This window comes from Ictalurus furcatus, chromosome 19 (assembly GCF_023375685.1).
Source record: "Ictalurus furcatus strain D&B chromosome 19, Billie_1.0, whole genome shotgun sequence".
NCBI classification, from domain to species: Eukaryota; Metazoa; Chordata; class Actinopteri; order Siluriformes; family Ictaluridae; genus Ictalurus; species Ictalurus furcatus.
This window is the reverse complement of record NC_071273.1, coordinates 12,917,503-13,061,681: the sequence shown is the minus strand read 5'-3', so window position 1 is coordinate 13,061,681 and position 144,179 is coordinate 12,917,503. Positions and strand designations below refer to the sequence as shown.

Sequence of the window (144,179 nt, the reverse complement as noted above, 5' to 3'; positions counted from 1 at the left end):
ACTGTGGTGAGCAGAAAAGCATCTCAGTACACACAACATGTCAAACCTTGAGCGGGGTGGGCTACAACAGCAGAAGACCATGTTGGTTTCCACTCCTGTTAGCCAAGAACAGGAATCTGAGGCTACGGTAGGCACAAGCTCAACAAAACTGGACAGATGAAGATTGGATACAAAAACAACAACTATTGCCTGGTCTTTTTCTAATTTTTAGCTGTCCAATTTAGATTGGATAATTGCGTGAATGAGCAGTTGTACTGTTGTACTAATAAAGTGGGTGGTCAGTGTTTGTGAATGTATTGCAGTATTGCTGTAGAATGGCCAGTCACCCAGTACTCCACAAGAAGTGACTATATGACCATTTCTGCAAACAAAACATGAGACAGACTGTTAGTCACTGACGTCAATGTCAACATGAAGGCAGAAGGCAAGAATGTTCCCTTCACAAACTGCTCAGACTTGGCGTGTGTGGAGCTCACTGATGACAGCCTGTTTGTTAATGTCTAATATCTTTGTCTTATCACTGAACTGCCTAAATTCAGTTATGATGGCTTAGAAGATAGGAGTCCTCAAATCATGGCAGGTCTATTTTGGAAGGTTTGTTTGACAACAGGATTGACACTTATCCTTGGGTTACACCATCTTGACAAATAGATGCAGAAGCACAGGCTCATGGACAGACACACACACAGACACACACACACACATACACACACACACACACACACACACACACACACTCCTGCTGTCACACTCACACACTTGCTCTTTCTATTTTGTGCTCTTTCAAACACACACTCCCACATGTAGTCTCTCTTCTGCTCTCTCCCCTTTGCTCTCTGCACTCCCACACATTTATTTACACCCACATACACACTCTACATGTAGGTTCGGCCACATACACTTTCTCCTCTTTGTGCATCTGTGGTGATGTGGTAATATTGATCTTTATGGGTGGACAGTGTGAGACAGGGTAGTTAGGAGGCAGAGAGGAAGGGAGAGAGAAAGATTGTGAGAAAGAAACAAAGAGAGAAGCTGGGCTTTATGGGCCACATATTGATCATGAGTCTTCATCTCTATAACGTCACTGACAATTTTGTCACTGGTTTTGTAGCTAATTCAAAAAACAAATCACTCTGTTGGTGCTCTACAGTGAATAAACTTGGACACAGTTCAGGAAACAGGAGTTAGACAAAATTTCACTTCATAGTAACATCTATTTCAGGTGATCCAATCACAATCACAAGATTCATTGCAAAATTGTGAAATGTATTTTTGAAATTACATGATAATTATTGGTCTAGAAAAACCTTTACAAGTCCAAGTAACTGCTTTTTTAGGAGTTCAAGCAATCACAAATCTTGTATTTTGTAGTTATTCTGTGATTATTATCTAACACATCTTCAACAGTAGTGGGCAATATTATATTCATCCATCCATCCATTTTCTCTAACACTCTAACACAGGGTCGTGGGGAAACCTGGAGCCAATCCCAGGGAACTTGGGGCACAAGGCAGGGTGCCCACGCAACAATTTAGAAATGCCAATCAAACTACAACGCATGTCTTTGGACTTGGAGAGGAAACCGGAGTACCCGGAAACCCCCGAAACAAAGGGAGCAAACTCCACACACAAAGGGTGGATCGAACCCCCAACCCTGGAGGTGTGAGGCAGGTGTGCTAACTGAAAAGGAGTGGGGAAATTATACATTCTAATAAGTAAAGGATTTGACAAGATTCAATATGATATTCAATACAAAACTAACATCAACTCATCTGCTTCTAATCAGGGTTTTTTTTTTTGTTGTTAATGTTTTTTAAAAAAATTCCACAATATTGAAATTGTAATATTATATTGAACAGCTCTAATCTTCAATGTTTTCAGGTAGAAGATTAATAGAATGCCAGAAGGAGATGGGGGAAAAATCAATTAAAACCTGAATCATTAAGGTCAGGTAAACACCCAAGAGATTAAGTGGGATTTTGGCAGATATTTAGGTTACTATAGAACACAGTAATCCCCTTTTGCCAACTAGGTGTTGCATATGTATTGGAAATCAATATAAGATGGTGAAGAAGAGCATAGATAATTCCAGGTAATTGCATTGGAATGAAATGACGTTTCTTCAGGACCATGGTGAAACACAGAACAGTGCGCAAGACTACATAAAGTGTAAATACACAACAGTGTGCGATGAGTACAAAACAATGAATACACAAGACAGTAAATACACAGGACAATAAATACACAGAACATGGCCTGTAAACTGTAAACTGTTGTGTAATGTAACAGCACAAGTATAGTATAGTTAGAGAGACTCTGATGATCTTTTCAGCTGTAGGGTCTTGCAATCAGAGGCTGTACGGTTCCTGTACCTCACGGTGAGACAGCTGGTCAGGACGCTCTCTATCGTCCCTCTGTAGAAAGTTGTGAGTATGGGAGTGGGAACTTTGGCTCTCTTCACCTTCCGCAGGAAGTGAAGGCACTGCTGGGCCTTTTTGAATAGGCAGGTGGTGTCGACAGTCCAGTAGAGGTCCTCCATCATGTGCACACCAAGAAACTTGGAGCTTTTGACTCTCTTCACAGTTGTTCTATTGATGTGCAGTAGTGAGTGATCTGCTTGGGTTCTCCTGAAGTCGACAATCATCTCTTTAGTATTATCAACATTAAGAGATAGATTGTTGTCTCTACACCATTCGTCACCTCCTCCCTGTACGCTGACTCATCACTGTTGCTGATGAGGCCCACAACTGTAGTGTCATCAGCAAACTTGATGATGTGATTAGAACTGGACTTTGCAGCACAGTCATGAGTTAGCAGGGTAAACAGCAGTGGACTGAACACACAGCCCTGGGGGGTGCCGGTGTTCAGTGTGGTGGTGCTGGAGGTGGAGTTGTCAGTCCTGGAGGAAAAGTCATAAAGTCCAAGATCCAGTTGCAGAGGGAGGTGTTTAAACCCAGCAGGCTCAGCTTTGTTGTCAGTTGTTGTGGGATGATCATGTTGAATGCTGAACTGAAGTCTATGAACAGCATCCTTATGTAAATGGCCTTTTTGTCTAGATGGACCAGAGACAGATGGATGGTAAACATAAATCTGAGACATCCCAGAAGACATGCAACTGTAATTGCACTCAAAGGTGGTTCCACCAGGAAATGACCAAGGGCATGAAAAATATTTTGCATTTTCAAATTTTAGACATATTCAAACGCAAATCACATGGTTTAAAATGTCCATTTCAATTCCACGTTGTGATAATACAAAATTGTGGAAAGGGGGTTCACAGGGGGTGACTATTTATGCAAGGAACTGTATGTCTCACTTAGTGATGCCACAAAAAAAGAAAAAAAAATGAACAGCCAGTGTTATGATGGAGCCAGGACTGGTTCTCTGGTTTTAGGTCACCCACTTAGACAGATACTCTAGTAGCTTTCTGATGCTGTGCATTTACGTCTGAAGTTTCGTGTTCACTCTAATCTCCTGTTGATGGAAATGTTCTGCAAAGGATTTAAGCTCAGCACTGTATTAGTGCCCAGTAGTCCAAGGCCGTGGCAAACTGTTCTTCAATTATGCTGTACAAGGGAAATAATTGACCATATTGTCATTAATTTGATAATTTATTAGTACTAATCTAAAGGTCAAGGGCGAAGAAAAGTCTGGTGTCTTCTCTTCTATGTCTTCTCTCCTCTTCTATGGAGCACTGTTTTCATTAAGCATCATTTTATCTTAAGGTGTCTTGCCCATATGTACTGTAGCTAAGATGTCATTTCTCACCAGCACACAATCATGCTGCTGCAGATGTAGTTTGACTGACATCTAGTCAAGGCTAGAAAAGTAGAGAGTGGTAGGAAAGAACAAGGGGCTTTGGCTTGATTTACAGCTTTACTAGTTATAGACTTTATGACTATAGTATTATTTGGATGGGATAAGATTTCAGGACAAATGTATTTTATGTAATTTTGCTGGAGGGCATCTGTAATAATTATGATCAATTCACAAAGGATATATGATGTCTCTGAAGGTGTTTTCAAAATGTATGCATAGCTATCACACCAAAAATTCCATGTGTACTACATAGAATCATGTGAAAAATAAGTGCACCCCATGGAAATTGTTTTTTTGTTTGTTTATTTTACATATTTGGACAAACAAACATTTGATCCTCTTTGAAACAGTGCCTATAGGTGATACACACTATCAAATGACACATAAAATTAGCATTTTGTAGTAATTTTCACAGTTTAAATTAACAAAAAAACAGATCAGTTACATGGAAAAAGTAAGTACACCACTACATTAATTACACCTTCAAATCCATAAAATTAGAATCAAGTGTTGAAGATTGGGTGCCAGTGATTAGAACCTGCTTAGGGAGTGCAGGTGCAACCTGTCTTATTTATACTCCTCTCATATCTAGTGTCTGGTGTTCACTTTGCTATTGAAGTGTGTGGTGCCATCATGGCAAGATCTAAAGAGTACTGTAAGGCCTTCAGAAAAAAAGGTTGTGGATGCCTATGAGTCTGGAAAAGGATTTAAAAAGATCTCCAAATTACATATTGCGCAGATTTCAAACGACTGCCCATTTGTTCAGGTCTGGCTGTCCCATCAAATTCAGCCCAAGAGCAGATTTAAAAATGAAGTCTACAAGAACCCCAAAATTTTATCACAGGATCTGCTAGTAAGTCTTGCAACTGTTGGTGTCAAAATGCATGCTTCTACAATCAGAAAGAGATTTGCCAATGAGCATATAGGCAAAGACCAGGCCTTTTGGAATAATGTGCTCTGGACAGATGAATCAAAGATAGAGTTGTTTGGCCACAGTACAGCAGACATGTTTGGTGCAGACGAAAGACAGTTTTTCAGGAGAAGCACCTCATACCAACAGTGACTCACGGTGGTGGAAATGTTATGGTTTGGGGTTGCTTCGCTGCTGAATGGACAGCTTACATTCATTGATTCAACTATGAATTCTCCATAATATCAAAGATTCCTTGAAGATAATGTGAGGCCATCTGTCCGAAAGTTGAAGTTGAACCAAAAGTGGAACTTTCAACAGGACAATTATTCTAACCACACTAGCAAATCCACCAAGGAATGGCTCAAAAAGAAGAAATGGAGGGTTAGTGAATGGCCTAGTCAAAGCCCGGATTTGAATTTGAAATGTTGTGGGGGATTTGAAACTGCCAGTACATAAAAGAAAACCCTCAAACATCTTGCAACTGAAAGAATATTGCATGGAAGAATGGTAAAAACCCTAGCAAGCCTGGTGGACAATTATGTCTACATGAAGTTATTTCTGCTAAAGGGGGCAATACTAGCTTCTGAGGTCAAGGGTGTACTTACTTTTTCCACAGAAGAATATCACATCTATTGATATTTATGTTGAATAAATTATTGAAAAAAACTAATTTGCCTTGTAGTCTTCTTCATTAATAGCACTGTTACAAAGAGGATCAAATGTTTGCTTGTCCATATATGTCAAAAAGCCAACAATTTCCATGGGGTGTACTTATTTTTTCATATGACTGTACACCTCATTTTAATGCAAACTGATTATTTTGACCTTTTATTTATTGTCCTGCATTTTAAACTGGCATAATACTTGGTTTCATGTTTCTCACAGGATATAAACACATCTTTATTAACATGTCAGTTCAGATGGAATATATATTACTTGAGGTTATTTCTACTGTTCATTTTATAGAAGGTAACAGATAGCATAAGCCTTATACACACACGGTGATTAACATGACAGATTTGCATTGGACTAAAATCCCAGAGGTCCACTGGTAATAATTACATTAAACCACTTGCCAAATCACTGCCAAACATATATGTATGTTGAAACAGTGAATCCGTATGAATTCCAAATTTCTTTTTCACTGCAAGACAGAGAGGCGAGAAAAGAAAAATTTTGATTATCTGTTTACCCAGTAAAAGAAAGAGACTTGCTCAAGTCATTATCTGAGTGAACACATTGTGAAATGGTTGGCTGTATGCTCTCCCCATTACTTATAGCGTAGACAGCTTTTGTGCTTTTTTGAGGCCATTTCTGCTTCTCTTGTAGCCAGAGGCTCCTTGGAAGACATGTATTCTGTTTAGCTGAGCCAACTGCTGCTGCTATTATTCCATGGTGTTAGAACAGACATATTTAAAAATCCCTGTACCTTAAAATGACTTAGTTATTTATTTCAGTCTGGACAGATGACTATTATTTGACACTATTATGATATGGTATTTAAGTGTGATGAAAAAGTGTAATGTGAAAGTTTAACACCATTTGTTTTACAGAAATAATTTGCTGAGTCTTAGGAAAGTGCAGCCAGAATAAATTATTTACACATCCTCAGGTATTTCTAAATCTCTGCTTGTTAGTAGACCAGGGGAACAAAAATATCTAGTTCTATCTGCTGACATGTAGAAACTGGACAGAAAAATGTATAGAAATGAAGAACCTAAAGAAGGAATACAAATAATGTAAAGGAAAGAAGAAAGCAAGCAAGCAAGAAAGAAAGAACACAAGGAAGGAAGAAAACAGTATAACAATGTAAACATAAGGAACATAAAGATGTAACAGGGTTTTTTTAATAAAAAAAAGAAAGGAAGGGAGAAAGAAAGAAAGAAAGAAAGAACGTAAACATACAGTATAACAATGTAAACAATGAACATGAAGATGTAACAGAATTTTTTTAAAGGCAAGAAGAGAGAGGAAGGAAGGGAGAAAGAAAGGAAGTAAAAAAAAGAAAGAATGTAAACATACATTATAAAAATTTAAACATAAAATAAACATAAAGATATAACAGATTTAAAAAAAAAAAAAAAGAAAAGAAAGAAAGAAAGAAAGTGACAGTGAGGACAGTCAGCCATAATGTCACATAAATTCGCAATAATTTTATGTTAATCAAAGGTCATATCACATCACTGACAGACCGTGGTGTCCAATGTTAGACATTAAAGAGAGCCACATGATATGGATAATAAAATCCCTCCTTTATCAGGGAATAATAACACCATATGGCACAATTCCACAATTAATTTTTTATTTGATATAGTTACATGTAAAAAAGAAAAAAAAAGAAAAGAAAGTTAGCTTTTTTTAAGTGTAGCATGATTTTTTACATGCTTCCAGCTTCACATATGTTGTGCTGTCCTACAGAATGAACAATAACACTCACTGGGATAAAAGCATACAGTGTGATTAAAGTACCCCCCCCCTCCCCCAACATACACACACACACACACACACACACACACACACACACACACACACTGTTTCCCTGTGAGAACACTGCTGAGAGTCCACCCACGTATCCTCCTCAAATCACTATCTACAACAATCAGACTTTTACCGAAGAGGCCAACCAGGGAAGACATGTCATTTAACATGCACACACACACGCGCACACACACACGCACACACACACACACACACACACACACACACACACACACACATACTAGTGTGTGTGTGGGTGTGTGTGTGTGTGTGTGCTGTTCACCTCCCACACAGGTCTGAATAGCACACACATCCCACACAATGCATATCGAAACACATCTACAGTTGCAATCAAAATTATTCAACCCCCCAGGTTTATTGTCAAAACTGACAGACTTTCAGCTGTTTGCAATGACCAAATCAAACAAAAGCAACTGAAATAGTTCAACACAACAAGTGCTTCAAGTGGTTTCCCCAAATTCAACTGAAAATGCAACTTATAATGACTTTGCCATTCTCAAAATTATTCAACCCCCTGAATAGAATCCCTCACAACAGCACAAATATGCAAAACAGGTGTTGTCTCAAGCACACCTGATGCAACTAATAAAGGGCTTCATTAGTTGCATCAGCTGTTGTTGAGCTGGCTAGGGGCAGAAAATGCATCAAATACCTGTTCAGGGCAGAAAAAGGAAGCTATCAACGGCTGCAATCAGATTTTTGAGAAGGCAGGTTGTGAAAAACCCTCGAGTGACTGCAAAAGACCTGCAGCAAGACTTTTTGGCAACAGGCACTGAGGTTTCAGTGAGCACAGTAAGGCGTGTACTAAACACAGAAGGATTCCATGCCAAAACTCCAAGACGTACACCACTACTGACCCAAAAGCACAAGAAAAGTCGGCTCAAAATCATATAAATAAGCCACAGAAGTTCTGATATTCTGTTCTGTGGAGCAATGAATCAGCTGAATGTCTGGAGAAAGATGATTGAAGAAAGAACACTCTGTCCAAAGTCAAGTCAAGAAGTCTTATATCCCTTTCATGCATTGAGCTCCCACATCCTGGCACATTTCCAACCATGTGCTGCATTATCAGATATGAAAGTACTGATTTAATTATTTAACATGCAGCCACTCAGTGAAACATAGTATAGTGTGTATATTCCACACTCCATACGCCAGGATGGTGCAGATTTTATATGTAACAGCAGAAGGCACCAGCTGTCAGGTCCTCATGCCCACACTTTGATAGACAGGGCATTTCTTTTATTGGTTTAGTTAAGTTCTTTCTGCATATAATTACACCGTTTAGATACTGGTTTTTGTACTCACAATAGCAATATTCAATGTCTGAGCAGTGACAGTTGTGAAAGTTGATGTTCCCTGAGGAAACTGTTTAGTTGTTGTATGAGCTGTTTTGTAAATAGGGAAATAATCAATCGAAACTGGCAGGAAATTGAATATATTCAATTCAAACTCAGTCCTATCCATCCAAGGACTGATCTATCCATCGGATTCTAAGGACGGATTCTATCCCTCCAAACGCAGTCGTATCTAGCCTGCAAAGAGTTAACTATGTCAAAAAACACAAGTTCAAATTAAGCAGGTACAGGAAAATCCAGCATAGTGTTGTAAATAGGTCAATAAAGTCAAAACGCAATTTTAAAAAATCGGCATATTATCTTCTCACAGATCACGTCCAAACCAGGAAAAGACAGTCTGATCATATCACTCCAAATTTAATTAGTTTACTACCTATTAAGTTTTCTGGTAAATGGTAAATGGCGCACTTATATAGCACTTTTATCCAAAGCGCTTTACACTGTGTCTCATTCACCCATTCACACACACACTCACACACCAGTGGTAGCAGAGCTGCCATGCTAGGCGCTAACTTGCCATCGGGAACAACTTGGGGTTCAGTGTCTTGCCCAAGGACACTTCGGTATGTGGAGTCATGTGGGCCGGGAATCGAACCGCCTACGATTAGCGGACAACCCGCTCTACCACCTGAGCCACAGCCGCCCATATCAACTACAACTTTTATATCAACTACAGAATTTTGCTAATTATATACACTGAATAGGCATAACTTTAAAACCACCTACATAATATTGTGTAGTTCCCCTTCGTACCGCCAAAACAGCTCTGACCCATCGAGACATCGACTCCACAAGACCTCTGAAGGTGTGCTGTGGTGTCTGGCACAAAGATGTTAGCAGCAAATCCTTTAAGTCCTGTAAGTTGTGAGGTGGGGCCTCCATGGATCGGACTTGTTTGTCTAGCACATCCCACAGATACTCGATCGGATTGAGATCTGGGGAATTTGGAGGCCAAGTCATCACCTTGAACTCTTTGTCATGTTCTTCAAACCATTCCTGAACTATTTTTGCAGTGTGGCAAGGTGCATTATCCTGCTGAAAGAGGCCACTGCTATTAGGGAATACTGTTGCCATGAAAAGGTGTACTTGGTCTGCAGCAATGTTTCGGTAGGCGTACGTCTGACAGAATTAGGGTTAGGGTTAAGTCTGGGGTTGGTATACCTAATTTAGTTCAAGTTCAAGTGGTTTTATTGTCATTTCAACCGTATACAGCTGGTACAGTACACAGTGAAACGAAACAACGTTCCTCCAGGACCATGGTGCGACATAAAACAGCACACTAATCCCATGAGACGACACAGAACTAAATAAGATCTACACATTCTAAACAAAGTGCACATGCTAAAAACACAGGACAGTACAGTACTACTAAAACAGGACAATAGGCACAGTAAGTGACAGTAAGTGACAGTGTAGTGCCAGTTTTAGTGTGGAAGTGTCTGATATAGCAGGTAGTGCAGAAGATAGGTGCCAAGGAGTAACTATATAATTTAAAAATGGTATAAATGTGAACACAACATGCTATGATGGAGTATTCAGCAAATTAGCTTATACCAAATAGGAAATGCAACTGCAGTGTCTTCACTATTTTGAATCCATCCAGCTTTTTCATGATGTTAAAGCTCCAGCACCAAAATGGGCGATGTAGTAATCCAATCGCATGTATTGTGGTTGTCCTAGATTGATTTCTGCAGCTGGAGACTAAAGCTTGAGCCTGACTGTGCTCTGTATGACAGAGACATTACCATGGATTAGTATAGCAGGCACCTCCTGCATCATCTCACAAAAATCCAGCCTGCAGTTCTTACTCTATTAAAAGCTGATGTAAAGGCAGCAGGTTGCCACTTTACAGCTCCAGGGTTCCTGGTTTGATCTTGACTGTCTGTGTGGAGAGGCATGCTTTCCCTGTGGGTTCCTCCAAGTTCCTGGTTTCCTCCACACTCCCAAAATCATTCCTTTAGGTGGATTGGTTTTGTGTGTGTGGAACTGTCATCCCAACCATTGTGTATTCACACCTCACACTCAGTGATCACTCCAGCTTTGAATCCAGTGTGACCCTGAGGATAAAGGAGTTATGAATGAATAATGACCTCTTGTCATGTACCAGACTGAGAAGCATTTCTGTAGATTCACACTGCACTATATAACATTTGTTCATTGTTATTCGAGTATTAACAGGAGTGATATCACAGAAGGCTGCAATATGCAAATAAGCCCTATGACTAATCATTAAATGTGAGCTGTGAGCATCCTGACTAGTCTCATTTCAAATGAGAGTTCCTGTAGGGGTTTGGATGAATCACGACATTGGCATCATCCAACAAATGGAAATTATTTTCTTCAAATTAATTCAGGCCAGGCTTTAACCACAAATATCAACGGGTTTACAAATGTGATTTTAATAGGCTGCAATTATTCATTTCTTAATATTGCATAAATATAGTTATATGGAGAATGAAAAGCTGTGGCAGTAAGTATGCAACATCTGTAAATATTTAAAAGAGTACAGCAAAAGGTTTCACTCAAAATGTCTTACTACCACTGAATCCACTGAGTTTCTCATTATTGCATTCATAGAGGAATAGTTATCAGAAATAGGTGGGGAAATTTGTGTAGCTATTGTAGTATAGTGCTATTATGTGGGCCTCAAACTACCTTTTTAACGGTTACACAGACGTACCTATTGCACAATAATTTTAGTACAATGACAACTACAGTCTGTTAAATAAAGTCAAATCTTGCACTGTTGCAGTTCAAGATGTTAGTATATCTGTAAGACTGCACTTATTATTATTACTTAAATCTCGTTAGATTCTATACTTAGATGTTAATATAATTTGGTGGTCAAATATTATATAATATAATATTATTTGTTGGAAAATATTAACCAAAAGTTATCACTTCTCATATTTTGGATGTGAACCTGGATGGCCTCTTGACTTCTCAAGCCTCTTTAAAGTCACTTTTCTAAAAATGGCATATGACTGGTTAGGGGAAAAAAATCAAAAATGCCAGAAGATGTAAAAGTGATGAGTCTCTATGGATTAAAAGTTATCAGCCAAGCTAAGCACTATGATCCCTGAGAGGTTCCTCACTGAGAAATGTGATAAACCTATCCCATAATTCCTTGTTGCTAGCCATAAAACCTTCCCAGAGGCAGTCTCACACGGTTCCCCAAAATGTGTGTTTTTCTGAAGGCTTTTAGCAACTGACAGTTAACACATCTATTTTGAAGAGTGTGGTTCTGCTTTGCCCTTCTCTTGAGCACAGCACAACATTTGCTTTAGTCTACTTTCTCTAATAATAAGGTAATGATGCTACAATATAACTGACAAGAAGTAGTTTTAAGATGGTATGATTAGACAATTTCAGTAAATAGTATGAACATAGGCAAAGTACATCCAGGATTAGTTTTTGTTTTTTCTTTTTATCTTAATGGAATTAAGGAAATTATTCTTCCATATAATTTCTACACATTTGCTGTACAAACCTAGTTATAAATAGCATAGTTGAGAAGCATGTAACATTATGTACCTCATTATATATCAGTTATCAGTATATATCAATTCTGCAATAACTTGAACAGGTCAAATAATGTTTCTGTTAATCTGCTTTGCAATAATGATGCAAATTCTTCTTTATATACTTTAGGGAGTAAGTAGATAGACTTGGGCAGCTGAATGTAGCTATTTCAACCTTAACCTACATCTAGATGACACAGCTCATCAGTTTATCTGCTGTCCATGAGAAGGAAGTGACAGTGCATGATGTGCCTGGTGCATCAATCCAGAGCCTTGAGACACTGCAACTAGAGGTGCAAGGCCATCTAGTGGAGGTAATTGCCACAAACATAACAGGCTAATCAGTGGCTTTAATTAACCAAGTCTAGGCAGTCAATAGGAAGTACAGAGGGTCACTTTGTGCATGTATTTGTGTCAGTCAATAATATTTAATTAAATGTTAAATTAATAATCAGTGGCAGATATGTGTGATCTCTCATATATATGGGTGGCTGTGGCTCAGGTGGTAGAGCGGGTTGTCCACTAATCGTAGGGTTTGCAGTTCAATTCCCGGCCCACAAGACTCCACATTCCGAAGTATCCTTGGGCAAGACACTGAACCTCAAGTTGCTCCTGGTGGCAAGTTAGCACCTTGCATGGCAGCTCTGCTACCATTGGTGTGTGTGAATGGGTGAATGAGAACCAGTGTAAAGCACTTTGGATAAAAGTGCTATATAAGTGCAGACCATAGATTATTGCTGTCTGTCCTGTTTTCAAACTAGTGAACAGTGCAGAAAGAAATCTTTATACATCCACTGTCAAGAAATATAGGGATGTCTCGATCGCTAATTACTGTTTTTGTCCTATAAAATACAGATATCAGGTGATCAGGTGGCACTCGATACTGATCCACTTCTTGACAACAGACTCTGCAAGTTTCTGTTGCCAAGTTATGTGAAACATCAGAACCATGACAGCTGTGTCATGTGTCCATTGCAAGAACTGGCTCCACATTGTGTAAAATACGTCAGTGGCCCCAATACCAATCCAGCATTGGATTAGATTGGTGCATCTTTAAGGGATTTTTCCCCTCTTCCGACTGCTCCCAGTTTCGGGATCACCAGAGCAGATTACTAAGCTGCATATTGATTCTAGCACAAATCCATATACCAGATGCCCTTCCTGATGCAACCCTCCCCATTTTCCAGACTTGGGACTGGTACTAATGGGAATCTAACCTGGGCCATGGTAATGAAAGCACCACATGCTAGCCTCTGGGCCACCAGGGAACCATTGGCATGGCTTTAAGTAGTGAGTATAATTTAAGTGTAGAGGGTAGTGATGCCACCTCACAGAGTCCCCAGATCTATCCTGAGCTTAGGTTACTGTCTGTGTGGATTTTTCACATGTTCTCCCAGTGTCTTTGTGGATTTCCTCCAACCTCCTAAAAATATGCCAATTTTTGGATTGACTATGTTAATTGCCCCTACGTGCGCATGAGTGTGTGAATGTGTGTGCATATGGAGCAAGGGCAAGTGGAGCAAAATACAGGGACAAGAGAGTGAGCATAAAAGGGAAAAATGTGCAACTAGTGGTAGAAAATGCTTACTTTGAGCCATGACGATAATAGCATTAGAACTCATATTTTAAATGGATCAGAAATGCAGACATTCTCTTTAAGAACAGATTTCTACATTATCTTCCCAAAAAGACATTCATTTATTCATTCATTCATTCATTCATCTGATAACCAATTTATCCTGATCAGGCTTGTGGAGAATCTGGAGCCTATATTGGGAATTGTTGGCCCGAGGCAAGAATGCACCCTGGCTTGGACACTAGTCTATTGCACACATGCATTTATGTAGCCAGTTCACCTACTGGCATGCTTTTGGGAGGTTGGTAGAAACTGAAGAACCTGGAGAAAACCCACATGGACATGGGGAGAACATGCCAAACTCATGCTAAATGTAACCGGAGCTCAGGATAGAATGGGGACCCTGGATCTGTGAGAAAGCAACATTACTCACTGCACCACCAAGCCACCCACATGGAGATTTTTTAATATATTGCAAATAAGATATTATATAATTTGACATAAAAATGTCAGCAAAGCTTGTGCGATACAACTGGCCCTTACTGCAGGGCCTTGCAAACATTTTGCAGCCAGAATGTAAATAAAAAGCCCTCTGATTGCAGAAGCAGCACAGATTTGCTTCATTATCCAACTTTACTTCACGGACCAACTATTAGACACATTAGACAAATAATTATGGTCATATTTATTAATTTATTAGAACTGTTTGAGCTTTTTATTTCTGATCTTTTCACCCATAAAACACAAACCAGTTACTCTGGGTTAAAATGTTTGTCTGAATTTTGTAACATATTAACAGTATTTTTTTTCAAAAGTTTAATTAAGATTGCTTTTACTGTAAATACAAGTTGATATTATTATGCTTAATTAATGAGTTAATGAGGTAATGCCTATTAATATTTTAAAATTTTAGGCAAATAAATAAATAACCTGTGTATCCTGTTAGAGACTTTAATACCAGACATCATAATGTAGTCATTATAGTTTGGTAGAAAAAATGGCATACATTTGGTAAAAAGATTTTATGCATGGGTCTAATAAAGAGCTGTTCATTTCCCTTCTCTTTCGCTCTCTCATCTTAAATTTCCCTCTGTCTCACACTGATTTAAAGTGGACCTGGGTTTGTGAGCAGCAGCAGCAGTACTCGGGGCTTACATCCACCTTCCCCCAGGCAGCGGGGGGCACTTAACATTCGCACTGACTAGTCACAGCCCAGAGGGAAAGCATCGTCCTCTTTGTGCGCAGGACTGGGAGATTAAAGAGAGGATGACAGGATGTGTTATGCAACAGCATGAGAGATAGTAGTGTTTTCTTCAGGTTCAGTGACCTGAAGAGAAATGGAATAAAGAAGAGAGAGAGAGATTCTCTGCACTAATGGAATACTGAGGGCTGCAGGCTGATAAGAGGACTGATGTACATTTGTTCAGGCCTGCTGATGTGTTAGCCTTCACAATTAGTAGCAGAATGAGATGCATGACATCTTGTTAAATTAAAGAGCCCTGCAATATAACCACAGATGCTATTGTTTTATACCTGCAAGCAGTGATCTGTGGGGTCAAAGCACCCTCTGCAAATAGCGTGCCCAGTGGTCAATACTTTCCAAGTTACAAAGAACGATAAAGAGACCATAGGTGAAAATACTTATCAGGTTTTGTGACAAAAACTCAATGTTAACCATGTGAAATGCCTGATGAAAGCTGAATGGCTGATGGTGGCCAAGCAGACATGGGGCAAAGAGACAGAGGACAATACTACACACTGTTCCCTCATTAAAATATTTTTACATCTCATTCAATATTTTACTAGAAAATGTTTTTCCTATCAATGAAGAAGCCACCTCTAAACTAAAAAAAAAAAACAGGAGTTTTTTAGTGTATTTTGCATGGTAAAATACATACGGTGGGAAAAGATAAACACAAGCACCAGTAGACTGCTAACGGGTTGTCCTGCTCAGATTTGGCCTCACGAGCTGTTTGCATATGCTGGGCAGGATTACACTGATCCAACTTAATGCCTAAGACCACGCAATCATTCATAAATATAGAGTCTACAGCAGTGTGCAGGCTTGGGCCGAGCCCAGTGCCCTGGGTTTCCATGTAACCATCTGTCACCGATTAAAATTGAGGGAGATGCCAGTGGTGGCTGTGTGGTGGAGGTTACAGCTTGGTGATTCTGACACACTAGAAACTGCATTTTAATTGTACTGCATGCTCTGTGTACAGTAAAAGATGACAGCTGAATTCGCTCATACAAGATTCCCATCAGCTTATTTTGGTTCAGTAGTGAATGTTCAATCAAATGTAGGCCAGGAAAGATAAGTAGAATGCGCTTTCAGATTGCCTGTTTTTATTGGACTGAAAGAGCTGTGGGTCACACTGAGAGGAATACTGACATACTATTTATAGCACCACATCAAGACTTTGGTGTCAAAATGAATTCTTTTTACGATGTTCAGTGAAGCTTTTCCATACAAGAGCTCCAGTCCAGTTTTGCTGCCTAAACCACTGTAGGCTTTCAAAAGCACTTTTGTAACCAGACACAACAGAAATGTTACTATTTCATTAAATGTTTGAGCCAATCATTAAGGTTGGTTTTACGTTATTATTTGCATTATACAGTCCATTCCAAAAGTACCGGAACTGGAAGACCAATTAAATTTTTTTGCTATACATTGAAGACCTTTGGGTTTGAGATCAAAAGATGAATAAGAGACAACAGATCAGAATTTCCACTGTCATTTCATGATATGTAGATCTAGACATGTTAAACAACTTAGAACATGGCACCTTTTGCGTGAACCCACCTATTTTTCAAGTGTATAAATATTGGAACATGTGACTGACATGTGATATGTGATTGGAACTGTGGAGTTTCTTGTTGTCCAGGTGTGCTTTGTTGTATTGCTTATTTAAACAATAAATATCTCTGAACGTCTACTCTTGGTTTGAGCCTTGGGTGTTGCTTGTGAAGACTGCATTTGTTGTTAAAAAAATAATAAATCAACATGACGACCAAAGAGCTGTCTATCAAAGAAAAGCAAGTCAATTTGAAGCTGAGAAAAGAGTGAAAATCGAACAGAGCTATTCCACAAACATTGGGCAAAGCCAATAGAACAATTTGGAATATCTTGAAAAAGAAAAAAACCACTGGTTTACTAACAACCAAACATGGAACAGGTCGGTCAAGAAAATTACAACATTTGATGACAGAAACAGTGTGTGAGCTGTGAAGAAAAACCCCCCAAAACAATGTCAGCGATGTCACCAACAACCTTCACAGGCAGGGGCAAAGGTATCACAATCCAACATTTGAAAAAGACTTTTAGAGCAGAAGTATAAAGGTCATAGCACAAATAGTACACATAGATGCAAACCACTAAACACCAGAAAGAAAATGAAATATAGAGATATGCCACAAAAGTTCTGGAACAAAGATTAACCTTTATCAACGTGACAGAAAGGCCAAATTGTGGAGAAAGAATGGATCTGCTCATTATCCAAAACATATGAGCTCTTCGGTCAAGCATGGTGGAGGTAGGGTCATGGCTTGGGCTTGCATGGCTGCTTCTGGAACCGCTCACTAATCTTTATTGATGATGTAACTCATGATGGTAGCAGTAGAATGAACTCGGAAGTGTACAGAAACAATCTGTCTTCTAATTTACAGAGAAATGCATCCAATATAATTGGGAGGAACTTTATCATGCAGCAAGATAATGACCCAAAACACACTGACAATACAACAAAGGACTTCATCAGGGGGAAAAAGTGAAAAGTTTTACAGTGGCCAAGTCAATCACCAGACCTTAACCCAACTGAGCAGCATTACACCTCCTGAAGAGGAGACTGAAGGGAGAAGGGAGACTGTGAAGGGCGACCGCGCGCGCGCGCGTGTGTGTGTGTGTGTATATATAATTTATTTTAATTTTTTTGGCTATAGTAACCATATTGTCTTTGCAGCAACGTTGTTCTTTCTGGGGTGACTGACGTGTGATTTCTGTCTAATGTCCTTCTCTAATTTCCTTCTTTCCTTTTTAAACAGATCTCAGGAGAATGGAGGCAGTGAGGAAAGTTTAGCCATCCTAACTCTTCCCACCTAGTTAACAGTCATTTAGACAGCTGTGCCTTCAATCAAGCCCTCCGTTCTTTTGACACTCCCTTGGTGTACAGAAAACACCCAGCCCACAATATACTGACAGATCCTGCTGATGACTCCAGTTCGGGTTGGTCTCTGCAAACTGAACGAGGAACATCAAAGGAGGAGTTTCTCCAGGTCGGAGGCTTACCTTTGGTGTGGAACTCAAATCAGTGCGTATTAGAGGTGATCTCTCTCTGTGCAATATCCGTCGATATTAGTGTTGTCACGTGGAAGTAGATTATGGACTGACTGTGCTCAGTCAATTTATTTTTGTAATGCTGTTTACCTAATTTCTATTTTTCTAAAGTGAAATTTCCCTCCAAGTGATGGACCAAGAAACTCCAAGCACACTTTAATAATAGTCACTCAGTATAAAGGCTTCAGAGAAGAAAATGCCCAGTTTCTTCATCAGGGCAAAAGATATAGCATTGTTTCTACTAAGTGGGACTTATTTTAATCTAGATTTATTTTAGACTTCAGTGTATAACAGGAGGTTTATGGGGTTTTTTATAGCTTCATGAAGCTAAACTGACTTAATGAAGTAGGTATCAATTCACTGTTGATGTGTGGCCAATAGCTTTTTTTTTTACTAATCTTACTTTTTTAATCAATCTCCTGCCTTTCGAGCCATTTTTCTTCAATGTTTTTAAAATGGATAATTGAAAACCAAAATAGAGACCTGAAATTAAGGGGACATGGCTGGAATCATCACTAAGGAAGTATATAATCTTTGCCTAGATTGACATAAGATCATTTTAGACACTTTGATATGATAAACTGAACTTCTTCAGTGTGCTACCTTCATTATATCAAAAATCAAGTGTTGCTTTGTTATGCCCCAGTGCCACACAGTTTTGTGTACTATTTGTCTTTACATCACATGCACATTATACCTGTTTTACCAAACCATCTGCATGCTGTTAATGTCAGTAGACTAGAGACTAGTCACTGGGGTTTTCATATTTATCTGAACCTAATGATGCTCGTGCTATTAAGAGTACTTTTACTGACCTCTGTTCTCAAACACCCTGAAAAACATGCAGCCAAATTGGTTTAAAGCCTTCATTTCATTTAAACTTCATCCCTTTAAATGTTGCAGTGCTTTTCTAAAGTGTCAATAATTTCAGAAAATCAGAAGACATGAATAAAGAAAATCAATGTTGGTGTATCTTAATCTTGATAAAATAATGGAAAATAATGAGACATTAACATTGACTATGTGGAGTAAGCATTAATTAAGTGATATGTGCAAATCAATTGCTACTTTTGTTATACTTGGAATAATTTAGAATTTCTATTTACATAAAATGTTCCCATTTTTGTAAGATTAAGCAGCTGAGTTTTGTCCATCACAGAATGATGAGGAAGTGTCCAAAACAACCAGATACAGCTGTTGGTCCTATTTCTTCTAGGAAATACTGACGTAAAACAGAAGGTCTATTAAGTCAGTGCATATGAAGTATAAATATGACACCATCACTGAAATAATACATATAATCTTCAGATTGTGATTGCATTTACTAAATGTAATAAATACCAGGTATTTGTTTAAGTTTAAGTGTAGTCTTATCAGCATAAAGGCTCTACTTCCTTACATGCTGGACTGTCAGGGCGGTTTTCATCTGGAACTAGTGGCGTTTCCTGTGTGCTCATTTCCTAGCCGAGTTCTAATATCAAGGGTGTCTTGTGACCATGACCTTTGATATGTAGCCTGTACAGTATAAAGGGCTCTTGCTAAATCACTCTCATCCACTTTCCCATGCTCTTTTTCTGAAGAGCTGAAGAAATTGATTGAATAAAATAAGAAGTGCTCAAAAATACTTTGAACAAAAGATTGCATAAAAGTGTTATGTAAAATCTACACAATCAAGAAGAGTGCATTGACATGCACCTTGGGTGATAGCAATTCAGTACTGATTTAATTGATATTCACCACTGAATCAGAAAGCAGACATGCGGTCTGTTGTTTGTGTTGGCGTGCAGCATTGTAGTGCTGCAAATGCAGATTAATAATGCCAATTCTGGGGTGCTTTGCAGGCTATGGAAAAACGGTTGAGCAACCTCCCCCATGCTGCAGGAGTACAGTGCAGCATGAAGTGGGCAACCAATGTGAATGAAAGGCCCACTCCTCTGTGGTGCGAACAAAGGAAGAACAGCAGCCTACAAAGTGTTCGGCTGCTCAGTCCCATGGAAAGGAAAGAATGAGGGCCCTTACTGGCATGATGGCTGTGGGCATGAGCACAAGCTTTTAGTGGCAATGAAAAGCAGTACAGCAGGCTTGTATGTAGAGACAGATACTGATGTACATTCAATGGCCACATCTCATTCTCTAAGCTTGAGGACCACCTTGGAGAGTGTTTGTTAGCCCATCAGTGGAACATTCTGAAGGTCAGAGTGTGGTACAGCAGTAGTTATGTACTGAAAGGCTACCAGGGCAAAACAAAGCTTGATTCTTAACCTGATACATTGGATCAAATGCCTGACCAATTTTTTGGTATATAAGCCCAAGTAAGTGGCTAGACTATTCCACAGTGCACCTGTTTCATGAAGGAGCTTTTATATGCATTTCAGAATGCAAGGAATCTTTGATAAGTGCACACATAATGGCTGCTATAGTTGAGGCAAACAGAGCTGAAATCAGTGCTGTCAGTAGAGAGACCAGTGCCCTTACTAATGTTATAAGAAGACAGCACAGTGTCCACACTGTTCACAAAATCACAAATCACAAAAATCAATGTAGAATTTGGCAAGCAAGCAATGGAAATGGGTGGATGTACATCTTCTGTCTCAGAGCACTGCCTAGTTTTATTCAGGCCATTATAATCAAAGAGTGTATCTGGTGTATAGAGATTGAACTCTATGTAAATTTCTCAGCTAATTTGTAACATGTATAGTTTTGGGCCAGGATGTGTTTGTACACAACTGGCCAAATCTTGACTAGTATAGACATTCCTTCAAAAGGTGTGTAAGGTCTCCATGCAAAGCAATGGTCCCACAGTGGGGCCTGGATTTGGTGCTAGGCACTGTGTGCAACCAACAAAATATATAAAGCATTTTTATTGGGCATCAGTATGGTCAGGTGAGTCAGAAAAAGGGCTATAAATATGGGCTATCAGTTAGCATGCATTGGGACTAGAAAGCAAACATGTCATGCGGGCCACCTGGTAAAGGAACTAAAGTAAGTAAAAGTACCGTCTCGAATGCGATTGCGCTATGAGCACTTTCTTGGCAGCACTAAGGGTTGGACATCTTGGAAGCACTGACAGGGAACGTACCATCCACCTTTACCTGATTCTCTAGACAAAATATTGTCATCACAATCCATGTGTTCATTGGTGAGTTTGAGGGACTCTCACCTTTAATCAGGAACAGTATCTGACCCTCAATAACTCTCCTCCTCAATAGAGTACAGTAGTGATAGATTGAGTTTACTATTAGTAAAAAGGTACAGTACTTGAGTAACTTTTATCCTCAAAAGCAGCACTCAAATAATTCTTATTCACAAATCAGACTTGAGTGACTGGTATCCTCAAGAAGGAGTAATGTTGATGCTTTGAGTGTTCATCATTTTCCATAGAAAAATAAATCAGCACTTATTGTAAGCACTGTTTTAAGTGCTTACAATTATTGTAAGCACTCTCCAGAGATGCATCATATGGTCTCAACTAGTTCTAGAAGGAAATTGTCCTGGAAGTCCGGATCATGGAGAAACAGAATAGTAGAATGTATAGGTAAACATGGTTCTACTATACAATTAAGGCCCTCCAGGTCACTTGTGTTGATGAGAAAGGCCAGAGGATTAGTGTGATGTACCATGGACTTTATAAAGGAAACACATATGGGGTCATGGTCATTAGGATATTAGTAGCCAGTTAGGAAACGAGCACGCAGGAAAATTCCTCATGTTCCCAGAAACTGTTGTAGAACCATGGTTATGTTAAAATGTGTGATTTGATCATACAAATGAAGGCTGACACCAACTCCCATGGCTACACTTGTAAAAAGAATAAGACACAGTAGGTGAAGCAGCATTAAGGTTTTGGCCAGCCTTTGGGCACAATGAGCTAAATGGGCTGGTCATTAACAACAAACACAGCAATCTTAGCCACGGAAATGCTGATGATGCTGTATCGAATCAGTCTGATTTCCATAGTGAGCAGAAAGTCCCAGGGTTCTTGCAGTGGTATATGCACAGACACCACTGCACCAGTGGCTGTTTTCTGGATGCTGAAAAATCTTTCTGCATCACCATCCATGATAAAGATCTGGATATCGTCCCCAGGTACAGAGCTGGACGGCCCCATACGGAAAACGCCAGCAGGTATGGGGATGTTGATGGGAAATATGAGATTGTAGAAGGAGATTCTTAGGGGCAGGGACTGGCACTCGCTATTCTGCTCACAAGGCAAGCGTTCACAACGACTGGAAAGGTAGCACAAGAAGTAGCATGAAAATAGCGCAGTAAAATTACTCCTCACTATATTTGTAACTTTGCATCCATTTTTTGCTAGATTAACTAGATATCAGATTGAAAACATTCTTTTTCCTTTGTCAAAGTCACATGCCTGTCAGCCAATCAGAAAAGTATTTTCCATGACCATGCTATAAACAGGGTCCCTAATTCTTTTTCTTTTTCTTTTTTTTTAAAGCAGGTGAAATCTACACATAAATGTATTATTTTAGTAATATACCAGTGCAGTGACTGATTATCAATACCATATTTTCAGCTACTAATTTATGCACAATATTTTTTCATTATTATTTTTATCTTATTTATTTGTTGTTGTTTTACTTTCTCACTGATCTGAATTTCAACAGAAGTGTAAGATACTCACTTCTCTGCTGCACCCCGGTATTTGGGTGGACACTCAAATGACAGGCAGCGAAATCCACCCAAGATATTGAAGCAGGTCTGCGCGGCAGAACAGTTGTGCGTTCCTGTTGCACACTCATCAATGTCTGCACACAAGTTATTGCCATCTCAAGATTACACCATTTCCAATTACACACCTTCATAATTTTAAACTTGTTAGTTGGTATAGATCTGTTTTCAGTCTGCTCTCTTGCAGAATGATATATTATATATCCATAGGAAAACATATCCATCAACTGCAAAATACAATAATGAGAGGCGTGTGAGACCGTGTGGTTTAAAAAAAATCTTTACCCAGGCAGGTGCTCCCCCAGTGGGGGAGAGTGTATTGCCTGTTGGAGGGCAGGTGCATTCATAGCGACCAGGTGTGTTCACACAATGATGCAAGCAAACTTTCCCTCTAGAAGTCAAAGCACATTCATCAATATCTAGAAAAGAATAATTGAAAGAAATTGGCAGCAGAGGGCTCTAAAATTACTAATTGCTACTTTATTTGCAGCTAATGAACAGTTTTTTGAGTTTTATATGGATTTCCAGGTAACATTCCTAAAACGTATATACCTTCACAGTTATTCCCATCCATGTTGTTGAGCTGGTAACCACGGTGACAATAACACTGTTAGGAGCCATAGACATTCACACACTCCTGGCTGCATGGGATTTTCTCGCATTCATTCACATCTAAAGGAGGGATCAAATTCAGTGCACACCAACACTGTAAATTCTACCAACATCAACAACGCTGGTTAATTACAGACCCACCTTCACAGTTCTTGCCATCATTAGCCAGCTTGAACCCCGGATGACAGCTGCACTGGTACGATCCAGGAGTGTTGTCACATTTATGAGCACAAAGGTGCCTAGGATAGCTCTTGCATTCATTATTGTCTAAGAGGAGTAAGTAAAAATTATTTAGTCCATGTAGATATTTACACCATATATAAGGCAGAGTGCCAGGGAGGAAAAGCTGGCCTTACACTCACAGGTTTTGCTGTTGCTATTAAACATAAATCCAGAACGACAGTCGCAGCAGAAGGAGCCCAGAAGGTTCACACAGTCATGGCCCTGACAGGCACTGTGTGGTCTGGTGCACTCGTCTACATCTGGTAGAAATGTGAGAAAGACATTTCATTTGACATTCATTTTCTTAGCAATAGATGTCCCATAAAACAAAACCATCTGTGTGAATATTATGTCAATGATGGTCCCAAGAAAACACTCCCTGATACGACATGAGGAAGCAAATTCAGTATGAACATATTGTCTATAAGAGTCCTGGGCTGAGCACAGGACACTCATGATAATTACAGCAGCAGTTCTTAAAATGTCTACAGTATCCAGGTAAAAATTATCAACTGAAGCATGAGTGAATAGTTTCTGCATTTCTGGGTTCTGTTCATAATTTTATGGCCTGGAAATTAGCTTGTCCCTCAGCTGGAATAGAGTTGAACCCATGAGGCAAAGAAGGAAAAGGAAAGTGTGTAATTGATTTCACTGCACTTGCAGTTCACCTTGCAGGCAGCAGAGGGCATTATATGATATTCTATATTATATTATATTATATTATATTTTAAATTATATTATACACACACAGATACATACACACTCACCATCCATTTTAATAGAAACACCTGTACATAGAGAACACATTTATTTCCTCTTCATGTGCATAAAAAGGTAATATATGGTAGAGGGAATATGGCAGGGACTAAATCAATCTCTCAAGATCATTAGAGACATCTGAAGAAATCGGTCATGTGTCAGATTGTAAAAAAAAAAAAATTTAGTATTGTTAAATGTATTTAAATCTTGAGAGAAAAAGTTACCTTTAATTCTGACCAACGAAACCAGTACACTTTATTAATTTGTACACAGCTTTAAAATATAGGTTTAAAAAGAAACAAGTGAAACCATATTAAAAATTCTTTAAGATGTTATTTTTTGTTTCAATTATGTTTACATTTTTCTAATAAGCATGCAAATGTATTTAATATTATTCATGGCATTTTGAAAGTAAAAAGGTGAAATATAGGAATACAGTATATATGGGTGAAATATAGGAATTACTAACACATATTTCCTTACCCATGCAGTGTGTGCCCTCTTTGTTCAGGTGATATCCACGTCCACAGGTCACTGAGAACCTCTGGCACATATAGGAGCCCACAGTGTTAACACATATGTGACCAGGTTGGCATGGGCTCTTCTCATGTATGCACTCATTTATATCTGAGAAAGAGAGCAAGCACTGAATGACTGTTGACTATAAATAGTACTGAATAATATAGTATACTTAATTACATATATTGTGGCGCCAGGCCGGTAGCCGGCGCACAGGAAACAAAGATCGCTCCTCACTCGACTGCCTCAGTGGCGCAGGAGAGACAGCTCCGCTTCAGCGCCACCAAATGTTTTGGACATCAAGAGAGCACGTGGCGGCGGGGCGGGGCCGCCGACACACCCACGGCTCGTGAATGGTGCACCTTACGGAAGAATTCCACCATCCAGCAAGCGAGGGGAGAGTATAAAAGGGCGATATTCCACTCGCAGAAGGAGAGAAGTATCCCCGAGAATGTGCGCGAATTTCTGGCGTGGTTTATGCAGTTTTGCCGACGCGTGCCTGTTTGTCAATCGCTGTTGTGTGTTTTTTCGGGTTCCAGGTGACTCCGACGCGAGTGATGGCTCCCCCACGCCCCCATGGTTGTAACCGCCGACGGCTGAGACCCTCACCGCCCGATCGCCCTTCAACCATCGCCATACACCCACACCCACACGCGCACCCCCGTTCACCGATTATCTTAAATAAATCCCCCATAACATTGAAACAGCCTCCTGTGTGTCTGTGCTCCGCCCACCGCTGGCTAAAATCCCTACAAATATATATATATATATATATATATATATATATGTGTGTGTGTGTGTGTGTGTGTGTGTGTGTGTATTTCATGGACAAGTATCTAACCAAGGCAGTTTCCGACAGCATCCTGGATGAACCCAAGCTCACACTGATGTCGTGGATGGCAGCGAAATGACCCAACAGTGTTCTGACACGTGAATTCACGTCCACAGTTATGTGTTCCTACCAGACACTCATCAATATCTAATGGAAATGAAACATAACTGAAAACCGAGTGCACCATGTCACTTTAGCATTAAGAATAATAAGGACATATAGGACAACATAGGACAGGGGTTAACCTTGGCAAGTGTTGACATTAGTCAGCTCATATCCTGTGCCACAGCTGGTTTCTCTCTGACAGCGGTACGAGCCCTCAGTGTTGATGCAGCTTTCACCTGGCTTGCAGTTATGAGCTCCTGACAGACACTCATTGTAATCTGACAGCAAAAGGGAAAGACAGGTGATATTTTTTTTTTACATACAAATTTTCTTTCTAAAACTGCAAAATTGCATGTCCTTAGGCAAAATATGTAGTAACCTTATAAAAAATAATCCAAAAATCATGCAAGAGACAAGTTGCTTGAACTCAATACTCGGTTTTTATTTCACCTTTTTACTTTCAAAATTGCATGAACAATACTGAAAATAATGTTTAACATTTTCCACCTGTAGTGGAAATACAAAATGTGAATTAAATCCAAGGTACTAAACTTACCCTCACAGCTGTAGCCACTGGATTTAAGACGGAAACCACTCAGGCAGACGCAAGAACCGTTACCCACACAAAACTGAGAACATCTTGTTCCCCCTTTTATGTCAAACATAAATGTCAGAGGATACATACTTCATCACTTATGAAAAGTGAATACAATTCTCTCAAATTATATTTCTCAAACAATATATCTTAATACCACCAACAAGTGGAGCAAGTGGCATGTGAACAATTAACTGCTAGAGTGAAGTGCAGAACATGAGAGCATGCATGTAAATTCAAGTGGTCAGCACAACAGACACAGTGGTCTGATAACAGGTAAGTAAAAACAGCAAGAATTAAATCCCAGTGACTTGGAACCAAGACAGGACAAGGAACTATACAGCTTAGAACCATGTAATATTGCATTAACATGCAGGAAATAACTGAAGGGTGTTAATAAACTAAGTAAAGTGCATAACAAGCCATAGTTAAGACTGTGCTAACATCAGAGGGGAAACAATTGCTGATTAATTCAGTCAGTTCTCTTTTGCTGGCTTTATATATATATATATATATATATATATATATATATATATATATATATATATATATATATATATATATATATATATTTCTTCCCTGGCCATGCTCTGCTATAGTATTCTTTCTTAGTTCTTAGTTTACGCTGATTAAATATTTTACTAGACCGCATTTGGACCTTGGCCCACCTGCTGACGGCCCCTGCCTTATAGTATGTTATTCTCTAATGTATAATAACAAAATCCAAAGGGTTTAGGCAAGCATTATAGATTAATGCTTACCTGCACATAAGTCAGTGCCCTGGATATTACCTATATTACTGGTATCAGTGTTATGCAGCAGCGGTGACACTGTGTGAAAGAGAGAAAATAATAATAATAATAATAATAATTTAAAAAAAAACAAAAAAACAGCCACATTAGTTCATTCAAAGTTGACTTGGAATGAGCACAACACATTATATGAATGAGGTTGTTTACAATCTTATATGTATAGATATATAAAATGTTAAAATGAATATCGAAGGCATGCTTGTCATCTTTTATCTCAGTAGTGCATTTTTTTTTATTAATGTCACTAAAGCATAAGTACTGATTATTCCTAGACATACATGTGTATTAGTGGTGAAAGCTTTCAGGTCATCAGTCAGATACTGTACACTGCAGGCATAAAGTATTGAAGCATTGACCTAAACTGACTCTGGTAGGTGTTAAACAGTTTAATGTGTATTTCAGTGGAGTCATTGGAGGGGGAAAAAAATTCAATATCAGTGGCTTAAGATGTCAAACCTAACATATGTTTCCTGAGCATTTTATCAATTTTTCCACTTTTCTATGACTGGACAAGTATTCTATATGTTTCCAAGTTGTATGAGAATCTTGGTCATATTTCTGCCTGTTATACCTAGAAATTTTTTTTGTTTTCTTTCTTTTTTTCTCTCTTTTTTTGCTGCCAAAACTTTTAATAAATATCTAGTAGTAGAAAATCAAGGTAACTGGATGTGATTGTGAGTTGTGTAATCTTTAAAACGTTCATCAGGACATGTAGAATCCGTCGAGGAAATTATCTTTGTCTTAGTATCTCCCATGCATAGGTCATGATGAGAAAGTGTGGGCATTCCCTCATGTACTCTGTTACCTTGGTGGATTAAGCCATGCTCTTTCTCCACAGAGCAAGCCTGTGCCATGTTCCCGAGGTGAACAGTGACAGGAATCTGCAGTTCACAGTTACGATTCTCTCTTTGAGCCAGCAGCCCAAGCACACAGCACTCACAACACATCTGGAGCAAGAGGAAATAAAACATGGCACAGAGGAAAGACACTTTATGCAGTTTATAGACAGTATGTTTGAGAAGCCTTAAATATAACTAGTATGCTACACCTTGTAAAAAAAATATGCACACACCTTGGCAGTGTTGACTTTATAGGGCTCTCTCTAAAAAAAGTAGAAATCACACACTCCATTCCTTTTGGCACTGGTCATGCCATTGGCACAGAGATTTTCTTTCAGAGCAGCTTGACAGCACTGTTTCTGAGCCATCCTAGCACAGAACACAGAAGCACAAATTTCTGTGGTAGCTTCTGAGTCTGCAGAGTGCAGAGAGGGATGGCAATGGTGTAACAGCACAGATCACAGTTCAATTAATCATGGAGCCTTTAGGATCAGTGTTTTTTTTTTTAAATCCACACTTGTCTTTCTGCAAAAAAAGATCATCTCAGCCTATAGACAATCATTATATTCTCTTATATTCTATTAGAATATTCTATCTGACAATTCTGTTATATTAGGAATATTGAGCCATTCAGATGTCAAATCAAAAAGACCTCAAAAAGCTCAAAGCAGATATAAAGCAGTGACTGAGTGAGTATGTGAGCAACGGAATGAGTGGGAGAGTAGGAGAGTGAGTGAGTGAGTGAGTGGGAGAGTGAGTGAATAAGTGGGAGAGTGAGTGAGTGGGGGGTGAGTGAGTGAATGAGTGAGTTAGTAAATAAGTGGGAGAGAGTGAGAGAGAGTAAGAGAGAGACTGACAGAATGAGTTGGAGAGTGAGTGAGTGAATGAATGAGTGGGAGAGTGAGGCTCAGCCAGCTGTTTAAAACTATGCAGAAATGATTGCTTTCCTGAAAAACCTCAACATTTGTGGTGTTATTAGTTGTAATGGAGGCCCAAACCAGGTGTTTTACTACCTGCAGATGTAGGAGCGAGATATATGTGGAAGACCCAGGACTAGGTGGAGAGATTATATCTCCACACTGGCCTGGGAACGCCTCGGGATCCCCCAGTCAGAGCTGGTTAATGTGGCTCGGGAAAGGGAAGTTTGGGGTCCCCTGCTGGAGCTGCTGCCCCCGCGACCCGATTAACGGATAAGCGGTTGAGGATGGATGGGTGGACATTTCTAAATAATGTCTGTCTTATTTTACAGACAGGTGACATAAAGTGGTTGGAGTTTACATTTCTTATACACTTTGAGAAGATATATTTTTAACATTTAAAGCCATTTATTATTGTGTCTTGATGTTATCATGAGCTGACATACACATTAAATTATTAAGTGTAAAAAAAAATAGACATGTTAATCTAATTCTATGGACCTAAATGTAATTTTTTTTTTTTTTTTTTTTTTTACAAAGGTACAAAGATGGACCCTTCACATCGGAACCTAAAATGTTGTACCTTTATAACTCGTTATTGGTACATAATTGTACCCCAAGGTTGTGGACCTTTAAAGGTACATTTATATGTCTTGTTCCCCTAGGAACAAAATTGCACCTGCACAGTACTTTTTTCTGACAGTGTATTGGTGGGTCCGGAGCAGATCCCGGGTTCACCGAGTGTGAGGGAATAGATCCTGGATGGAACACCAGTCCATCCATCATGCACACACATTCACACATAGTGGCATATTTTTCCTGGAGTGGGACAAAACCATAGGACCCCAGAGGAAACCCACACAGACACGGGGAGTCCATGAACAGAAACTAGAACTCAGGATTGAACCAGAGACCCTGAAGCTGTGGGCTAGCAATGCTATCTGCTGCGCCAACAGTGTAGGAAAACACTTTTTTTTTTTTTTTTTTACCTGTGAAACCTTGAAATTAAACAATTTATTTAGTCCAGATGTTAACTTTTGTTTAAAAATGTATGGGGATTTGTAGCCAAAACTACAACACATTTTCAAGATAATCCTATTACAAATCACTTGTCTAATACTCCTCTTGAAACCCTGAATGTTCACAGGAAAGCAAGGCAGAGTTTTCAAATCACGCATAGTGTTTGATTTGAAACTCCGCTGAAGGCCTATTCAATCTTTTGTTTGTTTTTGTCATGATTGGCATAGCCTACTGCAGTGGTTTTCAAAGTGGGGGCCACCAGGGGGCCTCAACAATTTGGTGTGCTCATCCTTCCCACTAGTATGATTTCTCTTTCTCACTCTCAGACAACCACACACACAATCAAATCCTAATGTAATGTAATGTAAAGATGTAATTATTAATAATAAAAAGGGGGGGGGGGTATATTCAGAAGTCTGTATTTTTACTGTGTTTTAAAGACATCTTGCAAAAGGGGGGCCTCGGTCTAATGTTAATGCCATTTGGGGGGCCTTGCCCTGGAAAAGTTTGGGAACCCCTGGCCTACTGTATCTTTCGGGGTTTTGTCCATCTCACCCTGTAATTCCTTCGCGCGCCACTAGGGGGTGGCTGCGTCCCAGTTTGATTTACCGCTTGTATGGAGTGAAGATCAAGGGTTAATATTTTCATATGTAAATGAAAAGAATAGACCACCTTTGTGATTAAAAATAATAATAATAAAAAAGCAACACAGAGCTCAAGAGTTCATCGAATTTATTTCTAAGCATGCTCATCTCTGGAGCACCAAATTAAACCTGGGAACAAGACAAATAAATATATAAAGCAAATCAATCATTCATGTTTTAGAAGCACAAATAACATATGCAATTTTGCATGTGTCAAAGTAATCCTGTATTTCAATAAACAAAATCATTTACTTATTTTTACATCTGCATTTATTGTGCCTATTTTACATACCCTAATGAGCTGTATTGCTCTTTTTAACCATTTTGTATGCAATATTCTTATTATTGCAGAATTAATACACCGTGAGGTGGTAAGCACTCCAAGTGTCCATGGAGAGGGAGGGAAAGAAAGAAAGAAAGAAAGAAAGAAAGAGAGAGAAAGAAAGAAAAAAAAAGCGAAAAAAAAAGAGAGAGAGAGAGAGAAAGAAAGGGGGTGGGGGTGGCGCTGATCACCCGTTCTGATCTTTATTATTGTCTTCCTTGGGTGTATTTTCAGGAGTACAGCTTTCCTGTGGTTTCTCTGTTCCCTCAGTGTTTTCCACGGTTTCATCCAACTGAGGTTCCTCCTTTGGAGGGCTTTTATTAGGAGCTTCCACATCCTCTTTTGCTGCAGGGGCTTCTGATGAGTGTGTTTTTGGTGACTGAGTTGCTGCTTCTGCTGTATCTTTCGGTGATGGAGCGGCTGGTGCAGGTGCAGGTTCAGGTTCTGGTTCTGGAGCAGGTTCCTCCGCCTTTACATCTGGAAAGGTCCGATCTGGATACAAGAGTTTCAGCTGCTCTTCAAAATAACTCTCCAGATTAGCTCCGACACTGGACATCTCTGTGTCCTCCTAAAACAATGCACACACAAACATACACGCATCAATAATAATTCAATTTTATCATCATATCAGTCACCTTCTGTGATTTATTCTGAAAGTAATTACAATTCAATGACCGTGTTAAAGACACTGGACAGCAGGAGTCTGTAGTGGGGGTTTTCCCCCCAGTAAAAAGAAGCCTATACAAGTTCAGTTGTGACATACAGTGTCTTCGACTAATATTGGCAGTTGTAGTGAGCAAATGAGCAAAAAAGGCTGTGAAAATTTGCCTTTATTGTTTAATCTTTTGATCTTTTGTTTAAAAAAAAAAAATCACCAAAATACTCTGCTCTCATGAATATCAAAAAATTATAAACACAACACAGGTTTATTAAAAAAAAATTTTTAAAAAGTTATCCATGTTAAATGTGTGTGTGCAACAATTATTGGCATCCTTTTAGTCTAGGTCTTGTATGGGTGCCAAGTCAGGGGACTGTGAAGGCCATGGCAGGACCTTAATTTTGTGCTCAGTAAACCATTTTTGTATTTATTTTGTTGCTGATCCAACCACGGCTCATTTTAAGCTATCTGGCAGAGGCAGTCAGGTTTTCATTTAATGTGTGTTGATATTAGATAGAGTCCATGGTGCCATGAATCCTAATAAAATGTCCAGGTCCTCTGGCAGAAAAACAACCCCAAAACATTAAAGAGCCACCCCCATATTTAACCGCGGGCATGAGGTACTTTTCCATATGGCTACCTCTCTGTGTGCACCAAAACCACCTCTGGTATTTATTGCCAAAAAGCTCTATTTTGGTTTCATCTGACTATAGAACCCGATCCCATTTGAAATTCCAGTAGGGTCTGAAAAATTGAAGACGCTTGAGTTTGTTTTTGGATGAGAGTAGAGGCTTTTTTTTCTTGAAACCCTTCCACACAACTTGTGGTGATGAAGGTGACTTAGGATTGTAGTTTTGGAGACTTTCTGACCCCAAGACAGAACTAATTTCTGCAATTCTCCAGCTGTGATCCTTGGAGATTTTTTGGCCACTCGAACCATCCTCTTCACAGTGAGATGAGACAATATAGACACACATCCAATTCCAGGTTGATTCATAACATCTCCAGTTGACTGGAACTTCTTAATTATTGCCCTGTAGAAATGGGCATTTTCAATGCTTATGCTATTTTCTTATAGCCACTTCCCATTTTCTGAAGCTCAACAAGCTTTTGTTGCACATCACAGCTATATTCCTTGGTCTTACCCATTGTTATGAATGGCTAAGGGAATTTGGCCTATGTGTTACCTCATATTTATACCCATGTGAAACAGGAAGTCATGGTTGAACAATGCCCTGTTCCTAGTCATCCAGGTGTACTAAAAAAAAATTAAATATCAATGGGAATATACTTCAAATATATTTCTCTCATATGAATTTGTAGGGGTGCCAATAATTGTTGCACACACATATTTAACAAAGCTATTGTTTTGGATAAACCTGTGTTTTGTTTGCAATTATTTGATAACCATGAGAGCAGAGTATTTTTGTGAATTATTTGAACAAAAGATTAAACAATAAAGACAATTTTTCACAGCGTTCTTTGCTCATATTTCCCAAGGGTGCCAATATGAGTGTAGGGTACTGTATTCTGAGATATTTCAAGAAGCTCTCAGAACCAATCATTTTTCCCCATACCTGCTGAAAAGTGCACATTACATATCACCTCAAATATCATGTCAAATAAGAAGCATTATCATACCTTGTGGAAAGTAGCACAGTTTTTGAAAATTAGCCTCATGTCTGCCACAAAGTCTTCTGTGCTCCTGTAACTGGGACTCTCCTTGCCCTCCATTTTGCTCCTCACTTTAGACAAGTCCATTGGGGTTTTTATAATCTCGTTGTATTCTGGCATGGACTGCATATCGGACACATGCAAGTTTGTTACCAAACACTTCAGTTGGTCAACTGTATGGCTAATTTGGAGTTTCTGTAAGCCTATAAGAGTGCCTCGTCTATGTGTACATGCACACGTCATGGCTTTAAGAGTATGGGTAAACTTACCGATGGTGTTACAGGCTCCTGGAAATCAGTACTGAGTTCATTGCAGTAGATGCGAAGTAACAGTCTCTCACATTTCTGTTTGATAAGAATAAATGCAATTGCAATGAAGAAGAGAGCACCGAATAATTCAGCTCTGTCTGAAATCAAAACTCAGACTACATTAGTTTATAAATTAATATAAAATAGTTGACCATACTCGTCTATCCACAGGTGTGAAGGTAACTGAATCAGGATCCGGCTTCACGTTTTTTGACTCCCCGCCACCATCAATGTCATACTCCATTTCAGGGGAGTTCAGGTCACGGCAGAATGTGCAGTACCATTCACCACTGCAGACAAAACATCACAGGCAGGCAATCAACCATATTTTCTAAATATAGTCTTACAGCAGTCAAAACAAGGATTCTCCAAGAGTAGTTTCTAGTTATGGTTTATCCACGGCTGAAAAGCAAAAGCTCTACAATGTAAAAAATTGTGTGAGTTGTTACATAATGTATGGATTTCATGTCACATATAATTATAATTGTGAAATGTTATACACATGATAATTTTCATTAGAGACATTCAGAAAATATGCAAAATGAAAAATTACTTTGATTATACTTTATACTGTTTGACCTCTATAGACCTCTATCCTGACACGTCTAGGGTTAGTTAAACGTTCCCAAAGAAATGCGTCCGTGTTCAGTGGTCACTGGTATAGTATTGAGGTATATATAAATCATTTCATTTGAATGTGAATGTTAATATATTTTAATTTAGTGATCAGTGATGTATGAGAAATGCCCACCACAGACACATCTGGAGAAAAAAAAAAAAAATCAGTGATGCACTGGGAATTCAGTATAACTGACTGCATTTCAGAGTGGCTTACACAGAGTTCTGACTAGGGCTGGATATGATAATTTATCATGATATCGATATTATATTCTGTCAACATGCTTTTCTGAGATATCATGGATAGCATAAAATGTTTTTTTTTTTACAAATTTACAAACTAACTAGAAGCAGCTGTTGTGAATTGTAAAACTGTGTTGTTATTCTCATTTTCAGGGTTAATATTCTCTTCTTTTTTTTTATAAACAAACATTTTTTTTTTAAATAAAGAAAATTACTGTTTGCTGCATATTCCATTTGAAACGTATTGCACATTGTACTGCACATTTTACTTTAATGAATGCATCTCAGTGTGACATGAAGTCTTGGGACAGAGTAGGGATGTTAAACAAATTTTATTAATTTACTGTTAAGTGGGCTAGATGGGGAATCAATATAGTTTGCACATTATTTTCCCAGTTAAAATTTGGAACAAGCTGTCTTTAGCACAAGTGTTCACCCCTGTAACCTGAAAATATGGAAACGCACCAAATTTTTAGTTTGCTGAATTTCTGGCCCCGAGTTTATTGCTCCATTTTGTCCCTTAATGGAGTAATTGTAAACGTAATTATGCAGATTTCAATCTAAAACACAGATTCTAAATTCATTTGGTGGGCCGGATTAGAACATTTCTCAGGCCGGTCCTGACCCGTGACATGTTTGTTTGTCAGCCCTGATGGAGATATTCATGTATGCATACTGGCAAAGCAAAATCAAACTTGCTTACCTTGGTGATGCATTGAGAGTGGGAATATGACAGCCGAGATGGAAGACTTTGGGACATTTGTCACAGCAGAGCAGCTCTCCTCCATTCTGGCACACAGCACACCAGTCCTCATTGGGGTCCTCCTCAGGTTCAGGGCTTTTCTCTGTCTGCTGCTCTTCTGTGGGAGGTGACTCCTGCTGTTGAGTCTGAGACTGCACACCTGTGCTGTCTGGAAGACTAGCTTTGGTAGAGGTCTGGACCTGACACACAACACACAAAAGGTATGGAAGAGTCATCGAACATGCTTGATTCATTAGACCCAACTATACACTGCATAACCTCAAGCAGATACAACATAGATACTTACAAACCGAACTTCGTCATCATCCTCAGGCTCATCCTTGATTACAATGACAGGCCCTGGAGAGGACTTTCTCCTTCTCTTAGTCGTGAGGCTTGATGGCCCACTCGCTGGAGGCTCTGAACGCTTCCATGGACCGGCCCTAAAATGGAATAAAAGGAATGCAAGGACATACGGTACTGAGCAAGCACAGAAAAAAACTAAGTTCTTGAGAAAGGCAGATAATATGTATAATGCAACAGTACCCTGTCCTTGCTTCTGATGAGGTAGGAGCAGACATAGGAGAAATCTGTCTTACTGGAGCTAAAGAGCAAATGTACATGTTATTAATTGCAAGAATGTTCATTCATCTTCATTCATCTTCACTCACTCAAAAAATTCACAATTCATACTAGTGTGCAAATATTTAAAGTGGTCAAAGCTGACTGTTAGCAACGAGAAGACTCTGTATGAGAAGACTTTTTTTTATCTCATGGCCACCCAATCCAGTCATAGAGAATCAGTCAGTCATCAGTCAGTCAGAGTTGTTGCACATCAAACATTTCATTGTAGAGTTAATAACTCAAATGTGATTTAATCCAATCAATAGGAAAGGAAAACGCAAACACAATTAATACAGGAGGTAAACAAAGTAAAAGTAGTGGCAGACATGCACACTTGTTGCGTTCAGTTTCGTTCTTCAACATGTTACAAGTAGAGTAATGAGACGCAGAGTTTTTTTTGTGTGAAAATCTGTGTTGTGTATTCCAAAAAGTGTTCTATGTCCAAGCTTAAAATAACAATTTCAGTCTATATATCAAGACTCCCATTTCCAAGCTTTTATTATCATACACACCACTTTTGTCTGGCACAGTGGGGGGCAGAGTGTGAACAAAACTAGCCCTAGGGCCAGACAGCGACAAGGAAATTGTAGGGTCACTTCTCCTGCTGAGGTATGTGGCTTCCATCATGGTTCTCTGTAAAACATTGCAACGTGAAAATTAGCAACTTACTTTCACCCAAGCGACACATACCCATGACTTGCAGACTGAAACCCTAACAACCCCATCTACCTGCATGTAAGAGGCCTGAGATGTGAGTGGACCAGTGTTTTGGAGAGGTGCATTCTGGGAGTAACGAGAGGGTCCTTGCAGCACTTCCATAGGTTTAGGAGGGAAGTTAGGACTGTTGATGAGACCCCTCAAGGTCTGAAAAAAGATATGTATGGTTTAGCTTAACACTACATCACACGTGGATATTTTATATACTGCAATTAGTGTACTTTACTTAATTTACACCATACAACTGGAAAAGCAAACACAATGCAGCTCTGGGACATACAAATAAAAAGGTCCTGTGTGCCATCTTATTACTGGATGAAAAATATCAGAGCCTCATCATTAAGTTAAAAGAAGTATTGGAGTATTGGAGCTTCCTCACACCTTTACCTGTTGTGGGATGCTGGAGTTCTGGATCAGAGTCGGGGGACTTCTAGTATTAATGTGCGGGTTGCCATACCTCCAAGCCTGCTGGGGCATGCTGGTTAAATTCTGGGAAGGTGATCCTCCCTGCATTGGTCTAGAGGATGGTGCCTGCCCAGGAGGGCGCATCCCCCAAGACCAGTGACTGGGAGATACGTGTCGGCTTGGCTGCTGAGAGAGTTTCTCGACCTGCATTTGCAGCTGGGCCAGTGTGCTCTGCCTGTGCTGCTGAGCCTGAGATCCTGTGAGGGCCAAAGGGGGTCCCTCACCTCTGGGGCCAGGGTTCATCTGCTGGAAGGGAAATGGCTGGGGGCCACTTGGCTGCCGAGCTGAGCTTTTCTCTACCACCAGGGAACCTGAAGCAAAAATATTCACTGAAAGCTTGCAATTCCTGTCCTTATTTTTAGGATTACACTGGTGACCATAAGCAACTACAAAGTTAACATACTAATTGATGCCACTTGCAATGTCACTACTATTACTGTAAAATTAGTCTCTTTTAGAGTTTGAGTAGAAAATGTTTTGCATGTGATGTTCGGTTCCTGATTATGTCCTGATATAATTCCAAAGAATTATGTTGGGGTTTTTTTACCCTCATCTGCTGGGTGAGTCTTTTCTTTCAAACAATAGGTACCAAACTGTTAGGGTGCTTGCTAACATGTTTTCTATTAGACATGAATACAGCAAACACATCTTTTGGAAATGCTCATGCAACATAATTTGGCAGAACACGAGCACTAAACGGCAACATTGCTAACACAAAATGCAACTAAGTATGAGAGAAAATTCTGAATTTTACCACAACAACTTTATGCTGGTGGACAGGACAGCTCCACACAAATGCTGTTAAACTGACATTTAACTGCAACTGAAATTTATCGAGACAGCAAAATTTGCACAACTATGTGGATCAACGGCCTTATTTTTTAAAGATGTTTTTATATACTCAATATCCAAGTATCAACACAGTTTAAAAAATAAGTCTTTACACTTCTATTACTGACCTCAATGGAAAATATCTTAAATGGTGACAAACACCACATAATTTGTTTGTTGATACAATAATGCAAAATATTTTTTTATTTTATTTTAGCACATTCCATCTTTTTGCATAGGCTATACAGCCCATAGTAAGGAGTTGCACACATCAGTATGCTATTTTTTCTTTTTCTAGATGTGTACCAAGTAACAGCCCAAAAAAACAACAAAAAAAACAACAACAACAATAGTCGTGACTGCTACTTAATAATAAACAGCTCCCCCGCTTTTTTTTTTTAACAGACCAGAGATCAAAGTCCTGCTTTCTGTTGGCTCACAAGAATGAAGTCCAAAAATTATGTCAGTAGGGTTACCATGACAAATTATTTCAGTCTTACCGAGGTCAACATTTGAAGCCCAAAAAGCAGCCCGGCACTGGAAGCGAACTGAACTCTGAGGAACGTAGGAGGTATTACACTTTGCTCGGAGAAGGTACTGGATTTGATACAAGATCTGAAAATAGAAGAAATCTCTCCATCAGTAACCTCACTATGAGAAAATCAACACAGAGTATTCATGCCTGACTAAGTTGGAAGTCTCTTACCAGCCGTTTACAGTACAGGAGTGCAGTGCCACTGTTACTGGCCGTTGCCCACTTTGTGAAGCTAATCACATGATCAAGATGCTTGGTGAGGGAGGAGATGTCTTCCTGCTGTTTCTTCAGCACCATTTCATGATCTTTTGTCAGCGCCTAAGTGGACACAATTATAAACCAACATTGCACTAACTCTTCTAAAATTAATACTCTAACTGTTTTAAACCTAATCTGTGTCTACCTCATATGTAGCATACATGTGATTACCAATAGCAAGAACAGAAAAAGGACAGAAAACAAATTACTTTGAAAGTAAGGTCCAGTCAGTTGTGAGGCAAGCAAATATTTATGCAATTTTTTAAAATCCTTTTCATAATTCTTCAGTCAGTAGTAAATCTGTATAATACATGCCATCAGAGCTGGGACTACTGGAATCATTTGTGGTTATGGATTACCAAAGTATTGAGTTTGTGCCTGACCACACAGATACCCCGGACTTTCTGGAAAGCTGAACTGGATAGGAAATAACTTTTTACTTTATTTTTCTACTGAAGGAAAATTAGATAAAACTACACAAGAACAGCTTTAGTAAGACTTTGCCTCATACATGCTCTAATCCCAAGAGAGCGTGAAGGTTGTATTTGTGCACTTGTTACACAGTCACATTTTAAATCTGTGGCTGGTTTCAAAAAGTGCCAAGTGAGTTTTGAGTATACAGGGGTCTTTTACTTCTTCTCAGTACAGGTGAAAATTCTTGTTCATGGTAATCATATATACATTACAGACACAGTGTATACAGATTAAGTATTACATAAATTACTTCAATAAATATTTAGCTAGTACCTCAAGCTGGTTGATTAAGAGCTTCCCTTTTCTGTTTATTTCCATAATTAGATTGCAGATGGCCTTTTTAATCTCATTGGTGACAGTCTTGCGATTTTCATCCACTTGCTGAAGACTGTAGAAAAAGAAGATAAACAATAATCATGACTGTTTCACATGACTGAGCTTACAAAAGAAACATTGTGTGTCATTTCACGGCACATACATGTATTTTGGAAAATGTACTTAACCCATTGTTTATCGTGTCAGACACCTCCCCAATGGCCTTCCTTTTTTCCTGAAGTTGGCCTGTCATCTTCTCTAGGTGTTCCCTGTGGTTTCTATACGCATCCTCCAGAAACTGGTAGCTGCAAGGTGACGCAAGTCAACAGTCAGATTTAAAAAGCACAACTTTGTAAAATATGTAACTGAAATAACAAGGAATACTGGAATAATTACTTATGGTCCTTGTGCTTGAGTAACTGACAGTCTCTGCAGGTGAGACGGTCACATGTTTCACAAAACAGTTTCAGAGGCTCTTGCTTGTGGATATCACAGAAAACCGGTTTCTGTGTGGAAGCACCCATTGCTTCTGTTAACAAAAAATAATAATGTTTAGAACCACAAGGGGAACAAACAGTAATCAAATGCATATATGTGTGTGTGTGTGTGTGTGTGTGTGTGTGGGGGGGGGGCAGTTTGGGAAAACCTGTTGGTTTGTTGGCTGTGGTGAATTCAGGCAAACAAACAAACAAACAAACAAACAAAAAAAAACAACCCCCTTTAGGCCAAGATTTAATTTTTCGGCCTATAACACACTTTGACAGCTCGACTTTAAGAAAGCAACAATAGATTTCACCAAAACTGCACGAATTTTTTTAATTAACTTTTTAATCTTGCCTAGGCTGTCTGCCAGAACTTTACTTGCTGGATTTTGATCAAGTTGTTGAATAGTTAGGTGCTGTAGTGAAACACACGAGCAGTCAAAATGTCCACAATTGGATTTTTAAACATGTAAAACTAATTTTTTTCCACTTTTGGGGGTAAACAGGTTTAAACCTACTAAAAGTTTATTCGTGGTTGAGATGCATGCAAAAGAGAAACATATTTTAGTTCAATAAAATCTGTAAAAATAAATTAATGTCAAACTTTGAACATGCGATGTGATAAGCTGCATTTTTGACCTTTTAACTTCAAGAAGGATTTAAAATGGGGGATGGTGATGTTTATAGCTGATATAATGTAACTGATAGCAGGAACTAACTTAACTAACATTAAACATTATGTTATAAATGGGTTTGGGGTGGTAATAGCACTTCAATTCACATCACAAAACACCAGCAGTTATTATTTTCCTATCACTGCACACCACATCATGCTTTATTCCTGAAATAAAGTACAACTCAGCTTCTTCATTTGCATCATTTTATTATCTTCATGCACTCATTCCATTCTCCATTTATGAAGGCAGTTCAGTTACCTGAAGACATCTCCTCCATTTGTCTGATTGTATGATCTCTGGTGAACTTTACACGCTGATGAGCCTCAATGCAGGTGACACACAGGAATTCCACACACTCCACACAGAAACCAGTTGCCTCTGTGTTGTCGTCACAGCTCATACACAGCTGCAAGCAAAAAGAAGACAAACGCAACATCAGCAGGTAATGCAATAAAACGAGTTAGAACAGAGCTGTTTCTGAGATGCGACAAGTGGAACAGTATTGCATTTGTCCTGTAGAATAAAAGCCTGCGCTGATGTACGAGGTTTTTTCATGTGACGCTGTATACTGTGTCACATACCCATATCATTTCTCAGTCATACTGCAGGACTGCCTACTTTTTACAAATGCCTTTGATTCAGCTACACATGCAAAACATATTAGCCAAAGTAGGCTACGATATCCTACGACAGCCACAACTGTGCACGGTGCTGGCAATTATTTTGACTGTACTCCTCGTTTAACTATGCATTTGACAAAACACAATGTAATGTATATTTAAAATGATAAACCTGATCTGTTAGTAAACTGAATGTTTGTAAGAAATCATTGTGATTTCAATAATGAACAACATAAATAAGAGTAAGTATATAGCCACTCTCGTGCAGCACCACTTTGCAAGCTATCTTTCTTAGAAAGTTGTACTTGTATTGGTAAAGCCAAGATCTTGTCCATTGCCAGATTGTGGAGTTTGTGATCTACAGAAGTGTTTCTTGACCTGTGATCAAACAAACTGAAAGTATACCCTAGACAGACTGTTATATGCAATATTTCCTTAAAATTGGTCTCACTAGTTCCTTTATTTCAGAACTTTGCTTACATTTTTTTTCCTGGCACTGAAAACCAGAGGAAAGTTCTAAATTTCATGAAGGTTCACCGTCACAGAGATTGGGGGTGAAAAACCTAAACAGATTAACAAATTTTACATGATCACAGTGGTGACGTGTCTTTATAATAATCTGTACGTACAGATTGTTGCACATTACATTTACTAAACCAGTGAAGGAATAAAATTAAATGTGTTATGTATCCATTGTGATGTGTCGCATGCAGCGTGCAAACCTGAGCTAACTGATTGGTGTCCAGTGAAGTTTTAAACTTTTAAAGTCATCATACTGAACATTACTGGAAAAGTAATATTAGTACATAGTTAATTAATATATTAGTACTAATATTAATACTAATAGTATATTGTGTGTGTGTGTGTGTGGGGGGGGGGGGGTGTTTAATAGAGAGTTTTGGTAAACTGCGATGTTCCCTTGAAAAGGCAGAAATCTGGATCTGAATTACAGAAAATGTTCATTAAATGTGAATTAAGTGAAGTGAAAAGAAAATGGTTTGACATGAAAACAGAGGGGGGAAAAATGGCTACTGTACACACATAATCATAGACACTGAGGACATCACGCAGGGAAACTGCTATGTTTTTATTCAAAGCAAAGTATGTGAGACTGCTGGCCAGAAATGAAAAGATTGCACTTACTGAAGACAGTTTATGCCCAGTTTAAGTCTCATCCATTCTTCAGTTAATAACTGCACTTAGATACTCTAGATTCTGAGGTGAATTCTTTGTATTATTTTTCATGTTACTGATGCTTGTTATAAGCATTATTGATATTCTGCATGCCATGATGTTTTCTTTACGATGCAGTGTATACATTTTATATGTAGTTTATCCATCATTTATGAGTGACACAATTACATATATTCATTAGGAAATGCATGCAGTGGCAGCTCACTGGTTTAGATGTTGGATTACTGATTGGAAGGTCATGAGGGCAAAACCCAGCATTGCGACGCTTCCACTGCTGGGCTCTTGAGCAAGGCCCTTTATCCTCAACTGCACAGTTGTAGGAATCAGATAAATGTAAGTCGCTTAGGATAAGAGCATCTGCCAAATGCCATAAGTGTAAATTAATACAATGTAATGTTCTTGGATATACGAATATACGAATTACATTACGGCATATTTAATACTCACTCCTGACTGTATGTGTGTGGGGATTTGTGTGTTTGTATGTGTTTTTGTGTGGGTTGAGGCAAAACAAAACAACTGGTTTAGTAGTTTACTAGCAATAGTTTCTCCTCACTACACATGCCCTACATGCACAGAGACAGAAACAAATGTTCAAGCAAAGGACAAGCTAATAAATATTCAACGATTATTACATAAGAAAATAAACATAGGCCTGCACATTTTATTTGGGTAAGGATGTCGAAAGATAACATGGTTTATGACAGTTTAGGCGTGAGGGAACATCTCACTCCAGGGCGGATACTATGACAATAAAAAGACACGTAATAGTTTGAGAAGTAACATTCTTAGAATTTAAGGACATGCAGTGTTACTAAATTTAGTTTGTGACGCAGTACGGCCCCTTGGGATATGCTCCGCCATGACAAACAACATTAAATTGTAACCAATGATGTGCGACTACTCGCTATAGCAAGGTGCTGAAGTGATTTCTGCCTTTGACTGATTTTGTTTACTATTTCAATGACATTTCAAAGCTAAAAACCCCAATGAAATCATAAAAGACCCTGTTGCTCATACTGAAGATCCTTTCAAAATACCTAGTACTGTCTGACTTTACAGCATACAGTTATTACAGAGTAACCACTCATAATCACACTATCTGGTGTCACCCGCAAGAGGAGCTGTTCACTTTTGTGTCTGGTTTCACTCAAGGTTTCTTCCTCAAGTCGTCTCAGGGAGTTTTTCCTCATGACTTTTGCCTCATGGCTTGCTCATTAGAGATCTAGATATATATGTGGAGTTCTGTAAAGCTGCTATATGACAATGGCTATTATTAAAAGTAATATATAAATAAAACTGAATTGAATCAAATATCTAACCGCCCAGTCTAGATCAAAGAAGATGAAAAAAAACAAAAAGGTACACCATGTAGTGATCCTTTACAGGCCCTAATATTCTTAATAGCCAGTTTCTAATCTCAGCCACAACAGAGCATTTCCATACAAGTACCTGACTGGTCTTCTCTACGGTGCTGCTTGGAACCTCCATAGTGTCCTTGGCAAAGAAGTTATCCAAGACCTCGACTTCCATGCACTCTTGATGACAAACTGGGCATCGGATCACATTCACTGCTGAATGCAAACGGATAACATTAGTCTCTCACTGCAACATGAACTAGAAAATAACTTTAATTCAGTTAATGGAAAAATGGCAATAACACTGCTATCCTCCGAGGTCCTGTCTGAAATTTGGTCAGGAGAGCTTGGTGCTTTCTCTGGTCAGGTGTCCACAACAGTTCATATAGTGTATGCTATGTTTTGTGCAAGCATGCTGGTAGACACTTATATGAAGGTGGGCATGATGACTGTACATCCTCTCAAATTTTAATTAAATCAACCCGAGTTTCAGTCAGGTGTATTTGCCCAAATCTGTGTAAAATCTGCAGGTAATTTTGAAAAATTGCAAGCTCCTCTGAATATTTGGGAGATTGCTTTTTTCTTCAATCGTGAACTCACAAAATTCAGGCGGGACTGACTAATGGCCAAAAGATGCTGTTATTACAACAAGTTAAGGTTACAGAATGTTTCTGATTAAGCAACCCCGCTTCCAGCAGATTTGCAGATTGTGCTAACTGATGACTCAAGCAGAACGTAGCAATCCACTTTAACATCAGGTCTATCGTTAGAGGATCTTCATCATGCAGTAGGAATAATCTCACATTGAGGACACATTTTCACAAAATCTGTTAAGAGAATTTGTCAAAGATTTTTCCAGGTCATCTCATCCAGCGTGACATGTAATCAGCTTTGAAGACTGCTGAAATCGAAATGTCTAAGACCGGCTTTAACCGAAAACATCTCCCACAACCTTGTATTCGTCTGGTCACAACGGCATTTAAATCAGCCACCAATGAGCATTATATATTCTAAAACCAAATAATTATTTTACAAGGTGGTTGTTTTTTTTTTTGCCTGTGACCAAAAATCATATCAGGTAAAGACAGCTTTAACAGACCAGGTGAGCCGTTCGTTCAGAAACACAGTTTACTGTTCCTGTTTAGGATCATTTAAAAATGTGCAATTTTATCAGAAACATACAGCATGAACCCAGCTTTAGTCCATACAGGACCACAGCTGGACTTGCTCTAAGGTCCACGGTTTTCTCGCTCTAACAAACCAGATCCAGCTTGTCATGAATAGATGAAAAATAAATTCAGCAGGATGATGGTGGAAGCAGAGAAACCCTGAACCTGGGCCAGATACAGAATAATGAGGATGATGGTAGAAGAAGAGAAACCCTGAACATGGGTTGTTCACAGAATAATGAGGATGATATAAGGTGATCATACATGGCTTGCCTTGTCCATCAGCTGGCATCTGGTGGTTGATGCCCTGCTCTGTGTACGCCAGGCTCCTCGATGAAGAAGGAAGGCATCTTTTGCAGAAGGAGTGCAGGCAGGGCAGCAGTTTGGGCTCCCTGCTGTGGAAACTGAGCTTACACAGGGGACAGATGTCCAGCAGGCCCAGACTGCCCTCCTCTTTCGGCTTGGCCTCTTGAATCGGCTTGCTCTCCGCCTCGTTTTCCACGATGATCACGATATCGTCCGATTCTATCGTTTCTCCGTTTTCCTCCATGGTCTCAAGCACAACGTGTCGTTGGATATTACAGCTTCCTAACAACAGTACTGCATATGAACAATAAAAATCCTGATTCGAGTCGCCTTTAGCAGTCGCATGCTGGTGTCATCATGGAAGCCTGCTCTTGTTTAGAAAAGAAACCGAAAACCGTTGTACATAACTAACTACTGCTTTAAAAAAGGCACGCTCGTATTTATGAGTAACGTTATCATAGCTAACTAAATACAGTTACCACTGAAAATAATAACTAAACAAAATAGCTAACTCTAGCTGTATTACCGGGACAGCAAGCTAGCAAGCCAAACGTTAATTATTAAACAAAAACATATATACATATCCAAGAGAAATTCATTCCGACGAAACACACTTGACATACAATAACCACGTGTCAGTATTCAATGTTTACAAACACTAAACAACCAACACAAAGCGTTTGTAAAAAGGTAACTAGCTCAGAGAACTGTGTTTACCGCTGCCCGCTAGCTAACAAACAAACGGACTAAATTTCAAATGCAACTCCTAACTCCCTACCTAAGTGCACTACGTAATATAAGAACTTACGACTTATGGCGCCTACGTAGTGCACTATATATTCAACATGAAGCGATTTGAGATAGAGCCGATGTAACGAGGCCGCGATTGTACGACTACGGAAAGCGTGACGTGTCAAAACTTCCTCCTCCTTACTGGTATGCGTTTATCGGCATACGCGTTTCCCGCACCCCATGGGTGGATTCCTGCGAAAAGAAATCTGCAAAGATATTTTCAGGTTGTTTTTTTTTTTATTACAACATGCATAACAAAGCTAATCAAAATGACTGACTACTACCACTAACCTATTACCTACTAATATATATTTATATAATTTTTATATCTAACTATCAATGCACCGTTAAACAATTTCGAAAGTATGACCAACGATAATAAATGCAATCTCTCAAGATTTTGGTTATTAGTGCTTTCTTCCTTGCTAAAAAACAAAACAAAACAAGAAAGCAGGGATGAGTTTCAAAAGGGTCTTGACTGTCCACTAAAGTCCATTATATTTGTACATTATCAGTATGGCTTATCTAAAGTCATCTGTATTCACTTTCCACAATTTATTGCACTGGAAAAGCATTCACACCATTAATGTCTACGCTGAATACCAAGCCAGTAGATTATGTTGTCTACTGGCTTGGTGAACTGATCAAACACACTGTAGTAGACACAGTGGACTCTATATATTTGAAAGATTATTTCCAAGAAAGAAGATTTCCCAGAATGGTCATATTATATGGGAGACATTTTCCTGCAGTACACACCTCTGAACCAGGGTTCAACAACCATGACCAAATTTGGGAATAACAGTATTACTGATTAACCTGTGAAGATATTGTGCATGTGGATTTCCTTGCAGAACTGGTTTGACTCTCCTTACAAAACCTAGCTCTTCGTTCTTTGATTCACAAATAGGGCATTTGTAGTAACTACCTGAGTCAGGGGAAAAGAAACATGGAGTTGACAGCTACAAGTCACTCTATTACGATGAATAATGGGTTGAAAATCCCTCTTATGGGTATAGGGACCTATGGAGACCCTCGGACGGTAAGGGGCTATAAATTTACTTTTATAGTTAGTTAATTTATATTTTCTCACTCACTTTCCTGATGGCTTTTTTCTTCAGAGAACTTTATCTGTTCTGGCATGTTTTGACTGCATTTTATAGACTCCCAAAGGAACCGCATATAACGCGGTCAAACTTGCCATCGAGGTTGGATACAGGCACATCGATGGAGCTTTAGTGTATTTCAATGAGCATGAAGTGGGCCAAGCCATCCGGGACAAAATTGCTGATGGGACAGTGAAAAGAGAGGACATTTTCTACTGTGGAAAGGTAAAGGACAAGTTTGTTCTTCTTAGCTAAAAATCATTCCTTGCTGATTTGCTCATGGTCTCTGTGGGTCTCTGCTGGTAATTTGTTGCCTTCTATTGGTGGCATGTTATGTCTAGTGGATATCATTAAGGATTAATTATGGTAATGGTAATGATTTAAGGGTTAGCTGATGGTTTATAATGGAATTTGTAGTGGAAACCATTAGAATTTCTGTGATGGTTTTTTTCAGCAGGGTTGATGCATTAACATTTATGTTATATGAAGTTCTCAGTGAACTATTGAGCATAGGTGAAAAGTACTTCTAGTATTTGGACTTTGTTAAGCTGGTTTTACACTGTACAGTATTCAGCCTGATTTTGCTGTCGCAGCCAAAGTCCTACATCGTAAAGGATCACCTTTGGTCATGAGTCGAGATTAGTGCTCTGTTTATTAGTGGTCATCAACCCTGTTCTTGGAGAACTGTTGGAACACTGCTACAACACTCCTCTGAACCCCAGCTGTAGTAATATCATACACTTTCTGTCAAACTGTCAAATTGATTGACCCTAGGATTTATATATTTATATAGTTATTCCCCTGACTGACAGTTCTGTAGGCGCACCTAATTTATGGTAACCCTATCGATCTCAACATGTGTGTGTGTTTGCTCGCTACTGAACATTGTCTGTGTGACTGAGATAATGGGTATGTGTTTCATGGTTTTGTTGATCAGAAAATGATTAGGACATCTTTTGTTAAAGAGTTTGGTGTGAACTGTCCTTCTTACAGTTTTAATCCACACACAATGAATACATTTTGTGGTATAAGTGAATATTTGTTTCTGAAATTACTTTTGTGGTAAGTATTGTTTTATTTTGAAGCATAAGCATGGTTTAGGCGAATATGGATGATGTAAGAAAGTGTATCAAATGGTTAGCTATGATACGTGTATGTATTAATGGGATCAATCCATTTTGTGTAACTATGATGTTAGAAAATACTAGACCTGATGATTGAATGTGGTAGATGTATTAGAATTGTGGACATAAATGAACAGAATGTTGTTTGTGAAATAACTGAAATATTTTTTGATTACATTGTTGAGAAAACCCTGTGATGTGTATAAAATTTTCACACAGTCCCTCGATGTTATATGATACCATTGTTCTCTTTTACTGAAATAAAACCCAAAACACTTAAACCGTCGGCGTTATTCTTTGTGGAGACTGAGGTGTTTTAAATTAGATTTCTCTATGTTCTATATGACCTTTCTACAGTATTTGCCATTCAGTCCTAGTTTCCAGCCATCATTATAGCATGGGAAAGGTTGAGAAAAGTACAGATTGTTGCACATTACATTTAGTAAACCAGTTGAAGGAATAAAATGAAAAGTGTCATGTATCCGTTGTGATATCTGATAACAAACTACACACGAAATTTATGTTGAGAAAATTCGGCTTGCTCTTTGTTCCCAAATAACATTGGACCAGATCAACAGTTTACAGCAACTGTCCACACTTATTTTATCTGTAGTACAATGGTTACAATTACTGAATAAGCTAGAGGAAGAGAATATGTAGCTTTACTGTTCATTGGAACCTTATTTTTTATTTGGGTCTGTCTTGATTCCTTTTCATATTTAGTTTTTTTTAATATATATTTTTTTTAATGAAGTATCTTCAACCTAGGAGAGTCTGTCATCTAACATAATGTATGTATGTAGGAACATGGATTCACCCTTTCACCATGCTCTCCACTGTCACCATAATTGAAAAGAAAGTCAAACATGTTTACTGTTCGAAGGTCGGGCAGTGCCAGAGTAAGGAAGATAAAAGCACATCACCTGTTTAGATTATCTATGATTAGGTTCACATTCAGTTAAACAATGAAGCCAGGGTTACGTCTATTTCTTCCACAGATGTCCTCAGAAGAAATTGATGACCAATTCCCTAGGCATTGTGCCTCAATTTAAAATAAACACTCACATGCAGATACAGAAGGTATGATGTGAGTTCCACCAATGAATCATCATGATGTAGAGATTTGTTTTAAGTCAATTACTTTCACATCATATGAAGAAAAACGTAACTTCATACATTAGACGTATTGTAGAGTAGCATTACTATACATTTTGTCTGAAAATTAAGCTTAATTTTTGACAGGTTTTTGAATGTTTTCAGATAGAGAAATCTGTGAGAGCTATGTTCGGATGCTCCCAAGTTGACGTAGAACTCCTAAGAATTATATCACACTAGTTACTCTTGTATAATCTTTCCATGCCATCGTGCTCTTTGCCAGACAAAGCCATTCACAAAACATATTTGACACTTGGCCTAATTCTAAAATCACCAGATACCAAATGTACAACAGTTTTGTCTTGCTGTCATTACAAAATGAAAATGTTTAAACTTCATGTAATGTAGTCATGGAGGTTGTGTACATTTTTCACACTACATTAACGGGTGGGGGTCCTTATAGACTGTGGAACAGAAATGTACTCAATGTGTCTCCACCAATTAATTTCACATTGGAGTACAACCATTTTTCTTTTTTACCATTATGGACGAAACACCCGTTTCTTTTAAAACATCATCTATAAATGTTTTTCTACCTCCTAAAGAACCCTTGGACTTAAGAGACAATGTTTGGAGTTGGTAACACCCTGCCCAGGGTTAAACAACAACATCTTTACAATATTTACATCTTCATGAAGAATTTTTGTCAAACTAACATCTTGGGTTTTTTCTTTGAGCAAAAGTCAGGTCCTCTCTCATTTCAACAGGTCCTCTCGTTGGTGAAATACACAGCAGTCTTCTAGGGGTGTTAGGAGTTCTCAGAGCAGCCATTGAAACAGATAGTTTCAGAGTTTCTTCTGTGTTTTAACTACAACGTCCTAACCGTTAGTTAAATACTGAGACGCATGACTCTCCCCTTAATTTATTAACATAAACACATTTGTAATCATTCTGTTCAGCAAACCCCTAGAAAACACATCTCTATCTCACACAGACAAACAACTGCCAGGAAAGATCACACATTCAGATCAAGCAGTGTTACCAGAGGTCATAAATTTACACCATCTACAGAACTGCCAGCCAAGGGTACATGGGATGTCAAACTATAGACAAAATCTTATGTATTTAGGGGTAGTTCTGTGTAGTGTCTAAGTATCCTTGCTGGTGAGCCATTTTCCAGAAAAACTTGTTTATAGTTTAAACAAAACGCACGATTCTTTTAAAACATCATCTTTTAATCGTTTTTACCTCCTAAAGAACCATGTTTAGAAGATATGTAATAAATATTTTTTAAATTTCTTCTGACATATTGTCATCTCAGTCTCAACAAAGAATAACGCTGATGGTTTAAGTGTTTTGGGTTTTATTTCAGTAAAAGAGAACAATGGTATCATACAACATCGAGGGACTGTATAAATTTTATAGACATCATAGTGTTTTCTCAACAATGTAATCAATAAATATTTCAGTTATTTCACAAACAACATTCTGTTCATTTATATCCACAATTCTAATACATCTACCACATTCAGTCATCAGGTCTAGTATTTTCTAACAGCAAAATGGATTGACCCCATTAATACATACACGTATCATAGCTAACCATTTGATACACTTTCTTACATCATCCATATTCGCCTAAACCATGCTTATGCTTCAAAATAAAACAATACTTACCACAAAAGTAATTTCAGAAACAAATATTCACTTATACCATAAAATGTATTCATTGTGTGTGGATTAAAACTGTGAAAAGCACAGTTCACACCAAACTCTTAAACAAAACATACCCTAAGCATTTTCTGATCAACAAAACCATGAAACACATACCCATTATATCAGTCACACAGACAATGGTTAGTAGCACACACACACACACACACACACACACACACACACACACACACACACGTTGAGATGGATAGGGTTACCAATAGTCATAAATTAGGTCCTCCTACAGAACTGTCAGTCAGGGGAACACAGAGGGTCATCAATCAATCAATTTGACAGTAAGTGTATGATATTACTACTTCCAGCAATAGGAGGAGAGCATATGATTACACACAACTCCGGCTACAGTTACAAACAAACACAGTAATGGTGATTACGTAAACCTGTGTTGTTTGTTTAATAAAAGATCAAAAGGACAAACAATAAAGACAACTTTCACAGCCTTCTTTGCTCATATTTACCAAGGGTGCCAATATTAGTGAAGGGCACTGTATAACAAAGTTTGTATTAAAAAAATAGGATGCCTAAGACTTTTGCACAGTACTGTATGTTTATGTATATATATTATGTATATTTATGCATTCACAGGCACAGAACTGACCACCAAAGCAGAAACTTCATCTCACCAATATCTATTATAACATTTGTAATAAAATATACATTTACAGATATAATTAAATTTTCATTGTTTTTTCGAGGCAATATGATATGACAACTACAGAGCGTTACCTTAAAAAGGTGAAAGTTTTCCAAATTTGACCTAGTCTTATAAACCTTCTAGATGTTTCCAGTGATCCTTGGTATGTTGTTGTATGATGTAATTTTTTTGTCATAAATGTTTATGTATACATTTTTAAATATAAATTTCTTGATGGTCGCACTGAATGATATTTTATCTTGAAAATGAACAACTTTGGATATCTTTCATTAGTGAATTATGAAAGAATTATAAATACAAATGGTTTGCAGTTTTGTTCATTAAAGCAGAACACCAAATGTGGCACAATAAAAACAAAGAAGGGATTTAGAGCAATTTCAAACAAATTGTGAACTAATGTTTGGATGGACACCATATGATATTTTGCAAAATACATTTTCATTTATTATCTATAAACATTTGATACCGCAACCACTTGACTTTGAGTGAGGACTATTATCCACTTACTAGTCTAACTGTAATTAACAGTTTATAAGAAGTTTGAAGAAGAGGTACTAATACAATCCCTGCTCAGAATCCTAACCTTAACCTTTGTAACTATTTATCCTACAAATATTTATGGATTTGCAAGACTTCTCATTTCAGTAATTTCTTTTAAAATCATTTACTTTTTGCTTTGAAATATTTATGTACCCTAAAGAAAGGACACTTTCTTGTATAATTTTGACCTGCTACTCCACTTTAAATTGATTTTGACATACTTTTATTTTCTCCTTCTGCTGAGTTCATTTCCACAAAATCTAGCCATAGTGTTTTCTTTCCTGTCCCAGTTATGGAACACATTTCATCCTCCTGAGCTTGTAAGACCAGCACTGGAGCGAACTCTCCAAGCTTTGCAGTTGGACTACGTGGATCTCTACATCATCGAACTCCCAATAGCTTTTAAGGTCCTTAGACCATCCACACATCATCCACAATTTATTGTAATGCAGAAAATCCACCAACAGATATGTCACTTACATGTAAAATGATTGTATATGGTTTTGTTTTGATTTTCCTAGCCAGGCGATACTTTCTATCCAAAAGATGAGAGTGGGAAGTCTATTTACCATCAGACAGACCTTTGTGCCACATGGGAGGTATGTGAATGTGCTGGTTAGATTAGATTTTAAAGTGAGACTGTTCATTTTTGTGTTCTGTTCACTACTTAACAGTGTTGCATCCTAAAATAACGTATGTAAAATAACGGCGTTCTAGAACCTACGTAGTGCTCGATATGACTAAGTTAGATTCAGCCACAACAGGATTAAGTTCGATTAATGCCTGTTTGGAAATCTGTAACAAAATTATGATACATAATTTTCGATTAGTAGAATATTACCATACACAAAGTCTGTATTAAATGACACATTTATTCAGGCAAAATACAGAACCACTCGTTAATGAGAATTCCCTACCCCCTCAGTGCGTGGCTCACATTTAGTATCAGCTCGGCTCACTTGGAACCTCGACCGAGGTGGTACTAAAAAAAAAGCACCAGGTATCAGGTACTATTCACAGTGGAAAGCCCCCAAAAAACGAGCAGAGTCGAGTCAAGTCAAGCCGTACCATGCAGTGGAAAAGTGCCATAAATTGACCTCAGATTTGCAAACACCAGACTCTCAGCTCAAAACCATCTCAGTAATCTTCATCTTCATGTTTTTACTGAGAATAGCATGATCTAAACTCTCACAGAGAAACATTTTATAAAACATTAATATTAAACTTTCTTTTAAAATGATTTGCAAAAAGTGTGTTGTGTGATAAAATGCTTTGTGCTTTACATTGATGAAGGTGTAAGATCTAACACAGTCTCTTCATCTTCATGTTTTTACTATTGTTATACCTTTTAAAAAATTTACACAGGTCATTTTGACCTGAACGGAACAAGTCAGGGTCAGCAATATCAAAATATTGAAAAGTGCATGTAAACAAAGCATTTATAAGGCCTTTTAAAAATGTGTGGAGTTTTCCTAAATGCAACCGTTTTCTCACCTGTTTTTAATCTTTTCCACTTCTCAGGCGTTAGAGGCCTGTAAAGATGCAGGGTTGGTAAAATCTCTCGGCGTGTCTAACTTCAATAAGCGGCAGCTGGAGCTGATCCTGAATAAGCCAGGTCTAAAGTACAAACCTGTGTCGAATCAGGTAATCCTCCATAGCATGCTACACGTGGCAGATGAGTGGAAAGCTTTTTCTTGTCCCTTAATGTTGCTTGTACTGATGCAGTTATTTTTTTAGATACTCTTATCCATGTACTTTTTTTTAAATCATAGATTGAATGCCACCCGTACTTCACTCAGCCTAAAATGATGGAATTTTGTAAGCAGAATGAAATTGTGATTGTTGGATACAGTCCTCTAGGAACATCCAGAGACCCATCTTGGTATAAAATACTTCTTTATTTCACAATTAGATTGATTCATTTCGCAGAAGCTTCTGCCGAACAAATAAAGAAGGACGGACAGACAACCTGAAAAAAATAAGGCGTCGGAGGCCAAAAAAAGAGTTTCGTGTGTAAGAATTTCTTGTAAATTACAAATTGAGTGCAGATTTTATTTTCATTGACATTCCTTATGGAGAATTTAATTTTCTTTTTGTCAATAACACATGTATCTATAAACATTGAGCATCATTTAGTAAAGTTGTGTGTAAATGTTTTTGTAGGCCAAACTAACTAGAGATTCCTCTCAGATTGATAAAAGTTAAATGTAAATCCCCAGTGCATTCAGGGCACAGTTGATTTACATTCAGTTTCAAGAACATAAACTTGGGTCTTCAGCACATAGGTTTATAGACCTGTGCCATACACTGTCTATAAACTGGACAACATAATCTCTATATAAAATTGCAGTAATTCATTTTAATTATATGATTTGAAGCCTATTGATCGTGGTTCATATTAATGAGTCTCCGGAATTCATAAATCTACACAAACTCAGGAGCTCTTGTGGGATACAAATGTTTTTCTGAAGTAACTGAATGTTCATACCACATTTCTTGTGTAAATGCAAGAAATGTGGTATGAATGTGGTATGATTTAAGAATGAATTCTTTAATATTCCAGCCCATTGAACCAAGTTGTTGCTATTTGTTTGAAAAAAAGGACCAATTTGTGAACAAGGATGAATAGTTTAGCACTCATTTCTTTTTCTGTGATACAGGGTGAATTTAAAGTGCCCCCCTTTGCTGGAGGATGAGCTTCTGGTGTCCATTGCTAAAAAGTATAAAAAGAGGACAGCACAGGTTGTGCTTAGATTCAATGTGCAGCGAGGTGTGGTGGTCATTCCCAAGAGCTTCAGCCCGAATCGTATCAAGGAGAACTTTGAGGTTTGTATACTCTCAGAAAGGAGCAATCTATAGTTGAGGACTACACTTACTTGAAAAAATTAATAAGACATACAGGTTGTTAGGCTTCTTTGAGGTTCTACAGTTGTTTCTTCATTATCACAATTAACCAAAATGGTTAAAATATTTTAAGATATTAGTAGTGGAAAAAAAATTCTATAAATGTGACTGAAAAGAAAAGTAAAAAGAAAATGTCTGAATGTGATTCACCTGCCTCAATTTTTCAGGATTCCTGCTGTTTGTATTGGACTTATGCATTTATTTTAGCAGTTTTTTCAGTTATTTCCTTTTCACGCTTTTAGTCTTTTATAGTGTCTTTCCATTTCTGTATTCAATTTGGTTTTCAATTTTAGTAGTATCTTCTTATCCCCTTCTCCAGCTCTCCAGCAGTCAGTTTTAAGTCTTTTGACTGCTGTTTTCTTGAGTTAAGGCTGTATGGCTTAACAGAGTAAATGTGTGTTAAACATTGTGTAGGATAAGCAGTATAGAAAATGAATGGATGGATGTTAACAAGGAAGCAAGCTTTTGAACTTGCAAACAAAGTTAACTGCAGTGTCCTTTGCTGTAATATGTATTAAGTATTAATTAAATTATTTTTTATTTATTTTTTAATTCACCAAGAAAACAAGGTGAAAACAAAATTTGGTATTGTGAAGTTGGACAGTGGTGGTGTAATGATTTATTGGTTCAAATCACTGCACTGGTGATATGCAATATTTACTGCAATATTTATGATACGATTGCACGAGTTCAAAACAATAACGAGTAATGTGGAAAAAAATTTGGGAGACATTAATGCATGAATGGATATGGATGTCTCGGTATAATTAGCTGATAATTAGCTGTCTCATATTGTCTCTGGAAAAAGAGATTGTCCAAGCTGTAATGTATTTATCTTTTTTGCTAGATATTTGACTTCTCTTTGACTGATGATGAAATGAAAGCAATTGAAGGGCTTAACAAGAACATTCGCTTTGTGGAGCTTCTCATGTAAGTCATTAATACACACAGCTATTAACTTACATGTATTTTCATTTATTTAACAGATATTTTATCCAAAGTAGTGAACATGTGAAAGTGTTCATGAGCTGACTGAGATGTGTTTTAGCAGGTTAAATATTAAGCAGTGGAAGTGAGACTTGGACCCACTGAAGAAATTGAATTGAGCCTAATCACTGTTTCTCTGTTCATAGGTGGAGTGATCATCCTGAATATCCATTCCATGAAGAATATTAAAGCAGTTTTATATAAGCAACAAAATTAACAACAATGCATGATAGAAAGGTGACATTTTTTGTTGCATTATTATCAGCATGCTCCTTGTACATTTCAGTGTAACCTTTTACTATCACCTCATAGATTACGGTAACATTTAATACAATTGAATAATTGCAAATAAATAATTTCATCACACAAATCACTTCTCCTTTTGTTTATTCACTGAGTTCAGGCTGGATGTATTAACATATTGTGCAAAATACATATAAGCATGTCAGTCCACCTGTATGTGGAAGGTTTATTTTGTGGTTTTCAAGCAAATGACATCTAATAAGGTAGAATTAATTCAGAACCAGATAAAACAGGGGAAGCAGTAATATTTTTATACATTGGAGAAGATTATACATTTAGGTTGTACCCTTTAAAGGATGTTTTATAGAAGAGTTGTGTTAAGCCCTTTCATATATATATATATATATACACACACACACACACACACACACACACACACACACATACACACACATACACACACATACATATATATATATATATATATATATATACACACACACATATTATATATATATATATATATATATATATATATATATATATATATATATATATACAGGGGTTTCAGAACATTAAAAGATACAACCTTCAGTAGAGGGGGAAAGGTCATGCACAACATGAGCTGCTGAACCCTCTGGAGTTTTTTGTTTTTAAAATGAGATAAACCTCAGGAAGCAACACCAAATCTGTAAAAATGTCATGGTGAACTCAAGTCAACTATAAATAGCGAAGAAACCAGTTTCGAAGAACAAAGCAAATGAAAGGAAGGCAGCACTGAGGAACTTTCTGCATACTGAGTGGATCCTAACACTGGAGCAGACAAGAGAAGAGAGAGAAAGAAAAAAAACAGAAACTAGAGAAACAACAGGAAACTACATCAAATCTTTCCTAGCACAACAAAAATTATTAATTCATTGGATGAAAAATAACTAAAAATGGACAACTAACCAAACAACATCAGAAATAAAACAACAAAGGTGAAACAGGACAGAAGAAATAACTGGATTCAAAGCAATCAACAGAGGCCTTCAACCTTGTAAGCAAATAAGAACTCTTATTCTCACATAGTACTTTTGTAAGAACAAATTGACTAAGCATCAGGTCAATTCGCGGCTGTTCATCCCTTTTTCAGAACGGGAAGAAGGTTCCATTCAGACTACGTTCACGTCTGCTAGGACTGATGGCCTCAACTGTCTCGGTTATTCCGCTGGGAATGTTGCAAATGAGAGTTTCAGCACGGGATAGCAATGCAATTTTTGTGTCCAAAACGCCACCGCAACCACAAATTGATAGTATCATCACTCTGTGTGTGCGCTCTCTGTCACTGGAGGGATTGTGTGTTTCTTGAGTCAGGGACTCTGCTTGTGGCAGTTTCTCTAAGAAAGGTCACTCACAGGTTGGGGTGCAGTGTGCGAGGGCAGAATAGCGAAAGGGAGATGGCCCGTCTCGCTACAGAATGCATACATAAACTTCCAAGAATGGTTAACAGTGTTTCTGCAGTTCATTAGGAACCACCACATTTTGATCAGCTCAGACAACACAATGGTAGAAGCACACATTCTCCTCAGCTTCACAGGCTGGCACAGAAGCTGATTGTGTGGGACATGAAGCATTTTCATTCATTACGGTGGATTACTATATGCTATATGCTATGGATTACTCATAGTAACTCTCAAAACTAATCCAGCATTTGTGCCTAAAGTCCATGCACTGTGTCACTAGGTGGACAGAACGAAGGCACTAAGGAAGAGTAATCAGCTATTTGTTTCATGGGCTGATTCTCATAAGGGTAAACCTATATCACGTCAGCACCTGTCCCATTGGGTAGTGGAAGCTATTATATTAGGTTATAATAGCATGGGATTCGGTCCTCCGGAAGGGCTGAGGGCTCATTCTACATGTATGGCTACCTCATGGGCATTTAAGGGCGATTCGGTTCAGGACATATATGTGGCAGCAAGTTGGGCTTCGCCTCACACATTTGTCTGATTTTATAGACTAGATGTCAGAGATCTATCAATGGCTCATTCTGTCCTAAGTGTGTAAAAAAAACACCACTCGTTCATGAGATGTTTTTTGCTTTTTGTTCACATATATTCCTGTTTCTATTCAGAGTATAGTTATATTAAATGTTTATTATACATTCATCACAGAGTTGGTTGACATGCCTGCTTCAGACAGCATATCTGCAATACGGGAGTTGTCTATATCCCATAGTGTGATACCAAGCGAATGTTTGAAAGAGAAATTAAGGTTATGTACGTAACCCCGGTTCTCTAATAACATTAGTGAGGTATCACACCACACTTCCCTCCTTGCAGTGGCACGGAGAGGAGATATGATGAGAATGAAGTGGGGACCGCTTGCAACAATATGTATGTCAACTGACAGACGTGGTGTAATTGGTGTGTCCAGGATTGGTCACGCCCAAGGTGTTTCCCATACTGAGATGCCGAGCGAATGTTTGAAAGAGAACATGCTATTTCCAGGCCCAGGAAAATGTGCTTATATGTGGGGACCTAAATGCAAGAACAGAATTTACTGACACACAAGGTACTGTAATAAGTGCATTAATAGTAAACTGAACTGTAACATTAGCACACAACCAAGTAAGCTGTATCACATCAGAAAGCAATACAGATGGACTAAAAACAGCACAGAGAAGTACCAGAAAGCAATAGGCAGCCAAACAATATGAATGCTCCTAGATAACTTTCTGGATACCACCTATGCTCATACTAAAGAAGGGGTCAATCTGGCTGTGAAAGATGTAAATGACCTATTTGAAGAAACAGCAAAACTAAAGATGAAAAATAGACAAAACCACATATCCAACAGCGACAATAATCCGTTCGACCTATATTGCCAAAATATTAGGAAAAAAGTCAGAACATTGTCTAATAAAAAACACAGAGATCCAAATAACACAGAGATTCGCCTCCATTACTGTGAAACACTAAAACAATACAAGCAAACACCAAAAAAGCACAACTGACAAAAATTGAGAAATCAATCAATACAAACCAATTCTGGACAATTGGAACAACCTGAAAAAAAAACCTTATTGACAAATATTAATACAGCATGCTCTCCTACTTTAGCTCATGAGTTTATGAGTTCTTTCTCTCTCCTGAAAACACTGTGACCTTTTACTTGTCTCCTTGACAACCCATATCACAGGAATGTGTTTTTCTCTCCTAGTTTCTCTTATCTTGCACCTGGTACAGGACATACCAACGGCCCACCATTTTACCTTGAACAATGAGCATACTTTTGCTAAGGCACCTGACTGTGATTGTCTGATATAAAAACGCTCATCTTTTTGAATAAACTGATAGACTTTGCTATCTGACCTTGTGTGTGTGTGTGTGTGTGTGTGTGTGTGTGTATGTGTGTCTTATGGCAACTCTCCCAAGCTCTCAAAACAGGACATAGCTGTGGCAGTGTGAAGGCGCCTTTTATTCTCATCCTCATCAATTTCCTATTTTATATTTTCTACAACCTCAAAAGATTTTCTAAGATTCATCATGAAGTATTAGAAATCAAAAATAGTGAAATATGGGAAAACCATTTTCAAACTCTGTTTGACAAAGTTGAAACTAGCACAAATTGTAAAAAAACAAAACAAAACAAAACAAAACAAAAAAAACAACCAACCAAACAAACAAACAAACAAAAAAACTACAATTAATAATCAAAGACAATCAAAATGATCTAGACTTACCCATTACAGAAAATGAACTCAAAAACCAAATTAAGACCATAAAACCCAAAAAAGCATCTGGACCTGATGGAATATGAAATGAAATGATAAAACATACCAAATCCTAAATTCCAATTGTCCATACTAAAAGTGTTCAATATTGTTCTAAGTGTAGGACACTTCCCTGACATCTGGAATCGAGGGCGGATAACAAATTTGACCAAAATAATGACAGGGGCACTTGTGTGAGCAGCAACCTGGGAGTTATTTTGTAGTATAATAAATTCTAGACTTCTGGAATTCCTTACAACACACAATGTCCTGAGTAGAAGTCAAACTGGATTCTTACCAAATTTTCGCACATCTGACCACATCGACATCTTACATACTCTAATTTTAAAAATACGTTGTCCAAAACAAAAGGAAATATTTTGCCTGTATTACGGACTTTAAAAAAAGTGTTTGACTCTATCTGGCACCAAGGATTATTTTATTAACTTACTGAATGTGGCATAGAGGGGAAAACCTATGACCTTATTAAATCAAGGTACACTGAAAGTAAATGCGGAATAAAAATTAACAATAAATTAACAAAATATCTTCCCCAGGAGCGCAGGTTGAGACAGGGCTGCTGCCCAATGTTATTCAACATTGAATACATAAAAGAACTGGTGAGCAGTCTGGAGCGTTCAGCAGCCCCGGTCTCACTCTGTAGGACTCAGAAATCAAATGCATGCTCTATGCAGATGACCTGGTCCTGCTGTCTCCCACTTCAGCAGAATCTGGACCTGCTGGAGCAGTACTGCCAGACTTGGGCCCTGGCAGTAAACCTCAAAAAGACTCAAATCATGACCTTTCAGAAAAGATCCACATCCCAGGGAACACATTCACATTAGGAAATAACCACATAACTCGCTCATCACACTATAACTATCTAGGATTTCCACAGGCAACTTCAACTCTGCAGAGAATGAACTGAGAGATAAAACCCACAGGGCATGTTATGCAATCAAAAGACAATGTCCTTTAGAAATTCCTGTTAGAACTTGGCTGAAAATATTAGACTCAGTAATTGAGCCGATTGAACTCTGTGCAGTGAGGTGTGGGATCCTCTATGGGATTCACTTCCCGTCTAATAATCTACAATTATATTGCACAAAACTGAAACATCAATTCAAAGATTTCTGAATCGCACACAAAATCATGTTTTCATTGGTTTCCTTGCTCATGTATAGTTTTTTTTTCTTTCCCTTTAGAAGCTTATACTGTTTCCCCCTTCGCACTTGTTTCCACATTCTCCACTCGGTTTTCCAAATGTTGCAGTTCGAGTTTCATGTAAATCAGGGTGGGAGTTAGCATCACCATTGGTCCACTACAGCTCCTCCTCTAGCCAATCAATCGAAGAGGGGAGTTGACGTCACACCACTGCGACTCATGGCAGTTGTGTTCAGAGACATATATAGACACCTTTTTTTGTTGACTGTTGAATAGTAGGACAACAGTAATACATTTCAGTTTATATTATAATCTATACTGCCGTTTTTCTGCAAACCCGGCTTTTATGACAAGCTCATCGTTTCGGCTGAAGTTAGTAGTTAGTGATCTTACTGTAGTTAGTTGGCTGGTTAACCTTTCTCACACGGATGGTTTCCCAAAGAGAAACAGTTGAGGCAGAGGGAAGTAGATGTAAGAAGGGAAGGTGTTTCCGCAAGTGAGCACTTCAAGCCGGAGGACTTTGACAGGACAGGACAGGACAGGACAGGATAGGACAAGAGATGGAGATAAACCACCTGTCTTCAGTTTCCCCACTCATCTCCAAACAGTAGGTGTATTGATAGGCTATAATGATTTAATAGCTTCTCATCAAATCGTGGCCTGTTGTTGTTGTTGTTGTTGTTATTATTATTATTATTATTATTATTATTATTATTATTATTACCACTGTAACTGGAAATGTTTTACCGGATGCATAAAGGATTATCTTATGATTTTTGTAATTGTGTGTTTGAGTATATCTGTTTCCTTTTATTGCTAATAAAATATAGAAAGCAGACTGACTGCCAGTGTCTCACTATTTGATTTGTATTTGCCGATTTTGTTCCATTTTGGTGCAATGATGGTCAATTGTTAGTAATTAAAGATGCACTATTTCGATTTTTTTTTCTTCAGTATTTAAAAATGAACGAGCTTTGTTAACAGACTTCTGACCTGGAGCCCAAGAAAAGCTAAAATATGGGGTTGAAGACAGAAAAATCCATTTCCACAATGAAAAAAAAACCTTTATGCACATTTCATGTATATTCAATTATATTACATTAGGGATCTCTCAGCATTTATTAACCAAGAAAAATAAACTAAATCCATGCTTGACAAGCGTGGGTTTTCACAATTCCTTGTGACAAGTAATAATTTTCCAAGTCTAACTATCTAGATTCTAAGTAACTGGAGACATAACTATTTGAAATAAACCATTGAAATCGTTTGAGAAATGTAATCGTCATTGCGGTTTTTATCCAGAAAAACCGCAGCTCCTCTGTTTACTTGCATTAGATTATAGATTATGACGCTAAAGCCCACCCTGATTTACATGAAACTCGAACTGCAACATTTGGAAACAAGCGCGAAGGGAAAAACACAGCATAATAGTTAAAAAAAAAAAGAAAGAAAGAAAGAAAGAAAACATGTTTTTGTGTGCGATTTATTTGTGCAATATAATTGTAAATGCGTTTTTAAATGCTTATTATTTTTCGATCCGTGACCGCAATACTTTTGACGGAAAATGAATATTATAGATCCCAAACTGCTGAGATTTACTGTTCACTTAATTCCGCCTCACTATATAACATTAAAATCCAATCCATGTTTTTTCTCACGGCCAACAAAAAAGAAACTTGTGCCCCCTCTAGTGTACAAACAGCGAAATTGCAATGTTATGAAGGTCAAATACATGACATCCAATCAAATTATCCTATCTTTCGCGGTCAAAACGGCATCCACTCAGCAGTCCTGCGTCAGTGTGCATATTACCGCAGGTCATTTATCGCCAGCACACATGTGATGAAATCACATAAGTAAGTAATAGCTTGTAACATTAAAATGGAGAAATGGCTCCAAGAACACTTCACACAACCACAAAAAGCCCCTCTACTTCCAGCGTTGCTGATCCACACAGTCCTGTGACAACAGTAGCCCAGCTCCCTCTAACACCACATCTATACCCACTGCTACTAGCCCAGTTCACACTGATATACACACAGCAGTGTAACCGAAGATGAAATGCCACCTCTTCTTCACCAGCAATTTGCAGAAAAACCTTCAAAGAGGCACAGATATGATGAGAAATATTTCTTTGGGCTTTGTGACAGTGAAGAAAATCCACAGCCATATGTGACAAAGTGCTCTCTTATAACAGCATGAAACCAGCATTTAAATCTCGACAATTAAACCTCGAGAGTCATCTACAGTGCACCAGGCCTCCTCACCCAACATCACTAATTGCCTGACCTCACTGATGCTCTCTAACTCCATATTAATGCCATGACTTTAGAACAGGACGTTCAAGAAGCACATAGGTGTCATGGTCAGGTGTCCACATACTTGTGGCCATATTGTGTATGTTTTTGTAGAATGACAATTTGTTTGCATTTATTTAAAAGGTGCAACTGTCAATTCCTTACTTGTAGAACATCAAATAAATTAATAATTCATTAAAAAAACTAAACAAACCATGGATTTAAGCCATGACCTTTAAAAAACAAGCGTTTTTAAAGTCGCTGAAAAAACCCGTTTGGAAAACTATTTTGTACCTGTTGGGTACACAAAATGGCACTAAGTCATCGCATTAAACTCTGGGATTTCATAAGCACTGGATGTACTTTTTACAGTAAAACCACAAAACCCCAGGTAAACACTGTCACAGTTCAGCTTGGGTGTGTCACATCCCATAATAATTGGCAATTGTGTCTCCCTTGGCAACGTGAACAACCCGACAACAGGAGTGGAAGACATCAGATAGTTATGATGCCGTGTGTGTGTGCATGTACGGCAGTTTATTCCTAGACAAACTAGGTTCAGATAAAGTCTAAAAACTCAGTGACAAGCACCCTGAGTACTGCTGAAGTTAGACAAATTAACTGCTGGGACTTGTTGCTCTGAGGCTCGGCTGTGACTGGGAGCAGCTTGTGTAGTCTGAACTGGAGCCGGAGAGGGAACCGCTCCATCGTCTGGTTTGCAAATCCCTAATTTATTTGGTTATAAATAAAAACACAATGCCAACCTTTCCAGAGTATTTGTATCCAGGTACAGAGGGGAAAAAAGAAAGAAAAAAAAGAACCAATAGTATGATCGATAGCACTCTTGGCCAAAATAAGGACGGTGTCCTGAAACTGAGTTGATTAAATGATATTAAACTGGGGGTAAAAAAATTGCTAGACAGATATGTAAAGATGCATGTATGTATATGAAAATATGTAACAATTTAAATATAATATACAGACGTGACTGCCACATTGGCCATTGGAGCACACACAGGTGCATCGTTTAGTAAAACGTCCTTGACTTGTACAACATCTGTAAGAAACATCTGTAAGTAACTATTTGTAACGCAACTGGCGTTTCCTGACGCTTTGGGCGGGGATTTCCCGGCAGCCTTTGCAAGCAAGACTTTAGCAACTGTAATCTGTTCAATTATAGAAATAAAAAAAAATGGTTAATTTGGCTATTTTCTCTTCCATACGTACTTATGAGTGAATACGAGGCAGTTAAACGTGTGTGATACACATTTCTAGAAATGGAAATGATTGGTGAAATTCACTTCCGGCACCAATGTGACGTAGTCAGTTCTCTGTAGCATCAACAGCGTCAGTTAGCTTACCTGGCTAACCAAACCGCTCAGGACAAAGCGCATTGTGTGTTACGTCACGAAGGCAATAAATAAAAAAAATAAACCTGTTTACTATAAAATGTGTTTTCTGTTTGTAAATAAACAGCATTTGGTTGCCCGTGTAAATAACCGTGGTCACTTTCTGCCAACCTTTCGAAGCTTGAGACAAGTGTTTTGCCTCATTTTTTCCAACCCGTACTCCGATACGTCCCGCCTCATACATTAGTATTGGCTATTAGCAGCTGCAGTTGTGCGTTGTGATTGGACAGTAGCTTATCCCCAGACACGGTCAACCAATCAGAGACATTTGATTGTAGGAGGTGGGATTTGCCCTAAAGAGGGTAGGAAAAACTAACTCGGGAGTGGTGTACTGTAGGGTTTGTGTTCAATTCGACCTACTGTTTTTGTAACGGCAAAAGGTTAGACCCTGGCTATACTTCATGGAATTTAATCCAAGGGGGTTGTTTTCGGGAAAAACGACGCATTAGTCTGTTGGTATTTCGGATATACTATTCGTATGTGGTACAAAATGGGCGAAACGGGATTGTTTTCACGTCGTTTGTACTTGTACTCGTAGGCCACAATCATGGCGATGAAAACATGAACAGAAGCAGTTCCGGTGTCTCAGTTGTGTCTTTTTAAATTTTGCGAGCCGATCATGCATGCAATACTGACGCAATGGACAGTATGTTTACTGTACTTATAAGTGTGTGAAGATCGCGTTGTTGTGAAGTGAGAATCGAAGCTTAACCTGCATCATGGCTGTGTATACGGAGTTCTTGCCTCCTCCTGAGTGCCCGGTGTTTGAGCCGAGCTGGGAGGATTTCTCTGATCCACTCGGCTTCATCAGCAAGATCAGACCTATCGCAGAGAAAAGCGGCATCTGCAAGATCAGACCACCTCAGGTACACCACATCTTCAGCTTTACGCTTTTTGTTTGTACTGTTGTTGATTCATGCAGAGTGAAGGAAGAACCACTGGGAACAGTTTTAAACGTGTGTCCCTTTTAAATGTGTGGAAGACCCTGCTGAGGACATCATGTCCACACGCATAAAACACACAAACACAGCTTTTTTCACAAACAGAAACATAATTGTCTTGGATGAAACCAAAATCATTTATGTGTACGCATAAAAAAATGGCAAAAGGAGAAAGATAATAAACAGTAAAACAGAAACATTTCTACAGATCCTTTGTGATTTAAGGCAAAAGACTACGGATGATAGGTTTATTATTAAAATAAATAAATACATCATTAGATATTGCAGTCACTCTTTGTTAATTGATTGTTCGTATTTTTGCAAGTATTTTTATATTGGAAATCTTACTGGAATAAAGTTGGCTTGACGTTGGACGTTCGATATTCGCGGATATGCGGAAATTAAGGGACCGTCTCTAAAGTTACATACGACATTGTTAAACACGTTTGTAACTTGAATAGCATTTGAAGGGAATGACTTACAGTCACAAAACGAACTGGAAAGTGTTCATCTAGGTGTCAGGTATGAGACACACCTTTTTAGATTTTTTGATATTTATCAAAATAAGCTATTAAATCATATGTAAATTTATATATATAGAGAGAGAGAGAGAGAGAGAGAGATAGATATATTGTGACTAAGTCATTCCCTTCAAATGCTATTGAGCTTTAAATAATGGTATATTTTGTGTATGGGCCCATTCTGCAGTGAAATTCATGTCTAATTTACATATGATTTAATATCTTATTTTGATAAATATCAAAAATCTAAAAGGTGTGCCTCATACCTGACACCTAGATGAACACTTTCCAGTTCGTTTTGTGACTGTAAGTCATTCCCTTCAAATGCTATTCAAGTTACAAACATGTTTAACAATGTCATATGTAACTTTAGAGATGGTCCCTTAATTTCCGCATATCCGCGAATATCGAACGTCAAACCAACTTTATTCCAGTGGAAATCTTTTCAAATATACATGTATTCAAGCAAATATAATAATAATCTAATAATAATAATATAAATGTGCATAAATTGGCATACTTATGGCAAAACACAAATCCAGTCTTTGGATGATGTTAGAATTAAAATATTTATATTACTTTGAATACACTCTCGCAAGGGCGTATCCATGGTATGGACATTGGGGGGTCCAAGCCCCCCCCAACATCCAAAGTTTGATACTGAAAATTCGCATATTTAGAACATAGTTTCAGGATTACACTTACCGTTTGAATTCACTTGATTTCTGAGTGATAGAAGCTCCCACAGCATGGGGAAATTGTAGGGTGCTGTGGACGTCCTGTGAGCAGATGTATTCCCTGCTCCATAACCTACTATGAAACCTACCACACCAAGTAGAGGCGAGCTAAGATGTGTGTAGGCAAACCACACACGCTAACATTTAAAGACGCAATCATGACTTTTAAACAAACTCAGAAAGGATGGCTACCTATGAAACTAAATTCAACACTATACATGTTGTAAATACAATTTCCCCACGGATGCTTCCAAACAATGCTGTGCTGCCTGCATTGTGACGAGGTACCATTATTTTCCCAGAAGAGCAATGACTGATTTAGATGATCATTTTAATTTGATAAACTGAATATTCTGTTTGTGTAACTGGTGTCATTTATTATTTTAATGTCACCATGCTGTTTAGCTTGCTATGTAATAAGTGTACAAAGTGTACAACAATATATAGGGGTAACCTGAAACGTTAGCTATGTAAAGGGTACTGGAGTTTTCTTTTCTTAAATCTAAAGACAAACTGCCATAACTAGTTCTGAATGGATAACTACAATATGGCCACAACTCAGACGTTAGTTCCATATCTCTCGTTGCCAAGCTAGCACATCTCAGCATTATGCTGAGCCTTATATTTGTAAAATCACTTAGTTGTCCTTAGGCCAAATGTAGTGTAAAGGAACGAAATGTTGTGCAACTTTCCTCACTTTCACTCGCATTTATAACAGTCTATCACAACGTGAGGGTTCACAACGAACTCGGCGGGAGGATATGCAAGTGAATGTAATGTTAATGGTCAAAAACTGGAACTGACGTTAGCCTGGCCTACTTCGTGGGTGTGCAAATATCAAAAATTAATTGATGTTCTTAAGAACAAACCAAGCCATGATATGATGCCTTCTATACTAAGCTAAGGTTACCTACTATTTAGGTATCTAGTTACTTACTGTCTGAAAAAAGCTTGTATGTTCTGCTGCACTTTTCTATGCTTGGCTGCTGTCTCCATTTGTTACAGACTGAGCTGCGAAAATATATCAACGAACTTGCGTTGAATATGGGCGCAACCAAGTGTACAATTGGAGGGGGGGCACACACCTGTTTTCCTTAACAAATGGAAATATATTAAAAAGGAATAGACATAAATAAATAGAATAGATGAAGAAAAGACAGATCCGTTGGCAGGGTTCTTTAAATGGGGACATATAGAAAATATTTTGTACTGTATATTGCGGGGAGAGATTGGTATTTCCTCAACACTGGGGGGGACACGACCACCCCAAAGAATGCGTGGTTACGCCCATGCACTCTTAAGAGAAACTTTTTCAGTGGTTTATAAAGGAAATTGGCATGTGTATCATAATGACTTGTGTGAAGATCAGACTTTCATAGATCCCTGTTCTTTAAAGCGCACCTATTATGGGTTTGAAACGTGCCTAATTTTGTTTTAAAGCTCTCATACAATAGATTTACATTCATCTAAGGTCAAAAAACACTTTAACGTGCTCATAATTTAAATTGCAGCATTACCCCCCCCCCCCCCCCCAGTGTCACAAATGACTCGTATGATCCCTTCTAAGGGATTCATTCTAAACGCTTCCTTTCAGAGAGCATACTGTGCTCTGATTGGTTAGATGTCCCAGTCTGTTGTGATTGGTCTACCGCTGTCAGCGAGTTTAAAAAAGGAAATGCCCACTACCATAACAAGTTTCAGCTCTGTCTGTGAGCAGCCAGTTGAAGACCAGAGGGTGATTTTTGTTTTGTTTTGTTTTGTTTTGTTTTGTTTTTTTTGTTACAAACCTACATAAGTTAGTACAGGAAGTAAAGTCTGGAATCACTAATGACTCGTTGTGCCGAGTGTTTGCAGCTTAAAGTTTCAGATAATGCAGTGGCAAGTTTACAAAAAACAGTGAAATAAACATTTTTCTATTGGGTTTTGATAGTTTTGTTAATGCTGGTTAGGAGATGTTGTTATAGATGCATGACAAATTAATCTGAAATTGACTGGTATTGTTACTGTCTATGCATTAAATCCATATTGGAGGTATACTGTACATGCAGCATGATTTCTGATTCATAGACTATAAGAAAGAATAAAGGTACCATCCATCTACTATGTTAAGCCTTTTCAGCTTGTAAATGCATTGATTTTTAATGATAATCCTGTACATTTCTATGACAGTATGTTGTAGTTATAGCCAAAAACTTTCAATCATGGTCCTATCAACTATTTTGAAGTAGATTTCAAAGCACACAACACTTCAGTGCACTGGGGTGGTTCAGTAAAAAGCATTTAGAAAAAAAAAATTCTATACGTCCCAGCTCGTTATTCTTACGGCATATTATACGGTAAATACTGTGAATTATTCACTAACTGGTGTTAAATGGGGTAAACATAAACATTGAGTAAAACTGGACAGATTGCAGCATGTTGTATTCATGGAACGTTCAGTACTCTGTTCATTTTAGAGTTAAATTTGTTCATTGTGGTTTTGCTGGTGTAGGACTGGCAGCCTCCTTTTGCTTGTGATGTGCGCAACTTTCGCTTCACACCACGAGTTCAGCGGCTCAACGAGCTTGAGGTAAGGTTCCCCTTCAGCATGTTTAACAACACTGTCATTGTTCTGCTCGGTCTGTCGGTTGTTCGGTGCACAGCGCACGCTTCCCCCAGGCTTGCACGTTGTTTACGGCCCCTGAATGTACAAATTCTCTGGCAGAGTGTATAATGGAAGAAGTACAGCTGAGTGCAAATGTTTGCATACACTTAGGAGGAGAAAAAAACGAGAATAAAAATGGAGTGTAATTTATAGCTACAAGCCATGCATATTTGGTTTGTTTGCTTCTCACAATTGCAGCACACTGAGCTGCAATTTCACCAGCAAGCGCAAAGCATCAAAGCGACATGTGGCATGTGAGTTGAGTTTTTCTCAACTTTACGCAAATTAGGTATGATGCTGTAAAATGACAAATCAAAATGATTAGCTCGAACGATTCCTCAGACCAATCTTACGGCACTTGTGCTGCATGTTTTCATTTCCCCTCTCACGACTTTAATTCCTAAGTGAAATTAGTTCCTATTTACTGCTTGACTAAAAAAATAGAAGAAAAGTGGAATATTGGCCGTGATCTCATCATGTCCTGTCATGTACAACCTCCCATTAAATGTGTATAGAGAAATGAAAAATTCAAATAAAGCTTAGAAAGAAGTAGCAGAGATTGGTGGTGTCTCTGGAGAGTGTTCCTGCCAGTACAGTTAGCTTGTGCTGCTAATCTGTTAATGGCTAATGCAAAGCCTGGCATGTAATGTATAAATAACCCATTTGATGACATCATTTAGATGCAAACAGTGAAGTGTAGGGTATTCAAAAACATTTGGCAGGCACTGTATGTACAGTCATGTGAAAAAATAAGTGTTGACTTTTTTGACATATTTGGACATGCAAACATTTGATCATCTTTGACACAGTGCCTATTAATGAGGTTGATACACTTGAACAAAACTACTTGGAAAATTAGATTTTTCAATCATTTAGTCAACAGAAATATCAATAGATATGATATTCTTCTCTGGAAAAAGTAAGTACACACTTGGCCTCAGAAGCTGGTATTGCCCCCTTTAGCAGAAATAACTATTTGTAGGTGTTCTGCATAATTGACCACCAGTCTCTGACATCGGTTTGTTGGAACTTTTGACCACTCTTCCATGCAATATTCTTTCAGGTGCAAGATGCTTGAGGGTTTTCTTGCATGTACTGCCCATTTCAACAATTCAAGTAATTCCACCACTGTGCTGCCCCTTCATGTTAAAATTTACCTCTAAATAATGAAATTTCAAGAAGTGTGAAATGAAATGGGGTGTTTCCTGCTGCAAGAAAGGAATACAAAATTAACTGTTGTTCTTGAAGACCTCATCTGAAGAAGGTAGTGTTATAACAGATATGGTAAGAAGTATGTGATAAATTGTTCGAGCAAGTTTGAACTGATATGTCATATTGGGTTCAATGTTATGACTGAAGGGATTGAAAAGCTGTTGGGAGAAAAGGAGAGAAGTCACAGGCAGTATACATACTGTAAAAGTTTTCATAGAATACTCAAATCACATGCATGAAGGGAAATGAAAACTTTTAAGCAGATACTTATATTGTATATAAAGTCATGTGAGAAAATAATTGACTCAATGAATGCAAGCTATCCAGTCCCTGGGCAGTGAAGCAACCCCATTTCCACCACCATGCTTCACAGCTGGTATGAGGTGCTTCTCCTGAAAAGCTGTATTTGGTCTGTACCAAACATGTCTGCTGTTACTGTGGCCAAACTACTCTATCTTTGATTCGTCTGTCCAGAGCACATTATTCCAAAAGGCCTGGTCTTTGCCTATATACTCATTGGCAAACTGTAGTCTTGTAAAGTCTTTTTTCCTGGTATGCAACCCATGCAGGTCAAATCTCTTTCTGATTGTAGATGCAAGCACTTTGATACCAACAGTTGCAAGACTTACTAGCAGATCCTGTGATGGTATTTTGGTGTTCTTGAACTGAATTTGCTGGGAAAGCCAGTCCTGGACTAATTGGTAGTTGTTTGAAATCTGTGCCACTTGTAGATGATTTTCCATACAGTGGAATGATGTATTTCAAATAATTTTGAGATCTTTTTAAATCTCTTGCCAGACTCCTAGGCATCCACAACCTTTTTTTTGAAGGCCCTACAGAACTATTTAGATCTTGGCATGATGACACCACACATCTCAATAGCAAAGGAAACACCAGACACTAGATATGTGAGGTGTGTAAATAAGACAGGTTCCACCTGCAATCCCTAAGCAGGTTCTGATCACTGGCACCCAATGTTGAACACATGATTCTAAATTTTTGGATTTGAAGATGTGATAAATATAGGGCTGTACTTACTTTTTTCCATGTGTGTGATTTTTTTTTTGGTAATTTAAATTGTGAAAATTACTACAAAATGTCAATTTTATGTGTCATTTGATAGAGTGTATCAACTTTATTAATAGGCACTGTTTCAAAGAGGAGCAAATTTTTGCTTGTCCAGATATGTCTGAGTATTGAAACTAACCTGGTGTGAATTATTTCATGGATCTGTATAGAAGCATGTTCTATCTTTTAGGCACAAAGTGTTCTCACTGTGATTGAGGTGCCAATATGTATGTTTTCATCATTTGCCTTTCCTTTCAGGCCCTCACCAGAGTAAAACTCAACTTCTTGGATCAAATTGCAAAGTTTTGGGAACTGCAGGGCTCCAAACTACGCTTTCCACATGTGGAGAGAAAAATCCTGGACTTGTATCTTCTCAGCAAGGCAAGGATTTCTCACTGCCGTCAATCATTATTGGTTTTCTAACAAATATGAAACGTGTAACAGATAAAGCATGATGGATTGTAGCACGGTCGTACATACTTTGTTTCTTTATAGCTACAAAATGCAAGAGCAGTTTGCAATCATAGTATCCGTTGCCTGAGTATCACTGCTTTCACAAAAAGCTGTAATAATTTATTCAACTTGTAGCATGTATGGTTGGTGGTTTGGGAAAGGTGTCAAATGTCACTGTCACTGAATTCTGGCAAACAGACGAAGAAAAAAAAATCTGGTTTTGTCCAAAATTAAATTTTTCTGCCTATAACATACTTTAAGGCCTCAGCTTGTGATATTAAACCATAAACATGTTACACCATAATGATTTGGAAACATTTTTTTATTTAGTTTTAAACCTTGCCTTACTTTCTACAAAGCTCATGAAAGTCTGTTTTATACCTAGCGGATAGTAAACGATTTTCAAAATCTCAGAATATCTCTATCGTCAAAATCCCTTTTTCATACAAAACCAATGCGAAAGCTGTCTATCATGTCTGTTTGCACTATTTTGTATGGAAACCAGAATGAATGAGATTTGGGCAGTCAGACCCTCCAGGATTTTAAGATTGCAGAAATGAACGTAAAATCAAGGAGACAACGCAATATTCGGAGGAGCATTTTCTGCGGATTTGGACCAAAATGTGCCATGTGACATTATCAAAACATGCATTCAGCCAAAGCCCTCTTCAGTTCACGTCCATCAAACATGAGTACAGCCAAAAGGACTCATTTACTGACGAACATCACTGTGAAAGACCATGCACAACACTTTTGTGCAATTGCAATTTCGTCAATTCAAGTAGTTTTGAAAAAAGCCACAGCAAAATCAAGCATTTCTGGCTGCAACAATCACAGAAAAACTCTGTCTGTTCTGCAAAGAGAACACGTAGCTGTTTTTATATTGTGCGCTGCCAAGTGTCATGTCACATTTGTCCTTATTTTTGCTGTTCCTAACAACTAATTAGGGTATGACATACAAAATAAGTTCTTATAGAAGCATAATTATTGTGGTTACATTTTATTCCTGATTCTTGATTGTTTTGATTATTACTTTTACGATTGTCCTTCAGAGCTGTGTTATAAACCTTTTTTTCCCCCTGTAGATTGTGTCTTCTGAGGGAGGTTTTGAAGCCGTCTGTAAGGAGAAGCGCTGGTCCAAGATAGCCACTCGCATGGGTTTCCCAGCCGGGAAGGGCACCGGTTCTCTGCTGCGCTCTCACTACGAGAGAATCCTCTACCCATATGAGCTGTTCCAGTCTGGAGCTTCACTCTCCGTGAGTTATACCTGACACGCCGATACGCCTTACTGACAAATTCCCATGGCAATGCTAATGATGTTCTTTCTAACAGGGATGGTAATAAAATGTATTAATGCCACTGTAACTGTAATGAAAGAACAAATTTTTTTTTACAAAACACCAAACTTGTCTAAAAAGTGGCAGACATTAACCAACATAAAGGAATAATAACAAATAAATATACACATTTGCATTTTGTGCAGTACTTTTGTTTGTTTTGCAGTATATATTGATCTAAAGTTTAAAGAAATTGTAGGACAGTAAAGACCTTTATTAATCACCATTTTGTTATTGTTTTCTTCATTAGGGCATAGAGTAAGTAAATACTAATGACAAATTGGTAGCTATACAAAAAGTTATCTATAAAAATCTATGATGATGATGATAATAATAAATGTAATTTATAAGACGGCTTTCTAACACCCAAAGCGCATGATGCAGTTGAAGTTGTTATAAAAAAACAAAACAAAAGTTGGGTAAGGGGAAAAAATAGATAATGTTTACATCCTATTTTGAACAGGTATAGAAGACTTTATGCTCAACTAAACAAATGAATGGAAGGAATGATGTAAGACCATCACATGCTGTTCCATATTTGACTTTTTTTTTATATGGCATTCTGAATGAGTCTGGTGGATTCATAGTGTCCTTGGTAACAAACTGTAGCAAACATTCACTGCATATATGCATTTTGGGTGACAGGAAAAGTCTCTGTTGAATGAATGGATCAGCTGTTAATAAATATGCACGTTTCATTTATTGCGCATGAAAACATGATTATGCTTTTTATAAATTTTGAAGTGCTTAAACAGTTAGATTTTGAAAGCATATGAGATTGTAATATACTAGTTCATTATTTCCCTGTTTGTATCTGTTGTTAAGAGACACTAGTAAGCATCTACAGACATGTTATATGCATATTACTAAGAGCTAGTAAGCATTTTGACACATCAGCACTCTTGTGTTTCAGGGCATCCACCGGCTGTGTCAGGAAGGAGACGAAGCTGAAGAGATGGATGAAGGAATAGAGCGTGGCTGTGAGGAGGATGAGGAGGATGAAGAAGAGAAACCTAAAGAGAAGGAAGGCAAGGAGCGAGACAGTCTGAGTGACAAGTCGCAGAAGAAGGAGCACACTCTTCCTGAGAGACGTTCACGACGCCTGAAGTCTGAGGTTAGTAGGGGAAGAGTCTTGTTTTACAGGGCATGTGATCTTGAGTATGTTGAGCTGTGGCATGCACACAGCCACCGCCTTATGCTCACTGCTGTAATTTTTGTTTTGCTTGACACATTGACTTAAATATCATGTAGAATTGTGATGATATGATGTATGGCAAAAATAGTATTGCAATATTTGAAAAGATTTTCATGCTGCACAATGTTTAATGTTGTATAACGGCAAGGCCAATTCAGTTGTCTTGCTGTAGACTGAAGATATTTGGGTTTGAGATCAAAAGATGACTATGAGAAGAGAGTTTAGAATTTCAGCTTTTATTTCCTGCTAATTATATGTAGATGTGTTAAAGAACATAGAACATAGCAAATTCTGTATCAGACCACCCAATTTTGTTGGGTTACAAAGCTATTTCAAAGGCTCTGGGACTCCAGAGAACCACAGTGAGAGCCATTATCTCTAAATGGAAAAACTCGGCTCAGTGAACCTTCCCAGAAGTCGCCGGCATTCCATAATTCCTCCAAGAGCACAGCAACAGCTTATCTAGGAAGTCACAGAAGAACCAAGGACAACATCAAAGGAACTAAAGGCCTCTCTTGCATCAATAAAGGTCACTGTTCATGACTCCACTATCAGAAAGACACTGGGCAAAAATGGCATCTATGGAAGTGTGGTGAGGTGAAAACCACTGCTAACAAAGAAGAACATTAAGGTCCATCTGAATTTTGCCAAAACACACCTTGATGATCGTCAAACCTTTTGGGAGAATGTTACATTACATTTACGCTTATTCATTTAGCAGACGCTTTTATCCAAGCGACTGAGGAAATACAAGCCAAGGGGGATGTTCTGTGGACTGATGAGTCGAAAGTGGAACTGTATGGAAGACGGGGGTCCCGTTACATCTGGTGTAAACTAAACACAGAATTCCACAAAAAGAACATCATACCTATGGTCAAGCATGGTGGTGGAAGTGTGATGGTGTGGGGATGCTTTACTGCTTCAGGGCCTGGGCAACTTTCTATAATTGAGGGGAAACATGAATTCTGCTCTCTACCAGAAAATCCCAAAGGAGAATGTCCGGTCTTCAGTCCGTAAGTTGAAACTCAAGCGACTGAATTATGCAGTAAGACAATGATCCAAAGCATAGGAGTAAGTCCTAGTCCTAGAAGTAAGTGAAAGACTAATTTCAAGTTATCGGACGCGTCTAATAACAGTTATTGGTGTTAAAGGTGGCATAACCAGATTTGACGTTTTAAGGGTTCATTTAGTTTTAGGTCTTTTTTTTTTGTTTCAATAATAATAATAATAATAATAAAAACCTGTAAAGTGTATTTAGTCAGGTAGATTGCCTTTGTTTAATTTTGTATTTCGTTTGAGGATCTAAAACTATTTAAAATGAAACATACACAAACACTGAAGAAATCAGGTCAGAAATCAAGAAACCAGCAAATACTTTTTCACAGCACTGTACAATGTCAATCAAATGACCTCTTCCTCTGAAAAATAGTTCTGGTTCTTTTGTGTCTGTATTGAGTGTCAAAAACAAAAAGGCTCTTTAACAGTAGGAAGAATTATGACTTGTAAGGCAACTATTACCATCCCAGAATTCCCAGCACACAGTGTAGGAGAGCATGCTTGTCATTCTAGCCCAATACTACACTTTGTTGGTTTGTCTGAGCACCAGATTTCAAACAGACCTTGTCTGCTCTTCATTTCAGAGAGAGAACAAAGAGCCCAAAGGCCTACAGATCTTTAGCAGCAGTCCTAAGGTGGTGGATTTTGAGATCGTTCCAGCCGGTAAGATTTACACACATTCACATTATTTAGAGACTGAATGAATGTGAGTGAGCTTGTGATTTCTGGAAAATAGAGTTTAGAGTTTCAAACCATGCAAAGAAGCATCCACGGTTTCAGAATTGTGTTTTACGTCTGGGTTTCTGTGATATAGATGATGCTTTCATAAAGAAGCAGAAGCACCTGAAGGCTCAAGCGTTTGCTATTAAGATGCGTCCACGCAGGGAGACCCTGGAGGTTAATTTTGTGAGTATAAAGTGTTTGCTTTTGATCGCATTTTAGCTTGAAGCATTTTAATTACTTCCTTTGAGACTTGGTGTTATGTTTAAACTAATAAACTATGTTTATAAATAACATTTTATCATCTTATAGATTGACCTGTACATGTGTATGGCATGTGGGCGGGGTGATGAGGAGGACCGCCTCCTGTTGTGTGACGGCTGTGATGACAGCTACCACACCTTTTGCCTTATCCCACCCCTTCAGGATGTGCCCAAGGGTGACTGGCGTTGTCCCAAGTGTGTGGCAGAGGTATGCAAAACTTTGATTCTCTTTACAGCTTTATTTTGAGCTGATGTTATGAACTATGATCTTCCTGCATCCACAGGTTTTTTTTTATTTATTATTTTTTTAAATAAATTTATGCTAGCTTGTCCTAGCTGTTGAGCCTGGTGTCTTATGGTGATTCTGATTAAACCGGTTAACTGAGTGTGTTGGGTGATGGTCCTCATCTCTTATCCCTCAGGAGTGCAGCAAGCCCCGGGAGGCATTTGGGTTTGAGCAGGCCGTGCGTGAATACACACTCCAAAGCTTTGGAGAGATGGCAGACCATTTTAAATCCGACTACTTCAACATGCCAGTTCATGTAAGACCAACACAGTCAGTGCCTAGTCATGACATATTGCTAACACATTAACCCCTTTAAAAATTATTTACATACTTAGATAGTTACATACCTTACTGTTCACATGTTTGAACTGCAATCTTCACAGATGGTCCCTACAGAGCTGGTGGAGAAAGAGTTCTGGAGGCTGGTAAGCAGCATAGAAGAGAATGTGATAGTTGAGTACGGAGCAGATATCAGCTCCAAAGATGTAGGGAGCGGCTTTCCTGTCCGAGACGGAAAAAGAAGACTGTTGGGGGATGAGGAGGTTAGCTTGAGTTCACGTTTTCCTGATGATGATGTAAGATCTTGTTATTCCCTACCTACACTAACATGCACAGTGTTACATTTGATGTCTGGTAAGAATTACCAGTAGGTCTGTGTCTTTGTAGCTATGCATATGAGCTCATTTTCAGGCAGATATAGTGATGTCACAACATCTCTTCAATGACACTCTCTTCCACAGGATTACACCAACTCAGGCTGGAACCTGAACAACATGCCAGTGCTGGAGCAATCTGTGCTTGCCCACATTAATGCAGACATCTCGGGGATGAAGGTACCCTGGCTTTACGTAGGCATGTGCTTCTCTTCCTTCTGTTGGCACATCGAGGACCACTGGAGTTACTCCATCAACTATCTGCACTGGTAAGATGGTCAACAAGACAGCATGTAGAGGTAGAAGTTTGCTATAGTATAACAGTGTGGTTTATAACTAGAGATGTGAAAGTGCTGCTTTCTACAGCATTGTTGCATTCTTAAATCTGATTGAAAATATACATAATTAAAAAAAACTGATTACGGAGATCTATGCATCAGTGAAGAATCATTTCAGAGAGAATTGATTTTCCTTGGATACATCTAGAAGGAACTGAAATCATTGCCAATGCTGAATTGAAAGAAATAATGTTGATCAAACACATTTTATATCTGCATCTGTAAAACGTTCACTCCACTCTGTAGTCAAAGTTTTTTTTATTGGTGTCATGCTGGTGTCTTGATGAAATGTTGAGAAAAAAAAGTTTCTTGGTGTTATGTGGATCAGGGGAGAGCCTAAGACCTGGTACGGAGTTCCGGCTCATGCGGCAGAGCAGCTGGAGGCGGTGATGAAGAAACTGGCACCAGAGCTTTTCGACTCTCAGCCTGATCTACTGCACCAACTGGTCACCATCATGAACCCCAACGTTCTAATAGAGCATGGTGTTCCAGTGGGTCAACACACTTACTCTACATGCACACCGACAAGTTCAGGATTTTGTTTTGATTTTGGGATAGGTTATTTTTACAGAGACCTTTACAGATTCCCCCCCCCCCCCCTCCACAGGTGTATCGGACTAATCAGTGCGCTGGAGAGTTTGTGGTGACCTTCCCGAGAGCCTATCACAGCGGCTTCAACCAGGGCTACAACTTTGCTGAAGCTGTCAACTTCTGCACTGCAGACTGGGTAACACTGGATAACCCTCTTATAACTCTTGAACATGGGCTCGAAGAGTACCACAAATCGTACTTAGCCTTTAGCAGTGTGCTTAGTGTTGCTTCAGGTATTTTGAAAAACAAATATAAAATGCTATTACACAAATACAATCTTAACCAAACCAAATGGCACCCCTGCATGTATTACTTAGTTCCTTTAACATAACGACACTGAGTCTTCTCATAGACTTTTACACGAGTATGTGTCAGTGTTGTTTCATTCAGTTTAATCATCGGTCGATAGACAACACTGTTGTAGCCAAAAAGGCTTCAACGTCAGTTATGTTCATTATTCCTCCATTTTCTTAATGTTGCTCGCCTGTGCGCTGTGTAGCTACCCATGGGCCGTCAGTGTGTTGCGCATTACCGGCGACTGCAGCGTCACTGCGTGTTCTCCCACGAGGAGCTGCTGTGTAAGATGGCTGCAGACCCTGAGAGCCTGGATGTGGAGCTGGCAGCAGCCGTGTGCCGAGAACTGACCGAGGTGATAGATGAGGAGAGCAGACTCCGACAGGCTGTGCAGGACATGGTGAGACACCGCTTTCAGTGCACGTTTCTACATTTGCATTTACATTTTTGGCAGATCCCCTTATCCACAGTGAATTATATTCATTTCATTTATACAGCTTGAGGGTTAAGGGCCTTGCTCAAGGGCCCAACAGTGGCAGCTTGGTGGTGCTGGGGTTTGACCTCATGACCTTCTGATTACTAGTCCATACATAAGGAATAAAACATGTGAAAAATAATCCACACTGGTGTGGTTTGATACAGCCGAATGTAAAACAGTGCTACTATTACCACCCCAAAGTTGATTATTTTCAAATAACATGCCCTGGACTGTTTTATTCCTCTTACACCACAGTACTTTACCAATTATTATCATTTTTAATTATTAATGAACACCACATCATACTTTTAACCAGGTTACAGTTCTGTTTAATGTTGTGGAACATTTGAAAAATAGGTTAGTTCCTTTGATCACCTATATTATACCAGCTATAAACAGCCTCACCAGCCTCTCTCTTGAAGTTAATAAGATAAAAACACTGGAGACGCTTTCCATATATGATCTATAAATGTCTCCTTATAGAAAGCTTCGTTATATCAAGGATTAAAAATTTTGTTAAATAACATGGTTTAATCCTTTTTATTATTAACCTTAGTTTCACCAGTTTATTTGTCTTTACTGAAGCTAGACTGATGTATGCTCAGCCTGTTCAGATCTATGATCATATACTATTATTTTGTATTGTTATACTGAAGTGTTATTTTCTTATGAATGTAGATAAACTATTTCACATCAAGATGCAAAAAAAAAAGAAGAAAAACACTGTTAAGACTAAAAAGGGCTCAGAAAAGAGCCAGTTGACCGCATTTAAATAATTTAAATCAGCTGTGGATCGGGTGGTAGAGCGGGTTGTCCACTAATCGTAGGGTAGGCGGTTCGATTCCCGGCCCACATGACTCCACATGCCGAAGTGTCCTTGGGCAACACACTGAACCCCAAGGTGCTCCTGATGGCAAGCTAGCACCTTGCATGGCAGCTTTGCTACCACTGGTGTGTGAGTGTGTGTGTGAATGAGAACCAGTGTAGAAGCACTTTGTAGAACCACTAGGGTTAAAAAACCAAAAAAAAAACAAAACAAAAAGCACTATATAAGTGCAGACCATTTATTTCGGTAAACTGTATTGTATTTTCTACTCTCTGCCTGCAGGGGTTGCAGTCCTCCGAACAGGAAGTGTTCGAGCTGCTTCCAGATGATGAGCGGCAGTGTTACAGGTGTAAAACCACCTGCTTCTTGTCTGCTCTGACGTGCTCGTGCAGTCCAGATCGCCTTGTCTGTTTGCACCATGCTGCGGAGCTCTGCAGCTGTCCTCTTACAAGCAAATGCCTCAGGTCAGCAGACACACTATCACACACACAAGAATCTACAGCTCAGATCATTATGCATGTGTTTTTGTTAAACACATATTATAGACCTAAATAGCTGGTGTCATGTAGCTATGTGAAGCTGGTGTATCATCTCCACACTAGATAATGAATGGGTCTTAATGCCTATTTATGCAGTGCAAACATATATTGTACAAATTTGTGTGTGTTATAGGTACCGGTACGACGTGGAGGAGTTCCCTGCCATGTTGTATGGGGTAAAGTCACGCGCCCAGTCCTATGACACCTGGGCCAAAAGAGTCAGCGAGGCACTGTCAGCTGATCAAAAGAACAAGAAAGGTTATTCTCGCAATTATCACATATACAGACACTACATGTGCACACATTGACACTAACACACTCATCTCTCCTCTAGATCTGATTGAGCTTAAGGTGTTGCTGGAGGACGCAGAGGACAGGAAGTACCCTGAGAACAATCTGTTCCGTAAGCTGAGAGAGATGGTGAAGGAGGCGGAGACCTGCTCTTCTGTAGCCCAGCTTCTGCTCAACCACAAACAGAGACACAAGTAAATTAACTCACTTTTCTTCAGGCTATGAATTCATAGCAGACAAAGGAGGGGTCCTAATAATAACAACAACAATATATAGTAATATTAGTAGTTTTAATTATATTATTTGCAATTTTTATATTTTCCAATATATTTTTTTTATATTTATTCATTCTTTTTATATAATTCTTGTTTTAATTAAATGATTTTTGTTCTTTTTTTATTTTACAGTTAATTAAACTATGTATTGCATACATACTGCTGATATAAATTAATGTCATGGACCCATATATAGACAAGTGATTAAATTAAAGGAAAAAGTGGGTTAGTAAAGTGTTGGGTCACCAGAACAGCTCCAGTGAACCTCTCCACAGATATTACAAGTCTCTGTAAGTGTGCTGAAGGGATGAACACCATTCCTCCAAAACATTCTCGTTTTTTGATGATGATGATGATGATGATGATGGTGGTGCAGAGCGCTTACAAGTTGCTCAAAAAAAGGTGATCATTTGGGTTGGTGACTGTGAAGGTGACAGCATATGATTTACATCATTTTTGCATTTTTTTTTAAAACTGTGTAGTGAGTCCTCATGTCTTGTGGATAGGGACGAGGTCATCACAGGCTAAAGGTGATCAGTTAGAAGAACTTTGTATTGATTTGCAGTGTATTGTGCAGGTTGCGGGGGGAGGTGGGGGGTGGGGGGGCGGGGGCTGTGGTGAGTGCACCCAAACCATGCCAGCATAATCCAGCATCAAAGAGTCACAGATGTTTCCTTTAATTTGTCACTTGTCTGGATGAAAATGTTCTTGAACTGGATTGGTTAACAAACTGATGGATTGGTTTTTGTGGGTTAAGAAGGGAGCGCACCGAGATCAGTCGTACTCGCACCAAGCTGACTGTGGAGGAGCTGAAGGCGTTTGTGGAGCAGCTGTTCCGTCTGCCATGTATCATCAGCCAGGCACGGCAGGTCAAAGTAAGACACCAACCTCAGTCTCAGACACTCATCTTCTCGCCTTACAGCCAAAGTATATCTGAATGTGAGTCTATGTAAGTCTAATACAGCTTTATCATCTGGAGAAGTCATTGACGCCTGCCCTAGTTTGTCTCTCTTGGCCGTGTAGCACTGCTGCTGGTAGTTATGTTGTTTGTGAGGGATCAGATTTCGATAAGAAATTAAGTCTAGTTTAATAATACATTTCATCGAGTTAATTCTGTTTAAAATGGTTTCTATAGTTTTCTTTAAACAGACTTCCTGCATTCTCTATGAATACTTAACCACTGGACAGTGTACATTCCCAAAGGATATGTTCTGAGAGGAAACAATCTCTATAAATTCATATATGAACATGCAGGGATTTCCTAGGTGAAGCCATGTTGAAAAGGAGCTGGTAGGAAATAAAAAAAGAAGTGAGAGTAGAAAGAGTGTGCATTAAGGACCCAGATCAGAAAATCTCTAAGAAAATCTTAAATGGATTCGCTTCAGTTGTCATGTCGGAATCAAAGCTCTGAGCCTTGTACTTTGTTCGGAAATAGCTGTTCGTCTACAAACATGACTTAACAGGGCAGAGTGTCATTTTTAGAGCGCTCTGATGTCTTCAAGGTGCTTTGCAAGTACTGTGAAGACATAGCAAGTCATTCAGTCTGAAACGACATAGGCCTGGTAAATATAACATATGCTTTTTTTCAGGAAAAGGGGCAGAGCTAGAAAAATGTAAACAGCAGAAAAACAGGAAGACCTAATGAGATCTGTTGCATGGCAATCATGTGAATTGTAATTTCATTAATGTTCAATCTTCAATATTATGAAAGGTAAAAATAGTTTTGAAACTGAAACAGAAGAATAATGGTTTAACACGCCTCCTTAAGTCTGCTCATGAAGACTCCTTGAATTAACTAAGCAGCAGTGTGGGGACTGCACTTAGATACAGAATCAACCTCATGTTGACTTTTATAAAACAGTTTTATTCTTCAGTCATGATTCAACTTGTCAGTCTTATCCCTCACCGTTTCCTCCTCCTTTCTCTCAGGAGCTGCTGGAGAACGTGGAGGATTTCCATGAGCGCTCTCAGCTGGCCCTGGCAGATGAGACCCCGGACTCAGCTAAGCTGCAGGTTCTGGTGGAGCTGGGCTCGGGGCTTGACGTGGAGCTACCAGAGCTGGCACGATTGAAGCAGGAGCTGCAGCAGGCACGCTGGCTAGATGAGGTGCGTCTCACCCTGCACGAGCCACAGCGCGTCACGCTCGAGCTCATGAAGCGCCTCATCGATTCAGGCGTGGGTCTGGCCCCGCACCATGCTGTGGAAAAAGCCATGGCTGAGCTTCAGGAAATCCTCACTGTGTCTGAGCGCTGGGAGGACAAGGCACGTGCATGCCTGCATGCCAGGTAATGGCCAAAACAGACCTAAACACTCGTGTTTTTTTTTTTGTTTGTTTGTTTGTTTGTTTTTTTAATCTATGTAAAGCTTGTCCTTGAGTTCGAGATTAGGAAGGCTTAAAGCCGGTTCCAAAGTTTTTAAACTTGTTTTTATGCAATAGTGGATAGCGGGTCAAACCTAAACATCTGAATCAGTTCATGTGCCAATTGTTCAGCTGTTTTGTCTTGTTTAAAATGCTTCCTCTGCATACTTTAGCACCTTTCTTACCGTAGCATCTTTTCTTTAATATATTTGTTAAGCATGTCAAGTTCTTCCTGTTTTGTCATTACAAAAATAAAAAAACATTTGAGGAAATGAGCTGTGTTAAATCCCGCCGTAGACCTCGCCATAGTATGGTCACCCTCGAAAGCATCGTTGTAGAGGCCAAAAACATCCCTGCCTATCTGCCTAATGTTCTGGCTCTCCGGGAAGCTCTCCACAAAGCCAAAGAGTGGACAGCAAGAGTCGAGGCCATCCAGGTACGTTGGAATCTCTAAATACGCTAGACGTTTTACGTTCGGTTACTTCATTGGTAGAAAAGTACTTGTTAAATTTGATTAATATATCGAGAAAGATTTGGCTGTGTAGAACTGATGAGCTGTATTTTTCTTTTTATTGGAACAGAATGGCACCAGTTATGCATACCTGGATCAGCTTGAGGCTCTGTTGGCGAGGGGCCGCTCCATTCCTGTGCGTCTGGACGCTCTACCACAAGTGGAGTCCCAGGTGGCTTCAGCACGAGCTTGGAGAGAGAGGACAGCGCGCACCTTTCTTAAGAAAAACTCTACCTACACGCTGCTACAGGTGAGGGACCGCGTTCATCAAAGGCGGAGAAAGTATAATATTTGGTTTTGTTATCTTGTCTCATTTTAAGGGTTTGCCTCTTAGGTTCTGAGTCCCCGGGCTGACATTGGTGTGTACGGCAGCAGCAGAAGCAAGCGCAGACGAGCGAAAGAGCTGCTAGAGAAAGAGCGTGGTGCGGAGCCAGAGAGCCTGAGTGACCTGGATGAGGCTGCAGACGAGGAACGCTCACCCTCTGCTGTTGTGGCTGCCTTTAAGGCTCAGGAGCAGCAGGAGGCAGAAGCCATGCACTCGCTGCGGGCTGCCAACTTGGCCAAGATGAGCATGGCCGAGCGCATCGATGAGGTCCGCTTCTGCCTGTGCCGCAAGACAGCCGGAGGTGTAATGCTACAGTGTGAGCTGTGCAAAGACTGGTTCCATGGCGCCTGTGTGCCCTTGCCCAAAGCAGGCACGCAGAAGAAGCTAACAACAGGCAGCAGCTGGCAGAGTGCTAGCAAAGAGTCAAAGTTTCTGTGCCCCCTATGCCAGCGTTCAAGGCGACCCCGACTCGAGACCATCCTATCGTTATTAGTCTCCCTGCAGAAGCTTCCTGTGCGGCTGCCTGAGGGCGAGGCGCTGCAGTGTTTGACGGAGCGTGCCATGGGCTGGCAGGACCGGGCGCGGCAAGCCCTGGCCACCGACGAACTCTCCTCTGCTCTGGCCAAGCTGTCTGTGCTCAGCCAGCGCATGGTGGAGCTCGCAGCCCGCGAGAAGACTGAGAAGATCATCAACGCCGAGCTGCAGAAAGCTGCTGCCAATCCAGACCTACAGGCAAGTCTGTGGCCTTAAAACCACTTTATCTAATATTATCATCACTAACATTTAACACATGCCTCTGGATCTATTCTTGGGGTCTTAAAACTTTGCCAATTTTAGGCATAACCTTAACTTTACTACTGTGTGGCATGTGAAAGATGTTCGGTTTACTGCGCTGAACTTTTTTTCAGTTTTTTTCCCTCTCCTGAAGAAAAGAACTTCACTGTACTGTAATGTGTATGTGACAAATAAAGGCTTCTTCTTCTTCTTCTCCTTTTTCTTTTTCTTCTCTTCCTCTCAGGGACACATTCAGACGTTCCAGCAGGCCGGATTTAACAGGACCACCTCACCACGGCCATTTGTAGACTACGACGACGAGGAGACAGACTCGGATGAGGACATCCGTGAGACTTATGGCTATGAAATGAAGGTATCTTTAAGAAAGTGCAGAGGATGCACAATATTTTCATCACAGTTTCTGCTATTTAAAAAAAATTCTTATAGATTTCAAATGTATATTTACATGTATGTTTGACCCCTATATGAGAGCATTCATTTTGGGAAAAATCCATTGTTTTGCATAATTACATGTTTTAATGTTTTATCTCTTAAACGCTAAATACAGTTTCATTCAGTATTAATTTAATATCCGTCTCTGTCTCCAGGACCCGGGTGAGGTAAAGCCCTACTTGTTCTGTGATGAGGAGATCCCTGTGAAGTCAGAAGAGGTAGTCAGTCACATGTGGCCAGCCACACCCTCGTTCTGTGCTGAACACGCCTACTCCTCTGCCTCCAAGTCCTGCCCCCAGAGTAAGTAACCTTACAGGCAGTTTGTATCTGACAAATCTGTAAACTTTTCTAAATGCAATAAACGTTTAGTGTGGAACTTACTTTGTACTAAAATTATACAGTACAATTCTAACTATATAATTCTAACTACTCATTGTGTGTTCGGCACTGATATCTGTATGCAAAGCATGTGTCAAGGAAGAAAACAAAGCCAATTCTGCTTCTCTGTTTTAATCTGGTTTGCTGAAAGGCAAATATGCATTCATACCTCTTTATCTTATACAGTTTCCCTACTGTATGAATACATATTTCTTCGCCATCCTCTCACTGTTTAACTACCCATGCTCATTTTCAGCACTGGTCCTAAAGCCAAAACTTATTTCTAGACAAATGTTATTTCTAGATTTGTCCTTGTGGTGTATCTGACCCAAAATTCCATACATACACTTTTCTATGCAAATACAGGTTGCACAGTTCTTGGCCTCTTTGTAGATTATGATTATGAAAAACTGGACATGTGCGATCTGGACGCATCTTTATGGAGTTTATACTCCTCAACGTGTAAGAGAAGCACAGCACTATTTACGGACTCGGTCAGTCTAGTTGATGTGGAAACAATTTCAGAGTAGCCTACATGTATCCTTTGAGTCAGTTTAGCAGAAGATCATCTAGTTCCTGTATCCCTCTCCCAGATCCAACCACTCCACGGAAACAGCCCAGGAAGACGCCCCTGGTTCCACGCAGTTTGGAGCCTCCTGTGCTGGAGCTGTCCCCGGCTGCCAAGGCCCAGCTGGAGATACTGATGATGGAGGGAGACCTGCTGGAAGTCTCTCTGGATGAAACTCAACACATCTGGAGAATCCTGCAGGCCACGCACCCACCCTCAGAGGAGCGCTTCCTGCAGGTGGAGGTGAGTGTCACAGGAAGCTAGCTAATGCACTGGCAAGTTTTAAAAGTTATCCTACATCCTCTAGGTACCTTGAACTCCTTGAAAAGCATTTGTACCCTGAAAGGTACAGTTTAGAACATTTTGTCTAAAAGTCCTCTTGAGCTGTAGGATCATAGAGTAGATGTGTTGAATCTAATCGAGGTACATGGGTTTAGCTATAGGATTATGGTGGTTGTCCCTCTTTGTTTGCATCTTGTTAAACTCGCATACTTTACTCGTGTACTTTAAGCATATTTTTCTTGTTTTAACTTTTTTCCTCTAAATGTCTTCTCTGTCCTCCACCCCCTTTCCTTCATTCATACTCTCTTCCTCAGTCGGAGTACACGCTGCTGGAGAAGCCAATGAAGCTAAAGGTAAAGGAAATGGAGAAGAAGAGAAAGAGGAAACTGGAAAGAGCCGAGCAGCAGTTACTCTTGGCCTCGTCAGGCGTGGAAGGCCGGCCCAAATGCAAAGACATAAAGAGGGTACTCGAGGTTGGTGGCAAGCCCAAAAAGAAGAAGCTCAAGCTCAGCCCGGAGAAGTCACGCGAGCTGAAGCAACTGGCCAAGCGGCTCGCCAAGGAGGAGAAGGAGAGGAAGAGGAAAGAGAAAGCTGCGGCCAAAGCCGAGTTCGCCAAGGAGGGTCTGGAGAAGAAGAAGGAGAAGAAGATCTTGGACATCCCCTCTAAGTATGACTGGTCAGGTGCAGAGGACTCCAACGACGAGAATGCTGTCTGTGCAGCGAAGAACTGCCAGAGACCATGCAAGGATAAGGTTAGTGAGAGATTTCAGGTTCACCTGATAATGATAATAATGAAGGCAGGCGTCAAGCAGTCAGTCATGTAGGAATTGTAATAATAATGAAATTATTGTTTGGGGATTTTGTTCAGAGCCATGTATCTCCTTAGACTCATTTCAATGGAAATGGACACACAATCTGAACATCTTTAACTGTTGAGAAGATAAAAAGATGTAATGTTAAAAAAAAATGTAAAATATCAATGGGAATATACTTCAAATATATTTTTCTCTTATGAATTCATAGGGGTGCCAATAATTGTTGTACACCTATATTTAACAAAGTTTTTTTTTGTTTGTTTGTTTTTTATTTTTTTTGATAAACCTGTGTTGTGTTTGCAATTGTTTGATATCTATGAGTGCAGAGTATTTTAGTGATTTTTTTTTTAACAAAAGATCAAACGGTTAAAAAACCATTTTTCACAGCCTTCTTTGCTCATATTTACCAAGAGTGCTGATATTAGTGGAGGCCACTGTATACAGTTAAATGACACTGCACTCCTGACTACCTTTAACTGTCAAGGCTGCTGCCATTTTGTTGTTGTTGTTGTTGTTGTAGTTGTTGTTGTTGTTTTGGTTTATAAAAACAAATTATAAGTCCAAATAAGACCGGAACAGATTTTAGAATCCAGAGGCACATAAATACTATACCTCTGGACTCGTGTCAATGAGTCACAGCTCATAGCTTCAATAACAGGCTGGCCATTTTTCCTTCCTATAATGCCCCCTGGTGGAAGCTCATGAGTGTTTAGGTCTGCTCAAATTACATGTACACTTTCTTGCTGACATGTATCAGGATACAGACAAGTATAATGTGTAATAAAAAGTGTAATATGAATTGAAACCGCTCAGTTATTTTTGAGATTAAATATTTCAAACTGTACTGTGCTATACTGAAACTATACTTTTAATCTTTTTCAAATGAAAAGCTGTCATAGCAGTAAGCATCAGGTTAATAAAGAGCCCATTTGAAAAATTGCTCAGAAATCGTGCTGTGGATTATCAAGGATTCTAACAGAAACTAATGAATGAAACACCATGAAGCTGTTAGAGGAAAATAAAAATGACAGGGTGGTGTGATAGGGCTGGATGAAAATAGCATGTCCTGATGTGTTTTATTCCTCTTAAACCACAGTAGTTTGCCAAGGATTACAGTTTATTACTAATTAAAGAAAGACACATCATACTTTTAAATTGTTTATTGTTATATATAATGTTGTGGAATGTCTTCAAGACAAGTTAGTTTTTCTTAGCACTTATTTTATAGCAGCTGTAAACAGTTGTTCTCTCACCAGCCTCAATTTGATCTCTTTCTCCAAGGCAAAAATAAATAAATAAAAAATTCTGTTACAGAGAATCCACAAAGCCCTCCATCCTAAACACATGCCTGTTGCAGAAAACGTAGTTACAGCTGTACCTCTGACTGTAACTGGAGACTCCTTCCAAAAATACTGTTGTTGCTATAGAAGCAATAACATATTCTAATAACAGGTGCATTAATATAAATGTGCAGCTGGAACTACTGTCAAAGTCGCCGTTATAGAAAATCATCTTCTGACCAATCTGAATCAAGAATTGAACAGCACTGTGGTACAAGTAAGGAAGAACACACAACAGTTTGTGCTGTTCTAGGAAGATAGGACTTCACCCTATCAATGATGATCTGTTTTTATTTGTTAAATGATGGCACATTATTTAAAAAAAAAAAATCTGTATTGTTAGCAGTAGATTATATGGAGCATCCCCCCCTAGATGGCTCTGTAAATGAGCTGTTGCTATAGAAACAATAATGTATTACAAAGCTCAATTAATATAAAAATTCTGTAACTGCTGTCAAAGCCGTGTTGTTGTACAAAATTCCTCCACACCTTTTAAAAATTCAGCCGTACTGTGGTATAAAAAGTTAATGTACCCTATTTTCTAATATTATCATTTCTGTCCTTTCCTCTCAGGTGGACTGGGTTCAGTGTGATGGTGGATGTGATGAATGGTTCCATCAGGTATGTGTAGGTGTGTCATGCGAGATGGCGGAGAACGAAGACTACATCTGCTCGGCTTGCCAGCGTAAGGCTGGCGGAGTGATTGGAGTCAAAGTGGGCGTAGAGACTGTGGTAATGACGTCAGCCATGTGTACCACACAGACTCTCTCCCCCCTGTACCAAGCAGAGGTTCAGGACGGCAGCTAACACACCACACGCACCACACATACACACACCCAAGTACACCCTACAACTGCTGTTGCACCTTCTTTGTGTACTTGGAAAGCAGAATGCAGAGTGATCCTCTCTGTATTTTGAGCTGACTATGATTTTGGACAATTCAAAAGTTGCAATCTGTAAACGAGAAGGACGAGGATATCACATGAATAAAAGCAACCGGTCTGCTTTTTTTCCCCAGGTGGATCCATTTAAGGATTCTGTGCATGGGCTATACAATAAATGTGGAGATTTTAGAGGGGTATGACCAGATATGGTGTGCTGGAGATTTGCATTGTTCCACCAGACATGAGTCTTCACTGGGTATTGTTTTTTTTTTTGGCAGACAATTGGGCTCAGTTCTAAGCTTAAGACTACTGTGTCTCCTCTCATCTCTCTCACATTGGCTCTAGTTTGTCTCAGCTGGACCAGACTGCATTTGCACAGCTCTCTTTTAACCTGCTTAAATCAATTGTCATACAATACAAGAAGTACCCCACAATCCATTGCTGGTTTGCTCGAGACATCCCGTCACAGCCTGTAGGAGGATTATTATGCTATTTGGTTGATACACCTGCCGCATAAACGACTTACCACGCAAATATGTAGGACTAGTTTAAAATGGATGTATGTAGGTGAAATATTTATGATGTAAATATATTTTAAAGAATTAATGAGTCAATGTGGATGTTTTTGTCGCTCAACTTTATTAAAATGGTTCCTAGTGAAACAAATCCAGGCCATTATTGTTGTTGTTTTTTTTGTGTGTGCATTTCTTTGTGTAAAAATACATGTTTTTAGAGTCTTGTGAATCGTTGTATGGGTGTATTTTTGTTTGATTTTTAAGATTTTCTCCTTTTAAAATCAAACGTTGTACTATACTAAAAAGTTTAGTTCAGAGATCAATAAAAATAGTAAATATATATATTTTTTATTGTAATTTCATTGCTCTGTATAACAGTAGGGACTACAATAATAATTATAAACAGTAAAAGTAAAAACAGAGCTAAAGAATCTAATTAGGCAGATAAAAATGCAATAAATAACAGTAGTGACAGAAACAAGAAAATATATAATGTACAATAATAATAAAATAGCCTTTTTTTTTAAATCAGTGAAAATATACTGTATATTTGTGACGGTACACAAAATTTCCAGAGAAATAGGATGTCCCTGACAGAAGTCCTTCATCAGCTGTGTTTGCAATGTCCTCTTTCTCTGAAAACACCTGATTTTCACTACAGCCACTATTATTATGGAACTACACTGCAGTTACTTCCTGGATTCTTATATATACATACAGTGGCAAGAAAAAGTATGTGAACCTTTTGGAATTTCATGGTTTTCTGAATAAATTTGTCATAAAATGTGATCTGATCTTCATTTAAGTCAAAGGTATTGACAAATATAATGTGTCTAAAATATTAACACAAATTCTGATCCCTCATGTCGTTATTGAGAACAACCAAAAAAACCTCATAATGCTTGTGGAAAAAGTATGTGAACCCTTGAGTTATTGACCTCAAAAAAGCTAATTGGAGTCAGGTTTTAGCACACCTGGAGTCTCGTTAAGAAAAATGAGTTTGGAGGTGTGAACTACAGCTACTCTGAATGATGATAACCCCTCAAACTTTTGGAGTTTTCTCTGTACAAGAAGCACACGCTTATGTGAGCCATGCCTCGCCAAAAAGAGCTTTCAGAGGATCTACGATCAAGAATTGTTGATTTACAAAGAGCTGGCAAGGGTTACAAAGTGGTTTCAAAGACTTTAGATATTCACCAGTCTACATTTAGGTAAACATTCTACAAGTGGAGACACTTGGGACTGATGATACTCTACCAAGAATTGGGCGCCCAGTCAAAATGACACCAAGAGCACAACGGAGACTCATCAATGAGGTAAAGAAACAACCCCAAATGACAGCCAATTTGAAGGCATCATTGGAATTGGCTAACATCTCTGTTCATGAGTCTACATTATGTAAAACATTGAACAAGCAGGGTATCTACGGCAGGACACCATGAAGGAAGCCACTGCTTACTAAAAAGAACATTGCTGCACGGTTGAAGTTTGCAAAAAAGCACATTGACACTCCACAGCGGTATTAGCAAAATGTTTTGTGGACTGATGAAACTAAGATTGAACTATTTGGAAAAACCACACAGCACTACATCTTGTGTAGAAAGGGCACGGCATATCATCATGAAAACATCATCCCAACCATAAAGTATGGTGGAGGAAATCGTTGAGGGGAAGATGAATTCCCAAGTATATCAGACAATTCTTCAGGATAATGTGAGAATGTCTGTACATCAGCTGAAACTGTGTAGAAGTTGGGTGATGCAACAGGACAACGACCCAAAACACGAGTCCACAACAGAATGGCAAAAACAAAATCCGCCTTTTGGAGTGGCCAAGTCAGAACCCAGACCTCAACCCAATAGAGATGCTATGGAACGACTTGAAGAGAGCCATACACATGAGACGTCCAAAGAATATGATAGAGCTAAAGCAGTTCTGCCAAGAAGAATGGGCTACAATTCCTCCTGAACGATGTGCAGGTCTGATCCACAGCTACAGGAAGCGCCTGGTTGAGGTTATTGCTGCCAAGGGGGGGTCAACCAGTTATTAATTGTAAGGGTTCACTTACTTTTTCCACTGCCATTTTGAATGTTGAATGAGTGTGTTCAATAAAGACATGAAGGATCAGAATTTATTTTGTGTTATTATTTTAGACACATTATATTTGTCAATACCCTTGACTTAGATGAAGATCAGATCACATTTTATGACAAATTTATTAAGAAAACCATGAAATTCCAAAAGGTTCACATACTTTTTCTTGCCACTGTACATGCATTAACATTTAGTGTACAGTATGTATTTAGTGTGTGTGTGTGTGTATGTGTAATATATATATATTAGAATTGATACATGTAAATGTGCAGGTTGAAAAGGGTTTGAGTAAGGTCATTGATCTTGAATATGTGGACTTGGATCAGAGTGTGCAAATAGTAGTTAACTTATGTTTAGGTCTCATCTGTGAAGCACAGAATGAAAGCTTGTGAGAGCTTGATAATTAATAATAAATCATTTATAATTAATAATGAATTTAAAATGTTATTAAAGCATGTAAATTGTTGGATCTTTTAAATAGCTCATCCCAAATATGTATTTTCCCCCAGTGGCCATTCTGCACGCTGTGAACTCTTGCAGTTATTAGTGTAGGGCATTAAAAAACAGTCTGGAGTGTGTGTGAGTAAGGGGGTGGTGTTTTAGTGGGAGGTAGCAGGCCAGATGAGGTTGGATTACACACTCAAACCTTCACCCGCTTTTTCTTTCTATAGTAACAACCGGAGTGTATGCTTGAATTTTCCTTGCTGCAGTGTGCTTTGGTGCAATGAATGGTAAGTAGTGGAGCTGCACAAATCTAAGCTTATATTTGTATAGGAATGTCTGATATTGTGGCTAAATTATTTGTAAAGCTGTTAAAGTAATCATTCTATCTACAAGCTATCAATGTATGATATGATACTTATGATGAACCATTGACACACGTAATGAGACACATTCTGTGTTACAGTGAACTATTATTGTTAAAGGTACCAGCCAAATTAGAGACCAGAGAAATACAATTATTTTCATTAATTAATAAAACTCTAATGAATCTCTGCTTTTTGTAATTGCGTTTGTTCTTCATTAACGAGATGTTCAGTAGCATAACTTCACAATTTCAAATGCTTAAAAGATACAGCCAACACAAGCCATGCTAATGGGATCAGTTGTGAAGAAGATGAGCAGAAGATCGAAGAAAGAGGTCAATGGAGCAACAAGCTGGAATTCGTGCTATCTGTAGCTGGTTCCATCATTGGCCTAGGCAACATGTGGCGATTCCCATACTTATGCTACAAGAATGGAGGAGGTGAGGGTTTTTTGTTTGTTTGTTTATTTTCTCAGAAGCCTGAGATTGACTGGTAATCAGTGCAAATAAGATGTTTCCTCTTGGACAATGGTAGGTTCTCTCAGGTTGCCAAAGATTTTTCATTTTGGATGACGCTATCAAAAAATCTATAGGTTTGAAGGTTGTGTTAGCATTAAAGCCCCTTCTGAGAATTTTGAAGAGATCTTAAAGGTTACAGGTCAAAGTTCAGAGTGGCAGCAGTTGCTTGGATTCCCACCTCCAAGCAGCTGTCAGATGTGACTGTTTTGAGGTCTTTGAAATCTAACCACCCTTTAAAAAGCCGCTTTCCCTATCAATTCAGCTACTAAATATACACTCACCAGCTACCATACAAGATTGATCTTTTCCCAATCTTCAGTTACAAACTAGAACTGGAACCTTATGTGGTCTTCTGCTGTTGTAGCGCATCTGCCTCAAAGTTTTGGGGTACATTCTGAGATGCTTTTCTTCTCACCATGGTTGTAAAGAGTGATTATTTGAGTTACCATACCCTTCCTATCAGCTCAAACCAATCTGGCAATTCTCCTCTGACCTCTCTCATCAACAAAGCATTTTCACTCAGACTTGCCACTCACTGGATGTTTTTTTGCAGGTGCCTTTCTCATCCCATACCTGATTTTCCTGTTCACATGTGGGATCCCCGTGTTCACCTTGGAAACAGCTTTAGGCCAATACACTAGTGAAGGAGGTGTCACTTGCTGGAGAAAGATCAGCCCTCTCTTTGAGGGTAAAACATTTGTCTATTCTGTTTTACAAATAACAGAGTATCAGACAAAGATTGAAATTATTTCTCCAATATATTTTTCCTTACAGAATCAAATGTCCTTTTCATCTGTTGTCATTATTTACTGGGTTATTTCCTCTCTCACAATGTTCTGCACAGGTCTAGGCTATGGCACACAGGTCATTGTATCATTACTGAATTTCTACTACATCATTGTTCTGGCATGGGCCATCTTTTACTTCTACCACTCGTTTTCCTGGGAGCTGCCATGGTCCTCGTGTCAAAATGTTTGGAATCTAGGTGAGAATTACAAAATGATCATAAAAACAGCTATACCGATTAGTCTTTCTAGTGTAGATAAATACAGTGTATGGCATGCTGGGTAATTGGTTGTTGTGCTTTTTTTTGAAAGACACTTGTGTGGAGTTCCATAAGAGGAATGATTCGGTCAACTTCACAGTGCCTGCTAATGCTACGTCTCCTGTCATTGAATTTTGGGAGTAAGTGTAAAAACTGGACCAGTTGCTTTTGTTTTCTACAAAAACAAAATAGTGTTCTCACTTCAGGCTTTAGAAAATAAGTGGAAAATGTTAATTTTACCCTGTTGTAACTTTGTGTGAGGCTTGGGACTCAGAATTTGATGGTATAGTTACTTTTACAGTCAACTACAAAACTTTGCATCCCGTAGTTTCTGAGTGGAAGGAAGAAAAATTACTTGTGTTACATTAAGTCATTTATTCATTCATCATTATTAACATCTTTAACCTAGTCAGGGTCACTGGGAGCAAGGCAGGAAACATTCCCCTCCGAAACGGCAAGACCAATTCATTTGTTTGGGTTTGAGGTCAAAAGATACATATGAGACGAGAGTTTAGGACTTCAGCTTTTATTTCCTGGTATTTATATCTAGATGTGTTATACAAAATAAAACATAAAACCTTTTGCATCAGACCACTCAATTTTTAGGTGAGCAAAAGTATAGGAACAGATAAGTTTTAGAGTAAATTAAAGTAAATAACACTTAATATTTGGTTGCATATACCTTGCTTACAATAAGTGCACCAAGCTTGTGACTCACGGACATCACCAGATTGTTAATTTCTTCTTTTGTGATGCTTTTCAAAACTTTCCAGCCTCTTAAAGTTGTGTCTCTTTCAGTTGTGTCAAGCCATGACACTACCTCCACCATGTTTGACTGATGTTTTGATTTATGTGCAGATCCCTTCTTTCTCTACACTTTGGCCTTTCTATCACTTTAGTAATGGTTAATCTTGATTCCAGGACTTTTGTGGCTCTCTGTATTTCTTTGCTAATTCCAATCTGGCCTTCTAATTCTTACTGCTCATGATTGGTTTGTATCTTGTGGTATGGCCTATACATTTCTGCAATTGAACTCTTCTACGAAACTGTTGTTTTTGGGTTTTTCTTCACAGCTCTCACAATGTTTCTGTGATCATCTGCTGTTGTTTTTCTTGGCCAACCTGTTCCATGTCTGGTTGTTAGTACTCCAGTGGTTTCTTTCTTTTTCAGAAACTTCCAAATTGTTGTATTGACTATACCCAATGCTTGTGCAATGGCGCTGATATAGTTTCCCTCTTTTCCCAGCTTCAAAATAACTTGCTTTTCTCACTTAGACAACTCTCTGGTCTTCATGTTGGTTTGTCCTGTTTAACAACAAATGCAGTCTTCACAGGCGAAACCCAGGGCTCAAAAAAGCAAGCAAGAAACACTTATTAGTCACATGTTCCAATATTTTTGATCACTTGAAAATATGTGTCTGTTCAAACAAAATGTGCCATGTTCTAAGTTGTTATATCTAACATATCTAGATATAACTATGAGGAAATGAAAGCTGAAATTCTGAAATGTTGTCTCATATTCATCTTTTGATCTCAAACGCAAAGGTCTTCAATGTATAGCAAAAACAATAGAATTGGCCTTGCTGTTCCAATACTTTCAGAGGGGACTGTATACCCTGGATGTTATACCAGTTCATTACAGGGTACCATGTACACACACATTCACACACTCATTCTCATTCATACCCAGGTGCAATTTAGAATAGAGCAGAGTAGAGTACAAGTATGGTTTTGGGAGGTTGGATGAAACCAGTGAAACCAAAAGGAACCTGCTGCACACACAGATGCAACACAGGGAAATTCCAGACAGACAGTAACCTGAGTTCAGAATCGAATATATTTTGAAGCTGCGAGGCGGCATCACTACTAATTCCACCACTGTGCTGCCCCTTCATGTTAAAATTTACCTCTAAATAATGAAATTTCAAGAAGTGTGAAATGAAATGGGGTGTTTCCTGCTGCAAGAAAGGAATACAAAATTAACTGTTGTTCTTGAAGACCTCATCTGAAGAAGGTAGTGTTATAACAGATATGGTAAGAAGTATGTGATAAATTGTTCGAGCAAGTTTGAACTGATATGTCATATTGGGTTCAATGTTATGACTGAAGGGATTGAAAAGCTGTTGGGAGAAAAGGAGAGAAGTCACAGGCAGTATACATACTGTAAAAGTTTTCATAGAATACTCAAATCACATGCATGAAGGGAAATGAAAACTTTTAAGCAGATACTTATATTGTATATAAAGTCATGTGAGAAAATAATTGACTCAATGAATGCAAGCTATCCAGTCCCTGGGCAGTGAAGCAACCCCATTTCCACCACCATGCTTCACAGCTGGTATGAGGTGCTTCTCCTGAAAAGCTGTCTTTGGTCTGTACCAAACATGTCTGCTGTTACTGTGGCCAAACAACTCTATCTTTGATTCATCTGTCCAGAGCACATTATTCCAAAAGGCCTGCTCTTTGCGTATAAGCTCATTAGCAAACTGTAGTCTTGCAAAGTCTTTTTCCTGGTATGCATCCCATGCAGGTCAAATTTGTGCAATCTCTTTCTGATTGTAGAAGCATGTACTTTGACACCAATAGTTGCAAGACTTACTAGCAGATCCTGTGATGACGTTTTGGGATTCTTGGAGACTTTTTTGCAACACACGGTCTGCTCTTGGGCTGAATTTGCTGGGACGGCCAGTCCTGGACTAATTGGCAGTCGTTTGAAATCTGCACAATTAGTAGATTATTTTCCTTTCAGAGGAATGATGTATTTCAAATAATTTGGAGATATTTTTACTTCCCTTGCCAGACTCATAGGCATCCACAACCTTTTTTTTCTGAAGGCCTAACAGAACTCTTTAGATTTTGGCATGATGGTATAAATAAGACAGGTTCCACCTGCACTCCCTAAGCAGGTTCTGATCACTGGCACCCAATCTTCAACACCTGAGTCTAATTTTATGGATTTGAAGATGTGATAAATGTAGAGGTGTACTTACATTTTCCATGTGACTGATCTGTTTTTTGTTAATTTAAATTTGCTTGTCCAAATATGTCAAACTTATTTTTTCACATGACTATATATTATATTATATTATATTATATTATATTTTCGCCATTAATCCCACCATATATACAACTTGCGATCAAGGAATGTCTGTGAAGCCTAAATTAAATGCCCTGTCAGTATAAAATTGTCTTCTTCATTTTGCAAGGGTTTGCAAACTTTTTGTATTTGACTGTACATCTAGGATGTAACAGGGATACAGTCTAAGTGAAATAATGTCTATTTGGTGCATGGAAACAGGAGAAGGGTGTTGCGACTCTCCTCTGGTATCGACCACATGGGATCCCTAAATTGGGATCTGGCCTTGTGTCTGCTGGTGGCCTGGATCCTCTGCTACTTCTGCATCTGGAAAGGAGTGAAATCTACTGGAAAGGTTGGTTTTTTTTTTAGAGGTTGGGTAATGATGGAAAAATAATTTCTCTCTAGGTTGTGCCACATTCTGTTTTGAGAGCTCCATGGTCTTCATGATGCTGTTTGTTAAGGTTTTTTCTCTAACAAACTCTGGCCTTCCAGGAACAAGGTTATTTATACTGAGATCATGTGACACCCTACGATAGCTCAGGCTGCTGTCTGTCTTTGAGTTTCTCTTCTCCCCTTCTCCACGTGGGTATCCTCCAAGTTCTCCGGTTTCCTCCCACCAGCCAAAAACAAGCATGTAGGTGGAGTGACTACACAAGATTACCCATAGATGTAAATGTGTGTATCGTGTCCTGTGATGGACTGGTGTCCCCTACAGGGTGTATTTCTCCCTAGAGCCCAGTGTTCCCAGGACCCTGACCAGGATAATGTAGCTACTGAAAATGAATGATTGATGGCAAATGGTTTCACAGAAACAGGAAAAGTTTAAGGAGGGGAGTACTTTGGCAAAGCACAGTATTTAAATTTACTAACAAAGTGCCAGAAAGAACAGATATTTCAGTGATATCTTTATTTGATATCAACAAAAATTAAAGATTTAACAGAAAATGAGGTAAAAAAAAATGGATTTGAACATGCACCCAGTTAATTATTACAGAGAGTAACAATAGAGTCAATACTAACCGTACTAATGACATGTGCAGTACTCTCAATAAAGTGTAAGGTGCAGGAATTTATTGCTATATGGATACTATATAGTCATATAGCTCAGCCCTAATGTCTGTTTCATGTAAAATACTGCGTTTGAACTTGATCACTTATTCTCCCTAGGATTTGGAGATGTGCCATGGTTTATATGATTTACTAAATATTCATTTGTCTTCTTCCTTGCAGGTAGTATATTTCACTGCTACCTTCCCCTACGTCATGCTCTTGGTGCTTCTTGTTCGGGGTCTCACCTTGCCTGGGGCCAGCAGAGGCATCCAGTTTTATCTGTACCCTGACCTGGGACGTTTAGCTGATCCACAGGTACAACCCAATCATGCCTTTTTCTACATCCACACTATGTCCTTGTAAATTCAGTGATTCTCTCATGGTGCATTAAGGGTCAACAAACAGGTGCCTTAGTTGATGTCGAGACCCTCAGCTGGCGTTCAGAGTGTTTACTGAGGACATCTGGATTCTGCGATGGAGATCACAGAGTGGAGATTACAACAGCATGGTCCCGGACACACAGTCTAAAATGTTTTTGTTTTTGTGATCTAAATCAGCAGTTTGCTTGCTTTCAAAGTTCATAGCAATCTGGAAACTCTGAACACTTTGCTCTGTGAGCTAAGTCTGACATGGATTTGATATAAACAATGCTAGATTGTTTAGAGTTGTACCACACATTTTATAGATATTGCATACTGTTATTGGCAGCAGGTTCTTCATGGCTGGCAGCTAAAAATCTTTTATTTTTTTATTAAATCACAGCAATATTGATTCACATTGATTTGATTGGTCGATGAGTAGCTGATTATAGTAGCCTACAGTCCTTAAATTATTAGTTCAAGTATTATTGTTTAAAAAACAATTAAAGTAATTCAATAATTATTTACATTGTATATTATTATTATTATTATTATTCTGAACTTAACCTACTTCATTTAGACATTTTGTGTCAAAACATCCGATTCCTCCTATTTGATGAGCTAACTTCTCACTGCAGAATCACTGATATATTGCTCAAGAGAATATTTATCTTGGGTGCTTTCACATATGCAGCATTTATCTCAATTGAACACTGGTGCCTTTTCTCTCTCAGTGCAGTACATTAAGTGAGAACACAGCAGTTGGTCCAGGAATACTTCTTTCAAATATATTAAAAATTAAATATGGCTGTATCATGCAATAACCCAAAACATAAGGCAAAGGCATAAGGTGCCACACCCTTTTTAAAAGATGATATAGTGTGTGGGCATTCAAGGTATTAGAGAATATATACAGTATATCACAGTCAGAAAGAGAGAGCCTCAGCTTTGACCGATAATTTAACATTTAACAGATTTCAGCCTTTTTTTTTGTTAATTGCATGTAAACACATCAACCAACAAACAAAACAGGCAAATCAGAGTATGCAACAATGAGTCCAAAAACTTGAAACACAAATCCAGAAACACAAGAAACACAAATCCAGAAAAACGCAAATCCAGAAACACAAGAACAAATTCAGAAACAGAACAGCTTTGTTAATGGTCACTATGTTGAAACTATTGATTTCCAGGTATGGATGGATGCAGGAACACAAATTTTTTTCTCATATGCCCTGTGCTTGGGGTGTTTAACGGCACTAGGGAGCTACAACAAGTACAACAACAACTGCTACAGGTATTACATATGATCATCATTATATTCACAGTGTAGACTGTACTGTATGTATTTGGACAACTGCACTGTGCATTCTATATAGGACTCGCAATTCGCTGTATTTTGAATTGCAGCTTTCATAACATATGTTTCCATCTGTCACAGGGACTGCTTGGCTCTGTGCTTTTTAAATAGCGGGACAAGCTTTGTGGCTGGCTTTGCCATCTTCTCCATCCTTGGTTTCATGTCATATGAGCAGAATGTGCCGATTTCAGAAGTGGCTGAATCCGGTACGACACTCTGGGGAAATAGCCGAGTTATCAGAAATGAATGCGTTTGATGAAGTGTTTCATCAGTTTCAGGCCTTTTGCAGCATCACCTTACAAGATCTAAATTCATATTAAATCATTTGCTTTCCACTAGTGATATAAAATGGTTTAACAATTGTGCATTTGTAAGAGTCAACTAATATGAAATGTTTTCAGTGGTTAGGGTCAGAAACAACATTGGTCGTTGTTCTTTTTCTTTTTTTTTACTTAATATAACATTTCACAGTATATCAAAATGCCAGCAGGTTTTGCATGAGACTTGGTTGAATGTATGTTTTGATTATGATGATGATCTTCAGAACATGTTCTCTGTATTAGATGTAGATCAACATTAATATAACTAAAGCTTTCACTTATACCCTGCTGCATTTTAGGCCCTGGCCTTGCCTTCATTGCATACCCCCGTGCTGTAACATTGATGCCCTTCTCTCCTCTATGGGCCTGCTGTTTCTTTATCATGATTATTTTCCTTGGACTGGACAGCCAGGTTAGTGTTTAGCTGCTTCTATTACCTAAATACCTTTAGATCTGCCCCACATCTACCTGGAATTATGCATTGTAGTGCATTCATTTGCATCTATTTGTCTTCTTGTGGTTGCTATGAAGTTGGAAGCACACAAATGTCCAGAATGTCTTTGTATGCTGTAGCTTACAGTTTTTAGAACTAAATTACCCAAACCTGTTCCAGCATGACAATGCCCGTTTGCACAAAGTGATCACCATGAACAAACTCATGGTTTGCCAAGATTAGAGCAGAACAACTTGAGTGCTCTGCACAGAGCCTTGACCTCAACCCCACGGAACATCTTTGGATGAACTGGAACACTGACTATGCACTAGGCCTCCTCGCCTGACATCATCAGAGCTTTCCCTCAGTAAAGCTCTAGTGGCTAGCACAAATCCTCACATCCACATTACAAACTCTAGTGGAAAACCTTCTCAAATGGTGGAGGCTGTTAAAGCAGTCATATTAATGCCCATGGTTTTGGAATGGGATATTCAGGGACAGATTGGGGTGTAATGATCAGGTGCCCACATACATTTGGCCATATAGTGTATATTGGTGGATAAGTGTGTCCTCTTTAGTGGTGAATGACTTAGCATTGTGAGAAGATTTAGCTGGGTGTGAGACGGATGGATTGGGTTTGATTGAAGAGAGCAGGGAACATGGAGCAAAGCTGAACTAATTAGTGTGATAAAACACAATGTGGCTTGCTGTTATGTGAAAATCAATGTCAGTGTGATGTGATGATAAAGTGATAAAGTTGATTAGTTTCTTATAAGAGCATATTCAGAAGCGTTTTTATTCCTCTTATACCACAGCAATTTGCCTACCTTTTTAAATTTCATTCATTAAAAAATGGTGTGGCATAGTTTTAACCATTTAAAGTTACATTTACTGTTGTTGAATGTCTACAAAATAACTTAGTTCCTATCCACTTACGTTGTAGCAGCTATACACAGTTGTTACTTTCTTTTTTTATTTTCTCTTGAAGTGAATAATACAAAAAAAGTGCAGCTTGTTACAGAGAAACTACCAAGTGAAAAAACACTTTCCCCATGAGAAACTACAAAGGAATCTCCTTTCATAAATGTTATCTAAGCATCTCAATACAGAAAGCTTCATATCAATGGTTGTACGTTTTGGTTTGTTGAATAACTTTTTTTTTTGTTTGTTTGTTTGTTTTTTAAAATCCATTCATTATTAGAGTTAGATTATGTGGAGTTGCATACTCATTAACCTTAAATGAACCTCTTTGACTGTGTCTTACTACTTAACTTGAAGTGCAAGATATCAGTTTTAATTTGTGTGGATTGATTTACATTGGTTGGCAAGGTACAAAGAAGATACATCCTGCAGATACTTAATTAAAATTGCTAAAATATCATGCAAAATAGTGTCATGGACAAAACAGCACTTACCATTCACTAACACCATGTACTGTTTATTTAGGAGTGTTGATAATACCATTTTTGGTTCTGATAAATAAATTTTTGATCCATCATTTTTTAAACAGTGCGACAAACTGTGTGGTTATTGCATGTACCATGTTATTTATTGTTGTGATTACCTGAACAACCATTGCACAATACTGGGCATCTAAAGCAAATTGTTTTGTTTTCTTTCCATAGTTTGTGTGTGTCGAGAGCCTGGTTACGGCCATAGTAGACATGTATCCCACTGTGTTTCGCCGTAAGAACCGCAGGGAGCTCTTATTGTTAGTGGTGTGCATCCTCTCCTTCCTTGTGGGACTTATCATGCTGATGGAAGTAAGCACTTCACTTCTGCAGTGAAAGCACAGAACAGTTAGTTTGTTTAATTGGGTTTATGGTCAGTAACATTCTGATTTGCCAAGCTGTGAATTAAAAGGGAAACAGAAGCAATCAAACAAAAAAAAGTCTCTTTGGTCTTTCCAACTGGCAACTGCATTCTCATGGACTACGTTTCATAGAATGGTAGTACATTTTCAAACATAGGGTACTAAACTGTTTTCATTGTTGCTGGGGTAGTACCCTTATCTTTTGTAACTATATGTATCTTTTACCTAGAACAGTGTATATAGTCTAAACTTTACCCTAAAATATAATTATGTACCTTAAATCTCTTTCAAAGGTATCCAGTCTTTCACTGTATCCACATTTCCAGGTGAAAGATATATATCAAATCTTTATTAAATCTGCCCCATTGAGAGTATATCTTTTACTAGATATGAAAAAAATTTAAATTGCTTCTTTAAAAAAATGGCTCACCAGAATTCATCTGATTATGACCCATTTGAGCGCTAAGCTATTTGACAAAAATAACCTACATATTTTATTCTGTGTTAAACAGGGTGGGATGTACGTCTTTCAGCTCTTTGACTATTATGCAGCCTCTGGCATGTGTCTGCTCTTCATGGCCATATTTGAGACAGTTTGCATTGCCTGGATTTATGGTATGCTATAGCTGGAGATAATACAAGACAAGAGAAAAATAAAAAATATTAAATATCTGCTTCCTTTTGAATTTGCTGATACTGAAACAATTAAAGAATTCTATGAATTTGAAATCTCATAATTATGTAACAGTCACCTCTGCCATCTGACTGGGCAACTTTTTTTGTCTTGCATATCTTTTCTCCAGATTTGCGTGAAATGTAGAAGATTTCTGGTGTTTCTGCTTGTTGATTCTTTCATGATGAGGCCTCCGATCTTGTTTTCTCAGGTGCAGATCGCTTCTATGATAATATGGAGGATATGATTGGCTACCGCCCAGGCCCTATAATTAAGTATTGCTGGATGTTTTTCACCCCAGTCACCTGCATAGTGAGACACACTTTATTACTTTAAGCCAGGGTTAAAAAACTATAATCATCACATTTGCTGATTATATAATTTGGGAAAAGCTGAGGCTGATACTGATTAACTTTGGTTTACTTTCAGATGACAGATTACAGTGTGAAATTATAATAATTAATAATTCAACTAATAATAATTCCTTTCATGTGCTATTGGACTGTAGTCAGTAGTTTATCCAATTATATAATCCACATTGAAGACCACCCAGAGTACATGCTGCTTTTAACCAAGTGATTATGTGTTTCTGTTTAGGGCACATTTGCATTTTCTCTCATCAAATATACACCTCTTAAATACAATAATGAGTATGCATATCCTTGGTGGGGTTATGCAGTAGGCTGGCTCCTTGCTTTGTCCTCAATGCTCTGTATCCCTGCATGGATGATCTACAAAATTGGCAACACAAAAGGAACTCTAAAAGAGGTATGACACCTCAAAAAATACTATACTGATATTGTGAGTCTTCATGTATTACAGTAAAACCTAAAAGCAAAGGCTCTCTCTCTCACTCTCGCTCTCTCTCTCTCTCACTCTCTCACTCTCTTTCTGTCTCTAGCGTATACAGATTCTCATCAGGCCATCTTCTGATTTACCCAGAACCAGAAAGGAACAAGAAAGCTTGCTCGCTGTCTTCTCTTTGGCAGAATCGGCTTCACCTAATAAAGATGGCACTCCTCAAGGGCAACAGATGGACACAAAGTTTTAGAACTTTATGTGACAGCCAAGAATCTGAGAGTTAACCATGAGCATATTTCACAAGTGCCAGCCGTAAAAGTGAAAATAAATAAAGAAAGAAAGGGTTTATATCAACAGATTCGCCATTTATGCTGGTTCACCCCTTTTTTACTTGGACTGAAACAGTCTCTTATTGAGCAAAGTACTGAGGGTACTCAGGTACTGAGCATTACTACATATCATACAAGTGCTGATACAGATTGTATGTTACTGTGCACATGTCTGTAGAAATGTGGAATGCCCTAAATGGCCACTAGGCTTTTTCTTTTTCTTTTCTTACAGTAGTATTGCAGTAGTAAATACTAAAATGTCTGTTATTTAGTATTCATTCTTTTTTTTCTTCTATCTGTAGCATTGTTTTAGACCTGTATGCACTGTACATTATGTGCATTATGTTGTTCATTTTCTATATACTTGTACCATTGGAATCAAAATATAAGGGTGAATTTATAAGGCTGGGAAAAGAAGGCCATTCATCTTTTCAATGATGTTATATCAGCAGCAGCAGCAACAACAACAACAACAACAACAACAACAACAACAACAACAATAATAATAATAATAATAATAATAATAGTTTCACATATAAACTTGAAACAAATTTGAAAAACCTTCCTAGAGAGACAAGAAAAGGTGATGGTAAGACAAATGCTGATCTACCTTTTGCATATATTGCAATATAGACATTTGCATAATTCAAACTAGTTTTTAAACTAGCACCTGACATCCCATTCACCATTGCTCCAAAAATCATGCAGATACAGATCAAGAGCTTAAGTGAATGTTTACATTAAATATCAGAATGGGGGGGGTGATCTCAGTGACTTTGACTGTGGCATGGTTGTTGGTGCCAGATGGGCTGGATTCAGTATTTCAGAAACTGCTGATCTCCTGTAATTTTCACACACACAACAGTTTCTAGTTTTAACACAGAATGGTGCAGAAACAGGGGTTCCTATTAAAGTGTATATACACACCAGATATACCATATATAGTGCTTATAAGCTAATAGGTGAACACTAGTAATATGTCTGAAACTTGTCCCTGTTCACTATACTTTGAGACCATTGCACAAACATTTTGAGAGCTGTATCATTTTCAAGTACCGCCTAAAAGCATAAATGACATAAATACCAGTCTGCTTATGAAATCCCACAATGCAATGCAAAGGGGTAATGACCAAATGATGTACAGTAGTGGCTATAGAACTCCCGTAATGTGCCTTGATGCTTGTTGAGCATGATGAGTAGGGAAATCACAGACACATGGAGGAACTTAAAGTGAATCCCAAAGTGCTAATCAAGAGTCGGCTCCAAAGAGAAAGTCTACACAGATTCCGCACAGTGAAACTGGTTAAAAAATACGTTGCTAACTAACATTATTATCCTTTTTAGTGTGCCATGAACTGAACTTTTATTGAACTGCTTAATTTTACAAAGCTTTTTTACTTGTCCAAGCGAGAGGTGAGAAATTATTGTGTGGAATCGACTCTTGGAGTCAACTCTCTCGATTCGCTCCGATTCGATTAGGAGTCGACTCTGGATTCGAACAGCTCTGGTTAAAGCACTGTGCTGTGTTCCATTTAGATTGTGAGATTGTTCTAGCTAGTGCGCCAGTGTACAGAACTGAAGCTCACCAATCAGAAGCGCACTTCTGCTCAGTGGCCCGATGTTGGCGCCGATTGGCTTCTTCGTTCACCTTGACGTAAGACAGTGACGCACCGCTTATCCCATAATGCAGCGGGGCGAGGGTCTAAGGAAAGATGGCGGAGGGAGGAGCAGCTGATCTGGATACTCAGAGAGGAGAGGTCGTAACGCTGCTCAAAACTCAGCTCCGGAAAGGAGACACTTGGTGAGAGTTTAATAACATGCTTCCGTGGGATTGGTGTAGCTTCTGGCAGCCCGAGCCGCGTGATGACAAGCGCGACAATAGCGGATAAATAGGCGGAACGGCCCTTGTTGACAGCTAGCTAACGATGCAGTTAGCTTAGCCGGCCTGAGCGTTCGTTAGCACACATATTGATAGAGGGTTTCCACCCTAAGTACATACGGTTTATTTAACCTATATTCACTAAACACAATTAGTGTCGTTATTAATATAAAAAATACCTACTAAACGTTTTAAATGGTCTGTGTAGAAAATGCGTTAGCGCTTGTAACCAGTTGCTAGCTAGCTCGCTAACGTTAGCCACGTCTGTCATGGCCAGCCAGGGCGGAGACGAGACTGGCACCTGTCATCAGAATCTCTCCCACAAACCATCTCGTCCTGTCAGTTAACGATAGCTTTACTCGTATGCACGTAGCGTGATTTTAATTCAGTCTGGCTTTAACAAGCAAGACTTCTGCTCTAAAGTTTCCCTGCTCTAACACACCGGACTCATCATCCCTTTAACAAGACGTGCATAAGGTGTTAAAGCAGAGAGACGCATATTCACATGTGTGGTGATGAGCTGCTTCAGGACCAGGACTGGTGGGACAAATGATGGTACTGAATGCACCTGCATGTGTTTCATAAACTGGCAGCTCCACTGTAACTGTAGGATTACAGCAACATATTGCTCGCAACTCGAGGACCATATTGATCTGTCTTACATTGATGGTTTTGATGATATTATATTAAGAGCTCATATATCATATCACTGTAACCGGGTTCTCGCTGATCGTAAAAGCCTTCTCAGAAATGTGTGTCCTCTTGGATATTTTTTTTTTATTGGAGTGCACCGTGTGATCAGTTTTCACAGTGTTCAGTGTTGATGAGCTGCTTTTTGACCAGGACTGGGACAAGTCATGTATTTACCGAATGCACCTGCATGCACTGACTGATTAAACTGCAATGTAGATTTACAGCAGCAGCTCAGGCCGTTTAGTATTTGGTATACTAAAGTAACCCAGGTAAGCCTAAAACGTAGACTACCTTGCTTGTTTTGATAGATATTATATTTTAATGAATTGAGGGATCATATGTCATATCATATCATATATAGGCTATAGGACAGTTCCCGCTGATCCTAAAAGCCTTCACAGTAATGCGACCTCTTAGAACGAAGTGTGTGATCATGATCACGTCCATTTCTTCAGCATGCAGAGATTTAATCTTGCAAATGTAAGCTTTTATTTATTTATTTATTAACAGGTACTTAATAGACAGTCACTGGTTCAAACAGTGGAAGAAATATGTGGGCTTTGACAGTTGGGATAAGTACCAGATGGGAGATCAGAATGTCTACCCTGGACCAGTGGACAACTCAGGGCTCCTTAAAGGTCAGTCAGAGCTTCTGATTTCTTGGAACGGTGCTAAAACTTGTTTCACATTTACATTGAGAAGGTATGATGTCCTGCCTCAGCCGTGAGACTGCTGAGAATTTTTATATGTTAATGATAATAAAATCATGTCTGTTATATGCGTATACTTACATATTAATCTCATGACTCTTATGCAACTAGGTGTTTCATTAAAATGTACGCTCTAACCCACATGATTGACCGATGCTTGTCTCTGTACTGTTTTAGATGGGGATGTTCTTGCTATTAAGGAGCACCTTATCGATGAATTGGATTACATCCTTGTGCCTACTGAGGGCTGGAATAAGTTAGTGAGCTGGTATGGACTGACTGAGGGCCAGGAACCGATCGCCAGAAAGGTGTGTGTATGCGTACATTTGCGTGTCACAACGTTTATATGAAATGCGCCGTGTTTTTCTGCCAGCCAATTCAGTTTAGTTCAGAGTTGAGTGGATTGCTCTGGGTGTATTAAATGACTATGTTTGTTCTGAGCGAAGGCTGGCGGGGTTGTGGTGTGGTACTTTTCCATAGTTCTCCACAGAGCCGTTTCCATTCGTCTCAGTCACCACTGTACTTTTCTTTAGAGAGTATGAAAAAAAATGGAGAAGTTGCTTCAGCGTTACAGGATATCCAGCATTTACTCTGATTTTGCACTTGATTTGTGGCTCTCCTAAAGTATTAGGCGATACATATATCAGTTCCTAAAGTGGTGTGTGTGTGTATATATATATATTACAGTTGACATTAAGTCATGTATGTATATAATGTATGTAATCAAAGCACTCCTAAAACTTTTCCATCTTTCTACGTTACCTTCGCCATTATCGCTGCCTCACTTCCGTTTGAATAGACAGCCATGCTGATTATTAAAATTTACCCAGTCATGGCAGAATGGCTGCTTCTGGAGTTTCTCTTTAGCCCGATTGTTCCTCCCCTTTTTGCCATGTATGTCGCAGGGGTATCGAGTAGCCTGTGCATTTCTATTTTAAGAGGGACTCCGGATGACTGAAACGCTACATGGAGCAATCTGCTAGGCACAACATGCAAGAGGTTCATTCTTTTTCCTCAGTTTCAGGGGCTTCTCGCTTTTCACAGAAGCCGATTGGGATTTCGCCTTTTGCCTGGTGCTTGATGTGGCCTAGAGGCTGATTCTAGTCACCTGCATTTGTGTGTCCTTGTTTGGAAAGAGTAGGAATGCTGGCTGAGGTCAGAAAGAGACAGCGAGTGAGCGAGTGTGTGCTAGAGCAAGAGCAGACCTGATTTAGAATCGAATCGTTTAGCTCAGGCGATAGCTGTAGGAGTCACGGTGTTAATTTATACACTTTGGCTGTGTAGAGGATAGTAAGTGCAAACCAAGAACGTGAGGCAGTTTATTCTTATAGTGTGTTGCTTCACTAGTGGAGGAGTGGTGTGAAATAAATAGTAGGGGACCGTTCAGCTGTCTCTGTGCTTGGTTGCTAAATTAAGCGTCACTCATTTGCGTGTTTCAGTACAGTGCTTGCTGTTATAGAGCAGTGACTTCATACGTACTGCTTTTTTGGTTGGGATTGCATATTTGCAAACATTTTCTACAGTAGGGCATTAATGACTAATAAACAGTACTAAATTTGCTAATTTCCCGCCGGCATCTTGGCTTTGCTCTCTGTAGGTGGTTGAGCAGGGTATGTTTGTGAAGCACTGCAAAGTGGAGGTCTACCTCACCGAGTTAAAGCTATGTGAAGACAGCAACATGGACAATGTCATCACTAGACGCTTTAGTAAAGCGGACACAATAGGTAAGTTTTTGTGATCTAGAGACTATTTGGTGAATTTAAAGCAATCCAAATCGATAAAGTCACAGTCAAGTCATTGGCACTTTCTTTCATTTTACCTCATGATTTCTTTTGCATGCAAGTGAACGGTGTTGTTTTTTCATCCCATAATTAATTTCATCCAAGATATGAGTGTCATTTATGCCGACCCTCTCTTTTTTTTTTTTTTTTTGCTCGGATATAGCAATGTGCGTTCAGAAAGGAATCAGAAAGGTAGTTGTTATAAATGTTATCATTAATTTGAAAACTGTAAAAGAAGTGTGAATTTTTCTAATATGGTGCCCATATTGTGCCCATTTCATCAGTCTTCCAGTGTTCAACCACCTGGATTATTGCAGTTGAAAATTATTCAAGGCTCACCTTTGTGTAGTTTCACCATAGCAGTATAAGTAGCCTGATATACAGATTCCAGTGTAAAAAGTTTGCGTTGACCTTTTAGACGACCTGGACTAGACACACTACATAGCATGCCTGAATTGAGCGACCCCTAATATAAGCCTTGTCTCTCGTAGACACTATCGAAAAGGAGATGCGCAAACTGTTCAGCATTCCTGATGAGAAGGAGACCAGGTTGTGGAACAAATACATGAGCAACACCTTTGAGCCTTTGAACAAACCAGACAGCACCATTCAGGATGCGGGACTCTACCAGGGGCAGGTAAGAAAATAATAGACAATGTAAAAACAGTGATGCACAAGTAGCACTGCATCTTTTCCTCTCAAGTACGGTGTGGTTTAGTTTTCATTCATTGATTTGCATCGTTCGTGGTGTAGATTTTGACTGTGGCTTGTTATCTATGAGTGTGTCCTGTAGTGACTATGAATAACTTCTGTAATGCCGTTAATGTAAAGACATTAAATGAGTTTGGCACTCTTTCAGCTAGGAGTGTGTTGCAGATATATTATCAGGCCACTTAAGGCAGGGGTGTCAAACTGCATTTTATGTAACAGGCCGCATTATACATAGTCCAACGTCAAGTGGGCTGGATTAAAAAAAAAAAAAAAAAAAAATCAGTTTAGTGACCAATAACACATCAAACATCTCCTCATAAATGTGTTCCTTTAAAAAAAAAAAAAAATTAGTTGAACGTGAAAGTTAGATTCTGAATGCACAAACAGGTTGAACACATCACCATATATCACCTACAAAACGTATTTGACATTTAGTAGTGTTACAACCGGGAACTGAAGTGCACTTCATTGGGATTATACTGTATATTAAATGGCCCCAAGTGAGATAATATGTAAAATGTATTAGCTTACAAATGAAGAATTACAGCTGCAGTCATAAGTTTACATACACCTTGCTGAATCTGCAAAATGTTAATAATTTTATAAAAGTAATGTTGTTGTTTTATTTAGCACTGCCCTGAATAAGCTATTTCACATAGCAGATGTATACATATAGTCCACAAGACACAATAATAACTGAATTTACACAAATGAACCAGTTCAAAAGTTTACATACGCTTGATTCTTAATACTGTGTGTCGTTACCTGGATGATCAACGACTGTTTTTATGTTTTGTGATAGTTGTTCATGAGTCCCTTGTTTGTCCTGAGCAGTTAAACTGCCCACTGTTCTTCAGAAAAATCCTCCAGGTCCTGCACATTCTTTACTTTGACCCCTTTCCAGCAGTGTCTATATGATGGTGAGATCCATCTTTTCACACTGAGGACAACTGAGGGACTCGTACACAACCATTACAAAAAGTGCAAACATTCACTGATGCTCAAGAAGGTAACACGATGCATTAAGAGCCAGGGGGATGCAAACCTTTTTTTTTTTTTTTTTTTTTTTTTTTTTTTAAAAATCAGTGTAAAATGTTATTTAGTGTTTTTTTTTTTTTTTGTTGATGTTTTTGAATTAAGGGGAAATGCAAGCAGCAGATCACAAGAACCTGGATATTGAAATTATTTTCAAAACCATACTTCAGCTGACTTGTGTGACTGAATTAAACTTTCTTTGCAGGTTCTTGTTATAGAGCAGAAGAACGAGGATGGAACTTGGCCTCGCGGTTCCTCTACGCAGAAGTAAGTGATTCGCGTATTATCTTCCACTGCTTTTAACATCACAGGTCAACAGTAGAGAGTCAAAATGTGTTCGTCTCTCACTCATGTTCTGTCTAGGTGTTTATTTAGTGGCGTTGAAGTCCAAGTCATACTACTAGAACTATACCATGAACTCACTAATTCCCAGTGTATTTCCTGTTTTATTATTAGAAGAAGCTTAAAAGCACTCTTAGAGCCCTGAGATTACTTATAGCTAGTTTAGTTATTCTGCTACTCCTTCCTTCATCTCTTTCTTTCTTTCTTATTTTTTGTCATGTTGTGCATTACTGCTGTGTTCTGTTTATACTTTGCTTGAGTTGCTTCCATGACCCATTTCATTATTTTAAAAAAGAAAAACAAAGAATAACAGCTGTAAAAGGCTGAAAAGGCTTTGCTTTAATTTCCTCTAACTCATGATATTCTTTATCTTTTGAAGGTCATCTGGTGCTTCCAATCTCTCTGCTTTACCAAAGATCTCCCCTTCATCTCTCACAAACAATCATAACAGCAGCTTCAGCAGCAGGAAGTAAGCGCCAAATTGGGCGTGGTTCAGTGGGAGGGGTTTATGGGAGGGTGGGTCTAATATAGTTGACGACATACCCAAAAACAGCATGGGTTTGGGTGTGTTTGTGCTCTTCAGAGCCAGCCAAGTACGCCAAATAGCCTCCTTTCCCTCCTCCTCCACCATTCAGCAACAACAGATTTCTGCATCGATAGCAAATTCTAGTGAAATCTTTATATTGATGCTGTTGTCTTCAGTCTTAGTCATTTTGCTGGCTGAGTGCTAAAGGGAAAGGAGGGTGGGAACAGTTTGGAGTATTGGGACCGAGCTTGTGTGTGTTCATTTGCCCAGTTTGGAGTGTCTGTGTGTGTGCTGGTTTCCTCTGCAGTGTATCACTGCCTAATCCATTCTGGGTTTAGTGGAGGTTATTCCCTCTGCCTTACTGTAGCACACTAGGGATACTCATAGTGACACTGGATCTAAGGGCTCACAAGATCAGGCTGGCTTTCCTCCAGAGACAAATCCAGGAGGAAATAGGGATCTGGTTAGGAACACTGGTAGATGAATAGATCATCAGATAGATCACTTTATTGATCCCAGAGGGAAATTCACAAATAGATAGGTAGTCTCTCTAAATGGTAAAAGAAACACATTTGTTCAGTTTTGCTATGGAGTATAAATATTTAGTTAATATAAGGCTGCTTTTAGACTAGTCTTTTTTTTTTTTCTTTTCTCTCAACTGCGGACTCACATTTTACATGCAAATCTATTGAAAGAGGGTACAAGGCAGGAAGAACACAAACATTTTAAAAAGTGCTGCCATTGACTGTTTTCATACCTTATAAAAATGAGTGATGCAAAGTGCTTTTTTAAATTTATTTATATATTTTTTTATTATCTGACCAATCAGGTCACAGCTCAGTGGTGCAAGGAGGACAGAGTACCAGTAAGAGAAAAATAGTTAGGCTACATATTAGGAAATCTTTGGTGTAAGTCTTTAGGGAATTTTTGCTATCCTATGTTCATGCTAGCAAGAGACTGCTCACTTGCAGTTTGTCTGGTGTTGGTGTGTCGCTACTGCTATCACTTGTAGGCGTGCGCTGTCCAGTGTTTTAGTTCATGATAAGAAACAGTAATGGGTATGTCGGTTGTATGTGTTGCATGTTACTTGCTAGGCTTTGTACTAATTTTATTGACTGATTTATTAAAGCAAACTAACTGTAATGGTTTCAAGCCCTCTCCAAAGACCTCTACATCCTTTCAAACCTTTTTTTGCCCCTAACACCTCTGTGCTGCTCTGTCACTGCTGGTGAAATCATGGCTCCAGTTGTGACGAGCATATAGAGAATGCTTACTGCTATGGTGCTTATTGCGTGAGGTGCTTTTGTTGTTGTTGTTTGTTGTTGTAGACTAGTGAAGGTCTAATTTATAGGATTTCCTGTAAATGTATTATCTTCATTTTTGAGAAAAGATGGTATTTAACTTTTACCTTTCAGACTTTAAATGCTTGTCTCGGCTGCTGTCTTTTAATTTGACGTATTTTGTATATCTTGTTAAAGGATTTAGAAGGTGTACAGTAGCTTTAAAGCATTTAAGGTACATAATTGGAGCTTAAGGACCACTTTTATAACTCTGACAATGCATGCACAGTACCGTGCAAAAGTTTTAGGCCCTTTTTTTTTTTTTAGTACAAACTTTGTTATAGATTTTTTATTTTATGACTTCTACATTATCAACTCAGTACAAACAATTTTTTAGATTCCCAAATGTTAGTTTTCCAGCAGAAAATAAATTACGTAAGAGGACACTTTTCAGACAAAAAATATAATGAAGGCTGCTGGGTTTTGCTGCAAAAATATGATGCAGGTGCGACAGTCAAAGTCTCCAGAAGAACCGTGTCTGGTTCTGCAAGTTGCTCAATAAAACAGCTCATTTCCTTATAAAACTGCACTAATTGTACTGGAGACTACTATTTTTTTATTATGTTTAAAAAAAATTTGTCACACCAAATATTGACTTTGTTTCATTTACTACTGTTTACTGCTCTTTAAATGTTTCTACATTTAAAAAATAAAATAAAAATTACTTAATTTCATTATTTTGAAGGCATCTCTTCTCTACAGTATTTCTTTGCATGTGCATAAAACTTTTGCACAGTACTGTATATTGGTTGTACTTTGGAGAATAAAGTGTACCTGTATAACACTTTTTTTTTTTTTTTTATTTTTTTTGTTCTCACAGTCTTGTGGAAACTGTTATCATTTTGTGTAGTTGAGAGATGATTAAATTTTACAGTATGTATAATTATTGTGAAGTGCTTACTTATTCAAAGAAATGCTATTACCTTAGATGACAGAAGGAAATGCTGACATTAAAAATGAGTGCGAATCAGCACATTGATGAAATGAGGATTTTATACGATCAGCACACACACTGACCCTCTGAGCTGCGCTTAAGAGACCACAGGTTTAGATTTAGCTTGTAGTGTTCACTAGTTCACTAGTTTGTGTGTCTGCCACTCTCTTACTCTGCTGCATGCTGACACAAAACCTCAGGAGGAGACAACATCCATATCCACATCTAAACACTGTTGGAGTGCTCATTTTCACTGTTTCACCATTTTGCATGCGTTTGATAAGGCCACCTTAAATATCGCCACTCTTGAGTTGCTGTCTGTATGATTGCTTTGTAAAACTTTTCTTCTACTTATGATTCCTGTTCGTTGACGGTTTTAAAATATTGAGTGTACAATGATGGTCTCGTGGTGCAGCTTGTGCCTTTTGGAAATTGTGTGTGGTTAGGAGGGCTGGTGCAGAAATCTGGGTTACCTTGGTGCAAAAAATTAATTACAGTGTGTTTTAAGATAAGGGCACTGCATTGCAGTTGATGCATGAGTACTAACATGCATATACTGGTGTTCGTTGAAATTTCAACAACCTGTACTGGAACAGAGGTGATTGTCTTTAAATGAAGACCCATTGTTTTCACTAAACACTTACATTTACAACAAAATACAGTTGACCAGCTGTGGGTTTGACCAGCGTCGGTTTGTTCGTGCTGAGATTCAAACTGATGACCTTCTCATCAGTAGATCAAATCCTTAACCGTTGAGTCCATTTAAGCAGTTAACAGGGGGTTGCAGCATGTAATAGGTGCTGTGTGGAGCTGTTGGTTAGGGTAGTGGGGAAGAAAACAGTAGTGAGGCAGACGGTGAAGAAAGGTGCTAAAGGTACACTGTTGGTATGAAAATATTTGAAGCCAATTCTGTACTCAACTGCACATTGTGTAAGAGTACACTGGAAAAAGCCCCCTTTTGTTTTAATGGAACGTACTCACTTTCATATCACTTTATTTGAAGAGTACAGATGTGTACAGGACTTTTGTTTTTATTCATCTTTAAAAAATAACAAAAAAAAAAAAAATCCAACTACCACCTGACCAGTTGTGATCAATCCTAGTGACCATGAGCAGGATAAAGCAGTTAGTAAATATGACTGTATGAATGAATGAATGGGTAAATCCTAATTTATAGCAGCACTGTGCCACATACAGATAGGGAGAATATCATAAGCAACATGACCATTCTTTGTCTTGCAAGCTTCATATCTGGATCTGACAGTAAAAAAAAAACCAAACAAACATAAACACTCTGTTTAGTCTAATGATTTGAAATAGTTTTATGTGAAAGTTATAGAAGCATTGAAGCTGGAAATGTAATTTGTATCCTGTGTGCGGTTGTTAACTGAAGCACAGTTTGACTCTTCTTTACTGTTACATTTCACCGTATTAATAAGCCAAAACCAAAAAAATAGATAAAAATACAGAGGTGCTAAATCACTGTTTGCTTTAAATATGGAAAAGAATTCATGTTCGATTAGTGAGAATTAGATTATGCATCCCATAGCACTTAAGCATGCACTGAATCTACAAAAAAACACCCTAGACTTCTACATGTACGCTCACACTAGCTGTTTTAGATTGAAGTCACTACAAAGTACTTCTGTAAGTTGCTTTACTTAAATCCAAACTTTTTATCATACAGAGGTGCTTTTGCTGTCATCTATTATTGGATGCCACCAATTAAAAAAAATTCCCAGCTTTTTTGCTTGGGTATAATAGATTTCTAAATATTTGTTTACAGCAGGCTTGGATATTTTACGCCAGATCTAAGTACAACACAAATAAGTAGACAAACAGGAAGGAGCAGAAAGTAGTGCAGTAAATGTACTGTGTTTAAATATCAATAAATCAGTTCAAGGCCACACCTAAGCTTTAGGCTGTTTTCACTCTACTCATTTCTCGTAGAATTAGGGGATAATCTTTTTCAGAAATCATACCGATATTGCATTTATACACTACCCATCGGCAATAATAATAATGGTGAAATGTATGCAGTACAAATGCTAAACAAGATAGAGAATGAATAATGTGAATAATTTATTTCTGCTCTTATGGGCCGATTACAACTTGTCCCAGTTGTTTTTAGACAGCATTACTAAGTTTACATAATCATATTACTGTGTATGAATATAAAAACAGTAAAGCTCAGGAAGAAGCAATGTTGTATTCACAAAACAGGGATTGTTGGTAGACACTAGATCTTAATGTTACTATTGGAGAAATATGAGGAAAAATTGTGATTGTTTAAAGCTTTTTAAATGCTGATTGGATAGTTGGGCGTGGCTTAGCCTCAACTGTTGGGACTTGTTTAAATACTTGGCTCAATTGTGAATCGCTTTGGATTAAAATATCCACCAAATGTCTAAATCAGTGGTCCCTAACCCTGTTCCTGGAGCTTGACCTTCCTGAAGACTTGCCATAATCCAACCATAATCCTGCCCACCTGACCATCATTGCCTTAAGAAGTTTTTGATCAACTAAAACGGGTGTTAGATTTTGGTTGGAAATGAAACCTGCAGGAAGGTAGATATCTTGGAAGAGGGTTGGTGACCACTGCTCTAAATGATTAAAGAAATACTGAGAAAAAAACACAGTTGAAGAGGGACATATTGCTTTTCCTTTATGTGAAAATGTAGTAAAACGTATTGCAATTTTAACTTGTTAACTTTGAATAGGTTTTGTTCTTCACCCTCCCCATTCCCACCTGACCGAAAAAAAAGCATAATGCTGTGATAACTGAACTACAAAAATTCACAAAATTGACAGCCTTAGTGTCTGAAATCTCTCCTCTACTGACCTGAAGTTGACCACGCCATTATCCATCCTGACCAGTAAATTTCAAATGGAAAGAAATCACTATGTACTTTGGTACTTTAGCGTGACCGTAGTGTGCATCAGTTGTACACTCGATTTACAGTATCCAGGGAGCATGATTTGTCCACTGAGAATTCAGACAACCTCAAAATGACTGTGCCCCAAATAGTGCACTGTATGGTGAACAGGGTGAATTATGACACGGCGTGTGTCTCCTCTGCTGTGTCTCCTTCTCAGTACTGCCTCATTATGCAACATCTTGTTTAGCAAATCCATTTAAAATGTGTGTTTAATTATTCAGCACACCCTACCGTTAATATTAATCTTTACCCAACGCTTTTGCCCAAAGCAGGCATGGAGTGTGTATGGGGGGAAAAATAGCAAGTGTTAATTGATTGGATTCTCTTTCATGTCCTTGTAGCAGTGACTACGTAGGCAGAATATCACAGCCTGTATTTGTTAGAATAGAATTGTTTTGTGTGCTGAATTGCAGATGTTGTGTCAGTCCTAGATGGCATCATTTGTGCTAAAGTAGCATCTAATAAATAATTAACCATGCATCTAGCAGTGATGCGGAACCTTTAGATAATGATTCTTTTTGTCTTCTTTCCCTTATTTCCCCCCCTTTTCTGCATTTTGGTTCTTTATCTTTCACCCATTGCTCTGTTGTTCCCCTCTTTGATTCTCTCCATCTTTGTCTGTCTTTGTGTGCTTTTTATCTCTGCATACTCTGCAGTCTTTATGACCTTCACACCGTGTTTTCTGTGCACTTTCCAGTGCAGTGTTTAGGCTAGTGTGCTCAATTACAGGCATCTCATCTCTGTATATTGGATTGTAGCACTCCACAGAAATGCTTAGTCACACAACAAGAGTGCCGTACCAAGTCTCATCCGGAGTGCTTAGCACCTGGATTGCTTAGCATACCGCAACACTCAGCTAGCGCTCTCTCTCTCGCGCGCTCTCTCTCTCTCTCTCTCTCTCTCTCTCTCTCTCGTGCTTTCTCTCTCTCACTCTCATTTTCTCTTTCTCTTTCTCCCCCCTAACCACCCCCAAGCTGATCATCCTGCCGACTACTGAAGCTGCTTTACTAGCTTTCTCCTGCTGCTGTTCTATAAATATCCCCCCCCCACCCACCCATCTCTCTTTCTCCCCCTTCCCTTCATGCTCTCTTTCTCCATCTCTCCTGTTTGGAGCGGGAGGGACAGGACAAGCTTGGATGACACTCCTGGCCTGCAGAGCTCCCCTGCCTCAGCAGTAACTGGGAGCTGCTTTCTCCTTCACCTCTCTCTTTCTCTGTCTCTATCTCTCTCTCTCCGTCTCTCTCTCTCTCTCTTTCTGCATGTTTGTGGGGGCATGGCGGCCGAGGGGAGATGCTCCTGTGCTGCTGGTGGTGCCTGAGGCCGGAGAGGCTCGAGAGAGTGCTGAGCGGTGACACCACACAGCCAGATCAATGGGACCGAGGCGTGCACTGCACCCAGAGGTCTGCTGCAAAGCCATATGCTTTCACTGGGGCCTTGGTGGGGAGGACGTGCGAGACATGGAGTGCTGTTTGTAGTCACTGAGCATGCCAGATTTGATGTTTCAGCTTGTGTCTGCGTGCGCTGGAGGCCAGTTTGGACTGTAGGACGTTTAGGCATTTAGGAGGATAGGCATTTGAAGTAACCAGATTTGGTTATTTGTTTATGGGAGCAGGAAACTCGAGTCAGCGCTTTATTTGTGATGTGATGCAGCTTCTTTTTGGACCGTGCCCTTGGATGAATTGCTTCCTCTAATAATAATTTTTTTTTTTCTTGTATTTCCCCCATCTGTTTCTCTGTGTCTCTCGGCATTTCTTTCACGGCAGTGTGAAAAACTCTAGCTACAGCCTTTCATCCTACCCTCCCTATAGCAGCTATGAGTACTCGGACCAGAGTAGGCACAGTGAGAAATCAGGCCTGTGTGGCCTCTCCAACCTGGGCAATACCTGCTTCATGAACTCTGCTACACAGGTAGGACATGGATTCAGCTCCTTATCTCATTTACTACCTTCTCAGTACCAAACTGTATTTTTCTTTGTCGCTGCTGTGATACCATCAGTGGTGCATGTTTTATAGCTTTAATATGTTTATTTTACCAGGGAAGATGCATGTATCTATAATAAGCTTTTAGAGTAATATTTAAAGGTACATCAGTGGTCCTTAAGGTCCAATCTTACAGGTACACGACATTCACATTTTCATTTGAAAGATACATACTAAAGGTACCCTTGATGGTACCACCCTAGTGATAAGGAAAAGTATACTCATGTTTCTGTTGTGGGGAAGCACACTGGAGTTAGTGAGTGTGTTTGCACGTACAAGATAAGTTGTAACAATTTATATTTAAGCGATAAATTGATCAGTTTTTATTCACTGAATATGTTAAGGGGGGAAATCCATAAATCAGTAGCAGTCTGTTAGTTTAGCTGTCTCACTTCTGATTGTACACATGCACAGATGTAGAAAGGTGAAGTATGCACACACTAAATTTTCATTGGGCTAAAATTTAGGTGTCTGATATAAAATTTTGAAGAATGTTTTTTTATATGAACACTTGAATAATCTGCTGGCTGCAGAAATCAGATCTGGATCTGACAGTCAGATAACGATTATATTATTAATGTGCATTTATGCATGAATTGTGTTTTATATTTAAAATTGAATCAGTTCATTTTGTCTCTCCTAAAGAGGACAAGAAACGTAAAGTCTAATTGAAAACCTCAGTTGAGTATTAGAAGATGGACTTCAGTTTTTAAAGATACTGAAAAACCTAGGGATGCTAATGTTCCTTCAGCAAACAGGAATTTGTGGTTTCAGCAAAAAATGCCACTGCAGGGACCTGCAGGATGAACATTGATGCTTTTTAGTGCTGAGTGTTGTGATGAGAGAGTAGTCCGAGTGCTTGGGCAAGCTGGCAGTGTGTGTACTTCGTTTTTACTTCACTCTTGCAGTCTGGCTGTTTCTCATTCTACCTTGTGTTTATGTCCTGCAGTGTCTGAGTAATATTCCTCCGCTCACTGAGTACTTCCTGAAGGACAAATATCAGGATGAGCTGAACGAGGACAACCCTTTGGGAATGAAAGGAGAGATTGCTAAGGCTTACGCTGAGCTTATCAAACAGCTCTGGTCTGGCAAATACAGCTACGTCACTCCTAGACCTTTCAAGGTAAGTGGTGAATATTTGAGAACAGAACAAATAAAGGATACTGATTTGATTTTATTGTTTGTTCTTTTATATATTGTGGTAACTGCATAGAAATTTAGTTTGGTATGTTATGTTAGTATGAGGGTTTTTTGTGGAAAAGATGCAACAGAGATTAAGATACTGTTTTGTCTCAAATTTTAGTTATGTTATTTAAAGATATATTTACACTTGTCTGAACAAACCAAAATTTAAATGTTAATTGTTACCAGGACATCCTAATCTTACATGTACGAGACCTCATCAGAATGTTATACTAAACAATTAGTTTAAAGATAAAAGTTTAAAGTTAAAGTTCAAATTAAGTTTAAGTTTAAATTAGTTTAAAGATAAAAGTTAGCAGTTTTGTGTAAACCAGTGGTCACAAACCCTCTTCCTTGAGATCTACCTTCCTGCAGGTTTCATCTCCACCTAAAATCTAACACACCTGTTTTAAGGCAATGATTAGATGGTCAGGTGGGCACGATTATGATTGGCACTGAAGTCTTCAGGAAGGTAGATCTGCAGGGACATGGTTGGTGACTACTGGTGCAAACTAACCATTTGCAAGCTGTAGTGGTTCCTAAAGCAGCTAAAGTGTTGTGTCGGTGTGTTTAGACCCAAGTAGGGCGCTTTGCCCCTCAGTTCTCAGGCTATCAGCAACAGGACTCCCACGAACTGCTGGCCTTCCTTCTCGACGGCTTGCACGAGGACTTGAACCGCATCAGGAAGAAGCCCTACATCCAGCTCAAAGATGCTGAAGGAAGACCAGACAAGGTATCTCGCACAGCCTGCCTGTCTGCTCATAAATTATTCTAAATTAAAGAATTAGGTTTTGAGTCTTTACAACTAATTACTTAAGTGTTGTGTATATAGTATGTGTGTCAGATAAACACATGCTGCATACAGTGTTCGATATGCCCTCAAAGTGTTAAGCACCTTGTAGTTATTATGCACACATTAGTACTGCTTGCACTGAATCCATGTATTCACTTCTCAGGTAGTAGCTGAAGAGGCCTGGGAGAACCACATCAAGAGGAATGACTCCATCATTGTGGATATATTTCACGGCCTCTTCAAATCTACGTTGGTCTGCCCTGTGTGTTCAAAGGTCTCTGTGACTTTTGATCCGTTCTGTTACCTCACACTTCCTCTGCCCATGAAGAAGGAGCGTACTCTGGAGGTCTACTTGGTGCGGCTAGACCCCCTCACCAAACCCACGCAGGTAAATAATAATGCTTTTCCACCAGTACGTGCCACATGGCTCAGCTCTGCAAATTACACTTTGCAACAGCTTGATTTTTACATCTCCTACCCGTGACCCGTGTAAAATTTACCATCTGGGTAGGGCAAATCCCAAGCTTCCTATAGTAGGGTAATAATGGAGCTGTGGTGAGTAATGTCCTACTTTGTCCCCTAGTGCATGACTGCTTGTGCTTTATATATATATATATATATATATATATAATTTTTTTTTTTTACATAATTTGGTAAGCTTTATACTCAACATTCTCTGTGTGTTCTCTGAATGTTCACTAAAGATTTAATTATTGTGACACTGTTTGAGTGTGCACACTGCTATTAAGTAAATTGCTTCTGTTTCCACTAAAGATTAAAATATTGTTGTCTTTGGGTGCACACACCGCCATTAAAACAAACTTGCCTTGTCTCACTGTGAGACACTGGACAACATGCTAAATGGAGACATGCCAGGTTTCATTTCAAAATGTTTATTTTTTCAGAAATCTCAAATAGAATTTTTCTACTTGTGCCTATCCCTTTACCGGACGATTACCTCCAGACAAACTCCACTTACTTTCATGGGTGGCATGGCATTATGGTAAACTGAAACGCGCGTGTAGATCTTGGGTTTAGATTTGTTCCCGAGCCATGCTGTTTGGTGGAGAAGCACAACAAATGTGCTGCATACACTGTACATTAGTCACAACTTCAACCCTGTTGCAAGACTGTGTTAGTTAGTTACACTTACATTTATATAGTGATTTTCTAGCCACTCAAGGCACTTTACATTGTATGGGGGGGAAAACTCATTAACCACCACCAGTGTGTAGCATACACCTGGATGATGCGACGGCAGCCATAGTACGGCAAAACGCCCACCACACACCAGCTATTAGTGGAGAGGAGAGAGTGATGTAGCCAATTCAGAGATGTGGATTATTACGGGGTCATGATAGCTGAGGGCCAATGGGGGAATTTCACCAGGACACCGGGGTTATACCTGAACTCTTTTACAAAAAGTGTTCTGGGATTTTTAATGACGATAGAGAGTCAGGACCTGGGTTTAATGTCTCATCCAAAAGACGGTGCTGTTTTTACTCTGTAGCGTCTCTGTCACTATACTGGGGCATTAGGACCCACACAGACCACAGGGTGAGTGCCCCCTACTGGCCTCACTAATACCACTTCCAGCAGCAGCCTTAGTTTTCCCCTATCCAGGTACTGGCCAGGCTCAATCCTGCTTAGCTTCAGTGGGAAACCCGGCAAGAACTGCAGGTTGATATGGCTGTGAGCACACCCAAAGTCTGCTCTGGTGGTTTTATTGAAGGATATGCTAGTTGTTATGCTACTAATCTTTTTATTCCTTTGTCATAAGTGAAAAATCTAAACAGGCTGGCTTGGGAGAGAGTAGAAATGTCCACTATAATTTTCTACTATATATTTCTGCCTTTTACAGTATAAGCTGACAGTACCCAAAGTCGGCTACATCTCAGACCTCTGTGCATCTCTTTCGGTTCTGTCTGGAGTACCTGCAGAAAAGGTAAACAATCACGGATTCACTAAGCCTAGGTCATAAGGGAAGCATTACTGCAGTCAACTTATTTGCTGTTGCTGTTTAGATGATTGTCACAGATATCTACAACCACCGGTTCCATCGAATCTTTGCTACAAATGAGAACCTGAGCAGTATAATGGAAAGGGACGATATCTATGTGTAAGTATTCTATGTGACTAGTTTTTGGTCAGCAGTATAGCCAGAAATGTAAACATTTATATGGCAATGCTTTGAAAATTTTGACTGTAACAGTATATGTGTGGTGACCTGAGAAGAATACCATGGTGAAGTTTTGACATTTTACATATATATATATATATATATATATATTTTTTTTTCAGAACTATGTATATAATAACTTTATATAAAATTAAATTATTTTTACATATACTGTATTTAAAAGTTCTGAAAACTTCAGATTTTCCTGAACTAAAATATTTTTCTTATATATCTCCCATGTGTCTCAGCCACAATTAAACCAAAGGTGAAAGGTAGATATTGCATTTTAAAAGTTTCTTTTCTGACTGTAGCGCAGCATCGCAGACATTTTGACAACCAATATCTGATTACAAATGGAAATAATTAGGCTTCGAGCCATTTCGCTATGGCACATAGCTATTCAACTACTCTGATCCTAAAGCCTAATGGTTACTCTGCAAGGAAATCACACTTGGCTAGTACATTTTTAGGTATGATTTTAGGTTTTAGGATCTTAAGGCAGAATTTTAGCCTGTTTTACTACTGCATCTGTTCAATTGGCTCCATACACAACACGATCATTTTAGAAAGAAATCCTAGGCAAGATTAAATAGAAACATTTCCACATGGTTTTGTTAAAATATATTTATGGTTTCTTAAAACTGAGGTGTATTTTTCAACTTGACTGCCAGCATTTAGTCACACTTACCATGGTATTTATCTTGGCACATTTTTATGCATGTGCTACCTGAAAACAATTGCTGAACTACTGCTTAAATTCAGTTCATTACAGTAGTTAGTGCAATATTGTGCTATCATTCAATATCACACCCATTAAGATTTGCTGCAAACCATTCTGGTTGCAGATTTAATCCAACAACTGATGTATCACCAACGCCCACTCTTCTTATCCCCATGGCTGTTTGTGCAGTGCTTTTACAGTAATTAATGTGTTAGGGAAAATACATGATCTGTCTTTGTTCTTTTGCACAACTGTGACAGAAGCATTTTTTAAATTTCATATTTTAATCAAATTTATTATTATAGTATACACCTCAAAGTTGAGGAAGTTTTGTAATACATGCTTCTTGGTAATTTGGTGAGAGGTCTGGTATTAGCTGTATGAAATTGGTCATAACTGCATGATATTGTGTTACTTCTGAACAGGTTTGAGGTTGGAGTAAACCGGCTAGAGGACACAGAGCATGTGGTGATTCCTGTGCACCTACGAGAGAAATATAAGCAGTCCGGCTACAACCATAGCAGCACGCCCCTGTTTGGCCTACCCTTCCTCATAACCATCCCACGCACTCTCAGCGAGGAGAAGTTCTACAACCTGCTACTTCTCCGTCTGTGGTATGGCTCCCTTGATGTTCCATCCACCTCCTCCCTATGTTTGCATGAACCCACCCCCCCACCCCTCTCATTTTCACAGCCTGATTTAATTTTCCCAGAAGTCAGCTTTAAAGCACAGGTAAAATATTTCTCTGTGTCACTGTTGCAGTCGTTTTGTGCGCTCAGCTATGGAAGAAGAGGAATGCGACGAGACGCACTTGTCCAAGCAGCACGCTATCAACGGCAATGCCACTAACGGTATTCTGGAGGAGGGCTCGCCCAGTAAGCATGCTGTTTGTGTGCATCCTTTAATCTCATGCCCTTGTGTTCACAGAAAGCATATTTATCAGTTTAATTACAAGCAAGCCCAAGCAAACAAGCACACTCATCCTGTGCTCAAGGTGCATTTTTATAGTGCAGTAAATTTATTTGTGGCATTATAAAAATTTAAATAATCAAACATGATTAATTCTGTTTGTTGCTCTTGCTGAGTTTCTTGGTAGTAAATAATTTTTTGGAGCAGATTTAGGTAACATAAAGTCACCTTAGAAACAGCATCATTAACATTTCTGCTGACTCACATCTGCTTTCTGTGAGCTAAGATCCTTTGGTTTGCATTTTGTCTACATGTTTTATAAACTGTTGGAACATAAATCTTTACTGAAGCCATCGAAAAGAAAAGGCCTCCATAGCAGTAGGACAGAAATAGGCATGGAAAGTGAAAAGCTCAACATTTTTAAATCTTCAAATGAACATACTATACAGATTAACTGTACAGATCTTCAAACTCAAATTGGTTTTGTACGAATCATTTTTTCCCCAGGGCTTTGCTACTAATAACAAAGCATGTACCAGTTTTGTTGTGAATGGACACAAAATGGGAAAAAAATGGTTAAGGCAAAGTTTTGGCAAAAACAACAAAAGATAATGAAGCTAATGTAATAAATAAGCAATGGACATTTGGGTCAGCCAAAATCTTTTCATAAATACATGCCCAAATCAACATGTACTTGCTTCAAATGAAACTGCTATGCTGCGTTTTGTAAAATAATTTCAAAGTGGAACTGTCATCATAAACTTTTCTGGTCCAGTTCCTTCTACTGTATGTCTGGTTTTCCATTCATCCCTACCTCTTGTCTTATGTGGAAAGATACTTAAATTTACTAGAGAGTCTGGTACGTTTAAATAAATGTGGCCAAGAACCAGCTACTTTCACAAATTGACCGACATGGCAGATGACCAACCACAGACTCATTTACTCACTGCTACCTTCTGTAAACAAAACTTTGAAATAAAATTTAAATACAGGACATTTTTTCCTCAGTCCAGAGACTTTACACGCTCACTGAGCTGTGGTGTTTCAAAGTTCATTTCCTACTGGCAAACCAGCAAAGGTGCCGACAGGCAATCAGATTGCAGCCATCAAGGTCTTAAAGTTTGTGACCAAACAAGTATCCAAAAGATATCAGATGATCCACTCATGGGCCACATAAGTGCCTGAGGTTAAGGAAGTAGTGATTTGAGTTGTACAGATTCAGACACCTGTCAGCTACACACTGTAATCTAAAAAAAAAAAAAAAACTTTACTAAACTGCATTTAAATCTGCATGACATTACTTAAGAATGGATTGCAGCTTAAAACCAATGTGTAGGCATGTATTTACATGAAAGATTTTGCATGTGATAGACTTTCATATCTAAAGTTGGAAATAGACACCACATATGTCTTGTCTGAGCAAATACCTTTGTAGGAATATTAAATATTCAATATTCAAACTTATTATTATTATTATTATTTTTTTTAAACTTCCGTTATATAGGAGTGAGAAACTGGTCCTTACAGAACAGTCTCTCTGATTTTAGGTGAAATGGAGACTGATGAGCAGGATGATGAATCCAGTCAGGACCAGGAACTCCCATCAGAGAATGACAACAGCCAGTCAGAGGATTCGGTGGGCGGGGACAACGATCTGGAGAATGGGGTCGGCCCAGAGAACACGACCAAAGGCCAGCAGCTCACAGGCCATAAAAAGCGACTTTTCACATTCCAGTTCAACAACATGGGCAAGACTGATCTGAGTTTTATTAAAGAAGAACCACGGCAGATCCGATTCGATGAGGGACACCTTCGACTCAGCGGTATGACACTTCAGCAACATTTAAATACAACATCATTTTAACAGTTATATATAGAGCTGCAACAACTAATCGATAGTAATCGATTATGAAAATCGTTGTCAACGAATCTCATTATAAAACACGCATGGGATAGTACCTACCCAAGTTGTGTCCCAAATTACATACTATGCACTTACACTATGCACTATATGCTGCAATCTACTGTCTAGTGTATGAATTTTAGAACGGTAGTATCGTCTCAATTGGAACACGAGCGTTTTTTTACTAACCGGAAGTATAAGCCGTTTTCCAGACGATGGCACATGACGTCAAACGCACGTAATGCGACGTCGCTAGCTTTAGCAGACACCCAGCGTCAACGTTACTTTTTATTCCCAACATGTCCTCAGTCACCATCAGATGGAGGCGTAATTGTCAAGTCACAGCGGAAAAAAGTGTGCGACCTCCAAGTCCTCTAAAGCAGGGGAGCATTTTATATTAAATGTAGTGTAGAAAACAGTAACCTGCAAACTTTACAAAGTGGAGCTAGTGTAGCACGGACATATGACAGTGATGCACGAGCACAAACTTATGTTTTTAGTCAAAATGCTCCACTGTGTGCAAGGGGTTTGGGAAACTGGTGCATGTTGTTTAAAAGGTTCAGTTTAAATCAAGTTTATTGTCATATACTGTCTCGGCACGCTTGCAGTGTAAATTATGTTGTTTATTATAACGAAAGTGATTAATTAGTAACCAGGCCGCGTTGCTCCTCACTCGCAGAGTAGACGTGGTGATGCACAGTGTAGCGCAGGTAAGATCTGTAATGTTTAATTAAAACGCTACAATCAAAGTAAACAGAAGTAAAATAATATGTCTAAAGGCAGAGAGTAACAGAAAACACAAGTTTTAGTCTGAAGTTTATATTTGTAACACTCAGTTTGTGAATTTTATTTAAAAAAAAATATATATACAGTGAGGGAAAAAAGTATTTGATCCCCTGCTGATTTTGTACGTTTGCCCACTGACAAAGAAATGATCAATCTATAATTTTAATGGTAGTTGTATTTGAACAGTGAGAGACAGAATAACAACAAAAAAATCCAGAAAAACGCATGTCAAAAATTTTATAAATTAATTTGCATTTTAATGAGGGAAAAAAGTATTTGACCCCCTCTCAATCAGAAAGATTTCTGGCTCCCAGGTGTCTTTTATACAGGTAACGAGCTGAGATTAGGAGCACACTCTTAAAAGGAGTGCTCCTAATATCAGTTTGTTACCTGTATAAAAGACACCTGTCCACAGAAGCAATCAATCAGTCATATTCCAAACTCTCCACCATGGCCAAGACCAAAGAGCTCTCCAAGGATGTCAGGGACAAGACTGTAGACCTACACAAGTCTGGAATGGGCTACAAGACCATTGCCAAGCATACTGGTGAGAAGGGGACAACAGTTGGTGCGATTATTCGCAAATGGAAGAAGCACAAAAGAACTGTCAATCTCCCTCGGCCTGGGGCTCCATGCAAGATCTCACCTCGTGGAGTTGCATTGATCATGAGAACAGTGAGGAATCAGCCCAGAACTACACGGGAGGATCTTGTCAATGATCTCAAGGCAGCTGGGACCATAGTCACCAAGAAAACAATTGGTAACACACTACGCCGTGAAGGACTGAAATCCTGCAGCGCGCGCAAGGTCCGCTGCTCAAGAAAACACATATACATGCCCGTCTGAAGTTTGCCAATGAACATCTGAATGATTCTGAGGACAACTGGGTGAAAGCGTTGAGGTCAGATGAGACCAAAATGGAGCTCTTTGGCATCAACTCAACTCGCCGTGTTTGGAGGAGGAGGAATGCTGCCTATGACCCCTGGAACACCATCCCCACCGTCAAACATGGAGGTGGAAACATTATGCTTTGGGGTTTTTTTTCTGCTAAGGGGACAGGACAACTTCACCGCATCAAAGGGACGATGGACGGGGCCATGTACCGTCAAATCTTGGGTGAAAACCTCCTTCCCTCAGCCAGGGCATTGAAAATGGGTCGTGGATGGATATTCCAGCATGACGATGACCCAAAACACACGGCCAAGGCAACAAAGGAGTGGCTCGGGAAGAAGCACATTAAGGTTCTGGAGTGACCTAGGCAGTCTCCAGACCTTAATCCCATAGAAAATCTGTGGAGAGAGCTGAAAGTTCGAGTTGCCAAACGTCAGCCTCGAAACATTAATGATTTGGAGAAGATCTGCAAAGACGAGTGGGACAAAATCCCTCCTGAGATGTGTGCAAACCTGGTGGCCAACTACAAGAAACGTCTGACCTCTGTGATTGCCAACAAGGGTTTTTAAACCAAGTACTAAGTCATGTTTTGCAGAGGGGTCAAATACTTATTTCCCTCATTAAAATGCAAATCAATTTATAACATTTTTGATGTGCGTTTTTCTGGATTTTTTTGTTGTTATTCTGTCTCTCACTGTTCAAATAAATCTACCATTAAAGTTATAGACTGATCATTTCTTTGTCAGTGGGTAAACATACAAAATCAGCAGGGGATCAAATACTTTTTTCCCTCACTGTATATATTTTTATATATATATATATATATATATATATATATATATATATATATATCATATATATATATATATATATATATATATATATATATATATATATATATATATATATATATATATATATATGATTTTTTAAAAATCATCCAATTAATCGATTATGAAAAGAATGGTTAGTTGCAGTCTTAGTTATATATCAGCGGCACAGGCATTGTGAACACCTCTAATCATGACATACATCTTTTATCCTCTGCCTCACAGACAGATCTTATCTCTCCTTGGACTGGGAGCCAGAGATGAAGAAGAAATACTTTGACGAAAGTCTAGCGGAGGTAAAATTTGCTGAGTCATTCTTTTGTTTCCATCACACTGTTTATACTAGTCATGACCATGTTCATGCCTCTCTTGCCCCAGGACTTTGATAAACATGAAAGCATGGAATACAAACCTCAAAAGAAGGCCTTCTTTAAATTAAAGGACTGCATAGAGCTCTTCACTACCAAAGAAAAATTAGGAGCAGAGGACCCATGGTGAGACTGGGAATGCCCCATTTTCCCCCAACAAATTTTCATTACTCCATTACTTGAATATTTTGGTGTTTGATTCTCTCCTCTGTGTTTTGTACCTTTTCTGAAATAATACTTAAAAAATTATAATTTGGCCAAAAATAACATGTACACATTTTTCCATTTATTCCAAAACAGCCAAGACATGTTTGGTGTGAGAGGTTTGGTTCATTGATAGTTTTGACACAAGCAATTAAACAATATGCCAAAATACGTTTATATACAAAGAAGAATAAAAACAGCTTAGAGCTATAACACTACCCAGTTCATTCCTAGTGTACATTTCCAATTTCAAACTTTGGGCCACAACTCCTACCCGAGTCTGATCTTTCTGTGGAGAAGGGTTGGTCAAGAGAATATGACCAGCAGAACGTCAGCAGCTCAGAGGCCACATAAAGTGAATATTCACATTTCAGTTCAACATGAGGAAGAAACTGATTCAGGGTGGCTGCTGCTAAACAGTGCACTGTTGTCCATTTTATAGATAGCATTGTTTCGTACAGTATCAGAAACCACGTCATTTTGGTTTTGTTTTTCGTTCAGTTCAGTGTTGTTTAGGGTATTGTGTGATAATTTAGTTTAGTTGGCATGGTGCTAAACTGGACACTATAGGTTTCCCTTACTTGTTAGCTACACTTCAATACTAAAGAAACAAACTATGGACACGAAACATGTCTTAATTTATTGATTATATTACACACGAGTAATTTATTTTGCAAAACTTCTGCTATAAGTAGACCAGCTCTTGGCAAGATGGACACTTGAGCAAATATGGACCTCCACTCAACTGCACATTCACGTAACACTTTATTAGTTACACTAAACTAATACTGGGTAGGGCCTACCTTTGTTCTCATAATGGACTCAAGTCTTCATGGCATGGAGCGCAACACTAATAGAAATACTCCAAAAGCCCATCGGGCACCAGCAATCATGCCATGGTCGAAATCACTGAGATCACATTTTCCCTCATTCTGATGGTTAAGCCAAACAACTCAAAAGCTGGTCCAAACTGAGCTACTCAGAAGAACTGCGCAGCACGGAATGAATACCTGGGTAGACCAGTGCGAACCACTCAAAAGCACAGCGTGGACCAATTAATATGCGTGGCCCACTGGACCGCCAGGCATGGGCGGATTTTAACCGCAGACCATTTTGGCCTCCCAGCACGTTTCACGGCACCTACGTGACCCACTGATCAGCGCAGCGCAAATTCATTTGAATCAACAATTCCTATAACAGATGGCACAGAGGGCTAGGAGAATATTTGAAACTACTTTAAATAGTCCTAAAATTCTTAACGGAATTGACGAAGCCCTTGAAAGAAATAGACCTAATAATAAAAAAATAATACACACAACAGAAAATGGTTTATGAGCATAAGAAAACTCTTCAGACTTCAGATAATCAAATGATTATCTATTTAGTCTCTGCCAGGTTATTTTGCGCTGTGCTGATTAGGACTATGCAATTAATCGAATTTAATTAATTTTATTGAATTTAATTGAATTTAATTTTGTTTTACATTTTATTTTCAATTGAAGTATATTCAGATAAAGTTTAATAAATGCATAATGTTTCCAAAGTCAATGAGTAATTGTGTTTAATAATCGTGATCTCAATATTGTCCAAAATAATCGTGATTATGATTTTTGCCATAATCAAGCAGCCCTAGCACTGGTCAGTGGGTTGCGTGGGTCTCGTGAATCGCGCTGGGAGCACCAAAATGGTCCACGCAGCGTGTTAATACCCACCCATGTCGCGCTGTCCAGTGGGTTGCGCATATCACCTGGTCCGCCCTGCGCTGTTGAGTGGTTCACGCCACTACCCAGTGGGTTGCGCAGGCAATTGGTCCGCGCTGCACGGTTCTTCTGAGTAGCTCAGTTTGGACCAGCTTTTGAGTTGTTTGGCTTCCCATATTAACATTACCCGAAGCTGCCTACTCATATCTGCATGAATGTATGCATTGGACTGCTGCCACATGGTTAGCTGATTAGATAATTGCATGAATCAGGAGGTATACAGGTGTCCCTAATAAAGTGTTCAGTGAGTGTATATGCTTACTATTATGTGTTTTAGTGATCTAATTGTTTAATTGCTTTATTCATTATTAACAGTTCAAACACATGATAGAGCTAATGTGTATGCCTTTTCATAAAACTGTATCAACTATTCAATCCATTTAAATGGTGTTATGAATATTTAAATATACTGTTTTTTCAATGTGTGTATAACTGGTCGTGTGTGTGTGTGTGTGTGTTATTTCAGGTATTGTCCCAGTTGTAAGCAGCACCAGCAGGCCACTAAGAAGTTAGACCTGTGGTCCCTGCCTCCTGTACTAGTGGTCCATCTGAAGCGCTTCTCTTACAGCCGTTACATGAGGGATAAGCTGGACTCATTGGTGGACTTCCCCCTTCGGTAGGCTCGTATAAGCTTAGATTTGCAATCACGTGATGATCTTAAAATATACATTTTAAGAAAGAACCACACACAATTAATATATGAGAATATTTTAAATGTCTATGAAGAGATGTGTGATGGTATGATTCAGGTGAGTTTTGTACTGTGATTGTGAAAATTCATAACTCTGTGAGAGTGCATGATAATAATATCCCACAGTACTGTTGAATGCTCCATTCTGATTGGTCAGCAGATGTAGATTAATTTTCTGTAATATCACGGTTCGGACAGTTATAGCTGCAAGGCAAATCGCTTGTTGTAAAACTTCACTACACCTCAGGCCATATCACACCTCCTGTTGTTGATTATTTTCCTATAACATCTTACATCTTACAGCGTTTAATTCCATATGTACAATATTAATCTACAATTTGTTTAGCAAAGACCTCTGTTGTTCTTAAGTGACCTGGACATGTCCGAGTTCCTGATCAACCCCAATGCTGGGCCGTGCCGCTACAACCTCATTGCCGTGTCTAACCACTACGGAGGAATGGGAGGAGGCCACTGTGAGTGTAAACACACAAACACACACACATGGTCACCAGCATGGGTTTACTTTAGTATACATATTGAATCACATAAATTTGTTGCAATCATCAGATACGGCCTATGCCAAAAACAAGGACGATGACAAGTGGTACAACTTTGATGACAGCATTGTATCTCCAGTCAGTGAGGATCAGATTGTGGTGAGAGAGCATTTCTACAGTTATAGTCAATTTTAGATTTGTTTTTCATTGAGATGTTATGGTTCGTTTGGACATGAGAAACGACTAGTACAAACCATCTGCCAAAATGTGTGTGTGTGTGTGTGTGTCTGTGTGTGTGTGTGTGTGTGTGTGTGTTTGCAGTCCAAAGCGGCATATGTCCTATTCTACCAGCGTCAGGACACGGTAAAGGGAACGGGCTACTTTGCTCTAGACCGTGAGGACGCCGAGGAGCAAGAGAGCAGCTTAGCACAGGGGGTCAACGGCCAGAGTGATGAAGATGAAGACGAAGAGGAGGAAGACCTAAATGACAATGAGCAAGATGAAGAGCTGGAGCCAAATGACATTTCCATGAACACCAACTGAGGTGGGACAGACCTGGCATCGCAGGATGGTGGGGTCGGTCATCTGAAGCCATATCGAGAGCAGCAAGACCAGAGAGTACCACAGCTGGATAGGCTGGGTGATAAGAGCCCTTGTGATTTTAGCATCTAACCCAGCAGGGCGATGTTTATTCTCCCTTTTTTTTTTTTACTTTTCCACATGGTTCCCCTGCCTCCGCTCCTTCTACACGCCTAAAGCTCTGATGGTGAAAGAAAGCCTGAACCGGCTAAACAGAGGTCTAAATGTGATGCCTGAAAGTCAGCAATGTTGCTCTTTCAGTTTCCTTCATTGTAGTGTGGTGTTCTTTATTTTCTCCTCAAGAGGCACATTTACAGGTTTTATCGTTATTTGACCTTGTATATAATGTTGGATGGACAGTGATCCTATGGGTTTTTAAGGATAGCGAAATTTCATTGACTGTTTTTGTTGCACACTCCATTTTGTTTTTAGAGCTAGTATTAGTGCCACACATACTGCAGAAGCGTAAGCTAGCGCTTCTTTCTGGTGTCCAATCTATCAGCTGCTCAGAAAGATGTCTTTAAACCAATGGTAAATGCATCAAGAAGCTATTTCTCTCATGTCAGAGCACTGATATGTAATGTAAAAACTTTAGTCAATTGTGCTGCTGTATGCCTCCTTATGGGTTTTTAGGGTAACTTAATCCTGGCAAGTAAGGGTCTCCTGACTCGGCTTTCTTAAAGGCATGACTTTTAAGAACCGTAGCTTTACCATTGCTTCAGATGTAAGTCTCGTTCTCTTTCACCATAGATGCTTTTTAATGAGATTATGAACATTTCGGTGATGCAATAGATTTGTCTCTTGCCTCCATCACCTCGCCTTAAATCTAATCTCAGACTGTTGCCTGTTTGCACAGATATTTGTTTATTTGCATTTCTCATACACACACACGCACGCCTAAGTAGATGCAGCCATAGGTGCAAGCTCACTTATTCATCTCACACATTCTTTAACATAACCCTACAAACACATGCTCTAGTGACTGCTGAAATTTGCCAGTTCTCCCAGATTGGCAGCCAGAATGTATTTGACTAAGGAATTGACCTCTTTTAGATTGATGCCTTCAATGGAAATTTTATTTTATTTTATTTTAATTTTAATTTTTTTGTGCTAGTTTTAGTTTAGGGGTTTGGGGAGGGTGATTGAATCGCCTTTAATATTAACTACACAAAAAAGTGGGGCTACTGCTGTATGTGCTTTGTGTAATAGGGCGCATGGGCACAGGGATAATCAGACTGTGTGAGACTGACTGGTAGGCTTTATAAATAATGTATATAAGAATTCACTCTGTGAGTGCACATTTGATAAATTTATTTATTTATATGTAAGCATTACAAAACAAATGTATTTAAGACCACAAGAAAAGAAGAGAGAATATGTATCGTCCAGCAGTATAGAAGGGACTGGGCTTTAGGTCTGTTAAAGGATGTGCTATTGCTTGGAGTCTTTTGTAAAGGTAAACTCGGACATCCTTGCATGATGAAGGGGGTTTCAGAGTTTGGCTACACTTGAGTTCACTTGGGTTTACATTTGAAATGTGCATGTGTATTTATATACAGAACTTCAATAAAGTTGTGTAAAGTCCTTTGCTGCCGTTTTCCATTTGCGCATGCTGTATCAAGGTAAGTCATTATGAATATTTCCAATGCAATGTGAATTGTATATTTAATGTTTAATTGTAGTGCAAATCCAATGTATGGCTCAATCCAGTAAGGTGAGATATGTAATTATACCTCATTACAGTCAACTCCCAGAATTCTTAGCACCCGTCATGAGTACAAATTTGTTTTTCCTGAGTATTATAGGGGAAATATGCTCATCTGTCCTCTTCCTATAAATAAATTATATATAAATAAATGATATATATTTAAATATATAAATGTTCTCATGCACTATATTCTTACACCAAACACTATGTTCTTATTGAGGACTTTTGTAGAGTATTCATCTCTACAAAATTAAACAAATGTTTTGCCTTGAACAATTACCTCACCATGCTATTCCATAAGGTGTTTCTTTGATTTTAACCTGTTTGTGATTGATGGACTTGGAGTATGCTGAATTTTGTTCCTAGCTCTCGATGATTTTATTCCTTACAACCTTTTGACCTTTAGTTTGTTTGATAATACTCCAACAGCCTAAAAAATTCATTTAGACTTTGAAATAAGCCAAAATTATTGCAGTTTTGGTGTACTCTCATAAACAGTTGTAAACAGTATCCATTTCTGTGGGGCGGTTGGTAGAGTAGGTTACTGGAGTTAAAATGACTTGTTCCTAGGTCAAATGTAGCATCTTGTTTTTGATGGGTTGTGCTCTCTTTCCAGTCTCCCAGTTCCTGCAGTTGAACCCCCAGCTGTGACATAAACTGGACCCGGTGGGCCTTAAAAGCTGCATAGTCTATAATGTGCGAATGGTCAGTATTGCTATTTTCTAAATTTGGATTAGCCTGTTATAAAACTGTAATAAGACACTTGCTTTTCTTTAATGTTTATGTGCCCACGATTTGTGAGTTTCCCAAAGAGGGGTTCATTCCTTTTGAATCACAAATGGCTTTCTGCTTTCTTTAAAAGTGTGCTACTTAGGAAACGAAACAGTGACTTGTTTGTACTACATAGACGGAGCTTGGCACACTATGGATGGAAAAAAAACCCTAAAAATCGGAGTTATAAAAGGCATTGAATTCTTAACAATTACATTTAAACACCATTGAATTCATAGCACTGAAATATGTCTGTACTTATTTGTATTCAATTAACTATGAATAATTGAACAATTAAATATGAAGTAACAAAATGTTGATGTTTAAAAAAGCATCTATATTCAAATGTTTTTTTATTTCTATAATTTGTTCTGAAAATGAATAGACTGAATGCTTTTTTAGCTATTTTAAACATTTAATCGCATATCATTAAGTGAGAATTTCGGTATTAGATTTTAGATTAATTTAGCAAACTATTAAATTAAATTCCAGCTCAGAATTACAAACCTGACTTTGAAAATAACATTGAAATTAAGATTTTTTGCTTTGAAGTTTAAATTCCTAGTCGTATGAGTCAAATTGAATTGAATTTATTTGAAAATGCTCCAATGCCGCCATCTGGTGGTAGAAACTGACAGTTAATTTTAACGTCCTTTCATGACGGCGTGGACTATGGCCTCGGCTCCTCCAATGACATTCTTAGCCCCGCCCTCTATACAAAATCCACCAATTACATACCTGATCCCACCCTCTAGAAGATCCCAACCAATGACGAACGTGGCCCCGCCCTCTACACAAGCCCAACCAATGACAGACTTGGCCCTGCCCTTTTCCGGCTGCCTGACGGTCCCGCGAATTTTATGCCGCGGTGGCATTTTCTTCTTTTCTTTTCGGTTATTGAGGACGCGTGCTCGCTTTCGTACAGGATTATTTTTTTTGCTATCGTTAAACCTAACGCTATAGGATATTTAGTAAGAGTTTTTAAAATCAAATCAGGCACGAGTTCATTTTTCCCTCCATTGTGTTCTTTTTAGGGGGGGAAACAGGATGCACGAGCCACGTGCACACATTTCAGTAATTAGGTCTGTAATTGTTTCTCATCAGTGATTTTCTTTATGTGTAAACCTGAACAATGAGGATTTTTTTTTTTTTTGCGTGTAAGTATAAATACTGTGATGAATGTTTTAGTTAATCGTTGTTTTCGGGTTGTGTAATTTAAGTGAAAAAATCAAAGTAAATTGCATGTAAATCACTGCATAGGTTTAACGCACCAGTTAGAGCAGAGCATCGTGTGCGCGCGCGCGCGGTACCATTTTGCCCGATTTAACAGCAGTGGATTATCGTCTGGTTTAATCCCAAATGGCGCCATACACGCACTGAGGCAGTGGTGCCGTTGGATGTTGATTGTTGATATGCTCGGGGTTTCATTTCTCCAGCTCGCTCATTCATCATTTATGTAACGCTTTGCTGCTGTTCCTTTGCTGAGGCAATTCCCTAGCAGGTTTTGTTGCATATGAGGAAACGAGTGGCTGTTTCGAAAATGCATATTGTAAAAACGTAACGAAGCCCAGCAGTGTGTGTGTGCGTGTGTGTGTCCTGTACAGCTGGAGAGGAGATGGAGATGAAGATGAGCACCATGTGCTGGCTGAGGTAGTGCTTTGTGCTGTTGGTCGGGTCGCTCCTCTGCCCGCTGATGGAGATGACGGCGCAAAACACTGCCTTGCTAGAAATGGTGATGAACCGCATATAATCTACAAGATCTCTTCTTTATGGATTTACACACCAGTCATTTATGTTTTTTAACTCAAACTCAAACCTGGGCTTTATTTTAAATAAATAAATGTGACCCCACATCTGTGTGTGTGTCCAGTGTCTTCTCTGTACCAGGTTCTGAGGCCATTTCTTCTGTCCACTTATTTTTGAGCTTTTTCCGTTTGTGTAGTTTTGTGTGTGTTTTCTGATTGGTTTATTGATCTTAACCAGGGACATTTTTTTTAATAATCAGTTTTTCTATCGTCATCGTCATTAACTGAATATCTGTTCTCAAAAATAAAAATAAAGAAATCAAATAAAAAAAAGGCACTGTTTCAATCACAATTTGCTTACTAGGAGTATGATACGTTATTAGCTGTTTTACATGCAGTTAGCTAGCCAGCTCAGTTATGAGTTGAAGTAAATAAGTTAAATTGAACTATAAAATAACGTTACATTAAAAAAAAAAAAAGTCAACTATGTAGCCATACATAAAGGTTACATTTGTAACGCAAAATTCGGTAGCAAACTTGGAAGTACATTTCCCCTGAGTGATCAATCCAGTTATGGTGACTAGCTAACATTTACTAGAAAGTTGTCGGTTGTGATGTTTCTGCTTATTTAAGTAGCTTAGAATATCTAAATTAACCCTAAAGTAGGCACAAATGAATTGTCATGGTTAATCCAATTTCCAGTTTTATTTGTATAGCACATTAACTATAGACATTGTCACAAAGCAGCTTTACAGAAATCTGATTGTAGATTAATGAACAAGCCAGAAGCAACAGTGTCAATGGAGGGGGAAACTCCCTGAGATCTGAGATTATAGCTAATTAAAGTATATAGGTGTGTGAAAAGAAGCTAAGCAATAAACAGCACTGTTGAAAGGATGACCTTTTGTGAAGGTAGCCTGGGATGTTCACAAGACAAGTCTCTGATTAGGTATAAGCAAAACAGAAGGCTCCAAGTATAAACTCAGCATCGGGATGAATCAGGCAGGTCCGGATGGTGAGAGGAACCATTGTAGTAGTACTGTATTGCCTCCACTTCTGTTTGTAAAGAGAATGCCCATTTTATTTGTGGAAAAAGACCTGACCTTTCTATAGCCTACATGATATAGCCTACAGAACCACATATGGGCTCCTCTGATATATACTGTGTGCATAATCAGTGCTGTTACTGAGTCGGTGTTGGTACACTGGTCTTGCAGAACCATGACTGGTATCTCAAAATGTAGGCAACTATGTTATATGATACTTGACCAAATGTACCTTGTAACTAGATTTGTCCTGCTATAATAAGTGAAATCGAATCTTCCTAGTCAGGCTGAAAAAATCTGCAGTGCGTCTAGGTCTCAAAGTATTCTACATTTATCATCAATATAAGAACGGTTTTTTGATTAATCAGCATATCAAGCAAACTGTAGCGAACATGTTTCAGAATGTTGATCATTGTAGACTGGAGTGTGTACAGTGTAAACAGGAGTGAAGCTGGTAAGTGTCAAAAGATGAGAGGAGCGCTTAAAAAATATCCAGACAGTGATGGTGCAATGTCCTAAAACATGCTCTGCATGGCAAAATTGAAGGGACTTACTAAGAATGGCATTATGGAGGATAAAGAGATTACACATGAGTTTAAGGCGATGGTGAAGTAAATAGTATATGTCCTGAGCAGATGGCTCACTGATCTCCGAATTCTGCGCCTCCGCAGCAACCCTCGGAAATCTCCCACCTCTCTGACGGCAGGCAGTGAATTTTCCACTAGCACACTCAAACTGTTCCCTCCATGGGTAGTGGGCAAGGTGTCAAGGAATCAACAGTACAGAATGTGATGAAGTAGGGAAGACTATGTGAAACAAATAAAGCACTACACAATGTTTCTCTGCTGTGTGCTGAGATATATATATATATATATATATATATATATATATATATATATATATATATATCTTTTCTGAACTATTACAGAAGCTCGGCTCTAAACATAAAGGTGGTTATAGAGTTCAGATATACAAAATGTTAGCAGCTGTTGAGTGTAAACAGAGAAGCAATGTCTTCATAATCATTTCATTTTTATTTTTGGAAACAAAAAACAGCAACATGGAGGTGAAAATGTTCATTTCACATAAAATACACATTAACATTAAAAATATCCTTTCACCTCATCAACATTACAAAATGTACATTTCATATTTACATGGGAGAATCAAGTGTAACAATTACCCAAGATCACACTCTTTATAGCTATACTGATTCGATACCGAACATAGAAATAAATACCCACCCCAGATTGTCTGCAAAACTAATTTATATCTTTGAGGGAAAGCAAAGTCAGGAAGCAAGACGTCTGGAAGCAGTTAATACATACATGGACAGACTTCATTTGAGAAGTTCTTTCATACAAAAAATTATATATTACTTCACACATTGGGGACTCTTAAACTCACTTATAAATGTACATTAATGTTAAATTTGGCACTTCACGCAAACCAATCCTTGGGAACTCTGTCATATAAACACCCATGTTTCAATTGCATACACATTGTTTTGGAGACATCTTCCTTTCCCGCACATGCTGAAATATTTCTCCACAAAAGATTGTGCTGTAGATAAAGAACCACATACAAGGGGTACAACATTTTACTGCTTCTAATTTAAAAGCAGCCTTAACAATTGTGTTTTTGCATTTATACATTCCATACCGTTAACCCCATAAAACCCCTGAGTTTAACAGTTTTTTTTTTTATTTGTAGGGTTGGCATGGTGTGGCATAGTTTTCTAAATGATTAACATAAGTGTATTTTTATCCAAACATACAAAACATGCAGTTCAGCCCACAGTGAGCAAATGTACCACTCATAGCACTTTACATAAAAAGCCTATCTTTAATATAATTTGCCAATAAACTGAAATTGCAACTGAATTCGTATATATAAAGCATATTCTCTATGTGAAAGTATTTACAATACTGCAAAAAATACATTTCCATGCAAGGCATTATTACAGGCATGGGTTTCGGTGTTTAAGTCCTCTCAAATGTACAGTATCTTAGCAAAGTGGAAAGGTACTGTATATAGAAGATTTAAATATAGTCAAATTTATCTAGTATTTCCTATTATAAGATTACAATAAACCAAGTATAATATTATGAAACCTATTTCAAGCATTTGTGCTCATTTCAAGCTTGAAAGAGTCTTGTTCTATTAGCAGATAATGTCACTAATTTTAAGCATTTATTTCTAAAAAGAAGCACAATCATCTGCCAATAGAATAAGAAAATGACAAGCTTGAAATGAGTAATAATGTTTAGAAATAGGCTTATCTTCTTATTTATGATCTTATACAACCCCTGGCAAAAATTATGGGATCACCACACTTAGTGGATGTTCACCGGGATTTTTTAATTCATAACAAATAAACAAATCACATAGTACACAAAACATTTTTTGTTTAATAGCTGAACATTCTGGTTTTGTGAAACATATCTCAAACAATTTAAATTAAATTATTTTAATTAATGTCTTTTTTTTTTTTTTTTTTACAGATCAAGTAGAAGGAAAAAATTATGGAATCACTCAATGTTGAGGAAAAAAATTATGGAATCCCCCTGTAATTTGCATTTCTAAAACAAATACGAGCACAAGTCTAAAAATGCAAATTAGTCTGCAGTTAAATCAGAGTGCTTATACACCTTAACCTTGGACTTCTTGAAAGGAAACATGGCCCCAACAAGACAGTTGTCAATTATAAAACTCTTATTATAAATGAAAGGATTATAAAACTCTTTCAAGAAGGAAATCCAACATGGAATGTGGCAAAAGATGTTGGTTGTTCCCAGTCAGCTGTGTCTAATATTCTGTGCAAGTACAAACAAAATAGGAAGGTTATATAAGGACAACATATGGGTTAACCAAGGAAGACGTCAAAGCATCAGGACAGAAAACTCAAAGAAATATGCCTTGAAAATAGAAAATGCACAACAAAACAAATGAAAAACAAATGGGTGGAAACAGGAGTCAATGTTTGTGACAGAACTGTAAGTAATGGGTTGAATGAAATGGGATTTACGTATAGAAAAGCCAAACGAAAACCAGAACTAACACCTAAACAGAAGAAATCAAGATTACAGTGGGCTAAAGAGAAGCAGTCATGGAGTGTGGATGATTGGAGGAAAGCGATATTCAGTGATGAATCACGAATCTGCGTTGGCCAAGGAGATGATGCTGGAACTTTTGTCTGGTGCCGTTCTAATGAGACATATAAAGATGACTGCCTGAAGAAAACAATCAAATTCCCCACTCATTTATGATATGGGTTTGCATGTCAGGTAAAGGTCCAGGGGAGACTTCAACAGTCAATGCACAGGTGTACACTGAAATTTTGGACACTTTTCTCATTCCATCGATAGAAAATAGGTTTGGTGATGATGAAGTCATTTTTCAGGATGATGATGCATCTCGCCACAGAGCAAAGAGTGTTAAAGCTTTTCTTCAGGAAAGGCAGATCAATTCAGTGACCTGGCCAGCAAACAATCCAGTTCTCAATCTGATTTAAAATTTATGGTGGAAATTACAAAAATTGGTCCATGACGAGCCTCAGTCCTGCAAAGCTGATCTATCAACCACTATTCGAGAAAGTTGGAACCAGCTTGATGGACAATATTGTTTTTCTTTGTGAAGTCCGTGCCTCAAAGAATTCAGGCTGACATAAAAGTCAGAGGAGGTGCAACAAAGTAATAATTATGATTTTTTTTGTTGTTGTTGATCATTCCATAATTTTCTCCTCAACAGTGAGTGATTCCATAATTTTTTTCCCCTCTACTTGAGGGAAAAAAATATGCCATTAATTAAAACAATTTAATTGATTTGAGGTATGTTTCATGAAGCCAGAATATTCAGCTATTAAACAAAGAATCTTTTGTGTCCTATGTGATTTGTTTATTTGTTATGAGTTAAAAAATCCGGGTATGCATCCTCCAAGTGTGGTGATTTCATAATTTTTGCCAGGGGTTGTACTGGGTTTATTGTAATCTTATTATAAGAAATACTAGATATATTTAACTATCTTCAAGTTATTTACACTTGCTAAGATGACTTTTTTTTTTTTTTTGCAGTGTAGTTGTTTTAGCTAAATTAGCCCCTCTCACATAGCTAGTTAGCGTTCAGTTTAAGATCCATCTAAAATCTGATTGGCTGGAAATGTGTGTC

General features: G+C 38.7%; 5 protein-coding genes and 1 pseudogene across 22 annotated transcripts; 4 read left to right on the top strand and 2 right to left on the bottom strand.

Annotated features, from left to right (window-relative positions):
• Positions 1–21,887: 21,887 nt before the first annotated feature.
• LOC128623715 (fibulin-1-like) lies at positions 21,888–26,635 on the bottom strand (annotated as a pseudogene).
• A 4,017-nt stretch (positions 26,636–30,652) lies between these two features.
• Positions 30,653–45,981, bottom strand: trim24 (tripartite motif containing 24). 6 transcript variants are annotated; one of them, XM_053650388.1, is made up of 18 exons: positions 45,130–45,981; positions 43,791–43,912; positions 40,783–40,930; positions 39,762–39,894; positions 39,554–39,670; positions 39,324–39,438; positions 38,490–38,636; positions 38,284–38,398; positions 36,869–37,263; positions 36,500–36,634; positions 36,283–36,403; positions 35,693–35,750; positions 35,454–35,589; positions 35,108–35,346; positions 33,701–33,833; positions 33,505–33,579; positions 33,203–33,358; positions 30,653–31,471 (listed from the first exon to the last, which is right to left on the bottom strand). In XM_053650388.1, the coding sequence occupies exons 1-18, from the start codon at positions 45,413–45,415 to the stop codon at positions 31,091–31,093; spliced, it is 3,012 nt and encodes a 1,003-aa protein (XP_053506363.1). In that variant the 5' UTR covers positions 45,416–45,981; the 3' UTR covers positions 30,653–31,090. The 6 variants fall into 6 exon arrangements, with proteins under 6 accessions (XP_053506363.1, XP_053506365.1, XP_053506364.1 ...); XM_053650390.1 differs by having other exon boundaries at positions 36,875–37,263; XM_053650389.1 differs by having other exon boundaries at positions 43,791–43,909.
• A 98-nt stretch (positions 45,982–46,079) lies between these two features.
• Positions 46,080–56,478, top strand: LOC128623367 (aldo-keto reductase family 1 member D1). Of its 3 annotated transcripts, none has more exons than XM_053650397.1 (9): positions 46,080–46,187; positions 47,127–47,294; positions 52,508–52,624; positions 52,739–52,816; positions 53,739–53,861; positions 53,990–54,099; positions 54,878–55,043; positions 55,969–56,051; positions 56,255–56,472. In XM_053650397.1, the coding sequence occupies exons 1-9, from the start codon at positions 46,110–46,112 to the stop codon at positions 56,295–56,297; spliced, it is 966 nt and encodes a 321-aa protein (XP_053506372.1). In that variant the 5' UTR covers positions 46,080–46,109; the 3' UTR covers positions 56,298–56,472. The 3 variants fall into 3 exon arrangements, with proteins under 3 accessions (XP_053506372.1, XP_053506371.1, XP_053506370.1); XM_053650396.1 differs by lacking the exons at positions 46,080–46,187; positions 53,990–54,099 and adding exons at positions 46,257–47,005; positions 54,130–54,230; XM_053650395.1 differs by lacking the exon at positions 46,080–46,187 and adding an exon at positions 46,282–47,005 and having other exon boundaries at positions 56,255–56,478.
• Positions 56,479–65,272: 8,794 nt separating this feature from the next.
• Positions 65,273–91,055, top strand: kdm5a (lysine (K)-specific demethylase 5A). 6 transcript variants are annotated; one of them, XM_053650880.1, is made up of 27 exons: positions 65,273–65,844; positions 69,669–69,746; positions 72,360–72,482; positions 73,640–73,810; positions 74,805–75,005; positions 76,727–76,805; positions 76,957–77,048; positions 77,175–77,333; positions 77,548–77,667; positions 77,795–77,953; positions 78,152–78,333; positions 78,731–78,893; positions 79,010–79,129; positions 79,493–79,687; positions 80,874–81,055; positions 81,264–81,388; positions 81,465–81,615; positions 82,457–82,571; positions 83,626–83,981; positions 84,353–84,491; positions 84,637–84,816; positions 84,901–85,623; positions 85,910–86,038; positions 86,274–86,418; positions 87,090–87,307; positions 87,661–88,098; positions 90,075–91,055. In XM_053650880.1, the coding sequence occupies exons 1-27, from the start codon at positions 65,698–65,700 to the stop codon at positions 90,306–90,308; spliced, it is 5,124 nt and encodes a 1,707-aa protein (XP_053506855.1). In that variant the 5' UTR covers positions 65,273–65,697; the 3' UTR covers positions 90,309–91,055. The 6 variants fall into 6 exon arrangements, with proteins under 6 accessions (XP_053506855.1, XP_053506854.1, XP_053506856.1 ...); XM_053650879.1 differs by having other exon boundaries at positions 82,454–82,571; XM_053650881.1 differs by lacking the exon at positions 69,669–69,746 and having other exon boundaries at positions 82,454–82,571.
• Positions 91,056–93,488: 2,433 nt separating this feature from the next.
• LOC128623725 (sodium- and chloride-dependent GABA transporter 2-like) lies at positions 93,489–105,841 on the top strand. Of its 2 annotated transcripts, none has more exons than XM_053650891.1 (15): positions 93,489–93,725; positions 94,073–94,240; positions 94,872–95,006; positions 95,163–95,303; positions 95,416–95,503; positions 98,661–98,793; positions 99,672–99,806; positions 101,044–101,147; positions 101,292–101,416; positions 101,830–101,942; positions 103,589–103,726; positions 104,289–104,391; positions 104,661–104,761; positions 105,047–105,217; positions 105,351–105,841. In XM_053650891.1, the coding sequence occupies exons 1-15, from the start codon at positions 93,719–93,721 to the stop codon at positions 105,498–105,500; spliced, it is 1,812 nt and encodes a 603-aa protein (XP_053506866.1). In that variant the 5' UTR covers positions 93,489–93,718; the 3' UTR covers positions 105,501–105,841. The 2 variants fall into 2 exon arrangements, with proteins under 2 accessions (XP_053506866.1, XP_053506865.1); XM_053650890.1 differs by having other exon boundaries at positions 94,067–94,240.
• Positions 105,842–106,998: 1,157 nt separating this feature from the next.
• LOC128623724 (ubiquitin carboxyl-terminal hydrolase 15) lies at positions 106,999–139,258 on the top strand. 5 transcript variants are annotated; one of them, XM_053650885.1, is made up of 23 exons: positions 106,999–107,380; positions 108,662–108,789; positions 109,039–109,169; positions 110,459–110,585; positions 111,134–111,279; positions 112,258–112,362; positions 112,594–112,655; positions 113,110–113,199; positions 120,233–120,377; positions 121,399–121,572; positions 122,206–122,364; positions 122,588–122,812; positions 124,286–124,369; positions 124,449–124,543; positions 125,750–125,938; positions 126,087–126,199; positions 127,781–128,056; positions 130,869–130,939; positions 131,022–131,137; positions 133,442–133,591; positions 134,036–134,139; positions 134,234–134,322; positions 134,485–139,258. In XM_053650885.1, exons 1-23 carry the CDS (start codon positions 107,292–107,294, stop codon positions 134,704–134,706), a joined length of 3,090 nt encoding a protein of 1,029 aa, XP_053506860.1. In that variant the 5' UTR covers positions 106,999–107,291; the 3' UTR covers positions 134,707–139,258. The 5 variants fall into 5 exon arrangements, with proteins under 5 accessions (XP_053506860.1, XP_053506861.1, XP_053506862.1 ...); XM_053650886.1 differs by lacking the exon at positions 112,258–112,362 and having other exon boundaries at positions 107,000–107,380; XM_053650887.1 differs by lacking the exons at positions 112,258–112,362; positions 113,110–113,199 and having other exon boundaries at positions 107,001–107,380.
• The last annotated feature ends 4,921 nt before the right edge of the window (positions 139,259–144,179 follow it).

What these genes read in the sequence shown, in the direction of transcription:
- trim24 (XM_053650388.1), bottom strand. Translation starts at nt 45,415, where the DNA reads ATGGAGGAAAACGGAGAAACGATAGAATCGGACGATATCGTGATCATC. An exon ending in TCTTAATCAACCAGCTTGAG is followed by an intron (nt 38,637 to 39,323) that starts GTACTAGCTAAA and finishes GTGTCCACTTAG; the next exon opens with GCGCTGACAAAAGATCATGA. An exon ending in GCATCCCACAACAGGTAAAG is followed by an intron (nt 36,635 to 36,868) that starts GTGTGAGGAAGC and finishes ATCTTTTTTCAG; the next exon opens with ACCTTGAGGGGTCTCATCAA.
- LOC128623367 (XM_053650395.1), top strand. Translation starts at nt 46,913, where the DNA reads ATGGAGTTGACAGCTACAAGTCACTCTATTACGATGAATAATGGGTTG. An exon ending in ACCTTTGTGCCACATGGGAG is followed by an intron (nt 52,817 to 53,738) that starts GTATGTGAATGT and finishes TCCACTTCTCAG; the next exon opens with GCGTTAGAGGCCTGTAAAGA. An exon ending in GTATCAAGGAGAACTTTGAG is followed by an intron (nt 55,044 to 55,968) that starts GTTTGTATACTC and finishes CTTTTTTGCTAG; the next exon opens with ATATTTGACTTCTCTTTGAC.
- kdm5a (XM_053650879.1), top strand. Translation starts at nt 65,698, where the DNA reads ATGGCTGTGTATACGGAGTTCTTGCCTCCTCCTGAGTGCCCGGTGTTT. An exon ending in AGACCCTGGAGGTTAATTTT is followed by an intron (nt 77,049 to 77,174) that starts GTGAGTATAAAG and finishes ATCATCTTATAG; the next exon opens with ATTGACCTGTACATGTGTAT. An exon ending in CTACCTACACGCTGCTACAG is followed by an intron (nt 84,817 to 84,900) that starts GTGAGGGACCGC and finishes TTTGCCTCTTAG; the next exon opens with GTTCTGAGTCCCCGGGCTGA.
- LOC128623725 (XM_053650890.1), top strand. An exon ending in GACTTATCATGCTGATGGAA is followed by an intron (nt 103,727 to 104,288) that starts GTAAGCACTTCA and finishes TGTGTTAAACAG; the next exon opens with GGTGGGATGTACGTCTTTCA. An exon ending in CAAAAGGAACTCTAAAAGAG is followed by an intron (nt 105,218 to 105,350) that starts GTATGACACCTC and finishes TTCTGTCTCTAG; the next exon opens with CGTATACAGATTCTCATCAG.
- LOC128623724 (XM_053650885.1), top strand. Translation starts at nt 107,292, where the DNA reads ATGGCGGAGGGAGGAGCAGCTGATCTGGATACTCAGAGAGGAGAGGTC. An exon ending in CTCCGGAAAGGAGACACTTG is followed by an intron (nt 107,381 to 108,661) that starts GTGAGAGTTTAA and finishes ATTTATTAACAG; the next exon opens with GTACTTAATAGACAGTCACT. An exon ending in AGGAACCGATCGCCAGAAAG is followed by an intron (nt 109,170 to 110,458) that starts GTGTGTGTATGC and finishes TGCTCTCTGTAG; the next exon opens with GTGGTTGAGCAGGGTATGTT.